The sequence below is a fragment of the Acomys russatus genome, chromosome X, assembly GCF_903995435.1.
Source record: "Acomys russatus chromosome X, mAcoRus1.1, whole genome shotgun sequence".
In the NCBI taxonomy this organism is placed as follows: domain Eukaryota; kingdom Metazoa; phylum Chordata; class Mammalia; order Rodentia; family Muridae; genus Acomys; species Acomys russatus.
Genome location: NC_067169.1, coordinates 468,966 through 607,102, shown reverse-complemented (window position 1 = coordinate 607,102; position 138,137 = coordinate 468,966). Strand labels below are relative to the sequence as shown.

Below are 138,137 nucleotides of genomic sequence, written 5' to 3'. Positions count from 1 at the left end.
GTAAACCAGGCTGGCCTCAAACTCACAGAGATCCACCTGCCTCTGCCTTGCAAGTCCTGGGATTACAGGTGTGTATCACCATGCCTGGCTGAACAGCCAGTTTTTGACCTTTGCAAGGAACTAGGATGTAGTCTCACAGGACACATGGGTGAATTCAGGACTTAACTCTTTTAACATATTCAGCTGAAAGGAGCAAGCTACCCTGTGGTCTGCTTAATGGTTTTACCATTAAGCTCAGCATCCTGGTACTAACACTTGTACTGAGTCTTGGCCAAGGGATGTACCTTAAGACAACACCAAGCCATCTGAAGTGAGGGAAGGCTGTGTCATGTCCAGTGGCTCAGGAAGGGAAAACCTGCCAGGTCAGTCTACCAGTCTTCTCAGGCATAGGAAAGGGTGGTTGTCAGGCCTCAGCTTCCCAGATAGAAAAAATGCAAGTGTTAACTGGTAGAACAGAAAGGAGAGCCCACCAGTCCAGAGGCAAGAACACTTTGCTAGTTGATTGATGCCATTTATTTCCAGACAAGATGACAGGAGACTTGGCCTCCCTTCCTGTATGCTACAGTGGAGTCATGTCTGTTCTGTTGACTTGTGCACAAGTTTGGTAAGTCTTTCTGCTTTTTTGTTGTCAAAAGAAAAAAGACATTCTCTTTCATGGTGACTTTGGCTTTAGAAATTCCTGCAGTCTGCCATGTGCACCTCTGTACTTTGCAGGCTGGAAGAACACCATGTTCCCAGAATGCTTTCTGTTCTCCCAAACATGATCATTGATACCATTGATAGTTCTGCTTATGAAGAAAATGGCAGTACGTGGCCCTCTCAGAGCCTGGTCCCCCTCATCTCTCTCCATCAGAAAGCCACTTTAGGAAAAGCCATAACCTTGAGTCACTGAGAGAATTCTCAGAGGAATGAAAAGACCAGATACTAAGACTGGTATGCAATTTTATGCCGCGTGCCTGATTGATGATAGGGAAAAGTCCATCAGAAAACTATCTTTTTATGAGAATGTATGTGCATTTTAAAGGACTATGATGCCTCCACAGAGGAGCTGGAATCAACAGAAGCAGTGAACTCTAGAGTTGCCTAACTTTCCTCTCGCCTTACTGCAGTACATAGCTATTCTGGAAAATGAACAAATAATCCGAAGGCATTTACAGCATTGCCTTCTATGGCCAGGCATCACTAACTAAGCACATAGGAACTTGGGCATACATGGTAGCAGATAACAAGCAGCCTGCTCATTTCTGAAGCCCTCAGAGGAAGGAACATTGACCAGACTGCTGATCCGAGAGTTCCTCATGCTGCTCTGTTGATATTCACATCTCAGTTCTAAATCTGGTAGCTGCCAAAGCCTTCCTCCTCCAGCTAGTGCAGCTGAGGTGCCAAGCTTTGCAAAGGACTGAGCTTCTGACGGACCAAGCTGCGTCTTCATTAGGCACAAGGGATAACTGCTTCCATAGCTCCCTTTGAAAGTGTATGCACGCATGCATGCGCGGAACAAAGGCATGCACACCTGTAGGCTAGGGGAAGACATTGGCCATCTTATCTGTCTCCACCTTATTTCCTTGAAGCAGAGTCTCACTAGAAGCCAGCAGGCCTCCTGTCTCTACTCTCCCATGTGCCCCACTTGTGTGCACATGCATTCACATGCACAGATGGCACTGGAGTTTTGGGTACATGTATGAGTTTTGGGGGTTTTAACTCAGGGCCTTGTTCTTGGAAAGCAATCACTCTGACTTACTGAACCCTACACCCACATCTTTTTTTGAAGGATCCTTCCAACTACCAACTCAGGATAGACTTGCCAAGAAGAAATACTAGTAATTGGCTCTAGGCTCTCTGTGGGGTCACTTTTGGACCAAATGTCTCAGTTCTTATTTGCAAATAAGACAGATGAGCCCTGCCTGGGTAAACAAAAGATATTCCATAAAGAAGACTGGATAAGTTACAAAATCTCCAGATTGCTCCCAGCCTCACAGAGGCCCCTGATGCAGGATACTGCCACCAAGGCCATCCCCTCTGCCCTTCTGAAAACTGAATGTAGGGACTGCCGCCTGTCGTTAGCATGGGTTATAAGCTGCCAGTGCAAGGTCTTAGGCAGGAATGTAGTATCAGTTGGAGGAAGAGGCCATTAGCTAGGAATCTGACTTCTACAATTGAGGTGGACCATCTTAAACATCATTCCAGCAAGGAGTCTAGTTTTTGTTCCTTTGTCCAAAAAAGGGACCCCCTCTCCCAGGTGGCTGTGCCTGACAGCTGGCCATAGAAGTTGTGTAGCAGGAGTGAAAGGAACATGTGGGAATGTCACCCCTTGCTGGAGGCAGGGCAGTGGTATATTTGTTCTCTTTGGAAGTGCAGCTGCTGAGTCACAGTTGTTGGGTCGTCACTGGCGTCCAGGGACAGCCCTACCACCACCCTACCACACAGTCTTCAGTTTCCAAGGAGCTGTCATATAAATCAGTCCAGCAAAGCCTGGGGGAGTTGCTGATAGGCCACACATTCTTCCGTGACCACAAACGCAGCCCCACTAGGTTCTCTGGACCCTGAGTGACAGCCCATCTGGAACAAGATGCAAATGATTGTCACATCGTTCCTTCTAAGCCTGTAGCCAGCTGGGGAATTTAAAAATAAAGAATTGGAACAGAATCACGGTATAAGCCTCTCTCCTGACAGTGTGAATAATTCCCCCAGCTGTCACCAGAACCCGCTCATGCATTCTTGTGAGCATTGGAGGCCCTCCCCTTGGCTAGAGGGAGGCACAGCTATCTAGAGGAGGCTCCCCCCTCCCCCAGCTCGCTCTCTCCTTGTCCTCTGGAGAGACAGGCAAGAGCTCCCCTGCATTTCTTTCCTCATTAAGCACAAGCTGCTGAGCTCCAGTGCAGGCGGCGGGCTGAGAGGCTTGGAGCCGACACGACATCAGGGGAGGAGCCCTCTGTTGCACACTGAGTGGGCCCTGTGACCCAGAAGGATTGATCTCTTGCGGCCTGTGTTTCTCTTTCTCCTGCCCAGGGCCTGGCACTCACGAAAGACCTGCTCTGCTGAATGAATGCACTTGGGAGGGGGTGGCATCAACTGGTCAATCAGCTTCGTACTAGCAGCACACATGGATGCTGGTGCCAGGATGGACAGACTGGGGTTCAGAGGCCTTATGGCTAGCAAAGACACAAACTAGTCACCAGTATGAGAGGGGTAATATTGGAGGTGACTAGAAAGAGTGGGTGTTTACCTGGGCACTCTCAGTGCAGACAGTGCTAGAACTACACAGTGTGAGCCTGTGAGGGGTCCGTGAATAGCAGAAGAAACAGGAGCAGGTGCCGCAAGGCTGTCTGGTAGCTACCAGCCTGCGGTCAAGGAGATGCACAAGTTTCTGGAGGTGGAGCACAGCCTACACTCAGTCACTCAATGTTAGCATCCCACTCCTGGCCATATACCAGGGCTGCCATGTCTGTTAAGCAACGAAAGAGAGCGGAAGAGCCATTGGCACTGCCAGAAAGTTTGCATGGCACCATGCTTGCCACTTTTTCCAAGCCCTCCCCTACATGATGGGTGCAGCCCCCTGCAAGAGAAAGGTGAGTAAAGCACCTGCGGCAAGATAGGGACTCTGGAGCCACAGCTTCTTAAAATCAACCATCAAAGCCAGATCCTCAGCATCTCTAGCTTCTGTAGTTTAACCAAGGGGGAGGTACCAAACCCAACTCCTCCCTCTCCCCACCCTAGGCAACAAAGGTGTCAGTAATTAGATGTGTTGGGATGACACAAGCCATTGACTAGAATAAAAACAGGTGCATGGAGCAGGCTTTGTGGTGTGAGAGGATTGTAGAGGATCTGCTGAGGAAAGGAGAGGAGTGTCATAGCAAACAACCAGTACAAAGGTCCTGAAGCAGAACAGCACCTAAAATGGTCAAGCTAAGGAACTAGCTTTGGGTTTTTTTTGTTTTTTGATTTTTGTTTTTTTGTTTTGTTTTTATCTCAAATCACTGGGAAGTTTTGAGGCAGAAATTCGACATGACTGTTCCAAGTGCTTCCCTGGGAGATTTGCTTCAAGGAGAATCAGGGTGAGGAGGCTAGCTAGGGACAGGAGGGAGAAGAGGTTGGCTTTACACTGTGCTGGGAGGGATTGTGTCTGACAAGACAAGGAAGGAGAAAGGGCCCAGAGTGGCTGAGAAACCCACGGTTTCTAGGAGCAGCTGCTCTGGCTTGGCTGCTGTGTTGGCACCTGGAAATGGCACAGAGTAGATGAAACTAGAGACAGGGTGGCGCCCTTCCTGTATGTTTCTACTGACCAGCTTTCTTGCTCAGGCTTAAAGACCCCTAAAGGTCCCTTAGAACCTTCCCAAGCAAACATCTGCATATATATGTACACACATGCATGCATGCATGCATACACATAGGTATATAGCCATGCCCCTAGTCTGCGCCCCTCAGGTGGGGCTGCAGTTGCTATGCAGGCAAAGCATCAAAGGGCATAATGGCTGAGAACTATCCTTGGGACACTGTAAATGTCTGCTTCCACCTGCCCTTTCAAGATGTTTTCCTGTTACACACACCTGATGGGCTTCAAACTTTTGATGTCCCCAAGTATCTGTGTGCCCTTCAAGTGAGGAGGCATGAGTTTCAGCCTTTGCAGCGGAGGTCTTCGAAGGTTGTAAAGGCTTTGCATCCTACAAGTTGTTCAAGGGCTGCTTTCTCTGCACTTTATTAGATAGATGTGCTGGGCTGAGTTTTTTAATTTGATGAATTTTTTCCCAAAAAAGAGGCATAATCAAAAAAGAGGAAAAAAATGAAAGAAATGTAGTGAGTCACTCACTGAAAGAAGAAAGGCCCTTCCTGAGGAAAGGTTGTCATGGGGGAACATTCCAGAAAGTTAGCCAGGAGCATGTCCCTTGAAGGGCAGAAGTAGTGAAAATGGGCTGAGACAAGAGGTGTTTTCCTGATACTCCTTAGGGTACTGGAAAAGAGAGGGATGCAGAGCTGAAGTTGCATAATTGAGTACATACACACCACACACCCTACACCCTAAAGCCAGCCTGGGATTTTGCAGTCATGTTTGCGAACAGGCAGTCAAGAGCACCCAGCGTCCTGCCATGGCTCATAATGCCAACATATCCAGCAAGGCTTTTTGCTGGCCTCCAAAACATAAGAGATCAGAGTCCTGGCTCCATGCCTAGAGCTCTGCTAAGACCATTCCCCCCATGATCCCCAGCTTTCAAGTCTTAGGACAACAGCCTACTAAAGCTTCTCTCAAAGGACCCAATGTGAAGGTCAGAGGAAAGGTAGATAGTGTTTTGGAAACAGCCAAAACTCTTAACCAGAGTCTCGGGTGTGATATAGACACAGTTACCTGAGCCACCCTGACCAGATGGTAAGCCTTTGGCACAGCTATAAGGGAGACAGCATTTAGTTTCTGATGTGGGCTCTAGCTGCAACTGCATCCTGAGCACCCCCATTCTGTCTTCACAGATCTACCAGCAGACAGATTCTGAATCTCAGCCCCCATGCTGCTCTGAGCACCTCTGATTAGCCATAGTCTCTCTTTGGCCCAGTTTCCTCCTCTGAAATATTATGGTGATAATACAATCCATCTTTGTGTGATGGGTCTAGAGGTCATCAAGACAATGAATGCATGCAACAACGACGAATGCATAACAATGTAATACTATACATGAATTGCTGGCCTATGGCAGAAGCTCAAGAGCCAGTTGTAGCTGTCACCCCCTACCTTCACAATGGCACTTTCCTGGATCTGCAAGCCACTCTGTATTCTGAAAGACAGGCCAGGATGCTTCTGAAAAAATGAAAATTGCATTCAGACAGGTGACCTCCACACTGTGACTCTGGGTGGTGTGACTTAGCTCTCCTAGTGTGTTTTCTCAGTATACAAAGTGGATGACAATTTGCATTATAGAAGGTTGTGGCAGGTCTTACAAAACAGCTAGTAGAGAGAAATAGAGTATGAGATGCTGAACTCTGAGGATCCCAAGCTGGCCGCCCTAGTGTGAGAGCAATTTAACCATCTGCTATGAACACCAAGATTGACCAAGGCCGTGTCATTTGCTCCACTCTAAGCAGGCATCTCCCGTGCAGCCAGGGCAGGGCATGGCACTAGAGGAGGGGGCAGATCCTAAACCCTGCTTGCATGTTTAACGGACATGCTTTCTTCCTCTAGGCACTTGGCATCCAAGGGCCTGTTATTGCAAAGTGCCTTCCCTGAGGGATGCTCTTAGAAGGGACCATGGGGATGAGAAGATGATCAGTGGGTAAAGGGCTTGCCAGTCAATCATGGAAACCTGGGTTTGGATTCCAAAGACCCATGTCAAGCTGCATGCCTCTGCAATCCAAGTCCTTGGACAATGAAATGGAAGATAGAGGTAGGAGAACTCCAGACACTGTTAATCACAAAGATGGTAGGAGAAAGACCACCAACCCAAATCATTGTGGCCAGATTAGTTAAAGCAAACAAAGCAAGCATTTTTATTCATGTGTAAGGGCTGCCTCCCCCTATGGTGGGGTTCAAGAAGCAAGTGTTGGATGTGAGGAATATAAAGTTTTTATAGCTCAGGGGTAAGGGGTTTCCAAATGGGGGCTTTGGCAGGCATACCGATGGGGTTACAGGAGCAGAACATAAGGGTAACAAGTTAGTCGTAACAACCTCCAGAAACAAAGAGATGGTTGCAAAGTAGTCATGACAACTTTTTGAAACAAAGACATGGTTGCCAGGTGGTCCTGGAATATGTAGTACAGAAAGAACCATTGTAGTTAAGGTTACAGTTGGGGTATAGCCCAATCCTTGAGAAACATAAATAGGAATGAATCTAGTTTGTTTTTTTACTATAAGGTGGCTTTGAAATCTTAATATGGAGGCAGGCTGGTTCATCAAGCTTGTGGGCCAGCTAGCCTAGCATAGGTAGCCATGAACAACAAAAAAAAGACTCTGATTCAAACAAGGTGAGAAGCAAACACCAATACAGGGTTGTCCTCTGTGTTCCACAATATACCTTATAGCACAGGTGCCTCCACTCTCACACACATACATGTGCACACACACACATACATACATATATACATGTATACATACACTCACACATCATATACACAGAGAAGGAAAAGAATGTAGGAATGAGCCTGGAATTTATCATGGAGGAAGAAGGCTGAGGAAGCTGACCTTGCCTTTTGTCTGAGCCACTGGGCATGCTCAGAACACATGAAGCATGGCGCTAGACTCACCTACAAGGGCCACCTGCAACCTGGAAGGATGAAGTTATGAGCACGGAACAAACAGTGCTGCTTTTCCTCAACCCCTGTCCCCACACCACAGCCTTGGGTCAGAACTGCCCAGTGCCAGCAGTGCTACACAGCACTGACCCCAGACCATGGCCTGCATGCTGCTGCTTTCCGCTCCACCGTGACTGGCTCAATGATCACACCTGTACTTTCTATGGTTGTTGCAAGAGACAAACATATTAATGTGTCTATTAGTGCATGGATACCGCTTGGCCCATAGTAAATGCTAAATAAATGTAAATTTTACAATATAGTTAGGAGTAGTAAAGCTCCTAGAAGCTAACAAGCATTCGAATTTCTCTTTAGAAAACAGCCCCAAATGCCTTCTCGCCCTCCACGCATGGCAGCCAGCTCCCACTGCCTCTGAAACACTCTAACAGCTGGATAAGAAGATGAAGAAACCAGAGGTCCACTCTACCTTTGTAAAACAATACCCTTCCCATGAAGAACCCTTGTGTCTTCCCACTGCGATGGCAAAGTGCCTGTGAAGTGGATAGGACAGGCTTTGTTATTTTCATTTTCTGTCCACTATTACCAGGCCTGTGTGTGGAACCACCCCCAAGCTCATCAGGCAGCCTCGGGGTTCCCTCTACCCTTGCTTGAGGGAGCTTTGACTCAACCCTGTTTTCTTTCTCTCAATTGATCACATCAAACACCCACACTGGGTGCTTATGAATCTCAACTCCACATGGACGGGAAGCCCAAGCAGTACAAGCACCCTGTGGGCACATACTTTTTTTTTTAACACCTTTAGGGGGCCACCCCTCACTGAGCCCCCCGCAGAAGCTATCCAATGTGTCATATGACCAATAGAACTGGCAGAAAACCATTTCCAGTGTCCTCTCTCTCCCCAGGAGGCATTTCAACTGGCAACACTGCGGCGTGGGGGGTGGGAGGGGGGGATAAGGGTTGGGTGCCTCCGGGGCTCACCGAGGCAGTGGCAGATCTAGGCTATAATTAAACCAGACTGTGAACATATTGTTCATGGAAACCTTAGCAGAACATGAGTCATGTTGGCAAAGTGAATCACCCGGACTCAGTGTTTCCATTTATATTTGCTGGATTGGGGGACTTTATACCTCAGTTCAGGACTACTGTCCCCTATTTGTTCTCTTTCAGGGACAAAGCCGCAAGGATGGGCAACTGAATAACCAGGAAGGAGAACACTGAGACTGGGGCTTAGCAGACATGGAGGGGATCATTTCCCCAACACCAGGGGTTCCCCTGGCATGGATGGTACCTTAGGCTTGCTAGTGATAGGAAATAAAATAGGAGGAAATCTGACCATTTTAACTATTATAATATGTGCAATTCTTTTTTAACATAAAATTGTGCAAAGAGAAGGAGAGTGAGATTCTGAGCTCAAAGGACGTCTTCTGAATAGCTTTTGGGCAATTCAGACAACATGACAAGTACCAGGCAGCGTAGACTAGTGACCACATGCAGCCCTCGGCATCTGCTTTAGCTTTCTGGGTCTGTATTTTCCCCTCTGTGAAACAGGAGTGATGACAACAGTCTTTTCCTCATAGGATGGCTATAAAACATTAATGAGTTGTGGGACGTGCTGAGAACAGTGCTCAGAGGACAAGCTGAGGGGCTGCTGTTTTTCATCACTGACATCAGTGGTACCACTGAGCACCAAGGGAGCTTTGCAGAAAACTATGGTCAGGAGACTGGGCAAAGGTGGCATTCCCAGGGAAAGGGAGCTGCCAGGGCCTTCCTTGCACCCTACCTGGTCAGTTTTGCTATGAGCAAGGAGACATTCATTCCATAACACACATCAGCATCAAGCCCAAGTGAGGCTCCTTCATGCATTGCCATGCTAGTCTACCACACTGGCATTCTGGGAGAGGCTAGCAGCTTCCTCCCTAGGGGAGATTTTCAGGGTTGGGTCTATAGCAAATAGTGATGAGGGGGAATTCTCTGCCACTCTGGGCCATGCCAGGCTATGGACTATGAGACCCTACAGCCATGACAAAGCCACCCTCATTACTCAACATACACATTTGCAACACTTGAAGTACTAACACTGTCATCACATTTGGATTGCTCCATAGGTGGTGGCTGCACAAAGTACAGATTCCCTGGGAGTTATTCAATCTGTTCACACCCAACATGAAAGTGACCTCAAAGAAATGTGACCACTACCCCAATGAGGAAATGCTTTATCATCCTAAATTTCCTGTGCTTTAGAAGGGTTTTATGGATGCCAAGCGTCAAGTGATAAATTAACTTGTTCTCTTGTAATTTATTAATTGAAGATGAACATAATACCCAAATGAAGTTTCCATTTGGTGTGGGATAAATGGTGTTCCCAAGCTGAGGAGCTGGGATGCTTGCCAAGAACAAAGAAATGTGACATTTTCATTGGCCCAAGATAATCTTATTGGGAACTCCAAGAGCATTCTCTGGAAGGCTTATGGCAATATCTGACAGACTTCTTTTAAGATAACTTCCAACCCAAGTAGTCCAGGGACCCCCCAAGAAGGAAGTCATGTGGCAGAGGAGCAATGGCCTCTGATCCTACCATAGGATATGCCTGCATAAAGACAGCTGATCCCTGCCTTCCTCTGGAGAGGAAGGATGCTAGGGACTAAGCCTAGAACAGACTTCTAAGGTAGTCTACCCATTCTGACAATCCAAACTGTACTTCTTGGTGACAACCATTAGAGGGTCCCCAGAATGTCACCTTTTTAACCCTTTAGATGCAGACTCTAAGGTTCTGAAGCCTTTGGCCTGAGAAGCCCCAGATTCCCAGGCTAGGAAGATACATTTCTAAGCCAGGAAGTCTAGGACCCTGAAAAGGAACCACCTGAAGATTACATCCAACTGACCTCTGATTCTTCCATTACTCCACATGTGGAACCATTGAACACTGGTGTCAGCTGTTCCTACAGTATATTCTCCCCACCTACTACTATGTTCACCTGCTGATATGCTGATCCCCAAATACGCTCTTTGCCCAATCTGCTTATCACCTTCTGCGCTCACCATCTGGTATGCTTACCACAGAGTATGCTTATTTACCCGGTATGCTCAGTCTGGCCCATCAGAGACCCTAGCTGCTCTGCCAGAGCTGCCCACCTATGCTGAGCTAAACATCAGCCAGGTTCATTCATTAGAAACACTTGCCCTGGCTCTGAATGCTCAATATTGTGGAAAGGATGCCTTGAATTAGAGACAAAGGATAGAGTTTGACTTCCCAACTGCACACATTCATCTGTTACATTTCACTTTAAATGTCATGCAATAGACTTTCTAGAGCCAGTCACATTCCGATACTCCCTAGCACAGAAGAGGCAGAGGCAAGGTGATTTTGAATTCAGGGCCAGACTTGGCTGCATAATGAGTTCAAACCTAGGCCAAGTAATATAATAGAACTCTGTCTCAAAGTAAAACAACAAATGAAGACTTTTAAAAAAATATATTTGATTAATTTATTCATATTACATTTCAATGGTTATCCCATCCCTTGTATCCTCCCATTCCTCCCTCCCTCCCATTTTCCCCTTACTCCCCTCCTCTATGACTGTGACTGAGGGGGACTTCCTCCCCCTGTATATGCTCATAGGGTATCAAGTCTCTTCTTGGTAGCCTGCTATCCTTCCTCTGAGTGCCACCAGGCCTCCCCATCCAGGGGACATGGTCAAATATGGGGCACCAAAATTCATGTGAAAGTTAGACCTCACTCTCCACTCAACTGTGGAGAATGTCCTGTCTATTAGGTAGATCTGGGTAAGGGTTCAAAGTTTACTGCATATATTGTCCTTGACTGGTGCCATAGTTTGAGCAGGACCCCTGGGCCCAGACCCACCCATCATAATGTTCTTCTTGTAGGTTTCTAGGACCCTCTGGATCCTTCTATTTCACCATTCTCCCATGCTTCTTGGAAAAAGGATAGCATCTTCAACATGGTGCTGGTCTAACTGGATGTCTACATGTAAAAAAAATGCAATTGGAGCCATATTTGTCACCATACACAAAATTCAAGTCCAAGTGGATCAAAGACCTCAACATAAAACCAGAGACACTAAATCAGTTAGAAGAAAAAGTAGGGAAAAGCCTGTAACACATTGGCACAGGAGACAACTTGCTGAACAGAACACCAACAGCACAGCCCTTAAGGTCAACAATTAATAAATGAGACCTCATAAGGCTGAGAAGCTTCTGTAAGGAGGAGACACTGTCAACAGAACAAAGCGACAGCCTACAAATGAAGACTTTTAAAATCTCATTGAATGATTATTTGTCAGCCATGTATGGTAGCACATGACTATAGTCCCAGCACTCAGGAGGCAGAGGCAGGAGGATTGTCAGTTCCTAAGCAGTCTGCTACACAGCAAGGTTCTGCCAAACAAAACACAACAGAATAGAACGGAGAAGTCTATGTGTCTATAGAGTTTATTAATAAGGAAAGATGAAATAAACTTAATAAGACTAGAAAAAATCAATCTCTAAGTAAAATAAAACATCTCAGTTAATTTACCGAAGGTGATTAAATTGAATTTGCCCAATAAAAGAGACTGTCAGAGTTAACACTTAAAATCCATATATATGCTACTTAGAGAAAATGCATGGAATGATAAATATTGAAAACAAAATGGCACTGAGCATAGTGGTACATGCCTTTAATCCCAGCACTCGGGAGACAGAGGCAGGAAAATTGCTGTGAGTTGAGGCCAGCCTGGTCTACAAAACCGAGTCCAGGACAGCCAAGGCTACACAGAGAAACCTTGTCTCAAAAAAAAAAAAAAAAAAAAAAAAAAAACAAGAAAAAAAGTTAAAAAGAAAAGAAAATGCCAAAAACTTTTAAAGGAGGCTGAAGATGTGGCTCAGTGGTGAACAGAGCTGACTGCTCTTCCAGAGGATTCTGGTTAAATTCCCACATGGTGGCTCACAACTATCTGCAACTCCAATTCCAGAGGAGTTGATGCCATTTTTCTGGCCTCTGTGGGCACTGCATGCATGTGGTACACAGACATACATGCATGCAAAAGAGACATACAAATATAATAAAAATGAGTAGATGTCATAAAAATGTTTTAATTCAGAAAAAAATATTTAGAAAAGTGCCAATAATAAGATGACAACAACAGCAGAGGTAAGGAGAAAATTAAGGCTCAAAATATGCCCCCAAAAGTGTGTGTGTGTGTGTGTGTATGTATACATATATATATGCATATATACATATATACACACATACACACACACATATGACAGGAATACAATTAAAAGCAAACAGTATGTATAAACTTATAGGTACTATATACACAGGTACCAAAAGCATGAAGTAGAACATCTGTAGAAATACAAACAAAATAAAATAAAATTTAGCTTTAGTAGGCTCAATCCATTTTTATCCTTTAGAACTACATACATCTGGGGCTGGGGCAATGGGGTAAAGCACTTGCCATACAAGTTGTAAGGGCCTGAGTATGGATCCGAGAATTCACATAAAAGCTAGAATGTCAGTGTATGTCTGTAACCAGCAGAGTCAGACAGACCCCCGGAATTTGTTAACTAGCCAGTGCAGATGAATGTATAAACTCCAAGTTCAATGAGAGACCCTGTGTCAAAAAGCTGGTGAGCATTAGAGAAAGACATGGAGAGCATTAGAGAAAGACACCCAGCACTGACCTTTGGCCTACATATAGATGCGCACATGTATAAATGTACACAGGTACATATGAATATAGCACACATATACAAAAGAAAGAAGAACTATATATACCTAATAAGTGAAAAGTTAGCGAGGGTATAAAATCATTGACACAACTAATAATTTACGGTAAAAGCAAATGCATAGAAAAAAACTTTTTTTTTGTTCAATCAAAGTCTGTTTCTCCTACCATACCCTCACAACACAAAACAGCTCTGTTACCAGATGTTTGGGGAGGTCCCATACCTACCAAGAAGCAATTCTGCAGCAGACACCATCTGGGCATCTTCTAATTCAATTCAATTCTGACACTATCTACTGAAAATAGGGTTAGACTCCACAGGCTAAGGGCTCAGTCCCACAAGTCTGTACCAGTGCCCCCTCCAGATGCCAATCAAAGCACTTCTGACCTAGTAGCTCTAGCTCACAGTTGCCACAACCCCCTCCTTGGGTTTGATTAATATGCTAGAATGTCTCACATAACTCAAGGAAACAGAGTTATTGCTTTAATATAAAAGATGTCACAAGGGATATGGAGAGATGAATAGAGACAGTCAGGCCAGGATGGACAGCCAAGAAACTCTATAGGCTGGGCTTTAGGAAACTCTCCAAGCTGTGTACTTTGGAGATTTCCATGAAGACTTCAATACATATGCACAACTAATTAAAGTCTTAGCTATTAGTGATGAACTTAACCTCTCCCTCTCTGGAGCTGGTATATAGAGTTGGGAGCCCCAGGATGCTAATCCTACCCTGTTCCTTTCAGGTTCCAGCTTCCAAACAGACACATTCTCACACTACCATGCAGTAAACTCATTGGCATGAAAAAGAGCACATCACTTGGAAGACTGAAAGGATTTTCAGAATTGTATGCCAGGAAATGGGGTGAAAACCAGTATACATTTTACAATATGATATATTCTTCACATGAAAAAACACACATTTTTGTCTTTATGAAACATTTATAATCATAGATTGGGTTCAGGCCACAAAAACAATTAAAATTTTAAGGGAAAAAAAATCAAACAATGAAAATGGACTCTTTTAAATGTGGGGGGTGGGATGGGGCGTGGGAAGAACTTGCTTCCAGAAAACTATTATAGAGAAAAATCAACAGGGAAATTACTTTGAAAATAGTGTAAAGGAGAAGACTTTACACTAAAATTGATGCATGCAGTGAAAGCAATGCCTAAAGGAAATTTTATAACCTTCAATGCCTTCATTATTTTAAATAACCTGTACAAATTAGATATCGATGTCAACCTTTAAAAAATAGAAAAGCGGCAAAATTATAACTCAACAGAAATCAGACTCCACTTTGTAGTGAAAAGACCTGAAATGCTGACAAGGTGGAGCATATCTGTCATCACTTGGGAGGTAGAGGCCAGAGGATCCAGAATTTGAGGATGTCCTTAGCTACACAGTGATTTGAAGCCAGCCTAGGCTATGTCATATACTGTCTGAAAAGAAAGAAAGGAAAATAACTGAGATAAGGAACAAGTGAAAGGAAATATCCCCCATTGCTCAAAGGGTAAATCAATACAAATGACTTAGGGCTGAAGACACAACTCACTTGTTCGAGTGCTTATATAGCAGGCACAAGGCCCTGGTTTCTATCCCGGGACCACAGACTCAGGGTGTAGTAGCACATACCTATAATCCAAGCATTCTGAAAATCTAAATTACCGCCGCCCCCCCCCCCTTACACAGTAAGTGTGAGGCCATCCTGGAATACAGGAGACCCTATTTATTTTATTTTTGTTTTTTTAAGTGCCTCGAAACAACTCATAGTAGAGGATCTTGGAACAGCCACTTAGAAAATGCTTTTTCTGAAAAGAACTGACTCCTCACTTTCTCCCATAAGGTAAGTAAATGCAAGGTGAAAGCCTGGTACCTCTGCTTTCCTTTTCTCCCCATCTCCTTAACTTTGAGTCAGATTCCTGCTTGATTCTGCATTGGCACCTTAATCCCTCCAGGCAGGTCTGTCTAAACACCCATTGGCACCTAGCCTATTTTATTCCCCTTCTATGCTACAGAGGCACACGCCTGTGATCCCAGCACTCAGGGAGGCAGAGGCAGGCAAATCTATGTGAGTTCAAGGCCAGCCTGGTCTAATGAGTGAGTTCCAGGACAGCCAAGATAACACAGTGAAACCCTATCTCAAAAACAACAACAACAACAACATAAGTCATTGACTTAAACCGAGATCACCTTGGACTCCAGGAACAGCAAAGCATGTAGGGCATTCCATACTGCCCAATTATCTGTAATAGTGAGGCTGTAATGTAGAGAGATTATATCCTGAGAACTAACATGGATGTTGGGAACTTTAACAACATACTGGCCCCAGCTTGTAGGATCAGTGCTGACACAATGAGGAGTAGGATCAAGTCCTCACCAGTATTGTTGTTGGTATGTTTTCTCCTTGTTCAAATTCTTTCTTTGTTAAACCTAAAGTTCATGTCTGTACCTTGAAAATGGACTTGGGTGTCACTGGGCCCCTTTTATCTGTTCCTCTCAATATAGTCAAATTTGTTAAATGCCTTCCTTTATTTATTTATTTTTTTAGCAGTACTTATCTCTTTGATTGGTATATTGGGATGAGTGGTAGTGCATAGCCTGCTGGGGCTTCCAATCCAGTTACAAAACCGTCAAAAGCCAGATCAAAGGCAAAAAATAAGCAGAGGTTGACCAGAGGACTGAAGAACATAATACAGCTAGTGATTTAGTGGAAATTAAAATCTTTACAATTTAGAAAGAAAGAATGATTGCTTTGCAGAATTGAAGCTACCAAAATCGACAAATGGACCAATTAGCACAGAGAAGTTTAGTGAGGGTTGCATCAATCTGCCGTTTTTTTTAAAAATGCTCAGAGAGCACACTGACCCTAAATAGAGTTTCATCTGAGTTTGGACAAATGAATTCAGGCCTACTTGCTTCTGCATCTCTCAGTTTGAATGACTACCATGGAATCCAGAACTCTTATTCCCAGTGTCTCACAACTGCCTGAAACTACAGCTTCAGGGGATCTAGTGCCTTTGGCTTCATGCACATGCACTTATATGCACACAGTCACTAACACACACACACACACACACACACACACACACAGCTGCACATGCAAAAACATACATATATACATAAAAGTCAAATATCTTTAAAATAGATGATAAAAGTAACTACTTAAAACTATGTAAACAAAATACAGTGATTTTTTTTTGAGAATTTTGTTAATATTTCCTTTCCCTCCCCATCTCCACCTAGATCCACCCCCTTTCATACCCACTCAACTTAGTTTCTTTTTTTAAAGCCATCAAATCCAGCTTTTGTTGTCCATATAGACTTTTTACAATTTTTTACATATACATTTATATTATTACACATATATAAAATAAACTACATACAGCAAGAAGAACCACAAAATAATCAGGATATATTTATATATTGTATATGTGTATATATATATAGTATATGTATATATATATATACATGTATGTTATATTCATAGTGTTTTGGCTATTTGTATTTGGCAGCCTTGAAGAAAACATCTTTACAATCTTGGTGCATCTAAAATTCTGAATGTAATCAATATCCATCATATCTCGTCATTATCAACTTAAAATATCTATCTAGACCTAAAAACATCTTAACCTCTAAACAAGTAAGCTTCATTGTAAACTATCTAGTCTTCAACCCCATCTGAGACTTGAGAAGGAATAAAATTAATTACCTGAGTTTACAGGGAGTACAGGTTAGCAGCTTGCAAAATGAGAAGATGACAGAGACAGTTTGCTGCCTGAACAGTCACCCAAATTAACATCCTAGAATTCAATGAAACTGAGAGTACAACATACCCAAACTTATGGGACACAATGAAAACAGTGCTAAGAGGAAAGTTCATAACACTAAGTGCCTTTATAAAGAATCTGGAGAGATCCCATACTGCCAGCTTAACAGCACACCTGCAAGTGCTAGAACAAAAATAAGCAGATACACCCAAGAGGAGTAGACAGCTGTAAATCATCAAACTCAGGGCTGAAATCAATAAATTAGAAACAAAGAAAAAAATCTCAAAGAATCAAGGAAACCAAGAGTTGATTCTTTGAGAAAATCAACAAGACAGACAAACCCTCAGTCAAACTAACTAAAAGGGAGAGGAAGGGTCTTCAAATTAACAAAATCAGAAATGAAAAGGGAGACATAATGGCAGACACTGAAGAAATCCAAAGAATCATTAGGTCTTACTTCAAAAACCTGTATGCTACAAAATTTGAAAATCTAAAGGAAATGGACAATTTTCTTGATGGATTCCATTTGCCAAAGTTGAATCAAGATCAGATAAACAAATTAAATAGTTCAATTTGTCCTACAAAAATAGAAGCAGTCATCAAAAGTCTTCCAACCTAAAAAAGCCCAGGCCAGATGGTTCCAATGCAGAATTCTACCAGGCCTTCAGAGAAGAGCTAATACCAGTTCTCTTCAAACTATTCCACAAAATAGAAACAGAAGAAACATTACCAAACTCATTCTATGAGGCCACAATCACCTTGATACCTAAACCACAGAAAGACTCAACAAAGAAAGAGAATTTCAGACCAATTTCTCTTATGAAGATTAATGCAAAAATACTCAATAAAATACTCACAAACCAAATTCAAGAACACATCAAAAACATCATCACCATGATATATGTGGGATGTGAGGCCTTTCACTGGAACATATTTGACAAAGTTTTTTTTGTTTTTGTTTTTAAGAACAAGATCTAAAAAAAGAAAAAAAAAAGATCTCTCTATGTAGCCCTGGGTGTTCTGGAACTTACTCTTTAAGACTAGACTGGCCTTGAACTCACATAGATCCACCTGTCTCTACCTCCTGAGTGCTAGGATCAAAGGCCTGGGCTATCACACCTGACTTTTGATGTCATTTTGTTTAATGTTAAGATAGTGGCTCTCAACACTTGGCTACATTAGACTATTTAGAAAACTTTTAAAAAAGCGTAGAGCTCCAGTTAACCATCTGAAACTAAAGGCTTGTCATTGGAATTCTTTAAAAAAAAAAGATTCCTGGTTCATACTAATTTCTTTAAAAAAAATAGATTCCTGGTTCATACTAATGTGCACCCTAGGTGAGCGATACTTTCTTTGTAGATTTGAACAAATGCAGCATAAAAAGAAAATAAAACAACAGGCATCATCACTGGTGCCCGATAAAATGCACATAATCCAAATAAATTGGAATTTCAAGCTAACAGTGAATATTTTCCAGCATATGTCCCAAATATAAAATAGGGCAGACCACACTGATAATCCCAACACTAGGGAGGCTGAGGCAGGAAGATTGGCAGACTTCAAGCTAAAGGCCAGCCTAGGCTCCATAGTGAGACCGTGTTCCCAAATATCAAACAAAGCAAAGCAAAAAGCAGATCTTTTCATTTTAAAAACTTCTCATTGTTTATGTGAAATTCAGTTTCATGATCAGTGTTTTTGCTCAATGTGACATCTTAAAAGAAGCAGAATGAATTAATTCTACTGATATTGTAACTGACCAGCTTGAAAATGCAAAAGATACTAGAATTTATAGCAATATCTGGTAAGGAAACTAGATATTAGATAAAACAATGAACAGCTTTTCCTCTCTTTTACTCTAACAGTAAATACCTATAAATGCAAATGAAACTGAAAAATCCCATTTCAATAGTAGGAAAATGTAAAATATTTAGGAATAAAAATAATAAAAGAAACAAGACATAAAAAGAAAACAATGTAATGTAGAAATTGTATTTCATCACAATAGAATCTTTTGGAAGCTTTTGTATTGTCTATTGGTTTTGGCTTTGGAGATACATGCTGGACTGGAATTCACTGTGTAGCCCAGGCAGGATTCAAACTTGCTGCAATCCTTTTGCCTTATAGGCATGGACAGTCATGCCCAGCTCAATAACATTTGCAGGGGTTTCATGGAATTTCATAAAGCTATATTAAGCTTCCTATGGAGAAGTAAATGTCTGGAAATAGCTGAGAAAACTGAAAAGGACAGCAGAATGAGTCTTGCATTATTAGAGATCGTGGCTGTATATCAAACCACTAAAATTGAATAAGCATAACATTAGTATGAAAGTGGGCAATATGCATCTAGAAAATCTGAATTAAATACTGATATGTTTGAGAAATTAGTACATGACCACTACAGCTATTCATCTCAGGAGGAAAAATGTGGACTAGACAATAAAGGAGGCTGGCATGACAGGACACCTGTATAGAATAACATAGAAATAAACCATAGGGTGGGGCCAGAGGGCTAGATCAGGGGTAGAGTATTTGCCTGGCTCAAGTTTTTGGGTCCACTCTCCAATACTGAAAAAAAAGTAAAAATCATAAAAACAGTGAAATAAAACACATATTATATCATATAAAATAAATTATTTTACTATGAATAACCTAAATAAAAAAACAAAAATTTTACAAGAACATTCCAGAAAGACAATATATGCTCTAGAGACATTGAAATGCCTACTATAAAAGCATAAGTAATTAAAAATATGGATATAATTACTATTTTAAAATATGAAACTTTTATATAGCCCAAAGTAACATGAACAAAGTCAATAGAGAAATAGTAGGCATGGAATTAATTTGCAATTAAAATAACTAAGGTATTAACTTTTTTTTTTTTTAACTTTTTTTTTTTTAGTTAGGGTCTCACTAACTCACTAGCTTGCAATCCTGCTTCAGCCTTCAAAGTGCTGGAATTATAGGCATGTGTCACCATACCCAGCTGGGATTAATTTACAAATTGGCAAGAAAGGTGTGTATAAACCAAAAGAAAATGTAACCAAAATATGATGAAACAATTTGTCAGAAAGAAAATCTAAGTACACGAATATGCTCAAATCCTTCAGCCATTCAAGAAATATAAGAACCTGGTAAGATGTCATTTTATAGCCATCAAATTCATAACACAGAGACAGAACTGGAAAAGCTACTGCTAGTAGAAATGAAGGGAAAGAGATTGTCATACATCATCAATGATAATGCTATCACCACTTCATATATATATATTCAAGCAACAACTCTTAATTTTTAAAGGGAATTGCTGCACTGAGATGAATGCACGACTCACCAGAACATTGCTTAGTTAATTTCCATGCACAGACAGCACACAGATCAAGAGACAGAACCACCAGGAACCACCCTCAGCCACTCATCTATGCTTCTTTCCATTTGCCTCCCACTTCCCCGAGGGTAGCCAATTGGATTTCAGTCTGATCTCTGAAAATCTAACTCATCATTAGGGATAGAGTAACATTTCTGTGTATGCTCAGTATACATAATACATATTGAATTTGTACCTTAGTGGTCAAGAACAGAAAATAGTTTATTGGATCAATGTTCTCATTGCTATGATAAAATACCTGACAAAATCAACTAAAGTCTATTTTGACTCACAGGTTGGGGGTAAAGGGCATCATGGCAAGGAAGTCCTGGAGACAGCAGCATGAAGTCACTGGCTGGTAACATCTCATCCACATTTAGGAAACAAAGATGACTGGTGCTTACACTCAGCCTTCACCTTTTTATGTAGTTGAGGACCCAATCCTGGAGAATGGTGCCACCCATGGCTAAGGTAGGCCTTTCTGGTACAGTTAACATACTTACAGATGTGTCCAGAGGTTTGTCTCTGATATGATTCTAGGTTCTGTCAAGTTGACAATCAATATGACCCATCACAAGCTCATCCCTTGCCAACTTGACTCAACCATGATTTTTCTACTTCACGTCTCAATAGTCTCATTGCCACTCATAATGCAAAGTGTATTCAATTTAACTTGAAGATTACCAAAGTCTCGAACAGTTCCAACATTTTTCAAAAGTGTAACTGCAGAATCTCTTCTGAGACACAGGCAGTCTTTTACATGTGAACTCCTCTTATATATTTCTAGCATATAATAGCACAGAGGAAACATTCCACAAGGGAGAAATTATGGTCATAGCATGAAAAGATCAGGCCCAAATCAAGATAAAAACCAGAAAGGGAAAATACCAAAGCCTAAGCCTCTGGGATGCTAATGGAATTAGGCTCCAAAAGATCTGAGCGGAAATTTCTGTTCATGTCCCTGACCCATTTTTTGAATGGGTGTCTTAGTTAGAGATTCCATTGCTGCAAAGATACACCATGACCATGGCAACTCTTATAAAGGAAAACCTTTCATTGGGTCTGGTTTACAGTTTCAGAGGTTTAGCTCATTATTGTCATGGTGGGAAACATGGCAGCATACGGGCAGACATGGTGCTGGACAAAGAGCTGAGAGTTCTACATCTTGATCCAAAGTCAGAAGAAGGGGACTGTGTGTCACACTGGGTGTAGCTTGAGCTCACCCCCACAATGACACATTTCCTCCAACCAGGCCACACCTCCTCCAACCAGGCCACACCTACTCCAACAAGGCCCACACCTCCTAATAGTGCCACACCCTGTAGCCAAGCATTCACACATGAGGCTATGGAGGCCATGCCTGTTCAAACCACAATGGGTCATCTGTTTCTTTGACTGTTTTTTTTTTAATTTCTTTTCATATTCTGGATATTAACGTTTTGTCAAATTTATAGCTAACAAGGTTTCTCTCTCATTCTGTGGGCTTCCTCTTTGCCAGGTTGATAATTTCTTTAGCTGTATGGAAGCTTCTTAGAAGTCCCACTTGTCAATTGTTGGCCTCAATTCCACCCCTCCATCTCTGATGCCTATGGCATATGTAACCTTTCTCATGGGTTGGCTTTACTCTACAGCTACAGCTGAAGTTTATTTTGACAGATATCCCATGCCTCTGGCATCTCCAACATTCTGGACTCTCCTTTCAACTGAGGCTTTATCTTTCCAGCTTTATGCAGTGGGCTCTCAGGGCCTTCTTACAGAGAATCTGACCCTGTTGGGCATTCCCTGGCCCCAGCAGTCTTCTTGAACTTTGGCACAAGCTTCTAGATCCCTAACATTCTTTCATCTTTCTTACCTATAAAACCAGTAGCACATGGATGATGATGCCAAGTTCTGCTGCCAGGTTGAGTATAGTTGCATTGTTTTCTATCTGCATTTGCAGTTTTTTTGGAGCAAGGAACCATTTCAGCATCGTTTTCAGTTCACACTCTCTCAGATGGATTGGCATTCTCACAAGGTATATAGCCTTTAGTGTCTGGGATCTTGCCCTCAGGGCACTTTCCTATTATTCACAACTTTAACTTGTTCATACCCCTTTCCTCATGGAACTTCCTCTCTTTCTATCTCTCTATGTCTATCTCTGTCTTTGTCTACCTTTGTATTTCTGTCTCTGTCTGTCTCTCTTTATCCTCTGTCCCCCCCACATGTGTGTGTGTCCTCGCCTTTCTCCATGTTTTGTTAAGAGAAATGAGTAATAGGACATAAGAAGAATGCATCCACATTCTTTGCCAGAATGCAACAGCAATGGCCTTTAGCTTAGTTCATGATAAAAATCTTTCTTTCCTCCTAAAACCACATGAGCTTGGCCCCCAGTGTCTCTTTCTTTCAGCATTCTCATCTTTTAGACTCCTACCAGAATGGACTATTGTTCTGTGCTTCCAGGCTCTAGAGATTTTTTAGCCCAACATTCCAAATTTTTCCACACTCACCCTGTAACCCAGTTCCAATAGCCCAAGCATCACATGGTCGGAATTATCATAGCAATGACCACACTCTCTGTATCAAGTTTCTGTATTGGGTACATTTGCTGTGATAAAATCTCTGATAAAAACCAACTTAAGAAAATAATGGTCTATTTTGACTCACATTTTGAGAATATAGTTCATCATGGCAAGGTAGCCCCAGTACCAGGAACATAAGGTAGCTAGCTGATCATATTGAATCTACAGTCAGGAAGCAAAGAGAGATGAATATTTATGCTCAGCCTTCTTCTTTTGATGCAGTCTAGGACCCCAGCCCAGGGAATGGTGCTGCCCATAGTTAAGGGGCTTCCTCCCCCAATTACTCTAATATGGAAAATTCTTCACAGACATGCCCAGAGATTTGTCTCCAAGGTAATTCTGGATCCTGTCCAGTTTACAATCAATATAAAGCATCCCATTACTCAAAGCAGAATAACCAAATTAAAGGCAGTCCAACACAGCACTTAATATATTACAGTAGTTAAAAAGAGTAAATTAAGAACAATTTGTTCATGGCAGTACTGTCCATAATAGCTCCAAAGTATACTAGTACATGAACAAATAAATTCTGATATAGTTACATAATGAGCTATTATAAGGCATCATAATTAATAACTAAATGTAAATGCATTATGAGTGTTATAAATAATGTTATAGAATACTATTAAATGGTTTCTTTTCTATAGAATTCCCCCTCAAAAAGCTAAAGAAATCTATGTTAACATCAGGATGATGAATACCTTAGGGGGTGAGAGACAAAAGGAGGCATATGTGGGAGTGATTCTGGGGCACTGGTAATTTTTATATATTAATTAATAAGGTAATGATAGATACAAGGTACCAGGCAGCAGATATTATATTGTAGAAGAGTTTATTAAATGAGCATGGGGGAGAAGGAAAGGGGAAGGCATACCCCAAAGAGAGAGAGAGAGAGAGAGAGAGAGACGAGACAGAGAGACAGAGAGAATAAGAAGAGAGAGTAGAGGGGTAAGAGTGCAAGGAAATAGAGAGGGCCACATGGACAGTTTGTCCTATTATATGGCCCTGGGCAGGGCCACGCCCCTGTGGCAGGTAAGCAATGACATCATAAGTAGGCAGACTGAAGCAGAATCCTAACAGTAATAATCTACTTTGTTTTAAAATTATATTTATATTTATTTATTGATATGTTTGTACATGTGTATTGTGAATGCACAGGTGCCACAGTGTGCATGTGGAGGTCAGAGAAGAGAACAACTTGGAGAGTAAGGTCTCTCCTTCTACCATGTAGTTTCCAGGGATCGAAATTGAGTTATCAGGCTTCATAGCAAGTGTCCTTATTCACTTAGCCACATTTTGTTTTGTTTTGTTTTGTTTTTCAAGACAGGGTTTCTCTATGTAGCCTTGGCTGTACTGGACTCATTTTGTAGACCAGGCTGGCCTTGAACTCACAGCGATCCACCTGCCTCTGCCTCCCAAGTGCTGGGATTAAAGGGTGTGCCACCACATCTGGCTTCACTTACCCATCTCAACAGCACCATATTCTATTTCTTCGTTGGGTGCTGGTTACATGTAGAAATTCATTAAGCACTATAGTGATGACTTCTGGATTTGTCTTGAATCATTTTCTGTTACCTAGAACAAAATTCCTGAAACTGGATCATTTAGAAACAATAAAGGTATATTTGGGTAATGGTTTTGAAGACCAATAAGTTCAAGAGTATAGCATTGGAGTTTTAGCTTCTGGCGCAGGCCTTCTTCCTACAGCATAGCAAGAAGATGATTATCACATGGCAGGGAAAACTTGTGCTGGCTCAGGTTTCCCTTCCTCTTAGAGCACTAATGCCATCATGGAGCCTTCACCCCAATGGCCCTTTCTAATCTACTTACTTAGTAGAAGTCCTTTCTCTAAAATCATTAACATATGAATATCGAGATTAAGTTTTGAATACATGAACTTTGAGGGTCACATTCAAATGTATGAGCATTCAAAAGATAAACAAGCAGGAACTGAAACAGCTCCCTGGGTCTTCAGCACCATATAATAGTAAAACAGAGTGTGGAAAATGATGATCTAATTCCATTTTCAATGCAGCACAAAATAAACACTCTGTTATTGTCTTAAAGTTGTAAATATACACATATATGAGACTATAAATGGTCTTATACAGATTTACTTGCAGAGAACAAAAATATGGAAAGTCCTATAGTGGGTTAATATGACTTCTGTATGTCAGGAAGAACGGATGAGGGCCATCCATTTTAATTGTAGCTTAAAAAAATACAACATGATACCTTTTATGTAAAAATTGTTACAGAAATTCAGAAGTCCTACCAAGGTTTTAAAATTGTGGCCCAATAAAAGACACATTATATAATCCAAATGCCCTGAATATTATGAACACTTAATCACTGAATAAAAATATGAAGTCTAAAGATTATTAAAAACTACGAAGAATGCAGTCTATTATCATGCTAAATAATACAAAAACTCTGTCACTGCTAGTAATATAGAAACTCAGACAACATGAAAATCCTTTTACTATAATCACTTAGATACACTGAGTAAAATCTAGCATGATTATTTTAAATGTACAACTAGGCTCACAAATAATAAAAGCCAACCCCTAGGTGCCAGAAACAAAGGGGAAAAAGAAAAAGCAGAAGAGTGAATGCTTGAGATAACAGGGGGTATTTGTCTCCAGAACCTAGGGGTTTGGGATTTAATACCCCTACATAGGCACAGGAAATGAGGCTCTGGGCTTTAGTGGGTAGAGAATTAAACTCAGAACTTTACATAAAGCCAAGACCCTCAAAGAACTATTTTATTTATGAAAGGATTTAAAAACAAGAGAGACTATGGGGCAACAGGGCTTTGGGTGGGAAAATAATAAAAGCTCTCTGAGGTTTTAAAATCACAGGACTACAATTTATACTGTTTTCACTCTACCCACATAATTCAGAGACTCCAGACTAAAAAGTTACACAAGACCAGTTCCTTAAGCAATGATACCCCTGGGAACAAGTCCAACAAAGACATGGAAAAATAGCTCCCACATCTTAAATATCATGGAATATTCCAGACATACAAACACAAAAGTGCTAGGAGTGATGAGTTCACAATGAAAAATTACAAAGCTCCCAACTGAACAATCCAGACTGATCAAGTGTCCACACATAGTACAAACACATAAATAGGCTTGCCCCCACAAATAAATACAGATCATACAAGAAACACAGAAAGCAACTGGAGACTAAAACAGAATCAAACTCTAAAATTAGAACTCTGTATGGGGGAGCAAGCAAGAAGATTTGAAAGCAAAAGAATAGGACGATAACAATATAAAAAACTCACAGTATAACTTGGCATTAATCATTTTTATTTTATTTATTTTGAGATTATAATCCCATCATTTCTCCCTTCTTTCCCCCAATTCCTCCAGCACCCCATTTTGGAATAAATCTCTTCTAAAGATTATAGAAATGACATTTTATATAGGTGAAAACATTCTAAAATAATTGGAAAATATGTCATGCTTATGAGCAGAAAGAGTCACTACAGTAAAGGATAATTTATAAACAATGCAATTCCTATTAAAATTAAATAGCTGATTTCACAAATTTGACAAGCTGATTCTAGTATGTGTACAGAGGGCTAAAGGACCAACGAAATTCAAAGAATCCAGGCCAATGCTGCTAGAAAGCAAGACAATTATAAACCCATAGTATCCAATACATGAAGCATTTGTGTATAAATAGTCCCAGAGATCAGTGGATGGTAACAAGGAGCCTAACATGAGAGCCATGTGTATGAGGTAGCTTACTATATGACAGAAGTGCCATTACAAATAAGTAAAATAGAATAAACTATTCAGTGAGTACCCCTCACTGAATAGTTTGTAGTGAATTAAACAGATAAATGCTCTTGAAAAGCAAAATTTAAAAAATAACAATAAAGAAGAAAATATTTGGAAAACCCTCTTGATTCTCATTATTCACAGTATTTTGAGTGTGTATATATATATATATATTCTAAGTGAACACTGAATTAATAAATACTGAAAGAATGCTCCTTGGGAAAATAAAGGGTTGGGTTCCTGCCCGACTTTGGCCACCATTTCTGTCAACTGTCCAATATATATCTTGTTTTACAAGTATTTCTTTTTAAATATAATTCATTTACTGTGTCTTGTTGATTCCTTAACACTAAACTCATGCCAATAATACTATCACGCATGCTTGAATTAATTTTATTTAACATATGTATTTTCTCCATAAGGTACCTAACAGCTTTCTGTCACTTAGAAACACTAGATGACACTTCAACACTAATCTTGGAAGCCATTTTCCATAGCAAACTCTCTAAGAAAACACACACACACACACACACACACACACACACACAGGGAGAGAGAGAGAGAGAGAGAGAGCGAGGGAGAGGAGAGGCAGACAGACAGAGAGACACAGAGAGAGAGAGAGAGACAGACAGACAGACAGACAGCAGACAGACAGACAGACAGACAGACACAGACCAGTTTTGATATGAGACAAGAGGGAAGGAGTATTGTACACATAGGTTGAATTCCTTTTTGCAACTGCTGCTCAGCTCATTATGGATGGTACCAGCCCTCTAGAGCAGTGGTTCTCAACCTGCGGGCCACGACCCCTTCAGCTAACCGCTATCTCCAAAAATCATTACAAATCATAACAGTAGCAAAAGTATAGTTATGAAGTAGCAATAAAAATAATTTTATGGTTGAGAGTCACAACAACTGTATTAAAGGGGCATAGCAGCTGGAAGGTTGAGAACACTGCTCTAGACAGAGGGTTCTGAGCTATATAAGACAGAAAGGAAAAAGCTAGTGAAAAAAGCAGCACAACACATAACCCAGACCCAGAACCAGAGGGTCCTAGAAATCTACAAGAAGAACATCATGATGGGTGGATCTGGGCCCAGGGGTTCTGCTCAAACTACTGCACCAAGCAAGGACAATGTATGCAGTAAACCTAGAATCCCTATTCAGATCTAGCCAATAGACAGGACATTCTCCACAGTTGTGTGGAGAGTGGGGACTGACTCTGCTTGACATGAACTCTGGTGCCCCATATTTGACCACCTCCCCTTGGTGGGGAGGCCTGGTGGCACTCAGAGAAAGAATAGGCAGGCTACCAAGGTGAGACTTGATAGGCTGTGACCACATGGTGGGGAGGAGGTCCTCTTCTGTCACAGACCTAGGGGAGGGGAATAGGATAAAAGAGGGAGGGAGGGTGGAACAGGAAGAGACAAATGAGGGGATGACAATTGAGAAGTACTCTGAATAAATTAATTTTTAAAAAGCAGTACAATAACTGACCACAGCACGCACTTTGGGCCAAAAGGCCCTAGCGGAGCTTGGTGCGTAGTCCCAGCCCAAAAATTCTGGCTGGACCCTGTGTGCATTTTGGGCCCAGAATCCCTAGCTGAGCTCGGCAGACAGTTCAGGCCCTGAGAATCTAGCTGAGTTCAGCTGGTGGTTCGGGCCCAGTGTTCCTGGCTGGACTTGGCAGGGAACACAGAAGGCTGTGGATACCTTGGCCTGACCCAACGCTCATTCAGAGACCCAGAACAATTGCAGGATCCACAGCACAGGGGGGCTGAAGATCACTGGCTGTGAGAGACCGGAACAACAGGGCTAACCTCCTAACATCCACACCAGTGAAGCTTTGAGCTCCCAGCCTAGGGAAATCGTGAGAAAATAAGTGAATCTATTGTCAGACACCCTCCATCCAACTCTGGAAGCTATCCAACAAAAACAAAGATGACAAGATGTCTAAAGGACAACGAAAAAGCATACGCAAAAAACCCCAAAACAACATGGCATCTCCAGTTTCCACCTATCCCAAAGAAAACAACCCAGAGAACTCAAATACAATGGAAATACAAGAAAATGACCTCAAATCCTTAGTAATGAGGATGATAATGGAGGAAACAAATAAAATTCGTAATCAAATGCAGGAAGACGCAGACAAACAGGTGAGAGACATAAAAGAAGCACATAGAGTGGAACTGGAAAAATTGCAGGAAAATGCAAACAACCAGATGAAAGAAATAAAGAAAATGGTTCAAGCTCTGAAGACCTATAAAGAGGCAATGGAAGAAACTCAGGAATATACAAAAAATCACATGAAAGAAATAAAAAAATCAGTTCAATATCTGAAAATGAAAATGGATTCAATGATAAACACACAGACAGAAGAAAAACGAGAACGGGAGACCTCAGAGAAGAAGGCGAGCAACACAGAGGTGAGCTTTTCTAACAGAATCCAAGAGATGGAAGAACGAATCTCAGGGCTAGAAGATACAATCACAGATATTGAATCAACCATTAAAGAAAATGGCAAATCTGGAAAACTCCTGACACAAAACATCCAAGAAATTAAGGACACCATGAAAAGAAGAAATCTGAGGATAATAGGCATTGAAGAAAGAGAAGACATCAGACTCCAGGGCCCATAAACTATTCTCAACAAAATCATAGAAGAAAATTTCCCCAATCTAAAGAAAGAAATGCCTATAAACATACAAGAGGCCTACAGAACACCAAATAGAATTGACCAGAAAAGAAAAACTGCCCGCCACATAATAATCAAAACACAAAACATGCAGAACAAAGAAAAAATATTAAAAGCTGCAAGGGAAAAGGGCCAAATAACATTTAATGGTAAACCTATCAGAATTACACCTGACTTCTCAGCAGAGACCATAAAAGCCAGAAGGGCCTGGACAGAGATCCTGCAAACCCTAAGAGACCACAGATGCCAGGCCAGATTACTTTACCCAGCAAAATTATCAATAACCATTGATGGAGAAAACAAAATATTCCATGACAAAAACAAATTCAAACAGTACCTATCCACAAATCCAGCTTTACAGAAGGTACTAGAAGGAAAACTCCATCCCAAAGGGTCAAGCTACAACCAAAACTACCCAGGAAATAGATAACTATCCCATGTCAAAAACACAACTACACAAATGCTCGACTGGAAACAACATCAAAATTAAGACTCTTAACAGTCACTGGTCATTAATATCTCTCAACATCAATGGCCTCAATTCTCCAATAAAAAGACACAGACTAACTGAATGGGTACATAAACAAGATCCAACATTCTTCTGCATTCAAGAAACACATCTCACCCATAATGAAAGGCATTACCTCAGGGTAAAAGGTTGGAAAAAAATATTCCAAGCAAATGGTCACAAGAAGCAAGCAGGCGTAGCCATTTTAGTATCCAACAAAATAGACTTTCAACCAAAATTAATCAAAAGGGATGAGGAAGGACACTTCATACTTATCAAAGGTAAAGTCAACCAAGATGACATCACAATTCTGAACATCTATGCTCCCAATACAAGGGCACCCACATTTGTAAAAGATCTCCTAAAAAAGCTTAAACCACACATCGATCCCCACACAATAATAGTGGGAGACTTCAACACCCCACTCTCACTGAAGGATAAGTCATTGAAAAAGAAATTGGAAACATCGCACATAAGCATCTTAACAACACAACTGGAAGCCCTAGAAAAAAAAGAAGCAGAAACACCCAAGAGGAGTAGACGCCTAGAAATAATCAAACTCAGGGCTGAAATTAACAAATTGGAAACTAAGAAAACAGTCCAAAGAATCAACAAAACCAAAAGCTGGTTCTTTGAGAAAATCAACAAGATAGACAGACCATTAGCCAAACTAACTAAAAGGCAGAGAGACAGTATTGAAATCAACAAAATCAGAAATGAAAAGGGAGACATAACAACAGACACTGAAGAAATTCAAAGAATCATAAGATCCTACTTTGAAGGCATATACGCCACAAAATTTGAAAATCTAAGAGAAATGGACGATTTTCTTGATCAATTTCACTTGCCAAAATTGAATGAAGAACAGATAAACAAGCTAAGTAGCCGCATTTCCCCTACAGAAATAGAAGCAATCATCGATGGTCTCCCAACCAAAAAAAGCCCAGGGCCAGATGGTTTCAGTGCAGAATTCTACCAGACCTTCAAGGGCGAGCTATTACCGATACTCTTCAAGCTACTCCAAAAGATAGAAATGGATGGAACATTACCAAATTCATTCTATGAGGCCATAGTCTCATTGATACCTAAACCTCACAAAGACTCAACAAAGAAAGAGAATTTCAGACCAATTTCTCTTATGAACATAGATGCAAAAATACTAAATAAAATATTTGCAAAATTAATACAGGAACACATCAAAGATATCATTCATCATGACCAAGTAGGCTTCATTCCAGGCATGCAGGGATGGTTTAATATACAGAAATCCATCAATGTAATCCACCATATAAACAAACTGAAAATAAAAAACCACATGATCATCTTCTTGGATGCAGAGAAAGCATTTGATAAAATTCAACACCCGTTCATGTTTAAAGTTTTAGAGAGATCGGGGATACAAGGCACTTTCCTCAACATAATAAAGGCTATATACAGCAAGCCAATAGCCAACATCAAAGTAAATGGGGAGATACTCAAGGAAATTCCTCTAAAATCGGGAACAAGGCAAGGCTGCCCACTCTCTCCATATCTCTTCAATATAGTACTCGAAGTTCTAGCCAGAGCAATAAGACAACAAAAGGAGATCAAGGGTATCCAAATGGGAAAGGAGGAAGTCAAATTATCCCTATTTGTAGATGATATGATAGTGTACATAAGTGACCCTCAAAATTCCACCAGAGAACTCCTACAGCTGATAAACACCTTCAGCAAATTGGCTGGATACAAAATTAACTCAAAAAAGTCTGTAGCCTTCCTATACACAAATGACAAGCTTGCAGAAGAAGAAATTAGGAAAACCATACCCTTCACATTAGCCACAAGCAATATAAAATATCTAGGAGTTACCCTAACTAAGCAAGTGAAGGACTTGTATGAAAAAAATTTCAAAACTCTGAAGAAAGAGATTGAAGATGACCTGAGAAGATGGCATGATCTTCCTTGCTCATGGATCGGGAGAATTAACATAGTAAAAATGGCCATCCTACCAAAAGCAGTCTACAGATTCAATGCAATCCCTATCAAAATACCTACACAATTTTTTAAAGACATTGAAAGTTCAATTCTGAACTTCATATGGAAAAACAAAAAACCCAGAATAGCTAAAACAATCTTGTACAATAAAAGGTTGCTCCGGAAGAATCTCCATACCTGATCTCAAACTGTACTATAAAGCAATAGTAATTAAAACAGCATGGTACTGGTACAGCAACAGGCTGGTTGATCAGTGGAATCGAATCAAAGACCCAGATATGAATCCACACACATATGGTCACTTGATTTTTGACAAAGAAGCCAAATTCATTCAATGGAAAAAGGATAGCATCTTCAACAAATGGTGCTGGTCTAACTGGAGGTCTATGTGTAAAAAAATGAAACTGGACCCATATTTGTCACCTGCACAAAACTCAAATCCAAGTGGATTAAAGACCTCAACATAAAACCAGAGACACTAAGCCACTTAGAGGAAAAAGTGGGAAAGAGCCTGGAACATATTGGCACAGGAGACAACTTCCTGAACAGAACACCAACGGCCCAGGCCTTAATGTCAACCATTAATAAATGGGACCTCATGAGGCTGAGAAGCTTCTGTAAGGCAGGAGACACTGTCAAGAGAACAAAGCGACAGCCTACAGACTGGGAAAAGATCTTCACCAACCCTACATCTGACAAAGGTCTAATATCCAAAATATATAAAGAACTCAAGAAATTAAACACCACCAAACCGAATAACACAATTGAGAAATGGGGCTTGGAACTAAACAGAGAATTCTCAACAGAGGAGTATCAAAGGGCTGAGAAACACTTAAAGAAATGCTCAACCTCCTTAGTCCATCAGGGACATGCAAATCAAAACAACTCTGAGATTCCATCTTACACCCATCAGAATGGCTAAGATCAAAAATTCAAGCGACACCACATGCTGGCGAGGATGTGGGGAGAGAGGAACACTCCTTCATTGCTGGTGGGAATGCAAACTAGTACAGCCACCTTGGAAATCTATCTGGTGCTATCTCAGAAAAATGGGAATAGGGCTTCCTCAAGACCCAGCTATTCCACTCCTTGGAATATACCCAGAAGATGCTCCAGCACACAACAAGAAAATTTGCTCAACCATGTTCATAGCAGCCTTATTCATAATAGCCAGAACATGGAAACAGCCTAAGTGTCCCTCAATAGAAGAGTGGATAAAGAAACTGTGGTATATATACACTATGGAATACTACTCAGCTATTAAAAACAAGGAATTCCCAAAATTTGTGGATAAATGGATTGAGCTAGAAATTATCATAATGAGTGAGTTAACCCAGAAGCAGAAAGACTCAAATGGTATATACTCACTTACATCTACATACTAGCCCAAGGGGCATGCCCCACAAAAGCCTTCACTTACCAGGAAACTGGGACAGAGGGGAGGGCATCGTATTGGGACTCTAAATGAGAGACGCATGGGAGAATAGCAAAATAAAAGGGGTCCTAGAAATCTACAAGTAGAACAATATGATAGGCAGATTTGGGCCCAGGGGTCCCGCTCAAACTAAGGCACCAGCCAAGGACAATACAGGAGGTAAACTTTAAACCCCTTCCCAGATCTAGCCAATGGTCAGAATATTCTCCACAGTTGAGTGGAGAGTGTGATATGACTTTCTCACGTACTCTGGTGCCTCACATTTGACTATGTCCCCTGGAGGGGGAGACCTGGTGGCACTCAGAGGAAGGACAGCAGGTAGCCAAGAAGAGACTTGATACCCTATGAGAATATACAGGAGGAGGTAATCCCCCTCAGGAACAGTCATAGGGGAGGAGAATAATGGGAAAATGGGGCGGGGAGAGGAATGGGAGGATACAAGGGATGGGATAAACATTGAGATCTAACAAGAATAAATTAATTAAAAAAAAGAAACTTAAAAAAAAAAGCAGTACAACACAAGCAAGGGTATGTATATTCTCTCTTGCACTTGATTGTGATGTGATGTGACTAGCTGTTTTTTATTATTGTTGTTATTTTAGTTTTTTACATATACATTTATATTATTACACACATATACAATAGATCACCTATAGCAAGAAGAACCGTGACACAATCAGGAATTATATAAATGTTACATTCTTAGTGTTTTGGCTACTTGTATTTGACAGCCTTGAAGAAAACATCTTTCCTATCTCAGTACATCTAAATTTCTGAGTGACTAGCTGTTTTATATTCCTGCCTTGACTTCCCTGGAAAGATGGATTGGGACCTGAAATTGTAAGCAAAGCAAAACAAAACAAACCAACCAACCAAGCAAAAAAACAAAGCAAAACAAAACAAAACAAAAAAACCCAACAACAACAACCTTTGGTCCTCTGTAATGCTTTTAGTCAGGGTTTTATTGTAAATCTATAGTTATATTACTTTTTTAGTCTCCATTAATATGGCTAGCTTTTTACTTTTTTTTCCCAGTACCGGGGCTCAAACCCAGAGCTTTGTTCATATTTGTTTTTATAATTTAATTGAATTAGAATTATTTTATTGATTTGTAATTGTGGACTGTGTTGTGGTCAGTTTTTATAAATGCTCTTATGTGCTTAAACTGTGTATTATTTAGAGTTGATTTTAAAAATATTTCAAAATTTGATTTCAGAGTTGCATAGATATGCTTGACCTTCCACATATATAGTATATATATATGTATACATTTGTATATATTCATTTACTTATATACATGACAAATCAGGTGAATTAGTTAGGCTGTCCAATCTTCCATAAGTTTATTTTATATTTGCATAATATGTTTATAAAGGTGTATCACTGACTCTTTTTAAACAATTGGCTTAAGATCAGTTACAGTTACTAGGTAATGTTATTTCTAGGCCAGTGATATGGCTCAGTGGGTATGAATTTTGGTTGCTAAGCTTGACAACCTCAGAAAACAAACTCTTACAAGTTGTCCCCTGAATGCCACATGTATGCTATAGTATATACAAGTAAGCACATGAAAAAAGTAAATAAACAAGTGTAAAATATTAAAAAAAAATAAAGGTATATCACAAAGCTTCTATCAACTTAGCCCAGCCCTTATGCAAATTTTTGCATTCATTTTAAAGCTTTGTTATTAGATGTGCATACACCTAAAATTATTTTCTTCTTTGCAAATTATTCCTTTCAGTATTTAGTAATGATCTTTTTTTTTAATCCTCAATAATATTCTTTGCACTGAGAACTGAAGTTCTTAGTGGGGAAGGAAAAAAGAGCTGCACCTGTGTTAAAGATTATACAAAGTCAAATGGTTTCATTTTGTGATTATAGAAAATTAAAATGTTTCAGACAACGTCAAATTAATTTGTGCTATTTTCAGTCCTTTTAAAAGCCCACTCCTAGGTTTAACATAATGCCATGAATTTGAGAGGGGAGGGGAGGAAGGAGGTGTATATGGGAGATGTTGCAGGGGGGAAAGGGAAAACAGGGTGTAATTACATTTTAATTACAAAAATAATGACTGAGCAAAGAGCCTTTCAGATGTATTCTTGACAAGCCACTAACTTCCACCAATCCACTTTCACAGTGCCATCAACTACCATGTGAGGCCTGTGATGGAGATTCCCACACTTTGCTTACCTGATGTTTCCTCCAATGTATTCATGTGTTTTGATTTATGAATGTCTTTTTTTCTGTTACTGTAAGAAATTATGAAACTGTTGCCGTGTTGTAATGTAGAATTGAGGGTAACAGTTTTCTGACCATGGTCATACATATTTAAATAAATCATCATGTATTCTTCAAGGTGAAAGTTGCATTTTCATATCAACAGCATTAAAACCTGTCTTGCCAGATGCAAATATTACCATGGTTTGAATTACATTGTTTTCCTGGCCCTGGAGGGTTTTTGTGCTTTTCTATAAGTTTAGTTAATTCATTTCAAAAGATGTCTGGTATAGTTTATTCATTATTTCTGATATATATAGCAGGCAGGCTAGCATTATCTGGATTGTTTCTTGATCTTGAAGTTCCAAAGCTTTAAAAATAATGAAATATAGCCTCTCTCTTGATGGAAGTCAGTTGTTTGATATGTAATCAGAATAATAGAATAAGCTTATAGTGTATACAACTAAGGCGCTGTCTTCTCAGTCAGGTTGTCAGAGCATATTAATTACAGGGCTCAATCTGAATATACTGACTTTCTATTTCCAGCAATAGGAAAAATAGGGATTTTGTTGTTGCTCTCAGTCTCTCCCAAGATTCTGATGTGGCCCTCATGCCTGAATGTGGTTCCCCTACCCACTGAAGGTCACTGAAAATGATCATGGTTTGATGATGGGAATATTTTATTTCAGCAATAGCTTAGTATTACTCTCAGCCCCTTACAAATGTTATAGCTCATAGTTTCCACTCCTGTTCTGTGGGTTTCTTTCGGTATGCTTCCAATTTTTTCTGGTCTCCTGGTTAGGTGTCATCTAAGGCCAGCACTAGGCTCAATCCAAGCTCATCACTGGCAATGGTTGGATCTTAACACTGGAAGTAAATCTTATCAACTGAAATTTAACATAACCTTATCAATAACAGTTTGCTAAGGATGGCAAACACTCAAACTATGCTTCTACTTGTGTGAATTAGGGTCTACTTTTCTCTACTACTACGAATTTCAAGGGCCTCGGTTAAGACTGGAAGTTGTTGGGGTCTGCTGCTTTCAAGGAGGCTGAGGGAACTTTTTGTTCATCTTAAGCAGAATAGCTGTCTGACACCTCATATTTATGTACTACATAGAAAGCCTTTAAAAACTCATTAAAGTCTATGTTTCCATCTTTGTTGAAGTCCACTTTGTAGGCAAGCTCATCAATTTGGGAATCATCAATTTGAACATTGTAATGAGTATTGAAAAGTTTCCACATGGTCCGAAATTCATCCATGGAGATGAGGCCTAAAAGAAAACAGGAGAAGGTGGTAAGTGCTAATGTTAAGACCCACCTATAAGAGTTTGGGAGAAGCCACACTGATCGAATAGTACCATTTACAAGCTCACTAATATGCCTGAGGATCAAAACACTGATGGAAAAAGGAAAAGATCCTAAACATAGGAAACATAGTGTCATTTGCAACTACCAAGGATCCTGAGAATATGTTAACACCAAAAAGAGTAAATGGTGACGAAATGAGTGGATGTGGATGAAAGTGACACAGAAATCCTAAGAACTAAAATCCAAGGGTACAGGACACAGAGGAGGATGGCGGAAGAGAGAGAAATATCAAAGCAGGAGAAGGTACCCTGAGAGTCAATAACATGATGTTGCCCCCCTCCGTGGTGTATGTGTGTGTATACACGGGTGCATGTGTGCACACAGCCCATGACATAGTGAAAATAGGAAGCTCAGCGGACAACTTGAGAGAGTCAGTTTCTCCTTCCACTCTTCTACCATGTGGGTTTCGGGGATGGAATTCAGGTCATCATGGTCAGCAATGAGCACCTTTGCCCAACAAACAAGTCATCTCATAAACCCACTATTGCCTGCTCTTATCTGCAAAAATCTACTCGCATGGCTCACTATTGATATTTCTCACGCTCAAATGTCTCTGCACAGAGGTAGGGGTAGTGGTAGGGTGCTGAGGATGGTACCTAGAGCTGCATACACAATAGGCAATCTATCACTGACTTGTATTCCCAGCCCTGCATTTTTAAGCTTGAAAATTAGTAATTAGCTGGGAGCTGTGGCGCACACCTGTAATCCCAGCACTCAGGAGGCAGAGACAGGCAGATCTCTGTGAGTTCAAGGCAAGTCTAGTCTACAAAGTGAGTCCAGGACAGCCAAAACTACACAGAGAAACCCTGTCATGAAAAAAGAAAAACATAAAAATCAGTAATTATATATCAAAGCTAAGTTAAAACCAAGTTTTCAGTCCCTCAAACAGAATTAAAACTCCCATTTCATATTAACTTAGTTACTAAACCAGAAAGTGAATTATCTTTTAATTGGTTCTCATCTCTGCTGGTGATTTATAAAAGAAGCTATTCCAGTGGCTAGGAAGGCTTCTGTAGAACTCTATGGTCTCCAGCACAGATTTTGTGGCCAAGTTAAATTACCAATATTAAATCTACCCTTTCCCTTCATGTTTCATCAAGTTTGGATGAAGAATAAAATAGATTAAAACTTAGTCCTGGGTTCAAAGAAACAAACTGGCTTTTGCTTTCTATTACTCCAGAACTAATCAACATTCATTTACCTGAGTGATCAGTGTCGATGATATTAAATATGATTTTCAAGTCAGACCGGTATCTATACAGAGTTTCAATTACATCAGATTTCATCTAGAATAAAGATTTTATAAGTGGAAAAACATTGAGAATTAACAATATAGATTAATTTTAGCAAACATAACAAATATAAAACAATCTCACAAATTCTTTTTCTTTATTTATCTTTTTATGGTGCTAAGAAATAAGCCCAAGGCCTTCTGTATACGAAAGGCAAATGCTCCCTTGGCCTAACCATTTTGAATCAGATTAAAGACTTACTCCTCTGTTCTGCAGGGACAAAGAGTTAATACAACTGCAGGAAATAACAATTGCCAATCTTCAGAAAAGTCTACAGATTGTTCTAGTTCATCATTTATGGTCTTAAAAAATAGGGACTGAAAACACAGATAAAGCAATTTTGCTAGAGATAAGACGGCTATTGAATAAGATTTGAATCATAGGCTCTCTGTGTAGAGGCCAATGACCTGAGTCACCATGGTCAACTGTCTCTACCACCCAAGGCCTTCTTCCTGTGGATATTTCTCCATCTAGCATGCATGCTTCTTTACATTCTTCTCAGTATCCCATCAGTTTGACATTACAACTAACTACTGATGAATTGCTAACTACTTAATGATGGGATCTGATCAGTGTCCCCATAGTATTGCCATTTTAAAGATATTTTATATCTTTAGTACCTCAAGGCATATTCTAAGGAACATCAACAAGTCTTGTTTATATGTTTTATATGTTGAGTATATAAATGGTATGTCTGCTCTTCTGATGGACATAAGAATATCAGATTTGATCACAAAGTGTTTGCTTCTTTATCTTGTCTATTCTAAAGAGAAGACACACATTTCCCAAGCACCTCACCACGTTCCTGGGAGATCCCCTTTTGGCCTTTCTTGAGACTGCCATTCCCATCCATTAGATAGTTCCACTCCCAACTATTGAAAGCACTAAGTGGCTTAGAGGTTGTCCAAAGGGTGTTTTTACCCAACCTGATTTTTAGCCGGAACTAATGTCACTCACGTCTTTCACAGGCTTTTCAATGTGGAGATCCTGGAAGCTGGACATGTAGTCGACATTTCCATTAGAGTCTATGCTTACCAGGTGTGAACTCAAAGATCTCCATGGTAAGTTCAGGCCCAAAACGCTCTCCATAGAAAAAGCCCACTGGGCCAATGAAATCCTTCCTAACAGCAACGACAAGAGCCCATGTGATTGGTGTATAATTTGACAAAATAAAGATGCAAGGTCTTTCGCAGAGCTAGTGGACAGCCTGTGGGTTTAAGGCCTGCTCTCCTCCACAATCTGCTCTACTAGGCCCCAGAGCCTTATGGGAGGAATAAGTAAAGAAAGTCTTTCATGTTCTAGAAATCTTACTGTCACATGTAAGAAATTCCTCTTAAACATTAAATTGTTTTCTCTTTACCTAATACACAAAGTAAAGTATTACAGAAGATTTGAAAACACATAAGACTTACTTTCATTTTTAATACGTTAGCTTATTATCCATCTATTTTCCCAACTAATGTTTTTGCCCTTCATATTATATTTTATCAAAACACAGAAATTCTTATTTTTCTGATTATTAAAGATATATATTCATTTAAAGCAACTTGATGTTGGGGATCAAACCTAGTATGTCCAATAGACAAGAACTCTACCACCAAGCTATATTGTGAAACCTTGGCTTTTGAGACATAGTCTCAATATATAATTAGGCTGGACTTGAACTGAAGGCTGTCTTCAAACTTGCAATTTTTATTTCATCTTTTCTAACTGGAATGAGCCACCATGCCCAGCACATAAATGATTTTAAATAAACAATTCTATTCTTTTTATGTCCTTTTTCTAAGTATATAAATATTTACACATAAATACATATAGAGCCTCTTTTTTATTCTTAGGATTATTTTATGTTTGTGAATATTTTACCTGCATATATGTCTATATACTATATGTATACAGTGCCCATACATTGAACAAAATACGTAGCTGAAGTGGCCCTGAATTCTTTATCCTTCCACCTCCACCTCCCCAGTGCTGGAATTATAGGCATGAGCTATCACCACCTCCATCATTTATTTGTAATTGTCTTAACTGATTTTACAAACCATGAAAACAGGTCTTAGAATGGAGCTGAGTTGGTAGAGGGCTTGTCTAATATGCCCAGAGCCCTGGCTTTGATTCCCAGTACTACATAAATAGGGCGTGGTGGCACAAACACAGGAGGTGGAGGCAGGAGGATCAAAGGTTCAGGTTCGTCCTCAGCTACATAGGGAGTTTGAGGCCAGATTGCTCTTGAGACCCTGTCTCAATTTTTTTTTTGAAATAAAATAAAACTAAACCATAAAAACAGGGTAAAAATATCAAATATAATTGTTTTTAACTGAATCACATAAGCTCTTTATTAAAATGGTGAATTGTATCTGAATGACAAAACAACTTGGATTTCCTAGTATTCATAGCAAATGCCAAACTTGGTTGTAATATACTAATATTTGACTATTTCATTTATGATTTTTTCATATAAATTTATCCATAATGAGCTCTTAATTGTCCTTTTCTTGTTAGGCTTAAGCACCAAGGTTATGATGACCTCCTAAAATATTCTGTTCTTATTCTCTGGAGATGGTGGTGTAAGATTTTCCTCATTAAGATTTTTGGTTTATTTCTGTCTCAGTTTAGAGTATGTGTATATAGATGTATGTATTTTAGGAATATGTCTATTTGATGTAAAGTTCTAATTCGTTGCTATAAGTTTTCATAATGTATCTTATGATATTAATGTTTATAAATTCTATAATGACATCTCTTTCTTTCTTAGTATTGGTTATTTGTAATTGAATGCGTATTCTCTAATTTGTGTGCTCACTTGGCTCTTTATCTCTCATTCACCAGTTTCTTCAGAGAACTATTTTCTTATTAGTTGACAACAGCTTTGTTTATATATATATATATATATATATATATATATATATATATATATATATATATATATATATATGAACTCAGAGCGACCAATGTTCCTCTACTTTGCATTCTGTAAACTTTACATGTTGAATTTCCATTATCATTCAGCTTGAGTATTTTAATTTCTACTGTGATTTACTCTTTGATCTAAGAAGTACAACAATTCAGAAGTATATTTCTTGTTTTCAAGAGAGAGAGAGGAAGAGGAGGGAGGGAAAGAGAAAGAAGGAGGGATTTTGTTATATATCAGGCTGGTGCTGAACTCATGATTGCCTTGTCTCTTCCTTGAGTGTTGGGATTATAGGCGTGTGCCACCACGCTTAGATTATTGTGGTGGTTTGAATAGTTGTGGCCCCCATAGACTCATAGGGAATGGCCTTGTTGGAATAGGTATAGAGTAGGTATGGAGTTGCGATGGTCATGGTGTCTCTTCACAGCAAAACAAAACTTAAATAAAACAATTATATTGAGCTATAGCTCTGCTCACTTATGTCAGGGTATTGGTGTATTCTATAGTGACAATCTTCGGTCTGTCTCTTTTCATTTCCTGAGGGAGGAGTATTAAAATCTCCCATTATGATGGCAGATTTTTTTTCTACTTCTGCTGGTTGCTCTGTCAGTTTTGTTTGACATATTTTGCGGCTAGTTCAGTAGGAATGTAAACATGTAGAACAAACTCGACTGGCAAATTAAATGTTTGCTATCATGAAGTCCTCCTTTCCATGTCTAGTAACATATATTTCCTCGGTTTCTACTTTGTTCGCTATTAACAGAGTAGTATCCAGCTGCGTTTCTGTTCATGTTTTCATCCTATTTTTCTAACTATAGCTTTCAATCTTCATCTATATGATCTACTGGCTTTTTTCTCAGTTGCTAATTAGTCTACCAGTCTAACTGTTATGTTTTTGCAGGAATGTGTGTTTCCTCTGCCTGCATTTGAAGGCCCTCTTCCCTCTTGGTGCTCTGTAGCACCAAGCACTTGAATGAAAGTATGGAGTTAATGTTACTTATCCTGCTTAAGAATCCGTGTTTCTCTTTATCTCTAGGAGTCTGTCATCAGCCCTGGAAGAGTTTCAGACATTCCTATGCTAAATATGTCCTGCCTCCCTTACAGTCTCTGTATCTTTCTTCCTGGTGCCCTGATATATGTTAGACTTTGATTCTGACTAGATGTTAGTTAAACTTCTCCTTTTGCTGTTCATAACAATTGTTTGAAGCAGCATCTGGCTACATAGTGCAGGCTAGCCTTGGGGTTACTGTGCAGTTTAGGTTAGCCTTGAAATGCCTATCTCTCAAACTAATTCTTGTGGAGGTGTCTTGTCTTTTCTTTAACAGATTCATTGTGCATCTTCTATCACTCTCTTGGCTTTTGATTCTGTTTTGAGACAAAGTCTTTCATGTAGTCCAGGCTGGCTTCAAATGTCTAATTTAATGCCACCATCTCCCACGTGCTGGCATTACAGCTGTGTAGCACCGGCTCTATAACTAGTTGATACTTCTTCAAATCATCATATTTCAGATCTTCCAAACACACATCCGTGGTTTTTCTTTGTTCCTGTTCATATCTGAGACATTTTATATTTTGCATTTGACAATTTCAACAGCTGATTTCCTTGGGGGAAGTAACTCTGTCATTTGCTGTTTTTGTTGACTCTTAGTCATCATAGCTCACCTCGTTCGCTTAGCAGTCCTTAATTGCAAGCTCAAACTAATTGATGCTCACCTCTGAGTGTAACTAATGGCTACAATTAAGGATGTTTTCCTCAAAGATGCAGTTGGGAACATTATAAAATTTAGCCACTTTGAAAGTACAGAAACCCCAAATTCATCTTTTCTATTTTCCTACCACGATAGAATTTAGTGTCAGGATAGTTGATAGAACAACATTAGCCTTCATGCCAGGACAATCTAACCTTTGATGCTTACTCATTGCTTTGTGCTTCCATATGTGAAACAAATCATCTCTTTGTTGTGATTGCTCTTCTTTTTATTTATTTTTATTTTTTTTTATGACAGGATCTTGTTGTTGCCCAAACTGGCCCTATACTCATAATTACCCTGCCTTAGCTTTTCAGAGGCTTGGAATTACAGGCATGTGTCACTATACCAGGCTCAAATAATCTTTCAAAAGAATGGCAGTCATGAGACTAAGTTACCATGAAGCTGACAAATGCATTACAATTCTGCATCCTCCAGAATCTGTCTTTGCACAGGCAACCAGAATAGAAGTATAATTCGGGGTTGTTAGTTTCTTGAATTTAAAGAAGCTTACTGAAGAGGAGATACATTCTGATTTTTTTCTTTTGCGAATAATGGATTTTTTTCTATCATTCCTTTTTAGCAAGAACTAAAATTCCATTGAAGAAAACTTACTCTGTATATAGCCAGATATGTTAAGAAATTGTAAATCACATTACCTGACCTACTCTGGTCACGGAGCTGGAAAGCACTGATGAGATCAGTTTTTCGTGAAAGCATTTTTTCTTTTAGTATCTTTAAGGCACTGGATTCCATAGCACTCACCCTGCATTAAGAGAACATTTTAGAGAACCTCACAAAATCATTCTGTTCTCCTTCATTTTCATGTGCTATGTTGTAACATACCAGTTTCTACTTCAAATACATTGTCTGTTTATACATATTGTGTTGTGAGACAGTAAATGTATGTGCATTTATGTACATATTTTGCAGATTTGTTAGATATTTTAAAAATCATTATTAATGTTGCTGCTTGCATATTGCTCCTTTTTATGTTTTAGATATTTTATATTTTGTATTTGATGATTTGATGTGGTGAGTGCTGCCACAGTACATGTGTGCATATCAGAGTACAACCTTGTGCAGTTGGTTCTGCCCTTGTACCTTTATACATGTTCTAAATAGAGTTTTCTTGGATTTGAAAGATTCACATGAATAATTATTTGAAAAAAAGGACCTTGTTATATAAGATATTGCAATTTATCATTATATTACTGAAATCAAATAGGCACTGTCTGTGATAAAAGAAGCTATGCACATGAGTAGACCCTAACATGGACTTCAAAACTAGATGCGGCTATTCTGAGAAGAGCACCCAACCTGACAGAGGTAGTAGAAGTCAGAAGAGAAGACAATCTTTAGATTGATGTTTGGACACTTTAGTCAACTACTTCAGCATAAACTTCTACCACAGATCACTTATAAAAATAATTTGAAGGAGGAACAAGAACAGAAAGGTCTTAAGATCTAGACATCCTTCAGTGTTCATGTGGCATAGACTCCAGGATATAAAATGAACCTTAAAAATCTAAGGCTTCTCAAGTGCCTTAAATAAATTGACATAGTATTTGCATAGAACTGATATATAATTTCATAATACTTCATAGTTTATTTATAATATTTAATATAAATGTCATCTAAATCATAGGTATATTATATTATTCGAGGCATATGATAAGAAAAATGTCTGTACATTTTCAGAAAAGACTTATTTTTTTTAACGTTTTCAGGATGGAACCCACAATACAAAGTGTTAACTATGTGTCAAAACTATAAAATGATAGATGCTAATCCAAGTATATAAATAATAACAGCATATGTAAGTAAATTAAATAATCAGCTAAAAAATACAGAAATTATGAGACTAGATAACTTCAAAATGAAACAAGATCATACTATATGTTACCTTACAGGAGACATATTTTAGGTTCAAAGGCACAAAGAGCTTGAAATGAAAGAGAAAAAAAATAACCAAGACAGAAAAAAAAAAAAAAACAAATAATCAAGAAAACAGCAACCATATATAAAGTGTCATTCTAATAGGAGACGAAATAGACAGATAAAACTGTAAGTAGAAGATATAATATGAATAAATTATTAAAATATTTTTAAAAACTGTAAGTAGAGTAGTGGGGAGTAATTCATAATGATAGAAGATAAAACAACTCTAAACACATGTGAACCTAACAACAGAACTAGAACTACAGGATATATAAACTAAAAGAATTTAAACAGACAACTCAATAATGATGACTAGAAATTTTACTGGCAGAGCTACTCTTAGTCACATGGGACTGATTCTATTTGGTCACAAAAAGTCTATAGTATTTTCAGAGCTATATACCTTTGGTGAAGAGGGTTCAGGCATGAGGTACTAGTTACTTGGTACTGGAAAAACTGTGGAGCTGTACCATAACTCACTCTGATGTATGCTCCTCGGTTGCTGCCTTCTTCATAATAATTAGAAGCAGAAAATACAGTAATGACCTGATTAAAGAAAAAGAGGATCAAGTTCACTAAGTTCTCAAAGTGTCATTCAATAAAAACCACACACAAAAAAAGCTTATAATCTCTGCAAATTATCCAGGTCTGATATGATTTCATATGATTCCCTTGAAGGAAAAGAAAAGTCTTCAGTCAGTGTCTCCAGTTCTACTAGTATTAGATACCTCCACAATATCCCCAGGTTATGGCCCCAAACTCCCCCATACTATTTCAGTGACAGATCTTAGAATTTTCTTTAATGTTTAGCTTGTAAATTCTAATTTTCCATGGGGATCAATTTCTTATTTTCTTACCTTGTGATGTCTGAGGGCTTAAAATAAAGCTTGGTTAGAGCTAGAAGCTCATTCTTTTTTTTTCTCACAAAGACAAGTAATTTAGAGGGTTCCAAGCTACATAAAAATGAATGTTTTAAGAGCAGAGACACAATGAAATGGGACTATGATCACTATCATAAGAAAAAATCAGCCTTGGAAGCATGGTAGGTAGAATATGGAAAGACAATACTTGCTGGTGACAGGACAGCTGGCTTGAATCCAGTTCTGGTGTAATAACAATGTCACTTCAGATGAACCACTGCTACTTTCTAATTACAAATAGTTTCCACACAATACTTACCTCATTAGTGTGAGCCAAAAATGAATTAGCAGAATTAAGAACATAATTCTATTATGTTCTTAGCATAGAAGGAAATGCCACAGGACTCTATGTTCATTTTATTTATTTTTATTCACTATGAAGAAAAAAAAAAAAAAAAGAAAGAAAAGAAAAGAACCATCCTATGACAACTGAGGACAAGTATCAGTTTTTTAGTCCTTACCTCTTCTACCTTATTGACATAACTAAAGGAGAACAAGATATTCCATTTTAATGGTGCTAGTTAAACTGACCACGGTAAGCAACTTGTTAGTGATCACCTCCTCAGTGAGTGGGGAGGAAGTGTGCTGTGCATATTTTGTCCTACACAGGGAATTGAAAAAGAAGAAAGATAACAAACTGGATTAGATGTGCTTTCTAAGGAAATGTGTAGGGTGAACGTTGCAACTGTGTAATGTGAGAGTTGGCTTACAATTAGTAAAAAATGAAGTGTATGGGCGGGTGTGCATGTGTGCCTGTGTGCGTGTGTGTGTGTGTGTGTGCGTGTGTGCATGCATGTGTGCATGCTTAGTACCACTGTTATGGTTTCAAGTGATGCACGGGGGTATTGAGTTGGAAAAAGGTACACTTGTGATGATTCATTTTAATTGTCAACTTGATCGGATTACTGAGCAGAGCATAGTTCTGGATGTGTCTGTGAGGACATTTCCAGAGAGGATCAATTGAAGGAGGGAAGACCTTCCCTGACTGTGAATGGCACCATCACTTAGATGGGTTCTGGATAGGAGAAAAAGGGAAAGGGGAGACTATCAAGTTGCTTCTTGTCCCTTGGTTATAGCAATGAGGAGAGTTATTAATGCAGTCACATATATGAATTTCTGCTTCTGGGAGTAGGGAACATTCAGGAATAAGCTGAATATCTCAAAGAATATGGGACAGTGAAGCACCTGTAGTCTCTGTTTTCTGTTTGATACTAAGGAAGACATCCTTTTAAGAAGGACAAAGCTGTGCAGAGAACCAGGCTTGAGGCAAAGGTGCCTGTGAGAATTTCATCCATGATATTAGCTTACCTTTCCATCATGACAGATTTCATAGCCATCAGGTTTGCACTCATGAGACCTAATGAGCATCTTCAACTGGTTTTTACTAAGAATCTTGGAAGTAACATCCGGTCCAAAATAGCAGCCCCCTCCTCGGTTTGTGTTTGGATAACAGCCTTTTCTGCCTCTAGGGTCACTCCAAAGAAGGTCAATAATCTTGGAACAATAAGATAAATTAGGCTTCTGCTTGTAACAGCCTATCACTTTTATATTCCAATTTATTTGACAGAAATATTAAAAGTATCTGGAGTTACAGACATAAGCCACTATGCCCAGCTAAATTCAGAAGAGAATGTAGCTCCTTCCAATGAACAAAAATTAGGTACTCTTAATATAGTCAAGATTAGATAGATCTTCCACCCATTAAACATATTAAGAACATCTAATATATGTTCATTGTAAGGAACTACTTTTTCTTCTGAATTTAGATGGGTATGGTGGTTCATGTTTCTTCAAGACCATCCCAGAAAACTTCTTGAATCTTCTGCCGCCATAAGGATATTCATCCAATTCAGCATTTACTCATTGATTGGATTTCACCAGGTATTCTAAACCCACAATGACTTTTTTCCAACTTAATTATTTCCATTGGTAGCTGGAAGAAGCAAATGCAGGTCACACAACACCAAGGAAGTTCACACAATACCCGGAACTGAAAACCCAAACTTCTAGAATATTTTCACAGAAAATTGGAGGCTGCACTCTCTAATCTACATTGAATGTTTGACCCATTCTTTTAAAAAAAATAGTACTACAAGAGCTTACCCTCAGTCACAGTCATAGGGGAGGGGAGTAAGGGGAAAATGGGAGGGAGGGAGGAATGAGAGGATACAAGGGATGGGATAACAATTGGGATGTAACATGAATAAATTGATAAAATATATTTTTTAAAAAAGAAGAAAAAAAAAAAAAAAAAAGAAAGAGTGGGAAAAAACCCTCTATGACAAAAGACAGTGACAACCTTGAGAAAACTGTCTGGGTCATACTTTGAAAATCCTTCAAGCAGGTATTTCGGTCAGTTGACCTGCAAAGTACTACAAGGTTCTAACAGATAGTGGTTCTCAATGTCTTCTATTTTCCATAGTTTTCTCTGTTGTTGCTATATGTCCAGAGAATTGAATCCAGGGCCTAGTGTAGGCTAGGCAAATCTGCTACTTCTAAGCTCTATGTCCAGCCCCTCCACACCTACGTGGTTCTTTGGAGAAAAAGCATGTAATTCAAAGTTTGTACATGTATAGAAGCCAGAGGTCTACATTGAGTGTCTTCCTCAACTATTCTCCTCTCCCATTGAACCTATAGCTCCATAATTTAGTTTGACTAGTCAACAAGCCCTAGAGATCCACCTGTTTATGCCTCTCCAGTGCTGAGATTACAGCTGTGCACTCCCACCCCTGTCTTTTATGCCAATGCTGGAGATCTGAACTCAGGACCTCATGGCTGCACACCAAGCACTTTACTCACTGAGCCATCTCTTCAGGCCCCTTCGATCAAAAGTCTTTAGTTCTTCTTGTAGGTTTCTAGGATCCTCTGGATCCTTCTATTTCCCCATTCTCCAATGCTTTTCTTACCTAGAGTTCCAATAGGATGTCCTCCCCTCTGTACCACTTTCCTGCTAAGTGAAGACTTTCATGGGACATATCCCTTGGGCCCAGGGGCCCTGTTCAAACTATGGCACCAGCCAAGGACAATATGTGCAGTAAACTTCAAACCCCTTCCCAGATCTAACCAATGGACAGGACATTCTCCACAGTTGAGGGGAGAGTGGGGTCTGACTTTCACATGAACTCTGGTGCCCCATATTTGGCCACGTCCCCTGGATGGGGAGGCCTAGTGGCACTCAGAGGAAGGATAGCAGGCTACCAAGAAGAGACTTGATACCCTATGATCATATATAGGGGGAGGAAGTCCCCCTCAGGAACAGTCACAGGGGAGGGGAGTAAGGGGAAAATGGGAGGGAGGGAGGAATGGGAGGATACAAGGGAGGGGCTAACAATTAAGATGTAATATCAATAAATTAATAAAATATAAAAAAAAGGAGGAGGAAGATGAAAAACTGAAGGAATAAAATGTTCTTTAAGACAGGAAAAAAAGTCTTGTTATTCTAGTAGGTCTTAATCATGTCTTAAGAAGAGGATCAGGCACGGTTGTTCCACTAAACTGGACTGTGAATCCATTTACAGGTTGTTGTTCTTTTATTATTGAAGACATTTGACTTTATTGCCACTTTAAAAACCTCTCTAAATCCTTCTGGAATGGAACTCAAGAGAAAACACATTCTACTGTATAGTAACATGACATTCTGTAGTTGTTGTCTGACCACCCTTCATTACATTTACAGGTCTGACATAAAGGCAGAACTGGAGATAAATAAGAGAAAAGACAGAGTGGCAAAAAGAAGAACAAAAGTAGAAGAACCACTCTGGAATGATCAGTACCTGGTCAGCACTAGAGATACTCTGTAGCAGGCTCAGAGCAGACAGGGAGTTTTTGATGACTAGCTGAAGTGAGAATTAAAATCTCCCAAAGAAGACTCACCCCAAGGGCCTCCTTCCTGCTCACTGAATTCAAATATTGGCACAACTGTACCCTACACATAAATATAATGTAACACCTTTAAGTTCGGGTGTTGATGACAAAAATGACACTTTCATTTCAAACTGAGTCATATCTGACTCCTATACAATGAATTCAAAATTTGGGTGTGTGACTCATAGTATAACAAAGGAGGAAACGTGGAATATAAGGGGTAATATTTTGTTAGGAAAGGATTAAGTTTTCAATTCCTACATGGGACATAGTAATTTATAGGCCAATTTTTCTCTGAGAAGTATCCTAACCCACCCTTGGAGTAGCATACATTATGTTATACACATAACCCTATATAGTAATATACATATAAGAAAATATTTTGTATATATGATAGTGGGTGGACATTCCATGATAAAGTATATGAAAGTAAACTCTCATAATATCTTTTTCTTTCTTTTTACGATATATAATAGTCAAATTTTACATAAATTAAATGTCTATATGATATGGGGTGAGCACAGAGGCACATGCTATAGGGAGGCAGAAGGAGCCTGATGAGATGGCTAAAATTCTAAGCCAACCTGGGCTATGCCACAAGTCCCTGTATCACAAAACTAAAGACTAACATATTTAGTGTAATATTAGAGTGCTTGCCTAGCCTACACAAAGCTTGTGCTCAATCTCTAGTACTATGAAAAAAAATACAAGTAACATTATATGGACTGAGCAGGATGTATACAATATTTACATTAAAGATGGTAGATAGACAGACAGACAGAGATAGAGATGTACCAACAATTAAAGCTGTGGCTCTCAGCCTGTGGGTCACAGCCCTTTGGGGAACAGGTCAACAGAAGCTGTCTAAGACCATTGGAAAACACAGATATTGACATTTTCAATTCATAACGGTAGCAAAATTACATTTATGAATTAGCAGTGAAAATAGTTTTATGGTTGGAGATCACTACAATATAAGGAACTGTACTAAAGGGTCTTAGCATTAGGAAGGTTGAGAACCACTGAATTAAAGGAAAAGAGAACATGAATTTAAATTAGAGCAAAGGGTCCGTGGGGGTAAGTTTGAGTGAGGAAAAGGAAGGGGAAGGTTATGTGATAATATTTAAAAATTTTTTAAAGTCACTTAAAGTACATATTACTTGAAAACTACTGAAGCAGAATAAGTGTCAGCCAACCTACCCTTTGAGTACCATACCTATCTAAAGTACCTTGGGTAAATCACTGTACTCATTTATGTCTTAATTATTATCAACAAAAGAAAAATTATTCATTTTTCTTTTTAAAATTTAATTTAAACATTTTATTCACTTTACATGCCAGTTGTAGCCCTCTCCCTTGTCTCTTCCCAGTCCCACCCTCCTTCCTTCGTACCCCTCCCCCTTCTCCTAGTCCTCAGAAAGGGGAGCCCTCCTCCCCTAACATCTGACTCTAGCTATCAAGACTCATCTGTACAGCCTGTATCCTCTTGCTCTGGCAAGGCCGTCCTGCCAGGGGAAGTGGTCTGCACATGGGCACCAGAGTCCATCTCAGAAGTAGTTCCTATTCTCCATATTATGAGACTCCCAAAGAGACTGTGCTGCTTATCACCTACATCTGAGCAGGGGCTCTAGGTCCACACCGTGCATAGTCCTTGGTTGTGCATCTGTCTCTGCAGGCCTCCCAGACCCATTTTTTATTGACTTAAAATTACAAGAGCTAACAGCTTTTTCTAAAAATTAGTTTCTCTTTCATAATCCATTCCTTGAATTCTAGATTTCTTTTTTCAGTCTAGAAATCATATACTTGATTATATGCAAAATATATAGAGAGATTTAGAGAAGATGATATACTCTGCTTACAAAGGCAAAGTAATTTTAGCCTGTATTTTGTAAGGGACAACATCATCACTGTTGATGAGCTGATGTTACCACTCGGGTGAATGTTTTGGTTACCTACTTGTTCCCATTCATGCTTTGTTAACTGTTCAGAAGAAGACCTGTAGGATTCTGCCTTCCCTGTTATAACAGTGGTTGAACCTGATTTATTTCTCTTTAAGTCAACAGTGTCTTCCTGATTTACTGACATGGGTGGCATCAACACAGATTTCATCTGCAAAAAATAAAATGCTTTAGTTAAATACTGTATGCAGGCCCTTCAGTTCCAGTTGGTAATCTGCCTAGATTGCACCTCAACCCTGAAAAAAACACATAGTCCCTTTTCTTATCTCACCTGTCCCATATGCATTGCTAATATACTAATATCTGGAAGGTGGGCCTATTAAAACATTTTGTGCATTTGGCAACTAAAGATGCTACCTTACACTATAAGGAATCAGGAATTCTAAGGGACCCCAGAGGCACATGTGTGGCTGCTAGACATATTGTAATGCATTGTCAAAGGAACTAGAAGATGCCGTTCTCTATACCCGGGACTCTGAGGAGTTAAGAAACATCTTTTCAGGGAGGTTATGCATTTGATTTTGTTGTATTTTCTAAGATAAATGAGAAAAGAAACCACATCCGTGTCTATGAAAGTTTTCATAGGGGACAGACACAAGTTGAAAGCTTGGAAGCCCTTCAAACTAAACTCAGTATAGTTCTTAGCCAGACCTGTCAGCAATCGATCACTTTGCCTAATCTTAGTAAACCTGTTTCTTTGAAAAAGAAAATATTTCCAAAAATGTAACATGATAAACCCACTGGATTATATAAATCTGAGATTGGGATCATGTTTCTTTGTACATTTATGCAAAGCAATTAAAACATTCTTTTACATTTAGTTAGTTAGCGTGTGTGTGTGTGTGTGTGTGAGTGTGTGTGTGTGTGTGTGTGTGTGTGTGTGTGTGTGTGTGTGTGTCTCGTGTACTCCACATTCCACAGCACATATGTGAAGGTCAGACAACTTGGAGGAGTTAGTTCTCTCCTACCATGTTGAGTCCAGGGATTGAGTTGAAGTTGTTAGGACTAGGAACAAGAATCTTTCTCCACAAAGCCATTTCTCTGCTCCACAAAAAGCAACTTAAAAATAATGCTTCTTGGGGTTGGAGAGATGGCTCTGAGTCAAAAGCCTGCTCTTCCAAAAGTCCTGAGTTCAATTCCCAGCAACCACATTATGGATCACAACCATCTATAATGAAATATGGTACCCTCTTCTGGTGTACATGCAGACAAAATACTGTGTATATATGATACATAAATAAATTTTAAAAATACTTCTGTTATATTGGTGACCATAGTTCAGTGATGGACAACTTTCTTTTATAGATGCTTAGTTTTTCCAATAAACTATTGTATAAAATTCTGTTTTTATTTTTCAAAACTAAAACTAAGTCTTATTCTAAATTGTCCTCATAAAGTTGACTAGAAACTTAATCTTACCTATTAATCACTAGTTCATAACCTACCTTAGTCTTCCCAATGCAAATGATTTTATATCTTAGGCAGAGGACCCTCCAGGCTTATATCCACATACCTCATTTCTGATAAGCTAACTAGGTAAGGCCTCATAGTCCCTTAAGAACACGTGGCTCTGCAGTTTTCAAAGCTATTTAGGATTGAGATACTTTTCCTAGACCCCCATAATGAACCACATCACCAGTATTTCTTGGAGGTCCTACTAACCAGCCTTCTCTATATACCTCATTGGAAACTGAAGCTGACCTAACCAGAGCCTCTGTCTTATAGACTATTTTCCAGTGTTGACCTCCATTCTGCATACTTTACAAATTGCCCTTAATGAATCTAGAATGGAGGTTGCCATCAGGTTAGTTTCACCTAGAACTTTTTACCTGTATTTTTGATACTCTGACATCATGGGGCCCTGCTTATGGTAGATACTATCCCTCTCAGAGTATCTCCATAGACTAGGGAAAAAGATTCTAAGAAAGTTCCTATCTACTTTTATCTGGCCCTGCTTTGATCTTAAATTTCTAAAGAAGTATTTGACAAATAAGAAATACTTATTACATCCCAGGTACTGGGGATTGGAGAAACCCAAGAATGTAGTAAGAAAATAGTATTACCATTCCTTACTTAAATTTGGTAACTTATGAAAGATATATATATATATATATATATATATATATATATATATATATATATATATATATATATAGAGAGAGAGAGAGAGAGAGAGAGAGAGAGAGAGAGAGAGAGAGAGCTTGAGAGTGCACAAAGGGGACATGAGCTAGCCTGGATGTTGTAGTAAGGTGAAAGTAAAAGGTAAATGAAAAAAGTATGGAGGGTCTCAAACCTCAAGGGACAACTGAGACCACATTTCTGTCTCTATTAGATCAAATATCAATTTCAGATGCCACCTTCCCAGCCTGACTGAATATTGACTGTCTTTCAAGACAGCGGCTCATGTTTCCCACTTGGACCATATACCATCATCTGTTCTACAGATGTTACTGGTGTTCGTATCCACCTGGCAGCCACTTACTTCTAGTCTTGGGGCTTCTGCTGAGCTCTGGTAAAGGAGGAAGATGGTTCTAGTTGTGTCCAAGGTACATCCCAGGAACTGTTTAGTAGGCATGGAATCTTTACAGGCACAAGAGAGCCAGTTCTCTGAGAGGGTCTATACAGATGAGTTCTTGTCCTGCCTATGTTATTATTTAATATGGTTGCTTAGAGTTAAAATAATCTGAAGATAGTTACTCTGCTCAGTTGAAACAAAAACACGTCAGAAATAAATTTCTGTATGATTCTACTAATGAGTTACCTAGAGTTCCTACACAAGATGTTGGTCAGGAGAACTAAAAGGGCAGGGAAGGAGGAGTTACTGTTTTGCGGGCATGGTTTCACTAAAGGAAGTTCTGTGAATGAGTGGTGGTCTCAGTAGTAACAGTAGCACAACAGGGATGCACTCAGTGCCAAGCAGCTTGACGCTTACAAATGACTACAGTGCTAAATTGTGTTTCTTTTGCCACAAGATTAAGGGAATTCATTTACATTTTACTTCTAAAAAACCCCTCACTTTTAGGAAGTACCTAATGTGCTAATGCATCTCCATTTTTCCATTTTCAACACGACTTCTTGAAAAAAAAAGGTACTGTATATAGAACTACCTAGTTGCCATGCAATCAATCATAGCTTTTCTTAAGACTTTAACTAATTTTCTCAGCTACAACAACCACCAAAGCACATATCTATTTAAAATGACAAATGAAAAGAAGCATATTCCATTATAAATCTTTGACACATGACTCATGTACATACTACTTCTTACTTTATTTCTTTGTAGTTGGTAGAGTGTATTCATGTCTGTGGATTCTGATATCCCACCATGGATGACCAGGATTTCATTGTCAATAATTGAACCAATTGGGAGCCAGGTATAGACTTCTTCCAAGATCTGCAAGATTTTTCTTCCATGTAGCTGTAAGTAAGCACTTTAGTAAGTTTTAGTTTCCTGATATGCCCAGTTAAGTGACTAGTCTCAACATAGATTAAAAATAAGTTTTCTCCTGTATTGTCCTTGGCTGGTGCCTTAGTTTGAGCGGGACCCCTGAGCCCAAATCTGCCTATCATATTGTTCTACTTGTATTCTCCACAGTTGACTGGAGAGTGTGATATGACTTTCTCACGTACTATGGTGCCTCACATTTGACCATGTCCCCTGGAGGGGGAGACCTGGTGGCACTCAGAGGAAGGACAGCAGGTTACCAAGAAGAGACTTGATACCCTATGAGCATATACAGGGGGAGGTAATCCCCCTCAGGAACAGTCATAGGGGAGGGGAATAATGGGAAAATGGGAGGGAGGGAAGAATGGGAGGATACAAGGGATGGGATAAACATTGAGATGTAACAAGAATAAATTAATAAAAAAAATTAAAAAAAAATAAGTTTTCATGTCAACCAAAGAAAGTCAGCAGGGAGCCCTCAACCAACTAGCAAGTATTTAGCATGGCAATTTTTTTCATTCTGTATTTTGATACTTTGACATCTTGGGGCCTTGTTCATGGAGGAGATGGCCCTTCTCAGGGCTAATTTCTAGAGATCTCAGGTGACTGTTTTCATCTGCAAACCAACCATTTTTGATTCCACACTTCTAAGGGATTCTTTTCTTGGATTCTAATTCAGGGCCACCACTCTGATATGTTAATCAACATAGATCAGGCCAATAGACAACTAGTGATGATTCTTTTGCCCCACAGCTGGCTGCCATTGTTCCAGCTACTCAAGTTTCAACTCGAATTCACTGAGGGGCTTTGTACTTTTTCTCCCATGAAAACCTAATAAGTGTCCTGGTCTGTATTTTCATCTGGCTCCATAGGCTCTCTCTGTTTGACCCTGGTAATTCCCTATGTGGTATTCCCAGTGTGACATACTATGTCTCCTGCATGTTGGTAGCTGAATACAATATCTTCTTTCATATTGGCCATTTTTCTGTCTGCCTGTTGTGCTATACCTGAGTAAAAAAAAATTCTGGGTGGGTGCCTTTAAAGCAATGCAATATGTCCATATGTATGCTGATCCAACAGTCAAAATGAAAAAGAAAACCTAAGATTCTATCATGGTGAGGGTTTCCCGTTGTGCTTATTATTTTATTGGCACAGATTCTAACTAATTAGCCCATCACCTTTCCTAAAGCAACAATCTGGTCTTCATTGGCTCCTTTTCTCCCCACAGCAAAACAAGCAAGAGTCTTACCTTGTATTTATGTAAAATTTCTTTTGTGAAGCCATACCTAAAAAATAAATTTTAGACTAATAATTATTGCAAATAGGAGAGTCATTGGTCTTGCTACTACAAAATAGTAGGCACTCAAGAAGCTTCAATTGACTTCAATTGAAATACTTAGCAGAGTCTTTCTGGAGCATTGTGAGAAAGAACAGAAGCAATCAATGGCACTACCTTTACTCTCAGGAATCCTAGAGTATATCTGGGGAAAGAAAATAGATACTTGTGAAACTGTAAGAGAACTTAACAAATGTGTACCAGGGCCTATGTAAAGACTACAAGTATTTTGAGAAGTGTGTCATGACAGTTAAAGGATGCTATATGCAGAAGATTTTTCATCTAGATAGCATTGCTCGGACATCTGACCACTAAAAACAAATGATCAGGAAAAGGGAAAAGAATAAAAAAGACAAAGAAAAGCACATAAGATAAGTTGGGTCTTCATGCCTTCTCTGACATGGATCATGTGATTCAGTGAATGGTATTAAAGGTTTTAATAGAAAGTATTGAGCATTTTAATGCCTGGATAACCAAAGCTAAGGGAAATTTTTCAATTATGTTTTTTTATTTTAGAATAATATTGTATACTTTTCAAATATAACTCTGCCTAGACTAGGCTCAACTTGAATCCACCTGCCTCTGCTTTCTGGGTACTGGGATTAAAGGTATATAACACCACCCTAAATAATAATGTATACTCTTAATCCCTAAGAGGTAAAGTAGGAAAGCAAACTCATGCCTTAATACAAACCATGTGATGTCAGGTTTCTCCAGTATGACATTATATTTTTCAAGATGGATTCCCTCCTTGTACTCACCAAAGGTGTCACATTGTAGTGCTTTGAATGAGAATGAGCCCCATAGGCTCATGGATTTGAAGGTTTGGTTCTCAGATGGCGGAGTGATTAGGAAGCATAGCCTTGTTGGAGAAGGTGTATCAATGGGGGTGGGCTTTGAGGCTTCAACAGCCCAATCTAGGACCATTCTCTCTCTCTCTCTCTCTCTCTCTCTCTCTCTCTCTCTCTCTCTCTCTCTCTCTCTCTCTCTCTCCCTCCCTCTTTTTCTCCCTCTCTCTCTGCCCCTCCCCCTCTCTCCTCTCTCTGTCTCTCTTCCCTCTACTCTGCCTGCCTCTTTATCTCTCTGTGTCTCTGTCCCCCTCTCCCCCTTTCTCTCTTGGCCTGCTGCTTGTGAATAATATAAGTTCTTAGGTACTGCTTCAGTACCAAGCCTGCCCACTTACCACCAGCTTCCCAACACGAGGTTCATGGACTCACCCCCGGAAACTATAAGCAAGCTCCTAATTAAACATCTCCCTTTATAAATTGTCTTGGTCATGCTCTCTCTTCACCGAAATAGAAAAAGACTTCTCTGAAACAATGAGATTCTCTGAAACTCTAAACTGGCTGTGTTATCCATTGCTTGGTAGGCTGTACCTACCAAGGAAGAAAACTGCCTCCCTCCCATTTTGTGGCAGTAAACTTTCAGGGAATTCTAAAATTACCTCACAAGTTTTCTTCCACATAACCTTTATTATTAGAATTCTTTCAGATTCTGTCCTAGGCCATCCCTTGCCTTCATTTTCTTTCTCAGTACTCTCACCCATGCCCATCCAGGGTTTCAATTACTATCTAGACAATACTATAGGGTAACACTCCAGGTTATACTTCATATTTATCTCTGGACCTATACTCAACGATATATCAAATAACCCTATCTCAGACAGAATTGATTCTCTTTCAGAATGATGTTGTTATTCCTTTAAACTCAAGCCTGCTCATCATTGATTAATTCCTCTCAATATCAAGTTATCGAGCCCTAAACTGTTAGTCTTCTTAAATCTATCTTGTGGCTTCTCCATAGCCATCATGCTAGTCTAAATAGGAAAGCTACTATTTCTTCAACTCCCTTCTAATTGACATCCCTGTATCCACTCTTGCCCCTCTACCAAATCACTCTTCTTTTAAAAACAGGTGTAATATTCTTCAATGATACTCTTTTATCCTTAGATAGATCCCCATATACCTTAACAACACTTAGCTGTCTTATTTGGGTCTCTGTTAATCTGATAAATCACTATGAACAATGGCAAATTGGAGGAGAAAGAGTTTATTTCAGTGTACATGTCCTAATCATAGTCCATTATATGAAGGGAACTCAGCGGAAATCTGGATGCAAGATATGGAAGATCATTGTCTACTGGCTTGCTCCCCATCATTTGTTTATCCTTCCTTCCTATAGCATCCAGGAATAAGTTTCTGATAATACTTCTAGATTCTTGTTCTTTATAGTTTTTTTTTTTTTTTGCATTCACTTTATACCTCGAGAATTAGAACTGAAACTCTATACTTGAGTCAGATGTTGGGACTGCTCAGAAGACAAAAGTGATCTACTGAGCTTTGATCACAGCACCCTAAATCCTAAGCCTCAAAGCATGACACATTCCACAACCTCTATTTTCCAGAACAAATTGATTTCTATTTTCCATAAAAAGAAAAAGAAAAGAAAGAAGGGAACATTTATTACCTACTGTGCCTTTCAGACAGAATTCTTACACTGTTTAAGCAGTCTTTATCCCTCAAATCTCCAGTGAGTCACATAGTTCAAATACTATGTTACAGCTGTTCTCAAAAATGTTTATGAACAACTAAGCCAGAAGCAATTACCAGGACACAAAAATACACACCTCCATGTAAAACACTGTGCTAGTTTCTGAGACAGAATTTGAAGCAAGCCAAGAGAAGTAACAGAAGCTTCTAAATCTGCTTCACACAACTTACCATACCTACAAACCTCACCTGGCATGCCTACCCAGCATGCAATTCAGATTATGAAGGGTAAGCATGACAGCAAAAGGAAAAAAAGGAATATAATAAAGAGGAATAGGATATATGCCCAGGAGTGATATAGCTGGATCTTGAGAAAATACAAGATCGAATTCCAAAGTGGCTGTACAAGTTTGCACTCCCACCAGCAATGAAGGAGTGTTCCCCTTTCTCCACGTCCTTGCCAACATGTGCTGTTTACTATACAACAAGGACACTTGCTCATCTATGTTCATAACAGCTTTACTCATAATAGCCAGAGTCTGGAAACAATCTAGATGCCCCTCAACTGAAGAATGGATAAAGAAACTGTGGTACATTTACACTATGGAATACTATTCAGCTATTAGAAACAAGGAAATCTTGAAATTAGCAGGCAAATGCATGGAAGTAGAAAAGATCATCTGGAGTGACGTAACCCAATCCAGAAAAACACACATTGTATATACTCACTTTTAAGTGGATTGTATCCATATTGTACAGGATAAACATACTACAATGCATAGACTCCAAAAAAGATACGTAACAAGGAGAACCCAAAGGAGGATGCTTAAATCTCACTCAAGTGGAAATAAAATAGACAGAGGTAGTAGCTAAAGAGAGGGAAGAAGGTAGGAAATGTACTACAGAGAGAAATAAGGGTGGAGATCAGACCTGGGAAGAGTAGGGGCGGGAGAACAGAAGGCCTGCAGAAAAAAGAGAATCTGTGAGAAGAGGCATCTTTGTGACAAGCTGAAGACTTAAGTCAGAATAGGCTTCTGGGAGGATATGATGGGGACTACAGTTGAGACTCCTAGTAGAGTCTTGGAGACTGATGAGGACACCATCTAACAAGATAAGACTCCTAGTGGGGTGAGAACACAAACCCACCCATAGAAACTTTGACTTAAAAATTACCCTGCCTTGCAGGGATGGTTTAATATACGGTTTTCCATCAATGTAATCCACCATATAAACAAATTGAAAATTAAAAACCACATGATCATTTCTTTGGATGCAGAAAAAGCATTTGATAAAATCCAACACCCATTCATGTTTAAAGTTTTAGAGAGATCGGGGATACAAGGCACTTTCCTCAACATAATAAAGGCTATATACAGCAAGCCAATAGCCAACATCAAAGTAAATGGTGAGATACTCAAGGAAATTCTTCTAAAATCGGGAACAAGGCAAGGCTGCCCACTCTCTCCATATCTCTTCAATATAGTACTCGAAGTTCTAGCCAGAGCAATAAGACAACAAAAGGAGATCAAGGGTATCCAAATAGGAAAGGAGGAAGCCAAATTATGCCTATTTGCAGATGATATGATAGTGTACATAAGTGACTCTCAAAATTCCACCAGAGAACTCCTACAGCTGATAAACACCTTCAGCAAATTGGCTGGATACAAAATTAACTCAAAAAAGTCTGTAGCCTTCCTATACACAAATGACAAGCTTGCAGAGGAAGAAATTAGGAAAACCGCACCCTTCATATTAGCCACAAGCAATATAAAATATCTAGGAGTTACTCTAACTAAGCAAGTGAAGGACTTGTTTGAAAAAAATTTCAAAACTCTGAAAAAGAGATTGAAGATGACCTGAGAAGATGGAATGATCTTCCTTGCTCATGGATCGGGAGAATTAACATAGTAAAAATGGCCATCCTACCAAGAGCAATCTACAGATTCAATGCAATCCTTATCAAAATACCTACACAATTTTTTAAAGACATTGAAAGTTCAATTCTGAACTTCATATGGAAAAACAAAAAACCCAGAATAGCTAAAACAATCTTGTACAATAAAAGGTGCTCTGGAGGAATCTCCATACCTGATCTCAAACTGTACTATAAAGCAATAGTAATTAAAACAGCATGGTACTGGCACAACAACAGGCTGGTTGATCAGTGGAATCGAATCGAAGACCCAGATATGAATCCACACACATATGGTGACTTGATTTTTGACAAAGAAGCCAAATCCATTCAATGGAAAAAGGATAGCATCTTCAACAAATGGTGCTGGTCTAACTGGAGGCCTATGTGTAAAAAAATGCAACTGGACCCATATTTGTCACCTTGCACAAAACTCAAATCCAAGTGGATTAAAGACCTCAACATAAAACCAGAAGCACTAAGTCACTTAGAGGAAAAAGTGGGAAAGAGCCTGGAACATATTGGCACAGGAGACAACTTCCTGAACAGAACACCAACGGCCCAGGCCTTAATTTCAACCATTAATAAATGGGACCTCATGAGGCTGAGAAGTTTCTGTAAGGCAGGAGACACTGTCAAGAGAACAAAGCGACAGCCTACAGACTGGGAAAAGATCTTCACCAACCCTACATCTGACAAAGGTCTAATATCCAAAATATATAAAGAACTCAAGAAATTAAACACCACCAAACCGAATAACCCAATTGAGAAATGGGGCTTGGAACTAAACAGAGAATTCTCAACAGAGGAATATCAAATGGCTGAGAAACACTTAAAGAAATGCTCAACCTCCTTAGTCATCAGGGAAATGCAAATCAAAACAACTCTGAGATCCCATCTAACACCCATCAGAATGGCTAAGATCAAAAATTCAAGCGACACCACATGCTGGCAAGATGTGGAGAGAGGAGAACACTCTGTCGTTGCTGGTGGGAATGCAAACTAGTACAGCCACTTTGGAAATCTTTCTGGTGCTATCTCAGAAAACTGAGAATAGGGCTTCCGCAAGACCCAGCTATTCCTCTCCTTGGAATATATCCAGAAGATGTTCCAGCACACAACAAGAAAATTTGCTCAACCATGTTCATAGCAGCCTTATTCATAATAGCCAGATCATGGAAACAGCCTAAGTGTCCATCAGTAGAAAAATGAATAAGGAAACTGTGGTACATATACACTATGGAATACTACTCAGCTATTAAAAACAAGGAATTCTCAAAATTTGTGGATAAATGGATTGAGCTAGAAATGATCATAATGAGTGAGTTAACCCAGAAGCAGAAAGAATCAAACGGTATATACTCACTTATATCTGCATACTAGCCCAAGGGGCATGTCCCACGAAAGCCTTCACTTACCAGGAAACTGGGACAGAGGGGAGGACATCCTATTGGGACTCTAGATGAGAGAAGCATGGGAGAATAGCAAAGTAGAAGGATCCAGAGGGTCCTAGAAACCTACAAGTAGAACATTATGATAGGCAGATTTGGGCCCAGGGGTCCCGCTCAAACTAAGGCACCAGCCAAGGACAATACAGGCAGTAACCTTTAAGCCCCTACCCAGATCTAGCCAATGGTCAGAACATTCTCCACAGTTGAGTGGAGAGTGGGATATGACTTTCTCACGTACTATGGTGCCTCACATTTGACCATGTCCCCTGGAGGGGGAGACCTGGTGGCACTCAGAGGAAGGACAGCAGGTTGCCAAGAAGAGACTTGATACCCTATGAGCATATACAGGGGGAGGTAATCCCCCTCAGGAACAGTCATAGGGGAGGGGAATAATGGGAAAAGGGGTGGGAGGGAAGAATGGGAGGATACAAGGGATGGGATAAACATTGAGATGTAACAAGAATAAATTAAAAAATATTAAAAAAATAAATAAAATGCTGATGGGTTTAAAAAAATAAAAATTAAAATTAAAAAAAAAATTACCCTGCCTACAAGACATGAACAGATTGAGCAGAGATTGAGGGAATGTCCAATCAATGCCTGGTCCAACCCAAGACCCACCCCATTGGAGAGAGCCAACCCCTGACTCTATTAAAGTTGCCTATCAGAGTTGTCTTCTGAGAGGCTCCACCCAGCAGTGGTTCAGAACAGATGCTGAGACTCACAGCTAAACATTGGGCAAAGGATAGGGAGTGTAGTGAAGACGTCAGTGGGGGAGGGGTGGGTACAAGGATCTAGAGGTGACAAGAGCTCTACAAGAAGACCAATGGAGCCAACTAGGCAGGGTCCAGAGGGATTATGGAGACTAAAACACCAACCAAGGAGCATGTATAGTCTAGACCTAGGCCTCCTACACAGATATAGCTGATGGGCAGCTCAGGCTTCATGTGGGTCCCCTAGTAAGGGGAGTGGGGCCTCTCTCTGACATGGACTCTGTTGCCCACTTTTTGATCACTACCCCCTGGAGGGGCTGCCTTGCCAGGCCACAGGGGAAGATGTGCTCAGTTCTGATGTGGCCTTATGAGCTGGGGTTGGGCGAAGAGTTGCCGTTTTCTGAGGAATAGGGAGGAGGGGAAGAGGGAGGGTGGGAGAGGGAGGAGACAAGGGAAGGGGCTATGATCGGGATGTAAAGTGAATTAATTAATTAATGTTTAAAAAAAGAGGAATAGGCTGAAAGAAGAAGTAAGGGAGAGCTTCAAAGCAGCTGACAGACTGGGGTTGGTGAACAAGGGTGAGGATGTGGAGATGATCCTTGGGATTCATCTCTCTCCTATAAAGCTACACCTATACCTATTGGCCAGAAACTAAATGCAGCAGCAAGTTCCGAGTGAGTAAAAGCAATCTTACCTCAGATTCATCATAAAGTCTTCATGGTTCCCTCTATTCAGGTGGAGGTCAGTGGGGTAGACAAGGAAACAAACAAGCAGAATCATTAGGATCTCCGTGGAATTGTTTCCTCGGTCTACAAAGTCACCGTTAAAAACATATGGATTGTTCTCTGAAGGCAAGCCATTCTGTGGAAGGAGAGGGAAGAAAACAAGAAGTTCAAAGAATGCCCTTTTTAAAAGTAAGGTTCATGTATCTGTTCCTGCCAAAACAGAAAAGAGGCCAACTCATTTTTCGCCCTCACTGGGATGAATCTGCTCACTAGCTTGAGTTTCTTCCAAGACACATAACTGCAAGGGACCTAGAACCAGAGAATGAGCCTGGGACAGGGAGATTTCAGGAAGGATGAAGACTACTTTTTCTACTCATCACATACCATGAGTTTTCTCTGAAAAAAGCTAGGATTTGTCCTGCCAAAGCAGATGCCCTTTTGCGGGAGGGGAAGCTGTGGTCAGAATATATTATATGAAAAAAAATCTAATAAAAAGGAAAACAGATAACTACTTCAAAAGTGCCTAGTCTAATCCTGCCCTTCTCTCTGAAAAGAGTGACACTTCTACCCAATGAAAAACATTTAGAAAACAGCCAGAACATTTTTTTTTCAGCCAGAACATTTTCATTCAAGGGACCCTGTGTTCAACTTCATTGGGTTGTAATGCTCTTAATTTGCAAAATTTCCAAGTCACCCGTGATAATGGACATGTAAGAATTCAGGCAAGGGGACAGTGCTATATGTATGACTGGGATCAAACTGATATACCAGCGGACATATACCTGGTGCCTCTAGCCAGTATATACTCTGACTGATTGATCACTAGGCCATATCATGCATTAGCTATTTTGAGTATCACTCCTGAGTATGAGATATGATTTTTACTTGTTTGTTTAGTGTTAAAATGATACTTATAAAACCAGCATTTGTATGAAAAGAAATTGAGACCAGAGGAAAGTATTTGTTTCTTAAAATAGCTATTAACTTGTTCAGTCCTTCACTACAAAACTCTAAGACAAAACAAGCATGTATTACCTAGTTACATTTTCTCAGTGTCATACTTGCATTTCTACTTGACAGCAAGATACAGTCAAATGTTTTAAAATGTATTACAAAGAGAAGAGTCGTGTCAAAATATATACTTTCAATCTCAAATGATATCTTCGGGAAAGAATATACATATTCTAATTATTTTAATGTTTCAAACTATTTCCAAATTCTTTTGTTAGCTTTCAAAGTGTGTAAGAAAATCTTTACTATTTTACATTAGACATTCTATCATTTATAGACATTTTAAATCAGACACTTCAGTATAGAAAGTTTTAAAACAATACAAGTTATAACACATGACTTAGGGATTCCAAAAATCATTTACACAGTGTAGCATAGTCTGATGGTTAGAGGGGAAAGGAAGCAGTGGAATAATATAATAATATGAATAATATCACAGCTCAGCTCCATGTATACAATTGTTATCTCTAAAAAAGTTTTAACCTTTACTTCATCTGCAAAATGGGAATGACACCCCTCTTTAATTATGCTGCAATAAGCCGGGTGCAGTGGTGCACGCCTTTAATTCCAGCCCTGGGAAAGCAGAGGCAGGTGGATCTCTGTGAGTTCGAGGCCAGCCTGGTCTACAGAGTGAGTCTAGGACAGCCAAGGCTACACAGAGAGATCCTGTCTCAGGAAAAAAAAAGAAAAAGAAAAATGACCATGCAATAATATTTGGGAACTGAACATTATGTACATACAAATCTATGCGAAGTTTAAACACAAGTAAAGAGATTACATTATGACCTCCATGTCATTTCTAACTTTAAGATTGTATTACTATACATTTTCTCAACAGGGCTTATATGGTGTAAACTGTCATAAAAATATAAGCTACAATCACCAGAACTTACAGAAAAAGAGAAGGATTCTGTACCCGTTAATACTCTTTCTCGGGCTGGAGAGATGGCTTAGCGGTTAAGAGCACTGACTGTTCTTCCAGAGGTCCTGAGTTCAGTTCCCAGCAACCACATGGTGGCTCATAACCACCTGTAATGTGATCTGATGCCCTCTTCTGGCCTGAGGTGTACATGTAGACCACTGTATAAATAATCAATAAATCTTTAAAAATATTTTTAAAAAAATATTCTTTCTCTTCCCAGCCTTCAGCTGGTTGGAATAAATAGCTGAGAGGACTGCCAGACTCTAATGAGACATACAGGCTCTGAAAGAGGCTAAGGAATCAGCAGCAGAGAGCCCCAAGGCAAGGGCATGGAAGGATTAAACCTGAAGGGAAAAAAGGAACCATGGCTAATGAATGACAGCCTTATGTGAAGAGGCCAGCACTAGCTGAGCTTTATGGACTGTTGGCTCTCACTAGGAAAAGTGTGGGGACTGCTTCCATGTAACAAACATCAAAGAACAAAGGGAAGTTATCCCAGATGAAAATTAGAAGGTACATGCAAAGAATATAAAGTTTCAAAAATCATGGGAAGGGCTGGAGAGATAGCTCAGCAGTTAAGAACAAGTACTGCCTAATATAGAGACCAGCAACTGGACAATGTGCAGAGAGTGAGACCTGGAAATGGGATGTGTAATGTGCTAAATGGGATGTCTTCATCAAACCCCTCCCCTCAGGCCTCAGAGAACCATGCAGAACAGGAGGCAGAAGGACTGTAAGAATCAGAGGAGGGGGAGGGCACCAAGGAAACAAGGTCTTCTAACATAACAGAGCTGATGGACATATAAACTCACAGCGTCTATGGCAGCATGCACAGGGCCTGCACAGGTCCAAGCCAGATGGCATTCTAGCAAATGAAATGGGGAAGTGGACAGGAGCTCCCATCCCTAACCAAGAAAGCTATCCCTAGCTGGCAATTGGTTGCAAAGGAAAAATTAGTTCTGTCCAATGGAGTCTCACTAGGCATAAACAACACTTAAGTGTAGGCCCCAGACCCAGCAGTAGATGGTCAACAGAAAATGAACTCAATGCTGGTTCTGTGCTTGTTGATGGTTTGGTTTGGTTTGGTTTGGTTTCATACTGCTTTGTTTGGGCAATTTTTACCTTACTGTTTTTTTTTCTTTTATGTGTTTTTGTTTGTTTTTATGATTTTGGTTTTTTGGTGTGTGTGTGTGTGTGTGTGTGTGTGTGTGTGTGTATAATACTTTTTTCTTATTCTAGTTTCCTTTTTGTCTGTTTATTTTCTAAAGAGAACTAGAAAGAAGATGTAGACTTGGATGCGTGAGGAGGTGAGGAGGATCTAAAAGATGAGGAGGGAAACCATGATCAGAAATATTGTATTAAAAAGTTATCTTTAATAAAAATCTATTACAGGAACAAGTACTGCTCTTTCAGCGCATACAAATTCTAGTCCCAGTGCCATCTGGGTGGCTCACAACACTTGCAACTCTAGCTGCAGGGAGATCTGATGTCTCTGGCCTCCAAGGGCACCCGCATTCAACTGCATAGACACACAGATACACACACACACACACACACACACACACACACACACACAATTAAAACATAAATAAATGTTTTTAAAATTTATGGGATTAAAATATACTGTTCAAGTTTAAAAAATAATGGGTTAGAGATAAATAAGAGTTGAAATATATTACTGGCTTCAAAGAGAAAACAAACTTTTAAAAAGCAAAAATGATAGAATTCATAAACAACAACACACACACACACTATGTGTGTGCAGTGCCCTCAGAGGCTAAAAGAGGGCTGGAACTGGAGGTAAAAATGGTTGTGAGATGCCGTGTGGGTACTGGGAGCCACACACAGGTCTGCAAGAGCAGCAAATGCCCTTAACCACTGTGCTCTCTCTTCAGCCCTGGGTTAATCATCTTGAAAATGGGTTCTTTTGATCCAGTCAATCTCTCAGATGATCACACCCCTGTACAATAGCTTACTTACAACCTCATGAGAAACCCTGAGCCAGAACCATACAGATAAGCTGAGCCCAAATTGCAGACCCACATACACTCTTAGATACTAAATTTTACAGTTTAAAGGCACTAAGTATTGAGGTGACTATAATAATATAAAATATATACACTTAGACAACTAAAATAGAAGAGATATACAAAATTTAAAAAACAATAAACTTTAATAGATATAAGGAAATTTTTACCAATACAATGAAATTTTCAGATGTCTGTGAAAATTAGCTTTACACATGGCCTGAAAGAAATCTTTAATAAATTCAAACTGAAAATATCTCACAGAATATTTTCTTATATCATAACCCAATAAGATTTAGAATAATAAAATATGACTAGAAAAAATTCTTGCTCCATGAATTAAGATTCTTAGAAATTGACAGCTGTAGTTTTGATAAGCGGTGGATCAAAAAAAGTTTAAAGATTCAGATTTCACATGAGGGCTGAGAAGAAGGCGCAATGAGTAGGTAGCTTTTAGGCAAGCATGAAGACCTGAATTCAGATTCTCGAAGCTTACATTAAAGATTGGTGTGGTGATAAAGGTGTGTAATCACAACCCTAGGAGACAGAGACAAGTAAGATAATAGTAGATATAGACAGCCACAATAGTAAGCATCAGATAGTTTGAGAGACTCTGCCTCAAAATGTCATGTGGAAAGTAAGAAAGGAAGACAGTAATGTCAACTTCTAGACTCCATATATGTCATCAGAAGCTGCATGTGCATACACACAGATAGCATGCATACAAACACTTCCTCACTCCACCTTCACAAGTAAAAAATAAGAAACCTTAAATATATACTGACTTATTCTAAGTGTTAAGCCTCTCAAGGCAATGGCTTCAAAAACAGTCAAGATTTATTTGGATACATGTCTATCTTGCTGGCTTCAGATTAGTCAAATTATTTTGCATAATCTAAGTTAGAACACAGTTTAGTCTTATAGTAAGGCAATTAAGTCTCCAGTGACATGAGTCTCTCGGCTCTTTAGGCTCCTGCTAATGAGGTCTCTTTCAGTTCCTTTGAAATGAGCAAAAATTCTTCACTCAGCTACAGTCAACTAAGACTCATGCTGCAGCTAATAAATAATGCATGACTTATAACATGGATATTAAGCCAAAATTATAGAAAACACAGGATAACTACATTTATGAAAAGCACTCATATGATCTGCAAGGGATTTTTTTTAAAGGAGCAGAATATAAATAACATGAATAGACATATAAAAAATGAGACATTTTCCTATATTCTCACCTATTTCCTATTGAGCATTTTATAATAGACATCTGAAGTTTATTTCAACATACCTGGACATTTTCCTAAGGAATATCAACCAATGACTTCTCAACTTAAACTCCATAATGTAGCCACTTTCATTTTTACAAGCTCTATTTTGAAGATTTAGTCTCCTCAAATAAAGAAACAACTTCATCCCAGTGGCAACGTGAAGTATCTATCCCAGTGATGGGAAATAAAGGGTTTGCTTGCTTTGCCAGTGGGGAAATTATGAGCATAGGCTGAGGCAGTGGACTGAGGGGACTAAAAGGAAAACAAGGCAACACAGATCCCACCACACAGCGTCAGTGGAATCCCCACAGGGCTAAGAGTTAGGTAGTTGCACTGTGCCCATGTCCAGCTCCTTGTCAGCTCCAGGAGCACCACCCTCGGTACCAACTTAACAAACGAATTCGCTAATACTTGATCTACAATTTCAAGTTTCCCACTCAACAAGGGGGAAACAAATCTTGTAATGATAGCAAGGCTGAGGCTCTAAATGAAGTATTTCAAATCGGTCACTCCAATTAAGCAAAAGTGGCTGATTAGAATTAACCTTTTCAGAAAATAAAATCGAAAACCAAGACCTAACTAATGATATGTAAATTGCTTCACTTGATGATAAAATTACATTTGAAGACATATAAAGTGGAGGTGCCCTTTTAGCAAAGGTCTGTTGTGGTTTAAGAGTGTGGTGTCTAGAGGGGAAAAATTCTTTCCCAAGCCAGATGGGATTATGTGAGCTGAAAATATCTCAGTATTAACATGCTAAGTAGAAAAAAAATAAGGATAGTCAAATACCAAACAAACTAAAAACTAAGAACAATTCTTCAAAGCAATCATTAGTCTGAAACCCACAGTTTACTATAATATGAATATGTATGTAACAGGATCTTCCTTGTTCTTCAAGACTATCCTTCATGATTTGGGCCCTTACTAGATAATTGAACTGCCTTTAAATGCTTGCCCAAACTACTATCCCTTAGCCCAAGAATGGTAGGACATGCTTGTAATCTCAGGAGTACTTAGAATGCTAAAGAATGAAGATTTTGAGCTCAAGGCTAGCCTTGGCTGTATAGTGAGGCTGTCCCAAGATAAAAATAGAATAATAAATAAGGCACAAAGCCACACACCTGGAACCTCAGCATTTGGGAAGTTGAGGGAGGGGAGTTGCTGCAAGTTTGAGGTCAAACTTGGTTACATAGCAGGATCCTATATCAACCCCCTAAAATAGCCACTTCACACAGGAAATCTTCAATAAAGTTAGTGTCCCACCAATAAGTTCCTTTAGAGTTCCAAATATCAACCATAATACATCTTCTCTTTGCTATCTTTTATTTGGTTTGTTCCCCACCTCCATCTCTGTGCTAGGAACTGGTCTCAGGGTATCTTGTCTTTTCTATCAGTCAAACTTCCTACCAAATTGTATCTGTCAGGGCAATAATTTCCTCCTATTCATACTATGTTGCCACATTTTAGCATATCATCTCATTCATAGCTGACATTTAATACATATGAAATGAATGATCCCTAAGGTTCAATTCCCAGCACCGTAAAACAAGTCTCAAGCTAAACCTACCACTTGGAACAGCAATGTAAATTGGCGAGGCATACCAGTGATGCTACTGCCTCTCAGACTTAGTTGACTTGAGCAGACAGCCCTGCTTAAATTATAATGTACAGAGGAACTGATGAGGAAAAAAGTATATAACAAAATGTCAACTGAGAGATGAATAAGAATGTTTTTGTTTAAGCAAAGCTTCTGGTTTCTTTAGGGTTGATGGAAAAAAAATTAGCCATAGTAATACATAAATATGGGTTATTTCTGGAACATTCCAAGAGGATACAGTTGACTAAACTATTCCCCCAAATTCAAAATTTGTGTCCTTTAAAACATACTAACAAATTAAACATAAGTTAAAGCATGACCACTAGGTAGCTCTAAACAAGTTTTGGAGATCAGGGTTCACACCAACATGAGTCAACCCATAGCTCTTATCAATGAGCTAAAGTTAAGCATTGCACTGGACAGGGATTTGGTGGGCTGGTGTTGTACTGATTGAGATCAAAATATTGCAGTGACATCAGAGCCCATCACAGAAATTCTACCAGTCCCTGAAGTGATTGCTTAGCTCATAGCTGTGCAGCCACTACAATTCTGAGCAGAAAAGTTTTTTATCTGATGCCACAAAAAGTAATCCAGCACTTACTATCTCTCTAGTCCTTTGATATGTTCTTTATCCTTTCCTTTTCATCTACATTTTTAAACCATTGCTCTTTCAATTAATCTAGTTTTTATTCAGTTTTTCCCATTCTCCCATACCTAAGATCCAATAATAATATTTATTCATACTGTAAGCATTGTTTATATGAATTATCCAGTAATGGAAATTTACACCTTTAAGAGTTAAGATAGCTTTTGAGCTACCTTAACCTTTTTGGTTGGGAATTTTGAAAATGCATTGTTTGTCACTTTGCTTAACAGATTATACATGATATAACCTAAAACTTTCTTGGTCATACAGGTTCACACATCTAAAATCCCTGCGGGTCCTTTTGAGAAGTATTAAGACTCTTTCCAATATTCCCCAGTTCTAGTTCATTTCCTCCCATGCTTTTATAATTACTCATCTCCTCTTACACAAGGAAGCATGGTTACTTTTCATTGCTGCCATTATATCTGACTTTTGCCTCTTCCCTTCCTACTGACTAGTCTGTGGGGCAAGCAGCCAGACAGGCAAACCTATATGGCCTTGTGCGAGAAGATGTTTACCTGCTATATGGTTAACGATCTTTGAGTAAGGAGCAATGGTCTGTCCTGTGAGCTGAATGGATTCCTGACTTCTTCAAGGAGCCCAGAGATCAGATTTGAAACCAATGAGTAACAGAGAAGAAAGGAGAGCAGCCTAAAAGTTTGACACCTGATAGATAGGTATCCTTTTCCTCATACGCAAACACTGTTTCTGAAACAGTCTGTATTCTTAGTTTTATGTAGCACCACCCTCATACAAATTATTATCATTCTGCATTTAAATTATGGACCAAAAATGAGAGAGAAGAGGTGAAAATGTTGACTTTTAAAATTAGAGAGTGCTTCTTTGGATGTGTCTTTTTGCCCTGCCTTTTTATTTCACTGTCTTTGTCATAGGTGCTCAGTTTTCATAGCCTAAGAGGCCCTGTACCATTATCATTAGATTACCACGTCATTTTCTTTTCTCAGATACTATTAAACTACATCTTTCCAAGCTTTTTCCATATTCCTTCTTTAGTAAGTACAAATGCTGCATGCCTTTAATCCCAGCACTCAGGAGGCAGAGGCAGGTGGATCTCTGTGACTTCGAAGCCAGCCTGATCTACAAAAGTGAGTCCAGGACAGCCAAGGCCACACAGAGAAACCTTGTCTTGAAAAAAAAAAAACAAAAAATCCTTTAAAATAATAATATGAGGCCTAGCATGGTGGTCCATGTCTTTAATCTCAGCACTCAGAAGGCAGGGGCAGGTGGATCTCTGTAAGTTCAAGGCCAGCCTAGCCTACATAGTGAATTCCAAACCAACCAATGCAATGTAGTGAGACCCTATCTTGTAGTAGCAGTAGTAGTAGTAGTAGTAGAAGCTGGGCATGGTGATTCACACCTGTAACCTCAGCACTAGGGAGGATAAGAAAGGAAGATCATCCTAAGTTTTAGAGCAGCCTGGCCTCGAGAGCAGAGCCTAGGTTACATAGCAAGATTGTGTGTGTGTGTGTGTGTGTGTGTGTGTGTGTGTGTGTGTGTGTGTGTGTGTGTTTTCAGCACTTTTTCTTGTGCCACAGTTGAAAATACTAATGATATAAGTGACCGACCCATCTGCCCTCACTACCTTATCCTAGTCATTCTTGGTTTTCTTTTAAAGGTAAAGGTTACTGTCTATGTTTCCGATATATAACACGATGCTACAGGACACATACCAAGACTGTAAAAGCAACCACAGTAAAGCACACCAACATCCCTATCACCTCACCCAGCTACTCATATCCTTTTTGGCACTCACTACTAAAATCAACTAATTTGCATGAATCCCAGACACAGTAAGTAACTGAGCACAGTAGGTTCCCATCTTGGTTAAGCCCAAATCCAAAACAGGTATGATAAAGAAATGAAAGTATCGAAGGTTTTATTCACTGCAGTAGGTAAGGAAATACCAGAGTTGTTCTGTTTCTCAAGCAGCATCTTCCTTGAATGAAAACAGCATAGGGATTTCACAGAGGGAAGCTCTTTAAGGGTGAGCATGTTCCTGGGAACATTTACTTGGGAAGTACATCCTCTGAGCATGTTCAGGGGAAGAAGGAAAGATGGTGGACACATTTTTGAGCATGCGCAGCTCAGAGTCATGAAGCACACACTTAAAAGGTTAAAATAGTGGGTAAGAACATTTTCTGGGCATGTTCAGCTTGTACCATACAGATGACAAGAAGGAAGGCATCTGGGCATGCTTACTTTCCACAAAGGTGAGCTTCAGAAGGGAAAGGCACTTTGAAAACGCATCAATACGAGAGTAGGTACCCTAAAGGTACCTTCCTCACTCAGCAGCCAATAAATACAGTTCTATTAAAATAGCCTTCATTTTGTACATAGCTCTCTTTTCAGTTTCTCAAAGGGAAATCTTATCCATCACCAGTGTTCCTTCCCTTGATTCCTCTTGTTACGTCAGGCAAGTGATGCATATGGTTTGTACCAAGCCCAATTTGCATTTACCTTCTCACCTTGAGTTTGGTAAAATCCTAACCCGTGGCTCTTATATACCACTGTCAAATATCCCCCCCCTTACCTCCTTCTACCCCAATCCAGGCCAGAGTAGCTCCCTTCTCTTTTACTGCAGGGCCTATAATCTCCAGTCCCTAAATAACGTCACTGGAGAACTCTGGAGATGTTTCTTGCTTTCCTTTGAATGCTATATTTTCACCTTTAGTTCCTTTTATGATGCTTCCTACCACCCACCTCCTCCTGTTCAGTCTTTGCATTAGAACCTTCCAGTTTTATATGTTCTATGTCACTTTGCCAGTGCAATTAAAGAATCGTGTCAGAGTACTCTGTTCTGATCTCTGTACTCCAGGACTCAATCTGATTATACTTTAATACCTTCAGCTCCCAGCTCCCTCATGAAAATATTTCTTTCCAAAATGCCTTGGAATTTAGTGACCACTGCCACTGTCCTCATTTAACTTTTTCAGCCATTTTCTTTCTTTTTTTTTTTTTTTTTTTTTTTTTTTTTTTTACATATGTACCAAAGTCTCTAGCTAAAGACTTGCCAGATTGTTTTGGTTATTGCTCTCTATATATCCATCCTCAGAGTATACCTGTTAGCTATAAGACTGGACTTTTGAACATTTAGTGTGAAGTAGCATAGTAAGTCAGACAAATATTCCTCACACTGGACAGTTTGAGACTTCATTTCGCCATTTCACCCTTCCTCTTCTAGACCTTTCCAATTTGGCCAATGGTATCCCCATGTCATGGTAAATAACCCCCCTTTAATTCACCTCATCCAGAAAGATTTCACTCTACAAATGTGGACCTCCCTTAAGGGTTCTGCCGACTCCTGATTCCAGCATCACTGTGGAAGAAAAGAGCCTATTTTCTGCAAGGATGAACATTTCAAGGGCAGGAGAGTGGAAGGTCTAACACTTTGCAGCCTCCTTTCAGATCAAGGACCTCTGACTAAATGTCTTTCTCAACTCCTCAGCTCTAGGTCCAAGAAGTCAACTCACTCAACACATATATTTTCCTGATACTTGCCCTCTGTGTTGCTGATATTCCTTTATTCATCCTTGGAGCTTGCCTTCTGGATTCTACCTCAGATCCTCATATCACCTGGGACTATTTCTCCTGCAACTTTTCATCCCTCCTGCTCCCTACGGTCCTTCTAGCTACTCCCTGACCATTCTAATCCTTCAATCCTCCCACACTGGCCTCTTTCTTCCTTCCTTCCCTAGCTTGACTCCTATAGCTATGTCCAGAAGTTCTCTTTACTAACTCCCTCAGCTCCCTAGCAGTAAGCCTTTGTCTGGAGTTCCTATACCAACCAACTGCCTCTGAACATCCTTCCTAGCTCTGTTTAGGCTGCCCAAAGTGTCATCCAAATGCCCTCCAAAGTGCCTGATCCATTGACCTACTTCTACCTTGGCCTATCCCATTTTCTTCCAAGTTGCTATTATGGACAAATGAAACAAAATATTGCATTTCTGTTGTAATGTAGCTCCTTTAAAATGCTACTGCATGTGAGAGAGAGAGAGAGAGAGAGAGAGAGAGAGAGAGAGAGAGAGAGAGAGAGAGATGGGTTGGTAAGGACATGGAGAGGATCTTGGAGGAGTTGGGGAATAGAAAGAATATGATCAAAATTTATCATATGAAAAAATTTAAAATACAAATATGACAAATAAACCAGGCATGGTGGTGCACACTTTTAATCTCAGAACTCAGAGAGGCAGAGGCAGGCCAGAGTTTGAGGCCAGCCTGCTCTATAAAGTGAGTCCTGGACAGCCCAAGACTACATAAGGAAACCCTGTCTCAAAAATATGATAAATAAAAGTGCTCTTAAATAATTACATTATTTTATCCATAAGACAACATATGGAGTGAAAGCCCAAGATAATATGGAAGCTGAAAAACAAATTGTGGTTAATCATACTTGTCATGAGGATGGCAGATAGATGGACAATAAATGCATTAATCAAAAAGAGACATGTATAAGACCAGTGTTAAAAAGATAGCACTGGAAATGATCATAATGAGTGAGTTAACCCAGAAGCAGAAAGACTCAAATGGTATATACTCACTTACATCTGCATACTAGCCCAAGGGGCATGTCACACGAAAGCCTTCACTTACCAGGAAACTGGGACAGAGGGGAGGACATCCTATTGGGACTCTAGATGAGAGAAGCATGGGAGAATAGCAAAGTAGAAGGATCCAGAGGGTCCTAGAAACCTACAAGTAGAACATTATGATAGGAGATTTGGGCCCAGGGGTCCCGCTCAAACTGAGGCACCAGCCAAGGACAATACAGGCAGTAAACTTTAAACCCCTACCCGGATCTAGCCAATGGTCAGAACATTCTCCACAGTTGAGTGGAGAGTGGGATATGACTTTCTCACGTACTCTGGTGCCTCACATTTGACCATGTCCCCTGGAGGGGGAGACCTGGTGGCACTCAGAGGAAGGACAGCAGGTTACCAAGAAGAGACTTGATACCCTATGAGCATATACAGGGGGAGGTAATCCCCCTCAGGAACAGTCATAGGGGAGGGGAATAAGGGGAAAGTGGGAGGGAGGGAAGAATGGGAGGATACAAGGGATGGGATAACCATTGAGATGTAACAAGAGTAAATTAATAAAAAAACAAATAAGTAGGGAAAAAAAGATAGCACTGGGGCCTCAGGACCAATCTTTTAGACATCATCATCCTAGAAGCATAAGTTTAGGTAGCAACTGTTGGCCCAGAGAGAAAAATGAATCCAGTCAAACGGCTACAGATCAACTCCATGTCAGCCACACAGTCTTATACCCTCTGTGCAAAAGATAAAGCAGCAGCAGAGCAACTGAATACAGAACTGCTGGAGCAAGGTAGAAAAGACAGCAATTCAAAACTGACTAAAGGAATCTCCTTTCACACATAATTAGTGTGCAATAGAGAAGACCCACTATGCGACATGCTAATTTCTAAGCAAAACAAAAGACTGCATTCCTCTTCATCCTGCACCATTCCATCCTATATGACATAATAAAGACAGCCAGGTACACATTCTAACTGATATACAGATACCCAAAATGGTGGACAAAGAATCTAATTACATTGTTAAAAAACAAATCTATGAGATATGAAAAAAATCAAAAGATGTATCTCTACAAATCTTTGAGCTTTTAAAAACTGTTATATTACATTTATATTTGGGTATACAGACATGCATACAACAAAACTAATATTGTCATCTGCTCTAGGACTGCCTTGCCCTAAATCAACAAAAGCACAAGTAGCTAGAAAACCAAGCATTTACCTTATAGAAGATCAACAAAAGATCATCCAGTTTTCCGTGCAAATCACCTGAAATACAAATGAAAAATCAATATTCAGTAGGGGCCAAGATGTAATGCTTGTTTTGTTATAGGATTTTAAATCTCAGATACCCCAAGTATTCTCATGGGACTGGGTTTTCACCTTATGTTGACGGTACTAATTCAATATGCAATTTGCTTCCACGGACTCTTTCTTCTCCTCCTATGGTGCCCATGGAAGAAGGGCGAACAGCATCTTGAACTGTTTGCTCTAGCCATTTATGGAGAGCTTTCTGTGTTGAGTTAAGCTCTCTATACTAAGACTTTTATGTTTATTTCTCGTTCAATCCTCATAACCACTCTATGAGATGAATAGTATTGTCATCTTATATTCTAAACAAGACTCAGAGTAGTTAAGAAACATATGCACTCACCCTGCCAACAACATCTCAACTAGAATTCAAACCCAGCACTCTGTGACCCCAAAATGAAAACTTAGAGTGATTTCCTCTGTATTGCCTACATTGGCATGCCAGGAAGAGTAAGAAAAATACCTGTGACAAGAAGCATTGACTCTCCAAGGACCTACCATACCACCTAGGAAATTGCAGGCACTCAATACATGCATTTAAGCAACAGCTAAATCCATGGCCATTCATTGTTGGGTTTTGCTTTATTTTACTTCTTACTTTAAAAGTTTAAAAATTATGATTAGAGAGTTGAGATTCTTTTTGATGAGATAGTTATAAGGAAAAAACAAAAGCCAACTAAGGGAAACTATTGAATATATGACTCATTAATTAAAAAATAAGAGTGACTATGTGAATATTCAAAATTTCTATCTGGATAAATATTTTTAGGTAAAATATATATCTTTCATAATCTTTGCTCAAAATTCGTACTCAACTTAATTACCATATAATTAATTTAAGTACACTTTTCCTTATTTAAAAATCCCACAAACAAGATAAATCAAATATATGCATCAGAAGGCTCCAATTAAATTAGAAATAATAAAGTTGAAATGCTACATCACCAGCACTTTTTATAAAATTGCTATTATATTAACATCAGGATAAAGAGCATATTGATATTAATGGATACTTAAATGTCAATGCCTTTATATAGTCTCACTCCAGAAGTTAAATAAATAAATATTTAATATATTTAGCTAATTATTTCATTTTTCTAATTTTCTTTAGAGTGATTTGCTTTTTAAAATTATGAGTATATTGGCAGTGGTGATGATTTTATAACTAAAGTGCTTGCTATTTAAGATGACCTGAGTTCAGATTCCTATCAACCAAGTCAAAAACAAGGTGCAGTGGTATCCAACTGTGACCTCAAGGCTGGAGGCAGCAGAAACAGCCAGATCCCTGGAGCTCACTGGCCAGCCAACTTGCTGATCAGTGAGTTCCAGGTTCAGGGAGAATCTCTGTCTCCAAAAATGTCAAGTGGACAGGAATGGAGACTGTCAGCAATCTCTATTCTCTACAGGAATGCAAACACACCACTACCTCCACAATGGCCACCACTACCACTCCCATCACCACACACAGAGAAATCTGAATATGAAGGACTATAATAGCTAGCATGCTAAAATATGAAGTTGTTTCAACATATTATGAGTTGAGGATTTTTGGTTCTAGTCACAGCAAAAAGGAAGCTATAAAAATGTTTTTAGTTTCTAGTCGGACATAAAATCAACATATCATGGAAAGGCAGACATGAAGATATTTTCACTGCAAACAACAACATGAGTGCAGAATTGATTATCATTATAATATGAATTATAAACTAAACAACAATAACAACACTTCAAGGAGCTAAAGCAGAAGGGTCAAGAGTTCAATAGCATCCTATGTTATATGGTGTTTTGGCTTTTCTCTTTACCAAAGGGGCAATGTAGGGGGAAATATATGGAAATAAATGTCCCAAATGTAGGGTCTCTTAAATGAATGGATTTGTCCAGTCTACCTAGTCTCCAATATTTTTTTAATGATAAGTGAAATATTAGCCAGACAAGTGCAAAGATGACACTCTCCCCAGTTTGGAGTATAGAAGACCTTATTTTTAATCCCAACCCTATCGCTGACTGGTTGAATAAGCTACAGTGCAGGGTATTATACTGAAATGCATTGATGACAATATGTGTTTCTCTCTGGGGTTCTATTTCACCCATAAAAACAAGACATGGGGGCTTGGAATAGAGTTCAATGACAGAGTGCTAGCTTAGCATATACAAGGCCCTGGGTTTGATTCCTACCATGGGAAAAAATTAAAATCGTAGCTTTCAGTAAAGGGACCAGAACATCTCCATAAGGGCTTTTCAGTTTTCATACTGTGGAATTCTACGACTCCCATTCTCTCTAACTTATTTCTTCTTCTAGGGTGTAGTGGCGCACATCTGTGACCTCACTGCAGATAGAGCTGAAACAGCAACTGGGAGCTAATGGAAATGTATAGGAGCAGATTCTTACATCTGTGTTTGACTGTTTATATACACTCAGCTTCATAGGTCGGCATGGTTTCCTGAGCCTTATGACCCAGAGTTCTTTATTTCCATCAAAAGCAAAGCCTGCTATGGCTCTGAATAAAAGGTCTCTGTGCTGAGGTATATTATTGTCTAGAGAGATCTGGTGGCCTGACTAGGTTGAAATTAAACCATTAGAGACTCTCTTCCAAAAACCTGAGCCAGGCCATGTCATGAGATACATAGTGCTACATCAAGTCTCTGTCACCACTATGAGATGTTGGGGATGGAAAGGGTTTAATTAGATTGTCAAATCCACTTCTACCTGCCAGAGTAAGAGGACATGGGCTAAAAACTGATTTGGAAAATAACGATCACTGTTTTGTAACCTAAAGGCTTAATTAGAAGGTAGGGAATTGCTGTTCCTTGCATGCGCCCCACTCCCAGACAGTGTAAGCATGCTGAGCACCAACTGTGATGAATTTCAATGTGTACTGTTTCTTGAAGCAATATCCTGCCAGGCTGGCCTATAAGATAACAAATCTCAAATCTTATTATTTAGAAGTACAAGAAACAGATTTTGGGGACATTCCCACTCCTTTAAAAGCTGCAAACACCAGTAGAAAGATCTGAAACAACAGCCAAGGGCAGAAAAGAATTTAATCTCCACCCTGCCTTGGGTGTTTCTCTTTGCAGTAGAAGTAGCATGCATACAGAGGCCCACCTGGAAAAAACAACATGGGACAGAGATAATGAGAGCTAGTCAGAGGGCAAAGAACACTTATTCTCTCCATCAGTGCCTTTCCATATTAAAATGCTATCTGCCTTTAGAAAAAGCTACACGAGTTCTTTAATTTCTCACATAATTAATTCCTGCCAGCTGGTATGCAAAACAAAGACAAGATGGAGAACAGTATTATCATGATAGATAATTCTATATTAACATTTTTCCCCTTAACACAATCCAATTTACATAGTTTTCAAGTTAGGCAAATGATGCAGGACCAAGAGGCTCCTAAATATTAATGTGACAACTCTTTTCTGAAACTTACCACAGATTGTTACCTCTTTGGTGGGAAAGGTTTTTACATGATTGAAGTTCGGCATTTGCTTCAGGACTTTCCTAGCTTCAAATAGCACCTCTAAGACATAATGAGCATGAAGTATCTGTGAGGGGGAAGCAGACAAAATAGAGATAATGAACTAGGGAGAAAAGCATGAGTGTATCTAAAACTATAAAAGTGAGGAATACGAGCACATTTTAGGTCACTGTATTTCAGGATAATCTTTAAATTATTCTCAAATAGAGTATTCAAACATAGTGTCTAGCATATAAAAGCCCTCAGGAGATATTTGTGACTGAAAGAATTAATGGTTCCTAAAATTATTTAAAGTCTCATGTTCTTCTTTGATATTATCCATTTGCTTAGAATATTTCGATTATTCTTGGTCCTTAGATCCCGAGAGGGGTGATGGGAAGGTGGGGGCAGGGAGATCAATTGCCCAAAGAAAATGTTCAGACAAAAAAATAACAATAAGAATCCCTTAAAAGGGAGAGGAAAGGGGGAAACAAAACAAGGAAGGAAAAGAAAAAAATTGTAGCTCTTCGTTTGTTGAGACACCCTGCTACTTGCAGTTGAAAATAGGTGTTGCTGAGTGCAGAGACCTCACAAGGAAGCCACACGAGTTCCCAAGTCTCCTAAGGTTGGCTCTAGAATTTGGTGTATAGGATCGTCAGGACAGCAGACACATTGTGATAAAAGTCTATCTAATGGAAATGTTCCAACCTCAAAACACTTGGATCACCTCCTATTTGTGACTACCTTACTACTCTCCTTCAGTTACAGCTCTGATGATGTCATTGTTTCCTCCAAATTTACCGTTTTCTCCCTTCAGCTTTTAAAACTCCAATGTGTCTTTTTTCTCATTTCTAAATTAAGAAAGTTTCTAAACACATACTCCAGAAAGAAAAGATAACAAATATGTGATTACCACATAAACTTAGCTGGTATCAACACAGCTTTAAGGGTCAGGCTGACATAGAATTGGGGTGTCCAATATGGTGGCCATTTGCAATATGAGATAACAGAGTACTTGAATGGGGGCTAGTTAAAATTGAGATGTGCCATAGGGACAAGATTAAGTCTATATTTCAAAGGCGTGGTATGAAGAAAAGCAAAAATGTCTCAGTAATTTTAATATATTATATATTGAAATATTTCATATGCTGAGATGTACTGAGTTAAATATAATGTTAAAATTGATTTTATCTGTTTTCCCTTTTTAATATACATACTATAAAATTCTAAATACATGATTTATTAGACTCTCATTTCCTGTCCACCAAAGACTTAATCAACTAATAAAAAGCATTCTAAATCAATTCAATCCACAGCTTTACTTAAAACTTGAATGAGAATTTTCTTTTAGCCATGTTGTATCACTTTTAATTTTCTATTTATTTATTTGAGTTTTTTTTTTTTTTTTTTTTTTGAGTTTTTGACACGGGGTCTGGATCTCTTTAGGTAGCATAGATTGGCTCAAACATCACTGCAATCCTTCTGCCTTGGCCTCCCAAATCCTTGGATTAACATTTTATTTGTACTTTTATGTGTTATTATATATATTATTGTGGGGTGCATACATGTCACAGCATGTGTTTAAAGGTCAGAAGACAACTTATGAGAGTTGGTTCTCTCCTTTCACCGCAGGCATCAAACTCAGATCCTCAGCTTGGTGGCCTGTGCCTTTATACATTGATCCATCTCAATAGCCCCTGGATAAATAAAATTTCAGAATCATGAATACATTAATATGCATTTTGACTGTAGGGAGGTATAGTGAGATAATAAGACAGTATTATAATACAGCTGAACCTGGTACCAATGTTTTAAAAATAGTATGTTGGTCTTAGTTCCTTATAGGTAATACCTTGGATTTGATGCTTTTTTCCATTTATTTATTTAATTAATCACTTTACAGCCTGATTGCAGCCTTCTCCCTCCTCTCTTCCCAGTCCCACCTCCATGCCCCTTTCACATCCCCCCTCTCCTTCTTCTCAGAGAAAAGGAGCCCCCGCAAGAGGTACCCACCCACTCTGGCATATCCTGAGTGAGGAAACCCAGACCCAGAAAGACACACATGGAATGTACTCACTTATAATCAGATATTAGCCATACGGTACAAGATAACCATCCTACAATCCATAGACCCAAAGAAGCCGAGGAGGGCCCAAGGGAGGATGTTTGAATTTCACTCAGAAGAGGAAATAAAATAGATATCAGACATAGATAGAAGGAGAGAACTAAGTGAGAGAGGGGGTGGGAAGGATAACAGGATGGAGATCAGGTGTACGGAATGGGGGTGGATGGGTGGAGGGAAGACTGGAAGAGAGAATGAAATTGGTAGATGGCATTTCTGGGACAGGAGAGGAGGCTCCAGGAAGTCTATGGGAGTGACACTAGCTGAGACTTCTAGCAGCAGGGGTTAAGGAGCCTGAAGTCACCACTCCTTGTAGCCAGATGGGACTTCCAGTGGAGGGATGGGGACACCAACCCACCCATCTTCAACTCAAAATTTGTCTTGCCTACAGAAGTGTCGGGATTAAGGTGAAGAATGTCCAACCAAATGACTGGCCCATTTGAGACCCCCACTCCTTGGGAGAGAACCAACCCCTGATACTATTAATGGCACTCTGCTATGCTTGCAGACAGGAGCCTAGCATAACTGTCTTCTGAGAGGCTTCATCCAGCAGCTGATGGAAGCAGAGGCAGAAACACATAGCCAAACAATAGGCCAAGTTAGGGAAGTTTTGTGGAAGCCTGGGAGGAAGGATTGAGGGGACTGGAGAGGTCAAGGACTCCACAAGAAGACCAATAGAGTTGACTCACCTGGGCCCACGGGGGTGCACAGAGATTGAACCACCAACCAAAGAGCACGCATGAGATAGATCTAGATCTCCCACACATATGTAGCAGATGTGCAGCTTGGTCATCATGTGGCTCCCCTAACAGTAGGAGTAGGGGCTGTCTCTGACTCTGTTGCCTGCCTTTGAATCTCTTTCCTCTAGCTGGGCTGCCTTGTCTAGCCTCAGTGGAAGAGGATGTGCTTAGTTCTGCTGGATAAATATTTTTAAAGAATGGGCAAAAACGCTGCTGTTTAATGGCTTGTTTCAGTTTGTACATTTAATCTACAGATTTCTAATGCTGGCTTAATGTGCCATTGTAGCTTTCCTGGCCCATTGTACTGCTATTCAGAGTAACTGCATCTAAAGAAGTAGTTTCATTTTGTTTTTTAATGTTAACAAATATTCACTAAAACTATCTTGTAAACACAGAAAAATTTTATTTATATACTTTCTTGAGCATCTTTAAGATTGTCTAATATAACTTGTTAATATTAGTGCTTGCTTATAAAGTTATATGTCCACAGGATTATAACTGTTATGTTTACAACCAAGATATTAAATATTTAAAGTAGGTAATTCAAATGTTGGTTTTTACACTTATAAACATATCAGATTAAAGAACAACTTAAATAAAACATTCACATTATTATAAAGATGATCAAAGAAGAAACTTCTAATTTACAAGGATATTTTATTCTTTGTATATATATGTTTGTGTATGTGTGCGTGTGTGTGTGTGTGTGTGTGTGTGAGAGAGAGAGAGAGAGAGAGAGAGAGAGAGAGAGAGAGAGAGAGAGAGAGAGAGAGAGAGAGAGGAGACAGAGACAGAGAGGAGACAAAGAGAGAGCCTGGCTGTTCTAGAACTAGATATGTAGACTAAGATAGCCTTAAATTTGACAAAATCCTACTGTCTCTGCCTCCGTTTCAAAGCCAATGTACTACTTCTAGTTCATTTCTGGGGTATGTCTTCTAGTGCCCTAATCTGACAGTGAGGACTTGGGGTGATATCAGAGAAAAGAGTAGTGTAAGGAATGCCAAGGCCCAATCTTTCCAAAGACATATTGAAAATTCAAGCAAAATTTATTTTACTTTTTTTTATTTTCCGTTCCCTTTTCTTTCCTTCCTTTTTGCTCTTTTCTTCTGGTACTTGAGGAACAGTTAAACCATTAACTGAAAACAAGCTATGGGAACAGAGGTTTCAAGACTGTTCAGAACCTGAGTTACTAGACATTTATAAAATCCTTCATCCAGCAAACGAATAGTATACATTTTCCTTAAGTACACATGAAACATTCTTTAGGATAGACTAGATGCTAGGTCACAAAATAAACCTCAGAATATTTAACAAGATTAAAATGAAGCAGAATAGCTTCTCTGATCATAATGTAAAGAAACTAGAAATCAGTAGAAAACTTGGAAAATTTATAAATATGTGAAAATTATACAACAAATCTGTTACCAATGGGGAAAAAGGACAAATTAGAAAAAGTTGGGGCACGAACAAATGTGAAAGCACAATATACCCAAACTTATGGGATATAGCAAAAGGATGCCGAAAAAGGAATATATAGCTGTAGTTTTAAAGAGGCTCTTAAATCATTAACATAAGAATGCTTTAGTGTGGGCTGAGAGATGGCTCATCAGTCAAGAGCATGAGTTGGTCTTGCAGAGGACCCAGGTTTGGTTCCTAGTACTTAGATAATGGCTCAGAATCATTTATAACTCTAGCTCCTATTAATCCAATGCCAAGATGACCTTTTCAGATCTCTGTGGGTGTGATGCACATATAAATGATACAAATTTTTAAAAAAAGAGGAAGAGTGCTTTAATGTACTAGAAAAAGAACAAACTGAACTCAAAGTTAGAAGTTGGGAGAAAATAAGGACTATGATAGAGTAAATGAGATCTAAAAAACCAAAAACAGATAATCAATCAAAACTGTTTCTTTAAAAATATTAAAAATTAAAATTTAATTTTAAATAAAATTAATTTTAATTCAATTAATTAAAAATTAATTAAATTTTAATTTTAAAACCTTTAGCTATATTAACCATGGCAAGGGAGGGAGAGGTACAGGAAGAGGGAGGAAATAAAGGAGTGAGGGAGGGGGAAGGAGGAGACAGAGAGAGGGGGAAACAAAACTCAGAACAAAAGTTAGAAATTACTATCAACATTCATTCAAGACATTTCAAAGTGTTATAACAATACTATGAACAACTATATGCCAATAAATTAGATAAGTTGGATGAAATGAACACATATCTAAAGCCACAGTGTCTTAGTTAGGGTTTCTATTGCTGTGACAAGATACCATGACTACTGCAACTCTTATAAAGAAAACAATTTAATTGGGGCTGCCTTAGAGTTCAGAGGTTTAGTTCATTATTGTCATGGTAGGAAGCATAGTGGCATGCAGGCAGACATGGTGCTCAGGAAGGACATGAGAGTTCTACATCTGAGTCCACAGGTAGCAGGAAGAGATTGAGCCATTGGCCTAGCTTGAGCATAGGAGACCCCAAAGTCCACTGTCTACTGACACACTTCCTCCAACAAAGCCATGCCTACTCCAAAAGGGTCACACCTCCTAATAGTGCGACTCCTTATGGGCCTATGGAAACATTTTTTATTCAAACCACTACACATAAAAATTACCAAGATTATTTCCTAGAACAAATACAGAAACTGGATCAGTAATCAAAAACTTCCTAACAAAGAAAAGTCAAGACCTTAGGTTAAAGAGATGGCTTAGCAGTTGAAAGCACTTGCTGGTTTTTGTTTGTTCTTTGGGTTTCTTGTTTTGTTTTGTTGTTTTGTTTTTTGTTTTTGTTTGTTTGTTTGTTTTTTGCTGTTCTTTTTCATTTGTTTGCTTGTTTTTGTTTTTCCAGACCGGGTTTCTCTGTGTAGCCCTGGCTGTCTTGGACCCTCTTTATAGACCAGGCTGGCCTCAAACTCAGAGCAATCTGTCTGCCTTTGCCTCCAAAGTGCTGTGATTAAAGGCATGTGCCACCATGCCCGGCTTATCACTTGCTGTTTTTGCAAAGGAGTTAAGTTGGTTACCAGCACCCATGTGTGAGATGGTCTCATAACTGCCTATAATTCTAATCCTATGGGATCCTACACCCTCTTATGACTTCCATATGTACCAGGTATGTACGTGGAACACACACACAAATGAAGGCAAACATTTCTCCACATAAAATAAAAATAAACAAATCTTGGAAGAGGAGTGGGGAACAAGCCAAATGATTTCACTGATGAAGTATGCTAAGCATTTAAAGAAGCACTAACAATCTTTCTCAAATTCTTCATAAACATATTGGAAATACTTTCTAACTCACTCCATGAAAACAGCATTAGCCTGAGAGCAAAGCCAAAAGAAAAAAAAAAGATATAAAAAGAAATTACAAACCAATATCTCTTATAAATATGAATTTAAAAATCTTCAACAAAATGTCAGCACCTTGACCAAGTGGAAATTATTTCAATGATACAGGATGAATGAAGATAGAAAATTAATTCATGTGTTATAAGACATTAAGAGAGTGAAAGAACACACACTCACACAATTACTACAGTTGACATAGGAAAAGCATTTCACTAAATCCAACATCTTTTATTGGGAAACTACTAAAATAAACTAAGAATAAAAATAAACATCATCACAAGAAAGGGAAAAATCTGCAAGTAACAATAAACTCAAAGGCAAAATACTCAGCACTTTTCTTTCTAAGACCTGGAACAAAATAACTGTGTCCACTTTTGCCACATGTTAGCTCTAAATAGTTCATAGTAAAAGCTAAAATGATCAAATTAGTACAAGAAAACCCAGGGAAATCTTCATGACTATGAATTTGGCAATGGATTACAAATGTTTATGTAACAAAAAATTTAGAGAGATTAAATTGACCTTCAACAAATTTAAAACTTTTTATATCAAAGTACATTATCAAGAAAGTGACCATTTTGTATATACTATCAAGTAGCGCTATACAGACTGACCAGATTATATTTAGGAATATGTATGTATGTAGGCATGTAACAGAACAGCAATTAGTAAAACAGAGTCCAAGAACTTGAAGGAGGGGTATATGGGAGCAGGGTTGGAAGGAGGAAAGGGAAAGAATAAATGTTGTAACTATATTATAATCTAAAAAAAAAAAAAAACAAAGTGAAAAGGCAAAGTAAAGAAAGGGGAAATATCCTCAAATCATATATGTGGTAAGGTGCTTGTTTATATCTAGAAAGAACTCCTACAACTTAATAATAAAAAGACAACTGATTTTAAAGTGAACAAAAGTTCTGCATAGTTATTTCTCCAAAGAAGTTATTCAAATGGCTATAGATGAAAAGATACAGAACATTATTCATCAGAGAAATATCAGTCGGAATTAGAAATAGACATCACTTCATACTTATTAGGAGAACAATAATCAAAATAAAATACTAAATATAAAAAAGCGGAATAAGTAAAACCTTATATATAGCTGGTAGAAATGCAAAACTATTGAAGCTTGTAGAAGAACTTAAGCAGTAACTAAAAAAATTGGACATAAAGGTTACTATATGATCCCAGAATTCCTTTCCTAGCCACATACATACCCAAGTGAATACAGATATGTCCATAAATAATCTGTATGTAAATTTTCATAGCAGCATTATTTATAGCAGCCAAAAAGTATAAAAATTTAAAATATCCATGTACTGATAAATCAGTAAACAGATGTGTGGTATACAATGAAAGTTTATGAACCATAAAAAGAAATGATGTGTTGATACATGCTCCAACACAGACAAATATTAGAAATACTATGTTTAGTAAAAGAAGCCAAATACAAAAACCCAACATATTACATCTTTGTTTATATAGAATATCTAGAACAGGCAAACTAACAAAGACTGAAAATGGAACAGTAGCTGTTTAGGGTAAAGGAAGAAATAATATTTAATGGTAATGATGAAAATGTGCTACAATTAGATAGTGCTAATAATTGTAGAACCTTGTGACTATATGAAAACCACTGACCCCATATTTTTAAATGATGGATTTTATATTTTGTAAACTATTCTTAGAAAATAAAAAGGGAAGTGCTGTAGGCCTACAAATCAGGAGGAAGTTACTGTGCCCCCAAGGAAACATTTACTAGTAAACAAAGCAGACAGGAACTGTCACACAATGGGACACAGTTCCCATAGAAATACATGCTACAACGTTTTCATTCATGACTTTGATAGCTATGAATGAGAATCAGAGCAGCTTCTGCTCAAGGTTACCTGCTGCTGCTTGAAGGCTTTAAGAAGTACATCAATGTCCGTAAACGTGAGAGGGAACTGCAGCCGAGGACCATTGTAGGAGTCAGGCACATCTACCAATGCCACATATTCCTGTCTGTCTTTATTGTCTTGCATGGTGTTTTCAAAAAGTCGACTTACTAATACTGAAAAGGAAAGACAAAGAGGTGTAAAATGGAAAATTGACAGTGTAATGCTTACAAACACCCCTTGAATGTCTATCTCACGCAAGAACTGCTGTTCTGAGTGCCAATGTAGAGGACAGAAAACTATGAGGAATAACTGATTCTGAGGCTGGTAACGACCATCATCCCTTCCTGGAATGGAGCTTTGGTAAATCAGTGAGCCCATAATCAATGGAGAGGAGACCAAGAAGCACATGAAAAACTGGCCAGTCAAGGTATGTTGATGTTCCGAAGTTGAAGCTCTAATTCTTTTGTCCACTCTTACTTATTGGACTCTTATAAGCAAAGCTAAAAGCATGAACAATGCACTGCATTTGACTCAAACAGCTGCTGCTGTTCATGATCTGTACAAACTTCAACTGCAACATTCAATTAAATCCCTCAGAGGGTTTTACTTAGCTTTAATAGATTTTTTTCTCTTTATGTGCAATGTTTCTTTTGTGATTTTCTTAGAAGCAAAACAGATAACACTTAAATAACAAACCATAGGCAGAAATAACCAAAACCCCCTGCCTCAGATATTTCTAAATACTAACAGACTGCCTGCATTGCCCATTTAGTAAGGCAAATTAGTAGGGCTGAGACTCCACTATTTCTTGTCACGTTTTCTATGAAACAAACTCCTAAACAGAAACCTAGACAATTCAGGCAGAGAAAAAAAGAAGATGTGGTATACTAGTTGCAAATAGCCTCAATATCCTATCCTAATTTCTATCCATGCTTCTTAGAATGTGATTTTCAGCTATTTTCCCTTGTTTTCAAGATGAGCTAGGCTCATAACTTATACTATCCTGAACAATGTGATCCAAGGGCTACCTACCAGCTTCAAGTCCAGGTCTCAAGAGGCCTTATACGATTCCATACTCTCTGTTTTGGAACATAGCCATTTCCACTCAGCCCAGTCTATTCTACTGGAAAGCCACCAATATGTGTAAGAGAGAATTGACCTAGCCAAGGATGTCCTTGATTAGCTAATGGCCAGAAGACCTCTAGACACTTGAGTACACTCCAGCCAAAATTTTAAAATCTGTCAAATCAACTATGGCAATATCAGAAATGTCTAGCTAATTTGTAGACTTGATAGGGGGAAAACACTTGATTATTATGTAACTGAGATACTGTGGCTACTTTGGAGTATTATTACAGTAAGAAAATAACTGTTCCACAAGACAATAAAATACCTTTTAACTCATTAACACTTACTTGTTATTAAAGCTATAATTAGAAGTTCTCTCCAAAAAATTCTATTTTTCTGAATATTTAAAGTTGGTCACCCGTAGAAGATAGGATGCTAATAGGTGTAGACAGAATACATATTTCCATGACCAATTATGATGAGCAATACAATCAAGAAGTAAATTTGAAAAATTGTTCTAAACTAAGAAATAATATTTAATAATTACATCAAAACATATCCTAAACTGTGGTATATAGGATATATTTTGGTGATAATTGATAATGCTTTATAAAAAATAGAATTGAAGTATAATAAAATTTATAGTCAATGTGGTCAGCAGACATCATTTTTCCTTTGGCTTCTGATATTTAAGAATGATTTAATTATATACTTTGTGTTAGAAATCAGAAATGCAGAACTCTCTGCTAAACTTTATTTCAGATTCATTGTGTAGGCAGTGGAGCATAAGTAGTCCACTTAACTGTCCTAATGATCATGCCATCCAATTTCAATAAGAAATTGTCCTCCTACAAAGGGAACTTAAATATCAGGAACTCTAATAACACCTCCTCAACAAGAACTCCACAGGAATCCCCAGACGATTCACTCTATCAGCTGACAGAGTCAAAGTTTTTGTTAGAGACTGTAAGAAAGAATGTGAACATAGAGCAAATGTGATCAGAGCTAACGGATTTTGTTTTTTAGGTAAAGTAAATATTTATGGCATAACTACAGTGTCCATGGAGAAGGCTGCATAGCTGTTGAAATGCACCTGACTTTAAAGCACAGATATAGCATAAAAGAGAAAAGAAGTTGAATATATAGGTTTGCATACGCCAATACATATGGAGACACCCCTCCCCCCTACACACACATGTTCTCAGAAGCTTGGGAAGTCACTTTCTGTTGCCTATACTTTCAGGATAATCCTCTCTTCAGGCTCTGTTACACAATATAACATGCCTGAAGACATCTCTAATTTAAAACACTATCACTAGATCACATTTCTGCTTATAGTGAAAATATTTATTAATTAATTAATTTACTTTGCATCCTGATTAGGGCTTCTCATCCTTCCTTTCCTCCAGTCCCACCCTTTAACCTTCCCTCCATTTTTATATTTATTATTTCCACTGTATTTTCTACCCTTGGACAACCCTTTCTTCTTTATCTTTCTCCTTTGGATGATCTTCCAAAGGATTATCTTCATCCTTTAAAACTCAGCAGGTTTCCCAGGTTGAGTCTCAAGTTCTACCTTTTCAATAAGAAAATGATGATGATGATTATACTATCGCTGGCTTACTAAATACTTACTATGTACCAGGTAGTGTTATTGGCAGGTAAGATTTGTCCTTTTCTCATTTTATACATTAAAATGGGGTACAGTATGTAAGTAGAGAAATGGAATCCTGTTCATAAACTCTGTGTGTGCATGTGTGTGGTGCACAGGTGCATGTGAAGACCAGAGGTCAACATTAGGTGTCTTCTTCAATTGTTCTCTATCTTAGTTTTTGAGAAAGGGTCTCTCACTGAACCTAGAGGTCACTGATTTGCCTAGGCTGGCTAGCTCACAAGCCCCATAGAGTCTCCTGTCTTTGCCTCTCTAGCACTGGACCTACAAGTATACACCACTACACCCAGATTTTTATGGAAATGCTGGCTGTCCAAACTCAGGTCTTCATGGTTATGTGTCAAGTACTTTACTGGGTGAGTCATTGACCTACACCCCAAACTTTTTTTTAATCTATTTATTTATTTTACATTGCAGCCAGTTTTCCCTCCCTCCTCCCAGTCCTTCCCTTCAACTCCTCCACCTCATCCACTTCTCCTCCATTTCTCATTAGAAAAGGGCAGGCCTCCCATGGATATCAACCAGCCATGGCATGTCAAGTTGCAGCAAGACTTGGTACCTCCTCTCCTATTAAGGATAGACGAAGCAGCCCAGTAGGAGGAAAGTACCCACCAAACTCTTAGCCGTTAAGATTTTTAACTATATATGAAAATACATTTGTGTTATTTATATACTCTTAACTGATATATCGAGGAAATCCAGCTCTGTGAGGCATGAATAAGACACTACATCAATAATGAAAAATGTGTGTTTGTTCACTAACCAAAAAATTAATTTTAAAAGATCATGAATAATGTTAAGTTTTTTAAGTTAAGAAAATATTGCATGTTCCTGGTCATTGCCTTCATCCATGTTGCCATTTTTCCCCTTTCCATTGGCTAATAAGTAAATTCTATCAATGCCAGCAATTAAAACTCGAGTCTAATTGTTTTGAGAACAAAACAAAATCTTATTATCATTTATATTTAATGGGATTTTACACATACACCACTGCACCTAGCTGCAAGTGCTCTTGACTGCTGAGCCATCTTCTCTTTAGCCTCTGATAGGAAAATATTAATCTATATTGTATCATCATCCTTCTGCTGAGTTTTTATCAACATAAAAATTAGTAACAGAGATTATCTTCTAGTAACTAGTGTGTATCATGCATGAAAACTAGCCTTTAACAATTCTAATGCCTTTGTAACCTATAACTGATAAGCAATAATTCAATGAATGCAAGTAATAATTAAAGATATGTGCAACATTAATTGGAGTTAATCCTTAGTTATCTTCTGGATAACTTTGTGAACATGGATTTAAACTAATTAAACATAATAAAATATTTTTTTGAATTATTTTTTTTATTAATTTATTCTTGTTACATCTCAATGGTTATCCCATCCCTTGTATCCTCCCATTCCGCCCCCCCCCCCATTTTCCCATTATTCCCCTCCCCTATGACTGTTCCTGAGGGGGATTACGTCCCCCTGTATATTCTCATAGGGTATCAAGTCTCTTCTTGGCTACTTGCTGTCCTTCCTCTGAGTGCCACCAGGTCTCCCCCTCCAGGGGACATGGTCAAATGTGAGGCACCAGAGTACGTGAGAAAGTCGTATCACACTCTCCACTCAACTGTGGAGAATATTCTGACCATTGGCTAGATCTGGGAAGGGGTTTAAAGTTTACCTCCTGTGTTGTCCTTGGCTGGTGCCTTAGTTTGAGCGGGACCCCTGGGCCCAAATCTGCCTATCATATTGTTCTACTTGTAGATTTCTAGGACCCTCTGGATCCTTTTATTTTGCTGTTCTCCCATGCGTCTCTCATTTAGAGTCCCAATAGGATGCCTTCCCCTCTGTCCCAGTTTCCTGGTAAGTGAAGGCTTTTGTGGGACATGCCCCTTGGGCTAGTATGCAGATATAAGTGAGCATATACCATTTGAGTCTTTCTGCTTCTGGGTTAACTCACTCATTATGATCATTTCTAGCTCAATCCATTTATCCACAAATTTCGGGAATTCCTTGTTTTTAATAGCTGAGTAGTATTTTATAGTGTATATGTACCACAGTTTCTTTATCCATTCTTCTACTGATGGACACTTAGGCTGTTTCCATGATCTGGCTATTATGAATAAGGCTGCTATGAACATGGTTGAGCAAATTTTCTTGTTGTGTGCTGGAGCATCTTCTGGGTATATTCCAAGGAGTGGAATAACTGGGTCTTGAGGAAGCCCTATTCCCAGTTTTCTGAGATAGCACCAGATAGATTTCCAAAGTGGCTGTACTAGTTTGCATTCCCACCAGCAATGAAGGAGTGTTCCTCTCTCTCCACATCCTCGCCAGCATGTGGTGTCACTTGAATTGTTGATCTTAGCCATTCTGATGGGTGTAAGATGGAATCTCAGAGCATAATAAAATATTAATACATCCAAATATACCAATACAAATTGTTATAAGAAAATATATTTTTCAGGCGTCTACTCCTCTTGGATGTTTCTGCTTCTTTTTTTTCTAGGGCTTCCAGTTGTGTTGTTAAGATGCTTATGTGCAATGTTTCCAATTTCTTTTTAAAGGCACTTAGTGCTATGAATTTTCCTCTTAGCACTGCTTTCAATGTATCCCACAAATTTGGGTATGTTGTTTCTTCATTTTCATTGAATTTCAGAAACTCCTTGATTTCTTTCTTTATTTCTTCCCTGACCCAGGTGTCATTTAGCAGAGAGTTGTTTAGTTTCCACGTATGTGTAGGCTTTTTGTTATTTCTGTTGTTGTTGAATTGCAGCCTAAGAGCATGGTGATCTGATAGGATACAAGGTATTATTTCAATCCTCTTGTATCTATTGAGGCTTGTTTTGTGACCTACGATGTGATCAATTTGGAGAAGGTTCCATGGGGTGCAGAGAAGAAGGTGTATTCTTTCCTGTTTGGGTGAAAGGTTCTATAGATATCTATTAGATCCATTTGACCCATGGCATTGGTTAATGATGTTATTTCTCCATGTCCCCTGGAGGGGGAGACCTGTTGGCACTCAGAGGAAGGACAGCAAGTAGCCAAGAAGAGACTTGATACCCTATGAGAATATATAGGGGGACGTAATCCCCCTCAGGAACATTCATAGGGGAGGGGAATAATGGGAAAATGGGGGGTGGGAGGAATGGGAGGATACAAGGGATGGGATAAACATTGAGATGTAACAAGAATAAATTAATAAAAATAAATAAATAAATAAATAAATTTTTTTAAAAAAGAAAATATATTTTAAAAGATATATTTATTTTATATTTATATAGTATTATGCCTGCATGCCAGAAGAGGGAAACAGATCGCAATATAGATGGTTATGAGTCACCATGTGGTTGCTGGGAATTGAACTAAGGACCTTCAGAAGAAGAGCCAGAGACAGGAGGATGGAAAAAGAGAAAGGGAAGGAAGAGTGCATATGTTCATCAAAAGATATATGTACAAAAATATGCACAGCAGCAAAATTATACTTCCAAATTGAAAAAACCTAAGCACACATAAACAATAGAATGCATAAATTATAGTATATTGTTAAAATAGAACGCTATTCAACAATAAGAATGAATTACAATAACATGAATGGTCTTAAAAATACAATGTTGAGTAAAAGAAGCTAGATTCCAGGTCTATTTTGTATCTTTCTACTTCTACAAATAAATAAAAAACGAGTATAATTAATTAACTTATGATACAGAAGTTCAAAAAAAGCTCCATAGTGCAGTGGGCGTTGGGTTGTCAATAGACAAGGCAGACAGGAGACTGCTGTGGCTCTAATAATGATTGGAGAATACTTTTTTTATTTTTTGAGACAAGGTTTCATGTGGCAAGGATGACCTTGAATTTCTAACCCTCCTACCTCCTCAAAAGCTGAGATTGCAAGCATGTGTCACCATGTTTGATTTATGCAGTGCTCAGGACTGAGTCCAGGGCCCCTTTCATGCTAGGCACTCTACCATTTGAGCCACATCCCTAGCCATCATGTTTTATTTGTTGTTCTGAGTACTTGTTTCTGGGGCATGTTTTCTTTGAGAAAATTTCAGTCATATATAATTTGTGTACTTTCCTATAATGTATATTATATTTCAAAGAAAACACTGTTCCATTATTTGAGAAGAAACATTCTGTGATATTCTTAAATCATATGCAAAGTTTTTTCAAAATGTAGATTTTGAAAATTGAAGAGTCTGAGCAAATAGCTCTGAGCTGTGGCCCAGCCATCTGTGGCTCTAAAACCCCATGTAAGGGACTCTGATGAAGTAAGTCTAGATTGAAATCTTAGATCATTAGCAGAGTCATGTTTCATTTCGTCACTATTATATTTCCTCCTCAAAACATTTTTGACCAAGAACACAAAGCAGAAATGACTGTCTTCAAAATGCAGCTACCTAAAATCAAGAAAATAGCAAAATACCTACTTCCAGCCAGCTCCTACTCATCAAGTTTGGCCATTCCACCACTCAGAAAGCTTCTATGGATTGTTCCTTTCATATGTATATACTTGGCTCAAACCATGCCACTAAAATGTTCTGACCACTTTAAAGAGTATTTCCAGGCTGGCAAGATGGCTGAGTGGGTAAAGTGCCTGCTGTCAAGCATGATAACCTGAGTTCAAATTTTTTTAAATAATTATTTATCTATTTATTATGTATACAGTGTTGCATCTGCATGTACACCTGCAGGCCAGAAGAGGGCATCAGATCACATTATAGATGGTTGTGACACTGGGAATTGAACTCAGGACCTCTGGAAGAGCAGTCAGTGTTCTTACCCTCTGAGCCATCTCTTTAGCCCTAAGTTTAATTCTTAAGATCCACATGGTAAAGAAAACCAAACACTGCAAGTTGTCTTCTGATCTCCACACACATGCCATGGCACATGTATGCACATATATTCTCTCTCTCTCTCTCTCTCTCTCTCTCTCTCTATATATATATATATATATATATATATATATATATATATATATATATGTGTGTGTGTGTGTGTGTGTGTGTGTGTGTGTGTGTGTGTATGTGTGTGTGTGTGTGCCTGAGTGCGTATGTCTGTGTGTATGTGTGTGTGTGTGTGTGTGTGTGTGTGAGAGAGAGAGAGAGAGAGAGAGAGAGAGAGAGAGAGAGAGAGAGAGAGAGAGAGAGAGAGAGAAAGAGAGAGAGATTTTAGAAAAACAAAAATGTATTTACCAGATTATTTAAAGATGCTCTTAGAGGTTAGGCAGATTGCTAAGTGGGTAAGAGCACTTGGTGTGTTAGCTTAAGGACCTACGTGTGGCTAATTTTTCATCCCAGCTAAAAAATTCTAAGCTCTCACATAAAAAAGCAGGTATGGTTGCACATTTTTCATGACTCCATCACTGGCGAAAGCCAGCCTAGCTGAAAAATAGTGAGCTTCATGTTCAGTGAGAGACTCTGTGCTAAAGGGGTAAGATAGAGTGACAGCACAGGTAATCTGACATCCTCCTCTAGCCTCTACACGCACTCACATAACACACACACACACACACACACACACACACACACACACACACACACACACAGCACAGAGAGAGAGAAGGGTGGCAAGGGAGAAAGGTTCCTAAATACCTTGCATGTTGGTAAATAAAAAATAGTTAGCCGAAGGAATTTTTTTTTAGCAGCTTTTAGGTTTGGCATCTACTTTGAAAGTAACAGGCAGATCTTATTTAGCAAGAGAAATATATGTCTTACAGATAATTATAATTTTAAGCTGCTATACCGCCTGCCTTTGATTCAAAATGAAAATATAAATGATAGACAAATTGATGATAGAAACACATTATAGAAAATATCTTCATCCAGTTTATGCTATTATAGCAGAATATCACAAACTGGTTGATTTAAAGCAAAATACAAGTTTATGAATAAGCCTGGACGTTTTCCAATTCTTTTAAATTCTGGTTCAGAAAAAAAGAAATCAAACTACCAAGAAGAGACTCGATACTCTAAGAGCATATATAGGAGGAGGAGGTCTCCCTCAATCACAGACATAGGGGAGGGAGAAGGGGAGAAGTGGGAGGGAGGGAGGAATAGGAGGATACAAAGGAATGGCTAACAATTGAGATGTAATATGAATAAATTAATAAAAAAGTAAAAATGAAAAAAAATCAAACTAAAATTTGTTCTTGTACACCTAAAGTATGAAACTGCTGTCAACTTTAAAGACAATTATAAGAAAAATTAGTGTATACTACAGATTTTAAATATTCAGGTACTAATGAGAAATAAAATATAAGTCACCCAAACTAAAGACTATAAAATTCGGGAATTTGAAGATCATGGAGAAATATTTGGTGAGGACTCTAGGACATAAGTCATTATGTGACTGACAACATCACATAGCAGAAAACAGATGCGAGGAGAGGAATGGGTGTTAGATCCATACTTCATAAGGTCACCACTGCCCAAAGCATGAATCCATTACAGGGCACCCTCTAACATAAACAGTGCTTACATGTCCCACTTTTCAATATGTTCCATAAACTCTAGGGGAAGTATTTAAGATACAGCAGACATACAGACTGGAGAAAGAGAAAGAGAGATTACATGCAATCTAACATGTTCACCTTGACTCCATTGCACAAAATACTCAAAATACTTTGATTTCTTAGCATAGAAGTTTTGTGGGTAAAAACTAAGCTACTGTTGCATTTCAGCAGATTGTGTGTGGTTCAAGACAAAGTATTTAACAAATGAATGCTGATTATTAGTTTTTAATTAAATGCTGATTTAGCAAATCTTATCCAGAAAGGGAAAAAACAAAAACCAAAACCAAGTTGAACTGATCTTGTTAGTTGTTGGGTGTATTGCAGACAAAAAAGTAAGCATCTTTTAAATTGTGTAGCATCTCCCATTTTCAATTACATTTTTTAATGAGGCAATTCAATATCTGACAACTGCTTTTCAAAGGACTATACTTTAGGAGTGGAATGACTGTTTGGCAATTAAAAGTACATACTATTCTTGCAGAGGACCTGAGTTCAGTTCCCAGCACCCATATTGCATTGCTCACAACCTGCTGCACCTCCAGCTCCAGGGAATCAAATGTTCCCTTTTGGCCTCTGTGGACTCTCCGACTCTCCACTCACTTGCATACACAAATACACATAATTTAAAAATAAGCATGAATAAAATCATAAAGGTCTAAACTGGTTTTTTTTGTTTTTTTGTTTTTTTGCTTACCTGAATCTTCATTAGGTGTCTTTGCATAGTTTTCCAACATGAAAGAAAAGAAATTGGATAGCTGCACAACAGAACATGATATAAATGATTAACTAAGGAGCTACTAAAGCAAATAGTAGGGTTCTATGCAAGTTCCTTACTCTCTTACTGTGCTCATCTTCCTGCTACAGAGCATGCCAAGAGTCACAGATGGGCAGTACCACACAGAGATGCATAGAGAATTACATATGCATCCAGAGGACCAGGGAAGCTACCCATATACAACTGACCGAAGCAAGAGTGTAACAACCAAGTCCTCTACCTCCTTGCCATGCATGGGACAAACTATGATGTATTTCACATTTAAGCACTTCTCCTGGGATCAGGCTGAAGTCAGACCTGTCCAGAAAGAATATTTCTTCCTGGCTTCTTTGCTGGTCCTGTCTTGCTTCTTTTACTTCCTTAAAGGTTATTCCTGAAAATATTCCCTCAATCTCAGTAAGTCACTGTCCCAAGCCAGACTCTGCTTCAAGGAATCCACTGTAGGGCAACTACAAAGTTTTGTTCATTATACTCTCCTTTTTATCTATTTGGTGGTAAAATACATACTGGTTAAAGTGATAGCCTGCATGGGTTTGGAGAGATTGTTCAGTGGCTAAGAGCACTGGCTGTTTTCCCAAAGAAACATGGTTTGATTCCCAGCACCCACAAAGCAGCTTACAACTAACTATGTATAACTCCAGTCTCAGAGGATTCAGTTCCCTCTTCTGGCTTCCATGGGCCCTGAACAGACACAGTGAACAGACATACATGAAGGCAAAACATCTATACACGCAAAAATAAATAATTTGTAAAAGTTCCTAATCAGAGCACAGGAACATTTAATGACCTCTATTATTTGCTGTTGTTTTCTTTTGCTTGTTTGTTGTTTTTATTTTGTTTCATTGAAATTGATGTGGAACTCACTATATAGACTAGATTGGCCTCAAACTCACAGAGATCCTCCTGTCTCTGCCTCCTGAGTACTTAGGTTTAAGACATGTCCCAGCACTTTTGACCTAACCTGTATTATTTTAATAGCTACCAAGAAGAGATTTATCAACTTAACTCTTTTTGAAATTAGCTTAACTATTTTTAGAGACCATAATTTGACAAATACAGTTGTTAAAACTTTGAACAATAACAAAGGAAGATGAGAAGCCTCTCTCAATATTTCTACACACTCATCAGTGCCACCCTTGTCCCTGCCAGTTGCCACTATGCAGAGTTTGCTGTGTATCTTTTTCCAGAGTTTGGTTGCATGCTTAATTTTCATATATATATATATATATATATATATATATATATATATATATATATATATATGGGATAAACTCTAGGTAAGTTGTTTCTTTCATTAATAACTATATTGGAGATCTTTCCAAGATCATTTTATGGTTAAAAGGTACTCAATTTTATTAGTGAGTATTAAAGCTAGAATTATGAATTTGTGCTGCAAGCTTTATAAAGGCCTTCTATATTCACATATTTTCTTTTAGAACTTTCATAGACTTGTTCCCAAGAAAATCTTCCTTTTTTTAAGGCCTAAAAGTATCCTGTTTTGCCGATTTGGGGAGTTTTAGATCTCAATGGAAGATCCTACCTATCTCGAAAAATCAAGGTTGACAGCTGTTGAGAAATGATACCCATTCCACACACATACACATGAATGTGTGTGCACTCTTGCACCTATACACACAAGAACATTTGCAAACACAACCATTCTTTCTGGGCTGGGGATATGGCTCAGTGGTATAGTGTTTGTGTAACATGTACAAGGCTCTGGGTTCAATCCTTCCACTTTAAAAAAATCCATTCATAAAGTAATGACTTCATTTACCATTAGGAAATATTCTCAAAAAATAGAAAAGACTATTTTTATTAGCTAGCTAGACATCTGGCATTGCTCTAAAAATGTGAACTTCAAAACTGAAAAACATCTTCCCAAATCACACTCTCAATAGCTAGTTTCAAAACAATGTCATTACAGACTCTATGAAAGCATTTCAAAAAGGTTCCTCAGCTTCAAACAGACCCATAGTTTCATTCTTTCAAAACAAAAAGAGGAGATAGGGGGTGGGGAGAGGGGAAATTCTTGCCAAACAGACCTGCATTTGGCCTTGCTCATCAGCATATTCAATAGACTGGAAGATGGCGAGGGCATAATGTTGTCTGGCTCTCAGTCGAGCTCTGTACCGTCGGTACCAGTTTTGGATGACTAATGCGGCTTTCAGTACTGCAGACCCACAGGATATGAAAGGCAGAGAAAAACAATTACATACAGCTTTAGGGGAAGCAGGTGCTTTAACAAAAAAACAAAACAATCAAACAATTTCTTAGTCCCACAAAATACGAAAATTATAAACAATGAGATTGACCTTTATGCTTTTTATAAAATGTTCTTAAGTCTCAAACACTCAAAGAGCTCAGAGAACAATGATGTCATAGCCATTAACAACAAATGTTTTAAAGTAAGATTGCCTGAACTTAATGTCGCCTGGATGTCAGTCACTAAGAAAAGGTGTATAGACTTGCAGTGCATACATACCATGGAGTATCTTGTCACCATTAGAAGCAATGAGTTAAATAAACCTTTGGGAATATAAGGGTGTGCTTTGTCAACATGATACAAACCTAGATATACATGAGAATAAGGAAACTTAATTGAAAAAAATTACTCCATACGATTGGTCTGTAGGGTATTATCTTGATTATGATTGATGTGGGAGGGTAAAGTCCATTGTGGGTGGTGTCACCTTGGGACACATGGTTCTAGACGGTGTAAGAAAGAAAACTGAATAAGCCATGAGGAGCAAGTCATTAAGCAGTATTACCCCATGGCCTTTCCATCAGATCCTGCCTCTAGGTCCAATCTCGGTTTCCCCAGGGGTTCTTGCATTCATCAAACACAGAGGTACTGTTCATCAAGGTTAACCAAGAACTTATAGAGTCCCTGTAGTCCTCCAACACCAAGAAGCTAAGAGAGATGGAAGTACCTACTTATGCTCACAAGGCCAGTAAGTGGAAATGGACAGTGAAAATTGGAACACAGATCTGACTCCAGGGCCCAAGCTTTTTACGTCCAAAGAGATGTCGACCTATTGCTATGCCCTGGTTTCCTCATTTATACAATGATATAGTGAAAGAAATGATCACTGGAGTTTCATTTACTTAGGATTAACAATGTCAACAATAGATAATGAAGCTGATTTCTAATTAATAATAAAATGGTTTACTTCAAAAATTTCAGTGCCCAAAGATATCATCATCTCCATGCTATATGTAAGGAACCTGAGTTCAGAGCAGCAAGTATGTTGTTCATAGTCATCTAGTATAGACATCTCTGAGTCTAAACCAGAGTTCTGAGTTCTGTCCACTAGGGCCAGTTACTTAATTCCCTAATCCATTTATACCTTTCCTCCCCTTGAATAATAACCACTATCTACTAAGTACCTAGTATGGTCTGGCAGTAATTAGACACCAACTGTATATATCGCCCTTTCTGTCCCTTCCCAACACAGGGAGGAATGGGTGCTAACACCCTTCTTTGGTCTCTGCTTAGTCTCTGTGCAGGGCATGGTTGGAATCCTATGCCACATGGAGGATTCACTGCTTTCACTGGCAAACAAATGCATCCATTGGATTCTATTCTGAGGCATGACAAAAAAGAAAGAAAGAAAGAAAGAATGAAAGAAAGAAAGGAGAGAATTAAGGGGATGTGGAAGGGAAAAAAGAGTCAGCTTCTCACCTTGGAGTCTGGTGAAAGTCTTCATACAGCTGTGACTCAAATATTCCACAGGTATAGGCTATCTCTCTATGAGTTTTTGGTCAGAGAGATCCCAGAGGGTCCCCCAATAGCATAGCCTATTGCTATTCCTCTTGTGTACCCACTACAACTAGATGATAAGACACTAGTTTTGAAGACACCATATGCTTTTGTTACACCATTCATGAAGCTCAACTGGTAAATCAAGTTGGAAGTTTCCTCCCTGCTGGCTAGCTATCTTAGTGCCAGAGGGTGCTATGTAGAATTTGGGGGGTGGGGAGAAAGGTCACCAACAGTCTTACTTAACTGTGAACTCTGTAGGCTACAATGCACTATGCCAGGCACAATATGCTCATTGGTGCAAGAGTGGCCGACTCTTATGGGGGGTAACTAAGCAGTTTCTGGCTGGATTTGAGGCCTACTCCAAAGGAGGAAGATCATGCCTGGTACAATAATCCTGACTGATAGCTCATAGCTGAGAACGTTAGAGGCTCAAGGATGAAATATATTATTATTTTTTTGGTAAAATGGACATGATGTCAAACTACTTTCTAAATATTTCTACTTATACCCATAGATCTATGCTGCCTTCAATCTGGGTCAGAGAAGTTTCTGTGTGCAGTAGAAAATGATCAATGCAAAGACTCATAACTGGACAAAGTGTTGATAATAAGTGGCTTTAAAAGATATTTTAAGGTTGATCCAAGATGGCGGCGAGCAGTATGGACCGTGTTTGGAGGCTCCAGTGAACAATTCAGGGAATTGCACAGATTTCTGAGCCAGGAACACCAAGGTCCCCACATCACGGCAGCAGGAGTGCTCCACGGTTCGGAAGGACCAGGGTGCAGAGGACCTGTGTGCCCCTGCACACGGGAGGAGCATGGATTTTCTCGGACCAGAGCAGCAGCGGCAGAGGCAGCAGCAACAGCGGCGGCACCAGCGGCACCAGCGGCAGCAGTGGCAGTGGCTGAGGTTTGCAGCTCTGAGCCTTCCGGGGGAGGCGATTAGTATGGTGGCCGGTGGGAGTTGCTGCGGGAGAGGGGACTCTGGACGGGATTTGGGTCGCGTGGTGCCTTGTGACCCAAACTGGACTCGGCGGACAGTTCAGCCCCAGAGTCCCGGGTTCAGCTCAGTGCGTAGTGCGGTGGAGACACTGTCTCAGCGCAGCAAGCAATTCTACCCTAGGCACTAGCTCAACTCAGCCACAGCTCCTCTGCTGTGACACAGGCTGGGCAGAGAGTTCAATTCCACCCTAGGCACCAGCTCAGCGCAGCCCCAGTTCTACAGCTGTGACGCAGGCTGGGTGGAGCACTCAGCTCCACCAGAGGCACTAGCTCACATCAACGAGCAGTTCTGCCCAAGACACTAGCACAGCTCAGCGGGCAGTTCTGGGACACTAACACAGGCTGAGGTCAGCACGCAGATTCAGCCCAGAGGCCCTAGCTGGACTTGCCGGGCAGATTGAGCCCAGAGACTCTAGTTGAGCTGTGCGCACAGGCTTGGCGGCTCCAAGACTCTGGCTGGACTATCCACACAGTATAGGCCCGGAGTCCCAGGCTGAATTCAGCGTGCAGTGTGAGTCCAGAGTCCCTGGCTTAGCTCGGTGCACAATTCCGCCCTGGAGACTCGGGTGGAGCTCGGCGTGCAGTTTGGGGCCTCAGTCCCTAGCTGTGCTTGGCAGACAGTTTAGGCCCAGAGACTCTAGCGGAGCTTTTGGCACAGTCCCGGCTCTAAGACTCTGGTTGCACAGTGTGCAGTTTGAATCCAGAATTCCTGGCTGAGCTTGGCGGACAGTTCAGGCCCTGAGTCAATAACTGACCACAGCACACACTTTGGGCCAAAAGCCCCTAGCGGATCATGGGGCTCAGTCCCAGCCCTCCAAAATTCTGGCTGGAGCCTGTGTGCATTTTGTGCCCAGAATCCCTAGCTGTGCTCAGCAGACAGTTCAGGCCCTGAGAATCTAGCTGAGCTCGGTGCGTGTTTCGGGCCTAGTGTCCCTGGCTGGACTTGGCAGGGAACCCAGAAGGCTGTGGATACCTGGGCCTGACCCAACGCTCATTCAGAGACCCAGAACGATTGCAGGACTCACAGCACAGGAGAGCTGAGGATCACGGGCTGTGAGGGACCAAATCGACAGTGCTAACCTCCTGCCATCAACACCAGTGAGGTATCAGATATTCCAGCCTATGGAAATCATGAGAAAATAAGTGAATCAATCATCATACTCCCTCCATCCAAATCTGGAAGCTACCAAACAAAAACAAAGATACCAAGATGTCTAAAGGACAGCGTAAAAGCATACGCAAAAACCCCCAAAACAACATGGCGTCTCCAGTTTCCAGCTATCCCAAAGAAAACAACCCAGAAAACTCAAACCAACGGAAATACAAGAAAATGACCTCAAATCCTTAGTAATGAGGATATTAATGGAGGAAAAAAATAAAATTCATAATCAAAGGCAGGAGGACACAGCCATACAGGTGAGAGACATAAAAGAAGCACATAGAGTGGAACTGGAAAAATTTCAGGAAAATGCAAACAACCAGATGAAAGAAATCAAAAAATCAGTTCAAGATCTTAAGACAAAAATGGATTCAATGATAGACATACAGACAGAAGAAAAACGAGAACGTGAGACCTCAGAGAAGAAGGCGAGCAACACAGAGGTGAGCAACGCAGAGGTGAGCTTTTCTAACAGAATCCAAGAGATGGAAGAACGAATCTCAGGTCTAGAAGATACAATCACAGATCTTGAAGCAACCATTAAGGAAAATGTGAAATCTGTAAAACTCCAGACACAAAACATCCAAGAAATGAAGGACACCATGAAAAGAGGAAATCTGAGGATAATAGGCATTGAAGAAAGAGAAGATATCAGTCTCCAAGGCCCAGAAACTATTCTCAATAAAATCATAGAAGAAAATTTCCCCAATCTAAAGAAAGAGATGCCTATAAACATACAAGAGGCCTACAGAACATCAAATAGAATTGACCAGAAAAGAAAAACTGCCCGTCACATAACAATCAAAACACAAAACATACAGAACAAAGAAAAATATTAAAAGCTGCAAGGGAAAAGGGCCAAATAACATTTAATGGCAAGTCTATCACAATTACACCCGACTTCTCAGCAGAGACCATAAAAGCCAGAAGGGACTGGACAGAGATCCTGCAAACCCTAAGAGACCACAGATGCCAGGCCAGATTACTTTACCCAGCAAAATTATCAATAACCATTGATGGAGAAAACAAAATATTCCATGACAAAAACAAATTCAAACAGTACCTATCCACAAATCCAGCTTTACAGAAGGTACTAGAAGGAAAACTCCATCCCAAAGGGTCAAGCTACAACCAAAACTACTCAGGAAATAGATAACTATTCCATGGCAAAAACACAACTACACAAACGCTCGACTGGAAACAACATCAAATTTAAGACTTTTAACAGTCACTGGTCATTAATATCTCTCAACATCAATGGTCTCAATTCTCCAATAAAAAGACACAGACTAACTGAATGGGTACATAAACAAGATCCAACATTCTTCTGCATTCAAGAAACACATCTCACCCATAATGATAGGGTAAAAGGTTGGAAAAAATTATCCCAAGCAAATGGTCACAAGAAGCAAGCAGGCGTAGCCATTTTAGTATGGAACAAAATAGACTTTCAACCAAAATTAATCAAAAGGGATGAGGAAGGGCACCTCATACTCATCAAAGGTAAAGTCAACCAAGATGACATCACAATTCTGAACATCTATGCTCCCAATACAAGGGCACCCACATTTGTAAAAGATCTCCTAAAAAAGCTTAAACCACACATCGATCCCCACACAATAATAGTGGGAGACTTCAACGCCCCACTCTCACTGAAGGATAAGTCATTGAAACAGAAACTAAACCGAGAAATAACATCATTAACCAATGCCATGGGTCAAATGGATCTAACAGATATCTATAGAACCTTTCACCCAAACAGGAAAGAATACACCTTCTTCTCTGCACCCCATGGAACCTTCTCCAAAATTGATCACATCGTAGGTCACAAAGCAAGCCTCAACAGATACAAGAGGATTGAAATAATACCTTGTATCCTATCAGATCACCATGCTCTTAGGCTGCAATTCAACAACAACAGAAATAACAAAAAGCCTACACGTACATGGAAACTAAACAACTCTCTGCTAAATGACACCTGGGTCAGGGAAGAAATAAAGAAAGAAATCAAGGAGTTTCTGAAATTCAATGAAAATGAGGAAACAACATACCCAAATTTGTGGGATACATTGAAAGCAGTGCTAAGAGGAAAATTCATAGCACTAAGTGCCTTTAAAAAGAAATTAGAAACATCGCACATAAGCATCGTAATGACACAACTGGAAGCCCTAGAAAAAAAGAAGCAGAAACACCCAAAAGAGGTAGACGCCTGGAAATAATCAAACTCAGGGCTGAAATTAACAAATTAGAAACTAAGAAAACAGTCCAAAGAATCAACAAAACCAAGAGCTGATTCGTTGAGAAAATCAACAAGATAGACAGACCATTAGCCAAACTAACTAAAAGGCAGAGAGTCAGTATTGAAATCAAGAAAATCAGAAAGGAAAAGGGAGACAACAACAGACTCTGAAGAAACACAAAGAATCATAAGAGCCTACTTTGAAGGCATATATGCCACAATATTTGAAAATCTAAGGGAAATGGACAATTTTCTTGATCAATTTCATTTGCCAAAGTTGAGTAAAGACCAGATAAACAAGCTAAATAGTCCCATTTCCCCTACAGAAATAGAAGCAATCATCAATGTTCTCCCAACCAAGAAAGGCCCAGGGCCAGATGGTTTCAGTGCAGAACTCTACCAGACCTTCAAGAGAGAGCTAATACCGATACTCTTCAAGCTACTCCAAAAGATAGAAATGGATGGAAAATTACCAAATTCATTCTATGAGGCCATAGTCACATTGATACCTAAACCTCACAAAGACTCAACAAAGAAAGAGAATTTCAGTCAATTTCTCTTATGAACATCGATGCAAAAATACTAAATAAAATACTTGCAAAACGAATACAAGAACACATCAAAGATATCATTCATCATGACCAAGTAGGCTTCATTCCCGGCATGCAGGGATGGTTTAATATACGGAAATCCAACAATGTAATCCACCATATAAACAAACTGAAAATAAAAAACCACATGATCATCTCTTTAGATGCAGAGAAAGCATTTGATAAAATTCAACACCCATTCATGTTTAAAGGTTTCGAGAGATCAAAGATACAGGGCACTTTCCTCAACATAATAAAGGCTATATACAGCAAGCCAATAGCCAAAATCAAAGTAAATGGTGAGATACTCAAGGAAATTCCTCTAAAATCGGGAACAAGGCAAGGCTGCCCACTCTCTCCATATCTCTTCAATATAGTACTCGAAGTTCTAGCCAGAGCAATAAGACAACAAAAGGAGATCAAGGGTATCCAAATGGGAAAGGAGGAAGTCAAATTATCCCTGTTTGCAGATGATATGATAGTGTACGTAAGTGACCCTCAAAATTCCACCAGAGAACTCCTAAAGCTGATAAACACCTTCAGCAATTTGGCTGGATACAAAATTAACTCAAAAAAGTCTGTAGCCTTCCTATACACAAACGACAAGCTTCCAGAGGAAGAAATTAGGAAAACCGCACCCTTCACATTAGCCACAAGCAATATAAAATATCTAGGAGTCACTCTAACTAAGGAAGTGAAGGACTTGTATGAAAAAAATTTCAAAACTCTGAAGAGATTGAAGATGACCTGAGAAGATGGAATGATCTTCCTTGCTCATGGATCAGGAGAATTAACATAGTAAAAATGGCCATCCTACAAAAAGCAATCTACAGATTCAATGCAATCCCTATCAAAATACCTACACAATTTTTTAAAGACATTGGAAGTTCAATTCTGAACTTCATATGGAAAAACAAAAAACCCAGAATAGCTAAAACAATCTTGTACAATAAAAGGTGCTCCGGAAGAATCTCCATACCTGATCTCAAACTGTACTATAAAGCAATAGTAATTAAAACAGCATGGTACTGGTACAGCAACAGGCTGGTTGATCAGTGGAATCAAATCGAAGACCCAGATATGAATCTACACACATATGGTCACTTGATTTTTGACAAAGAAGCCAAATCCATTCAATGGAAAAAGGATAGCATCTTCAACAAATGGTGCTGGTCTAACTGGAGGTCTATGTGTAAAAAATGCAACTGGACCCATATTTGTTACCTTGCACAAAACTCAAATCCAAGTGGATTAAAGACCTCAACATAAAACCAGAAGCACTAAGTCACTTAGAGAAAAAAGTGGGGAAGAGCCTGGAACATATTGGCACAGGAGACAACTTCCTGAACAGAACACCAACGGCCCAGGCCTTAATGTCAACCATCAATAAATGGGACCTCATGAGGCTGAGAAGCTTCTGTAAGGCAGGAGACACTGTCAAGAGAACAAAGCGACAGCCTACAGACTGGGAAAAGATCTTCACCAACCCTACATCTGACAAAGGTCTAATATCCAAAATATAGAAACAACTCAAGAAATTAAACACCACCAAACCGAATAACACAATTGAGAAATGGGGCTTGGAACTAAACAGAGAATTCTCAACAGAGGAGTATCAAATGGCTGAGAAACACTTAAAGAAATGCTCACCCTCCTTAGTCATCAGGGAAATGCAAATCAAAACAACTCTGAGATTCCATCTAACACCCATCAGAATGGCTAAGATCAAAAACTCAAGCGACACCACATGCTGGCGAGGATGTGGGGAGAGAGGAACACTCCTTCATTGCTGGTGTGAATGCAACTAGTACAGCCACTTTGGAAATCTATCTGGCGCTACCTCAGAAAACTGGGAATAGGGCTTCCTCAAGACCCAGCTATTCCACTCCTTGGAATATACCCAGAAGATGCTCCAGCACACAACAAGAAAATTTGCTCAACCATGTTCATAGCAGCCTTATTCATAATAGCCAGAACATGGAAACAGCCTAAGTATCCCTCAGTAGAAGAGTGGATAAAGAAACTGTGGTACATATACACTATGGAATACTACTCAGCTATTAAAAACAAGGAATTCCCGAAATTTGTGGATAAATGGATTGAGCTAGAAATGATCATAATGAGTGAGTTAACCCAGAAGCAGAAAGACTCAAATGGTATATGCTCACTTATATCTGCATACTAGCCCAAGGGGCATGTCCCACGAAAGCCTTCACTTACCAGGAAACTGGGACAGAGGGGAGGACATCCTACTGGGACTCTAGATGAGAGAAGCATGGGAGAATAGCAAAGTAGAAGGATCCAGAGGGCCCTAGAAATCTACAAGTAGAACATTATGATAGACATATTTGGGCCCAGGTGTCCCACTCAAACTATGGCACCAGCCAAGGACAATACAGGTGGTAAACTTTAAACCCTTTCCCAGCTCTAGCCAATGGTCAGAACATTCTCCACAGTTGAGTGGAGAGTGGGATATGACTTTCTCACGTACTCTGGTGCCTCACATTTGACCATGTCCCCTGGAGGGGGAGAACTGGTGGCACTCAGAGGAAGGACAGCAGGTTGCTAAGAAGAGACTTGATACCTTTGAGCATATACAGGGGAAGGTAATCCCCCTCAGGAACAGTCATAGGGGAGGGGAATAAGGGAAAAGGGGTGGGAGGGAAGAATGGGAGGACACAAGGGATGGGATAACCATTGAGATGTAACAAGAATAAATTAATAATAAAAAACAATAAAAAACGATATTCTAAATCTGGTTCCATAGTGTAGTGGTATCACTTCTGTTTTACATGCAGAAGGTCCTGGGTTCGAGCCCCAGTGGAACCACGAGGTGTGGTGCTTGCTTTGGGCTGGAAAGATGGCTCAGTGGTTAAGAGCACTGGTTGGTTTTCCAAAGGTCCTGAGTTCAGCTCCTAGCAACCACATGTGGATCACAACCATCTATAATGACATCTGGTAGCCTCTTCTGGCACACAAGTGTACATGCAGACAAAACACTGTATACATAATAAATAAAGAAAATTATTTTTTAAAAAAGATATTTTAAGTTTATATGTATATTTTGCCTACATATGTATATATATATGTGTGTGTGTGTGTGTGTGTGTGTGTGTGTGTGTGTGTGTGTGTGTGTGTGTGCCAGATGTATACCTGGTGCCCACAGAAGTCAGAAGAGGATGTTAGATACCTGAAACTGGAGTTATGGGTGGTTGTGGGCCACCATATTTGTACTTGGAATCAAACCTGGGTCCTATGTAAGAACAATAAGTGCTCATAACTGCCAAGTCATCTCTTCAGTCCTATAAGTGACTTTTGACTGCTCATCCCCAAATGAGATATCTATATCACCTCCTCCAAGACTAAGGAAGCATCAAGGAATAAGGCGTAGAAATAATGAAAGAGCTAGAAGACCAGAAAGATAACATTGTGAACTACTATCTTTTGGACATGACAGGCTGTTACACCCATGAACTCACATCAGTGGGGATTACCTGCACATGACTAGGCTCATCAACATACCACCCTGGATAGCATAGGGGTCCATGAGACCCCGACCCTGCATGAGGAGTTATAAGCAATTAAGGGTTGCCATGAGAGGTAGGAGTCATATTCCTTAGTGATTTAGCCACTGGGAAATCGGCCTCAATCAAGTAAATAACCTGCAACCCATGCTCACATAAACAACCCTAATAAAACTTGTGACATGCAGCAAAGGCACAGTAGCACACACCTCTAATCCCAGCACCTGGGAGGCAGAGGCAGGCGGATCTCAGTGAGTTTGAGGTCAGCCTGGTCTACAAAGTGAGTTCCAGGATAGCCAGGGCTACACAGAGAAACCCTGTCATGAAAAAAAGTGCAACAATCAAGATGACAGAAATTTAGGAAGAAGATTTGTTGGAAAAGAAGTTCAACGTGGGAAGGTAAAAGAGAAAATAAAGCGGAAAATATGATCAAAACACATTTTCTATGAAAGGAATTATTAAAGAATTTAAAATAGCTAAAACAACAACAACAAAAAGGACAGATTGAAAAGAAAAAAAAAGAAATTCCAGCATATTTGAAGTTGGAGGAATGCACCTCAGTTACCTTTCATGCCTATCATGCACAAAGCCCTGAGTTAAATGTCCAGTGCTGCATAAACCCAGGTGCGGTGGCATGTACCTGCAATGCCAGCACTTAGAAAGCAGAGGTAGAGCCTGGCACAGTGGCTCACATCTGTGATCTCGGCACTCAGAAGGCAGAGGCAGGTGGATCTCTGTGAGTTTGAGGTCAGTCTGGTCTATAAAGCATGTCCAGGACAGCCAAGGCTACACAGAAAACCCCTGTCTCAAACAAAACAAGAGGAAGGAAGGAAGGAAGGAAGGAAGGAAGGAAGGAAGGAAGGAAGGAAGGAAGGAAGGGGAGGCAGAGCAGCAAAAGTTGGTGGTCCTTGGCTACAAAGCAAGTTAAAGGGTAGCCTGAACTGTATGATACCCTATCTTAACAAAGAAAGATTTCCAGCACAGTTAACATTTTCTGTAAAGGTTGCCTACAGAGAGACAGTATTCTTTTTATATAATGTTTCTACAGAGAACAGTACAGTGTTTGATGAGGACAGGGAATATGAGGTGAGAGTACAGTGTCATCCTACATACCGCCTCCTGATTTGTGGCTGATGCCAAATGACATAGTGGGTTCTACAGCACAATGTCCATGCACGTAGGTTCTAGAATTAGAGATCTAAGTCTGGCTCCTGTATTTTCTCAATGACAAGCAGGGGGAGCCTAAACAATTTATCTCTAGATCTCAGTTGCCTTATTTTGCAAACTATGGCTAATGACAATTCATAGGAAGGATCAAATCAAATCAAATCAGGTTTCCACATCACGATGTCTGGCACAAAGCAAATGTTCCTGATTTGTCTTACATCTTGCTCACTAATCTCTTACCTAGATTTTAAATTTTTTTCTTGTAAAATATCATAATAATAATCACTACCAGAGACAAGATTCTATTTTAAAAAACCCAAACAGACAAATGGAAATAACTTGGCAATAGAAAAGCATCTGGACTAAGGGGGAAAAAGGACAGGTGACTTATTAAACTTATGCTATTGCTTCCCAAGGGATACATATGGCATAACTTTTTTTCTTTTTCTGTGTGAAATTAATGAGATTAGGAAAAGAGACCTTCTTACACATTGAAATAGCAAGGCCTAAAGCAGCTCGAAGCAGTCCAAAAAGAGAGCTAGCACCAGATAGGGCTTTAGATTCCCATTATTGGTATGCCTAACCCTGCCCTATCAATCTCCTTCCCTCTCCTGGAGAGGTTTCTGGAAAAGTTGCATGCTCAAAAAGACAACAGTAGGGTATGGATCAAAACCCACCTTATTGGTCAAATGTGGCCCAAATATTTAAAATACCAGTGTGTAGAATTCTGGCAGTAGCCTAAGTTGAAGGACCCAGGAAGTTGGAAGCTTGAGATCTAAGTAGGTCCTATTTTTCTTACTCCACCAAGACCAGCACCTCCCCTCTCTGCTGCATGTCTTCTAATTCCAGACACATTTCCCCATACTCTCTCCCTCCATCTCCCTGTTCCCATCATCATCTGTGTCCAGTATATCCTCTAAATCTATTCTATATCCCCTTCCCAGGAAGATCCATGTACCCACCACCACCATCTTCAAAGCACTCTTTATTACTTAGCATTGTTGGGTCTGTGGATTGTTGCATGATTATCTTTTACTTAGTAGCAGTTAATCTCTACTTATAAATGAGTACACAAAATGTTTGTCTTTCTGGGTTATATCATTCATTCTTTCATTCATTTTTTAGTATAATACAATAAGATAAAATAAGAACTATCACATTGAAGTTGGAAAAGACAAACCAATAGAAATAAAAGAGCCCAAGAGAAGGCACAAGAATCAGAGACCCACTCTTCCTCTGCTAACTCTTGCTAACTGGTAGGGATCTGTTATCTTGCTTGGTCTTTGTTTTTTAAACAGGAGCTTCCTTGGCAGGGAGTTCTTTAAACCAGAAGTTTCATATTTGAAATGATAAGATATTCAGACTGTGCTTTTGAGACTCTGCTGGCAGAGGCCTTCTGAGGAAGCACTAGGATGAGCGAAATGTTCATGTACCTTTAAGGAGCCTGGCAGCCAGTCAGGAAGGCACAGAGCACAAGTGCAATAGAGCTGATTAAAAGGAATTCAAATGATCTGGCAAGACAATGGATCCCCTAATGGCACAGGCTTTAATTGAGAAGGAAAGCTATCTATTTCCTCAACTGGTCAAAGCATGATAAGAATAGAGTATGGCTCACTTCTTGCTGGGGACCACAGGTGTTATTATTGTTAGTTTTGTTTACCTATATTCTATAACTGCCACTTGCAAGAGAACGAGGCTGTTCTAACCCTACTTCCAACTTCACTCGAGAAATAATATTAGGCACATGCTTTGCAAGAGAAGGTCACAAAGCCTACCTCTTGAACAGTGCCACTGTTTCTATGTCAAATGTCGTATTCATACAAGGCATGATGATTCACACTTGTAGTCCCAGCATTTCAGGGGCTAAGGCAGGAAGTTGACTGCAAGTTTAAGGCTAACCTCAACTACATAGTTAGCTCTAGGCCATCCTAGGATACAGACTGAGACACACACACACACACACACACACACACACACACACACACTTTAAAAAAAAGTAATGCCATTGCTAGCATGACAATATTAAGAGGTAAGACCTTTAGGGTGTCCTTATGTCCCTCATGAATGGATTAGTGCTGCTATCTTAGGAGTGGATTCCTGAGGAAAAGATGATTTAGCCCCATTCTTCTCTCTGCCTCTATAGGCTCCCTCACCACACAATGTCCTTAGTCATGTTATGAGGCAGCAAGAAGCCCCTCAAATCTGATATTAACACCTTAATATTATGTAACCAATGGTCAGTTTGATCTTCATATGAGTCCCCTAGCAAGCTGAGTGGGGGCTGTCTACAGCATGGACTCTGTTACCTGCTTTCAATCACTTGGCCCTACCAGGGCTGCCTTGACTGGCCTCAGTGGATGAGGATAAGCTCAGTCCTGCTGTCACTTAGTGTGCTCAGGTGGGTTGGTGGGGGGGGTCTCCCATTTTTTGAGGAGAAGGGGAAGGGGGGTAGTGGGAACAGGATGAGAGGGAGGGGGTTAAGATCGGCATGTAAAGTGTATATAAATTTAAAATATAATTTTAAAATATAATTAATTTTAAAAGGATTAAAGCAATCCTTTAGGCCCTCTGAGATAGGGTGAATGAATATTTTGGATGAAAAAATTTTAAAATACCTTAATATTAGACTTCTCAATCCCCAGCACTGTGAGAAATGTCTTTTCTTTATAAATCACATAGTCTGTAGTATTCTGTTACAGTAACAGAAAATGGATTAAAACAGGAGGCAAGCAAAGCAAAAAGCTCATTTAGATTTGCTCACTCACAAACTCTGGCTTCCCTGCACAGCAGGGGATAGTCCTGAAAGGCATATTTTTACATTTTAAGCTATACCTATTTGTTTACTGGTGGTGATTGTGTGTACATGTGTACATGGGCATGCTATAGTACACATGTGGGAGTCAGAGGACAACTTGCAACAGTCAGTTCTCTCCTGTCACCATATGACTACCAGGGATCAAATTCAGGTCTTCAACCATGGCATCAAGTCCTTTACCTCCTAAGCCATCTTGCTAGTCCCTGAAAGGCATTTTTAAAAAGATTTTTTGAAGTGTGTGTGTGTGTGTGTGTGTGTGTGTGATTATAGGTGCCTGTGGAGAGTACAGACATTAGAGTCCTGGAGGTGGAGTGACAGGTGATTGTAGGAACTTAACTCGAGTCATCCGCAAAAATACTAACTATATGCTCTTGCCCACTAAGCCATCACCCCAGCTCCAAACTTTTTCTTAAACAAGAAACTAAAGCATGAAGTCCAATCCCCAAAGGATGATGAGTGCTTTAATATCTTCTTCAAGTGACAAAGGAGATGATAATTTTATCCTTGTCAGAAACCTCCAGCTTTTCCATTGGAGAAGAGTAAGAATTACATTTTATTTACTTGTTCATCCACCCACAAACTCTATCTATAAGAGTTTAAAGAGTAAAATCTGAATTTGTAATGAGAAGACTTCCATTTTAGTTTTTACTGAACCAAGTCCCAGCTGTGTAACTTCAAGCAGATCATGTAACCTCTCTGGCCATCATTTCTCCTGTAAACACCAACAACTTTGAGTTCATGTGATCACTAAGATCCTTCCCAATTAGAAAATATTCAAACCATCTGGGTTTTTTTAGTGACACAGCTGCAGCCAACTTTTTGTTGCACATAGCAAAGTTGAAAATAACTGCTGAAGGACAAAATATGACACGTAAAACTCAATGCTCAACCAAAAACATCTGAAAAGTAAAAGCAGGACAAATTCAAAAGGTTATTCAAAATGAAGTAGGACTTGATACAGATGTGACTCAGTGCAAGGACACTTGCCTAGCATGTGCAATACACTAGTTTTCATCCCTAGCACTGCTAAATAAAGTTAAATAAACAATCCCTGTTTAAAAAAAAAAACTATGTCATAGCAAAAATAGCTGGTTTTCCTATCAAGAAACTGTGGCCAAAGTTGATAAGAATTGTTTCAGGAATATTTGTTTTCATAGAATGACTTTTTAAAAAACTCTTATTTTACTTTGTTGGTTGTTTGGTTTATGGCAGGTTCTCTTGAGGCAGTCAAGGAACTTGCAATCCTAACTTCTGCCTCCAAGTGCTGGGATTCCAGGCATGCACCATTACTGCCAATTTACCTCTTTAAATACTCTAAAATTGAACTGTTACTGCTAATCCGTTAACTGGCATGATCAAGGGTGTGGAAAAATGGAGACCAGAGGGAACTGAAACCAACAGACACACAGGCATCTAGGGCATAGACGCCTCAATGGAGACAAAGCGGTCAGAGAATGGGATGATAACTACAAAGATTTCAGAGGTAAGCCATGGTGGCAGGAAATGAAAGTAAGCAACTGAATCTGAGTAGTGCTCGAGGTTAGTGAACTCAGGAAATCAAAGACTGAGATGTCACAAAGCATTATGGGAACGGGGGTCGGGGGAGGACCAGATCCAATGAAAATACACATGGGTGACAAGACTTGGAGAAAGTCCTTGATGAATTAGAAGTTAAGGGAAATTTCCCCCACTGAACCATCTCTCCAGCCAAACATTGAAAACTTTGAAGAATATAGGATAGTTGTTTATAAAATATCTCTCAATTAAAAATTTTTTTCTCCTATTTCTTTGCAACTTGATTTGGGTTATATATTTTGCTGAGATGTGCAATGTGTCCTTCTCAGGGCAATTACATCAAAAAGAACATGATGGAACTGAAAAGTTGGCTCAGCAGTTAAGAATACTTACTCCTGTTGTAGAGGATCAGGGTCCAGTTCCCAGCACCTACATGGTGGCTCACAAGCAACAGTATCTCCAGTTCCAGGGAATCTGATGCTATCTTCTGACCTCCACAGGCACCAGGCATGCATACAGATAAAACATTTGCATACAGACAAAACACTCATACATATAAAGTAAATATAAATAATAAATCTAAAAAATGTAAAGGAAACAATTAAAAAAAATAAGCACATGATGTTTAATCTCATCAATGGTTATGCTAACTTGGATAGCTTGGTTAAGATGATATCTACAAGACCAGAAATCCTTTACCCAAGAAGTATGGTTTTGTATCCTTTTAATAAACAAATTTCAGACTATGTGTACAGTCTGCCCTACAAAATGTCTATTGAGTTTTGCTTAAAGCAATTGCTTCCATGGTGATGACAGAGCAATCACACATTCCAACTCTTCATTCTATATTTATTAGGATTTGGATTTTTAAATGTTTTAAAATATATTTATTTATTTTATTTATTGTATATGAGTGCTTTATCTGCAGAAGAGGGCATCAGATAACATCATAGATAGTTGTAAGCCACCATGTAGTTGCTGGGACTTGAACTCAGGACCTCTGGAAGAGCAGGTGACACTCTTAACCACTAAACCATCTTTCCAGGCCCAGGATTTGAAGTTTTAAACACCCCATTTAAAGCCCTATTTTATCCAACAGGGAAATGGCACAACATAAAGATTACAAGTAGTCATCTTATGAAAATTTACATTATAAGTGCAATCCTTGGCTAAACCACTAGTTTAGGAAAATGTGATGCTATATCTAGGTAATACCAAAACAAAACAAGACAGCTCAGTAAAACACCCAGAACAGGACAAAAGCAGCATCCAATTTCTAAAAGAATCATTATCATGAAGATGTTTAATTTGTAATGCTATTATATTCTTTTTTTTTTTTTTTTTTTTTTTTTTTTTTTTTTTTTTTCATTTACTTAAATATTTTATTATCTCTTTTTTTTTTTTTTATATTAATTTATTCTTGTTACATTTCAATGTTTATCCATCCCTTGTATCCTCCATTCCTCCCCCCCCCCCCATTTTCCCATTATTCCCTCCCCTATGACTGTTCCTGAGGGGGATTACGTCCCCCTATATATTCTCATAGGGTATCAAGTCTCTTCTTGGCTACTTGCTGTCCTTCCTCTGAGTGCCACCAGGTCTCCCCCTCCAGGGGACATGGTCAAATGTGAGGCACCAGCGTATGTGAGAAGTCGTATCACACTCTCCACTCACTGTGGAGAATATTCTGACCATTGGCTAGATCTGGAAGGGGTTTTAAAGTTTACCTCCTGTATTGTCCTTGGCTGGTGCCTTAGTTGAGCGGGACCCCTGGGCCCAAATCTGCCTATCATATTGTTCTACTTGTAGATTTCTAGGACCCTCTGGATCCTTTTATTTTGCTGTTCTCCCATGCGTCTCTCATTTAGAGTCCCAATAGGATGCCTTCCCCTCTGTCCCAGTTTCCTGGTAAGTGAAGGCTTTGGTGGGACATGCCCCTTGGGCTAGTATGCAGATATAAGTGAGTATATACCATTTGATTCTTTCTGCTTCTGGGTTAACTCACTCATTATGATCATTTCTAGCTCAATCCATTTATCCACAAATTTCGGGAATTCCTTGTTTTTAATAGCTGAGTAGTATTCCATAGTGTATATGTACCACAGTTCTTTATCCACTCTTCTACTGAGGGACACTTAGACTGTTTCCATGTTCTGGCTATTATGAATAAGGCTGCTATGAACATGGTTGAGCAAATTTTCTTGTTGTGTGCTGGAGCATCTTCTGGGTATATTCCAAGGAGTGGAATAGCTGGGTCTTGAGGAAGCCCTATTCCCATTTTTCTGAGATAGCACCAGATAGATTTCCAAAGTGGCTGTACTAGTTTGCATTCCCACCAGCAATGAAGGAGTGTTCCTCTCTCCCCACATCCTCGCCAGCATGTGGTGTCGCTTGAATTTTTGATCTTAGCCATTCTGATGGGTGTAAGATGGAATCTCAGAGTTGTTTTGATTTGCATTTCCCTGATGACTAAGGAGGTTGAGCATTTCTTTAAGTGTTTCTCAGCCATTTGATACTCCTCTGTTGAGAATTCTCTGTTTAGTTCCAAGCCCCATTTCTCAATTGGGTTATTCGGTTTGGTGGTGTTTAATTTCTTGAGTTCTTTATATATTTTGGATATTAGACCTTTGTCAGATGTAGGGTTGGTGAAGATTTTTTCCCAGTCTGTAGGCTGTCGCTTTGTTCTCTTGACAGTGTCTCCTGCCTTACAGAAGCTTCTCAGCCTCATGAGGTCCCATTTATTAATGGTTGACATTAAGGCCTGGGCCGTTGGTGTTCTGTTCAGGAAGTTGTCTCCTGTGCCATATGTTCCAGGCTCTTTCCACTTTTTCTTCTAAGTGAGTTAGTGTCTCTGGTTTTATGTTGAGGTCTTTAATCCACTTGGATTTGAGTTTTGTGCAAGGTGACAAATATGGGTCCAGTTTCATTTTTTTACACATAGACCTCCAGTTAGACCAGCACCATTTGTTGAAGATGCTATCCTTTTTCCATTGAATGGATTTCTTAGTTTCTTTGTCAAAAATCAAGTGACCATATGTGTGTGGATTCATATCTGGGTCTTCGATTCGATTCCACTGATCAACCAGCCTGTTGCTGTGCCAGTACCATGCTGTTTTAAGTACTATTGCTTTATAGTACAGTTTAGATCAGGTATGGAGATTCCTCCGGAGCATCTTTTATTGTACAAGATTGTTTTAGCTATCTGGGTTTTTTGTTTTTCCATATGAAGTTCAGAATTGAACTTTCAATGTCTTTAAAAAATTGTGTAGTTATTTTGATAGGGATTGCATTGAATCTGTAGATTGCTTTTGGTAGGATGGCCATTTTTACTATGTTAATTCTCCCGATCCATGAGCAAGGAAGATCACGCCATCTTCTCAGGTCATCTTCAATCTCTTTCTTCAGAGTTTTGAAATTTTTTTCATACAAGTCCTTCACTTGCTTAGTTAGGGTAACTCCTAGATATTTTATATTGCTTGTGGCTAATGTGAAGGGTGTGGTTTTCCTAATTTCTTCCTCTGTAAGCTTGTCATTTGTGTATAGGAAGGCTACAGACTTTTTTGAGTTAATTTTGTATCCAGCCCAATTTGCTGAAGGTGTTTATCAGCTTTAGGAGTTCTCTGGTGAGTTTTGAGGGTCACTTATGTACACTATCATATCATCTGCAAAGAGGGATAATTTGACTTCCTCCTTTCCCATTTGGATACCCTTGATCTCCTTTTGTTGTCTTATTGCTCTGGCTAGAACTTCGATTACTATATTGAAGAGATATGGAGAGAGTGGGCAGCCTTGCCTTGTTCCCGACTTGAGAGGAATTTCTTGAGTATCTCACTATTTACTTGATTTTGGCTATTGGCTTGCTGTATATAGCCTTTATTATGTTGAGGAAAGTGCCTTGTATCCCCGATCTCTCTAAAACTTTAAACATGAATGGGTGTTGAATTTTATCAATGCTTTCTCTGCATCCAAGGAGATGATCATGTGGTTTTTTATTTTCAGTTTGTTTATATGAGGATTACATTGATGGATTTCCGTATATTAAACCATCCCTGCATGCCTGGAATGAAGCCTACTTGGTCATGATGAATGATATCTTTGATGTGCTCCTGTATTCGTTTTGCAAGTATTTTATTTAGTATTTTTGCATCTATGTTCATAAGAGAAATTGGTCTGAAATTCTCTTTCTTTGTTGAGTCTTTGTGAGGTTTAGGTATCAATGAGACTATGGCCTCATAGAATGAAGTGGTAATTTTCCATCCATTTCTATCTTTTGGAGTAGCTTGAAGAGTATCGGTATTAGCTCGCCCTTAAAGGTCTGGTAGAATTCTGCACTGAAACCATCTGGCCTGGGCTTTTTTTGGTTGGGAGACCATCGATGATTGCTTCTATTTCTGTAGGGGAAATGGGACTATTTAGCTTGTTTATCTGTTCTCATTCAACTTTGGCAAGTGAACTTGATCAAGAAAATCGTCCATTTCCCTTAGATTTTCAAATTTTGTGGCGTATATGCCTTCAAAGTAGGATCTTATGATTCTTTGAATTTCTTCAGTGTCTGTTGTTATGTCTCCCTTTTCGTTTCTGATTTTGTTGATTTCAATACTGTCTCTCTGCCTTTTAGTTAGTTTGGCTAATGGTCTGTCTATCTTGTTGATTTTCTCAAAGAACCAGCTTTTGGTTTTGTTGATTCTTTGGACTGTTTTCTTAGTTTCTAATTTGTTAATTTCAGCCCTGAGTTTGATAATTTCCAGGCGTCTACTCCTCTTGGGTGTTTCTGCTTCTTTTTTTCTAGGGCTTCCAGTTGTGTTGTTAAGATGCTTATGTGCGATGTTTCCAATTTCTTTTTAAAGGCACTTATGCTATGAATTTTCCTCTTAGCACTGCTTTCAATGTATCCCACAAATTTGGGTATGTTGTTTCTTCATTTTCATTGATTTCAGAAACTCCTTGATTTCTTTCTTTATTTCTTCCCTGACCCAGGTGTTCATTTAGCAGAGAGTTGTTTAGTTTCCACAAACGTGTAGGCTTTTTGTTATTTTGTTGTTGTTGAATTGCAGCCTAAGAGCATGGTGATCTGATAGGATACAAGGTATTATTTCAATCCTCTTGTATCTGTTGAGGCTTGCTTTGTGACCTACGATGTGATCAATTTTGGAGAAGGTTCCATGGGGTGCAGAGAAGAAGGTGTATTCTTTCTTGTTTGGGTGAAAGGTTCTATAGATATCTGTTAGATCCATTTGACCCATGGCATTGGTTAATGATGTTATTTCTCGGCTTAGTTTCTGTTTCAATGACTTATCCTTCAGTGAGAGTGGGGTGTTGAAGTCTCCCACTATTATTGTGTGGGGATCGATGTGTGGTTTATAAGCTTGTTTAGGAGATCTTTTACATATGTGGGTGCCCTTGTATTGGGAGCATAGATGTTCAGAATTGTGATGTCATCTTGGTTGACTTTACCTTTGATGAGTATGAAGTGTCCTTCCTCATCCCTTTTGATTAATTTTGGTTGAAAAGTCTATTTTGTTCGATACTAAATGGCTACACCTGCTTGCTTCTTGTGACCATTTGCTTGGAATATTTTTTCCAACCTTTTACCCTGAGGTAATGCCTTTCATTATGGGTGAGATGTGTTTCTTGGATGCAGAAGAATGTTGGGTCTTGTTTATGTACCCATTCGGTTAGTCTGTGTCTTTTATTGGAGAATTGAGGCCATTGATGTTGAGAGATATTAATGACCAGTGACTGTTAAGAGTCTTAATTTTGATGTTGTTTTCCAGTCGAGCGTTTGTGTAGTGTGTTTTTGCCATGGGATAGTTATCTATTTCCTGGGTAGTTTTGGTTGTAGCTTGACCCTTTGGGATGGAGTTTTCCTTCTAGTACCTTCTGTAAAGCGGGTTTGTGGATAGGTACTGTTTGAATTTGTTTTTGTCATGGAATATTTTGTTTTCTCCATCAATGGTTATTGATAATTTTGCTGGGTAAAGTAGTCTGGCCTGGCATCTGTGTTCTCTTAGGTTTGCAGGATCTCTGTCCAGGCCCTTCTGGCTTTTATGGTCTCTGCTGAGAAGTCAGGTGTAATTCTGATAGGTTTACCATTAAATGTTATTGGCCCTTTTCCCTTGCAGCTTTTAATATTTTTTCTTTGTTCTGCATGTTTTGTGTTTTGATTATTATGTGGCGGCAGTTTTTCTTTTCTGGTCAATTCTATTTGGTGTTCTGTAGGCCTCTTGTATGTTATAGGCATCTCTTTCTTTAGATTGGGGAAATTTTCTTCTATGATTTTGTTGAGAATAGTTTCCGGGCCCTGGAGTCTGATGTCTTCTCTTTCTTCAATGCCTATTATCCTCAAATTTCTTCTTTTCATGGTGTCCTTTATTTCTTGGATGTTTTGTGTCAGGAGTTTTCCAGATTGGCATTTTCTTTAATGGTTGATTCAATATCTGTGATTGTATCTTCTAGCCCTGAGATTCGTTCTTCCATCTCTTGGATTCTGTTAGAAAAGCTCACCTCTGTGTTGCTCGCCTTCTTCTCTGAGGCCTCACGTTCTCGTTTTTCTTCTGTCTGTGTGTTTATCATTGAATCCATTTTCATTTTCAGATCTTGAACTGATTTTTTGATTTCTTTCATCTGATTTTTTGTATATTCCTGAGTTTCTTCCATTGCCTCTTTATAGGTCTTCAGAGCTTGAACCGTTTTAGTTATTTCTTTCATCTTGTTGTTTGCATTTTCCTGCAATTTTTCCAGTTCCACTCTATGTGCTTCTTTATGTCTCTCACCTGTTTGTCTGCGTCTTCCTGCATTTGATTACGAAATTTTATTTGTTTCCTCCATTATCATCCTCATTACTAAGGATTTGAGGTCATTTCTTGTATTCCGTTGTATTGAGTTCTCTGGGTGGTTTTCTTTGGGATAGCTGGAAACTGGAGACGCCATGTTGTTTTGGGGTTTTTTTGCGTATGCTTTTTCGTTGTCCTTTAGACATCTTGCCGTCTTTGTTTTTGTTGGGTAGCTTCCAGAGTTGAATGGAGGGTGTCTGACGATAGATTCACTTGTTTTCTTACGATTTCCCTAGGCTGCGAGCTCAAAGCTTCACTGGTGTGGATGTTAGGAGGTTAGCCCTGTGTTCTGGTCTCTCACAGCCAGTGATCCTCAGTCCCCCTCTGCTGTGGATCCTGCAATTATTCTGGTCTCTGAATGAGCGTTGGGTCAGGCCAAGGTATCCACAGCCTTCTGTGTTCCCTGCCAAGTCCAGCCAGGAGCACTGGGACCGAACCACGGGCAGAACTCAGCTAGATTCTCAGGGCCAGAACCGTCTGCCAAGCTCAGCTAGGGATTTTGGGCCCAAAATGCACACAGGGCCCAGCCAGAATTTTTGGGCTGGGACTACGCACCAAGCTCCACTAGGGCCTTTTGGCCCAAAGTGCGTGCTGTGGTCAGTTATTGACTCAGGGCCCGAACTGACCACCAATCTCAGCCAGGAATTCTGGATTCAAACTGTACACTGTGTCCAACCAGAGTCTTAGAGCTGGTGGAACCGAGAGCTCTGTCCAGCCTGCGCCACAGCAGGAGAACTGCGGCTGCTCTGAGTTAGCGCCAGTGGTGGAACAAGTGCTCCGCCTGCACTGTGTCCCCGCAGGGGAGCTGCCGCTGAGCTGAGGTGGTGCCTAGGATGGAACCGAGCACGTCACCAAGACTGCGCCACAGCAGGAGAACTGCGGCTGCTCTGAGATAGCGCCAGTGGTGGAACAAGTGCTCCGCCCGGACTGTGTCCCCGCAGGGGAGCTGCCGCTGAGCTGAGGTGGTGCCTAGGATGGAACCGAGCACGTCACCAAGCCTGCGCCACAGCGGGAGAACTGCGGCTGCTCTGAGTTAGCGCCAGTGGTGGGACAAGTGCTCCGCCCGCACTGTGTCCCCGCAGGGGAGCTGCCGCTGAGCTGAGGTGGTGCCTAGGATGGAACCGAGCACGTCACCAAGCCTGCGCCACAGCAGGAGAACTGTGGCTGCTCTGAGTTAGCGCCTGTGGTGAAACCAAGTGCAGTGCTCCGCCCAGACTGTGTCACCGCAGGGGAGCTGCCGCTGAGCTGAGGTAGTGCCTAGCGTAGAGCAGCGTGCTCAACTAAGCCTGCGCCACAGCAGGGGAGCTATGCCACGCTGAGTTAGTGCCTCAGGCAGAATTGTTTGCTGGGCCGGGCCAATACCCGGGACTCTGGGGCCGAACTGTCCGCCGAGTCCAGTCTGGGTCCAAAGGCTCCACGCGACCCAAATCCTGCCCCGAGTCCCCTCTCCCGCAGCAATTCCCACCAGCCACCACACCACTCGCCTCCACCGGAAGGCTATGAGCTGCAAACCTCAGCCGCCGCTGCTGGTGCCGCTGGTGCTGCCGCCTCTGCCGCTGCCGCTCCGATCAGAGAAAAACCACGCTCCTCCCGTGTGCAGGGGCACGCAGGTCCTCCGCACCCTGGTCCCTCCGAACCGTGGAGCACTCCTGCTGCCGTGATGTTCGGACCTCGGTGTTCCTGGCTCAGAAAATCTGTGCAATTCCCTGAATTGTTCACTGGAGCCTCCAAACGCGGTCCACACTGCTCGCCGCCATCTTGGATCTCTATTATATTCTTAACTAAAAGAAAAATAGCTAGGTAAAAGCATCAACATCATCTTTAACTATTTAAAATTTTTCCTCATAGAAAATATGCCCTATACAACAGTCCAGCAATTATCTTTAATGTTACTTAGAAAAAAATTAAATGTCTCAATGACAATTCTGTTTTGTCTCTCTTGCTATTAATTACATTTGTTATTCAAAGGGCAAATACAATCAGCATTTTGTCATTTACACCTGCTAAAAGCCTAATAGAATATGAACCATAATTATATAAATGCTCTGATTATAGAAAATAACTGGCAACAGGCACTGCTCTTGTATTAACTTGAAATATGTCTCTCTGTAACAGGATTTTTCAATGATTAACAGGATGGAACCATAAAGATGACACATTGGCCTAGTAAAAGCTAGAAGCTAGTAAAAGTCACTTAAATAGATAATGCGACATAATTTTATTTTTTGCCTTCTCAAGACTTCTGATTCAAATTTGATATTTAAATAGCCTCTGTCAAGGTCTGAAAATACTTAGGATTTTAAAAGCAAAGATGGCTGATCACACAGAAAATAAAGAAAAAAGTAAGAATTCATTTAATTGGTATACATAATAAAAAGGTTGTTGGAATTGAGTTGTTACTTTAGTTTGGCTTAGAATTTTTGTCCATTTTACCCAGAGAATAGATATGTTTGTAATATCAACCTTACACAAGTCTCAAGGCAAACATATTATATAAAAAAAAGTGATTTGTCTTGCTATTATGGACAAGGACTACAATTTCAAATGAAAAACAAGTGATCTCCTTTTACAAAGAAAATTCTTTATGAAAATTCTCAATGAACTAGGAATTATATAATGTAATGAGAAATGAAGACCTATAATTAAAGTCATTAAGCCACCAAGGGGGAGCATAAAGGTGACAAAGTAAGAGGCCTAAGAGGAATCCAGAGGAGTTCCGACATTTAAAAGTTGGAAGAAAGTAGAGCCAGTATCTGAATTGGAGTCAGCCAATACAAAGACATAAAAGGAAACCTGGGAGAATATGTTGTCACTGAAGCCAAGGGCAATGTCTGTTGTAGGACAGTAGTGTGCAAGAATGTCATGTTCCACCAAGAAGTTGAGCAAAATCAAAACAGACATGATCAAATGGATTTTGAAGATATTTAAAAATCTATCAAATCATTTTCTTGATATAGGACTGAGAAGGAAGTAGAAGACAGCAATTTTGGACACCTGGGAAATTCTGGATATAATGTTATCTATTTGTAGATATTATCACCAATGTAATTTTTTTCAACATGCTTCAGTATTGTAATTATGTAAGAGAACATCTCTCTTCTTAGTACATTCATGGTGTGGTACCTATAGGTCAGCATCATTTATAGCTTTGGGTTTTTCTTTTCAAATGGAGAAAAAGAGAGAAGATAAAAAGTAAGGAGAGCAGAATGTGAACAGGTGAAGGGAGCCAACAGGTATGTAGATATTCACTGTCCTGTACAACTGCATAGGTTTAGGTTTTCAAGAACAGTAAAATGGAAACAAAGCAAAGCAAAAGAAAATTTCATGAGAAAAGTAAGGATGCTGGAGCTATAACTCAGTGGGTAAAATCTCACTGTATGAATCTGAGGGCTTCAGTTAGGCCCTAAGCACTCAAGTTAAAAAAAACATTCATGCAGAGGTGTGCACATGCGCATGTGTGCATGCGCGCGCACACACACACACACACACACACACACACACACACACACACACACCACTGGCATACATACATACACATACACAAACTTACACATATACACAAAAAAGAAAAAAGTTAAAGGGCAGGAACTTAACATACTAAGGGACTAACGGGTAATAGGGGATTAAGCAGAAGAGTCAGAAAGGGAAAGGAGTGTCCCTGCAGTTCTACACAATCCAGCAGACTCAGGCAGACTTTATGTGTCTTATCTGGTGCCTACTTCACTAAGGAGGAAAACAGGGATGGGGCGGTTTCCAGTTGAGAGTGACTTCTGTTACATTTTCCAGTGTCGTACAGACTATAACAACAACAACAAAACAATAACAGAAATGGCAAAAGGTTCTCTAATTGGAGAACATCCCTTAGGAAATACCAAAGATAAAAGAAATAATATCATAATTAATATTTCATAAGGTCGTCAATTTAAATACACATGGACAAGTGCTCATAAGGGGCTGGGGTACATAGGGCTAGAAGTAACTATTAGAGAAACTCTCAAGCAGTTGTTAACAGCTTTGAGATTTTTAAATAACTAAACTATCTTTAAGTTAATGAACCATTTTTTCCTAAATTTATTTTAAAATGTTTATCAAGAATTACAGAAATGTTTGGTTTGCTACTTAGTATTTTTCAGATTTTCAATTTCATGCAGGCATGTACACACACACACACACACACACACACACACACACACACACACACACTGGAAACTGAACTCGGGTCCCCATGCTTGCATCTTCCTAGACTTCTCCCTAGTTTTTCAGTTTTAAGTAAAAACAAAGAACAAATAATTTGATAAAAAAATTTCCATTAGAAAAAATTTCTGTTATATGTTAAACATCAAACTTCAAAGCTAAAGAGGTGTGGTAGTCTTTCTGTTCATTAGGACTTAAAGAGATATATTTCTAAGTGGTCTCAAGGTCAGAAATAAAGGAAAATATATTAGTGCCTTCAAAGTGCTCTGTGTGGAACAAAAGCAATAAATTATTAACTGAAAGCCTATTGACATAAAAGTTTAAGTGTAAAGTTAATTTCAGCAGAAAAATTATAATGTTTAATATCTGTTCATTGTACAAATTCCAATTCTCCAAGTAAGGATAGCACATGACATGGGATTTAAACTTTGGGACTGAGGTAACAAACTAAGTCACTGTGAATTCATGAGGATCCAAGTTTGATACCCTAAAAAATTGGCCATGGTGCATGAATAACATGGTAATCTTAGAGCAGAAGAGGCAGAGACAGGTAGATCCCTAGGATTCGCGGCCTAACCTACTTTGTGAGCTCCAGTTCAGCAAACGACCTTATCTCAAAAATAATGCAGCATTGAACTCCACACATTAATAGTGGGGGGCTTCAACACCCCACTCTCACCAGGGACAGATTATCAAGACAAAAACTAAATGGAGAAATAATCAAACTAACTGATGTTATGAATCAAATGGACCTAACAGATATCTACAGAACATTTCACCAAACACAAAAGAATACACTGTCTTTTCAGCACCTCATGTAACCTTCTCCAAAATTGATCATATAGTTGGTCACAAAGCAAGCCTCAACAAATACAAGAAAATTGAAATAACTCCTTGCATCTTATCAGATCAACATTGGCTAAGGCTGGAGGCCAACAACAACAGGAAAAACAGAAAGCCTACAAACTCATGGAAACTGAACAACTCTCTACTCAAGGATCACTATGCCAAGGAAGAAATAAAGAAATTAATTAAAGACTTTCTAGAATTCAATGAAAATCAGGGTACAACATACCCAAACTTCTGGGACACAATAAAGGCAGTGCTAAGAGGAAAGTTCATAGTACTAAGCACCTGCATAAAGAGATTGTAAAGATTTCATACTAGCAGTTTAAAAGCACATCTGAAAGCTCTAGAAAAAAGAAGCAAACATACCCAAGAGGAGTAGATAGCAGGAAATAATTAAACTCAGGGCTGAAATCAATAAATTAGAAACAAAGAGAACAATTCAAAGAATCAACAAAACCAAGAGCTGGTTCTTTGAGAAAATCAACAAGATAGACAGACCCTGAGCCACAATAACTAAAAGTCAGAGAGAGAGAGAGAGAGAGAGAGAGAGAGAGAGAGAAGAGAGAAGGAGAGAGAGAGAGAGAGAGAGAGAGAGAGAGAGAGAGAGAGAGAGAGAGAGAGAGAGAGAGAGAGAGAGAAGGAGAGAGAGAGGGAGAGAGAGAGAGAGAGAGAGAGAGAGAGAGAGAGAGAGAGAGAGAGAGAGAGAACAGAAACAAAATCAGAAATGAAAAGGAGGACATAACAACAATAGACACCAAAGAAATCCAAAGAATCATTAGGTCCTATTTCAAAAATGGCTACACCACAAAATCAGAAAATCAAAATGAAATAGATGAATTTCTAGATACCAAGATCAGGTAAACTATTTAAATAGCCCTATAACCCTAAGAAAACAGAAGTATTCATTAAAAGTCTCCCAACTCCCGCTACCAAATAGCCCAGGACCAGATGGTTTTACCACAGAATTCTACTGGACCTTCAAAGAAGACCTAATACCAATACTCCTCAAACTATTCCACAAAATAGAAACAGAAGGAATATCAAATGGCTAAGAAACACTTAAAGAAATGCTCAACATCTCTGGTTATAAGGAAAATGAGAAAAAAAAAACCTGACTCTGAGATTCTATCTTACACCTACCAGGATGGCTAAGATTAAAAAATCAAGTGACAGCACATGCTGGTGAGGATGTGGAGAAAGAGAAATACTCCTCCCTGGTGCTTTCTCAGAAAATTGGGAGTAGTGCTACCTCAAGACCCAGATATACCACTTCTGGGTGTGTGTGTGTGTGTGTGTGTGTGTGTGTGTGTGTGTGTGTGTGTGTGTGTATTCAAAAGATGTTTTACAATATCACAAGGACACATCTTAACTATGTTCACAGCAGCTTTACTCAGAAACTGGGAACAACCTAGATTTCCCTCAACCAAAGAATGGATAAAGAAACTGGAACATTTACACAATGGAATACTCCTCAGCTATTAAAAACAATGATATCATGAAATTTGCAGGCAAATGGATGGAACCAAAAAATACCATCCTGTGTGAGTTAACCCAGACCCAGAAAGGCACATATGGTATGTACTTACTTATAAGTGGATATTAGCCATAAAGTACAGGACAACTGTGCTACAATCCACAGACCCAAAGAAGCTACATAACAAGGAGACCCAAGGGAGCGTGCTTGAATCTCACTCAGAGGGGGAAATAGAATAGATACCTGAAGTAGACAGAGGGAGGGAAATGGTTGGGAGAAGGAGTGGGGAGAGAAACGGGGTAAATATCAGAAGTAGGGATGACTGGGAGAGTGAATGTACATCAGTGAGGGTAGCATCTGTGTGATGGGGGAGGCTTCCAGTAGTCTATGGGGGCTGACCCTAGCAGAGACTTCTAGCAGCTGAAGATATGGAGCCTGAAGAGGCTGCCTCCTGTAAACAGGGGAGACTTACAGTGGAGGGAGGAGAACATCAACCCACTCACAAAACCCTCACCCCAAAAGTTGTCCTGCCTACAAGTAGTGCAGGGATAAAGATGGAGGGATCAAGGGATCAAGGGAAAGGACAACCAATGACTGGCTCAACTTGAGACTCACTCCATGGGATAGACCCAACCCTTGACATTATTAATGATACTTGGCTATGTTTGCAGACAGGAGCCTAGCATAACTGTCTTCTGAGAGGCTCCACCCAGCAACTGATGGAAACAGATGCAGAGACCCATAGCCAAACAATAGGCAGGGTTCCAGAGTTCGGGGAAGTCTTGTGAAAGATTGAGGGGAAATACTGAAGTAGCCAGAGTGTCTAAGACAAACAAGAAGATTTACAGAATTAACTTGGACCCATGTTGGCTCACAGAGACTGAATCAACAACCAAAGAACATGCATGGGCTGGACTCAGGCCCCTATACATATGTAGCAGATGTTGTTCTTCATGTGGTTCCCCTAACAATTAGATTGGGGCTGTCTCTGACTCTGTTGACTGCCTTTGGATCTCTTTCACCTAGCTGGGCTGCTTTTTCTGGCCTCAGTAGGAGAGGATGCACTTAGTCCTACTATGACTTGATGTACCAGGGTGGGTTGTTACCCATGGGTGGGCTCTCCTTCTATGAGGAGAAAGAAAGAGAGAATGAGGGAATGGGATGTGAGGGAAGGACTGGGAGGAGAGGATGGGGGTGGGGCTAAGATCATGCAGTAAAGTGATTAAATAAGTAAAGGGAAAAAAGTAATGCAGAGATCTGCATTCATAATGTTAATGTAATATTATTCGTAATTGTTTCATGGTTCTTCTTGCTATATGTAGCTTACTTTATATATGTGTGATAATATAAATGTATATGTAAAAAATATTATTTTAAAAAAACTATCATAATACACCAGAGCCCACAGTACTGTGATGGAGCTGAATGATCATGCAAGAAAAAAAAAAGCACTTAAGTAGTCAGACCCTGAGAAGTAAGTATTAAGTTTTCGCTATGGCCCTGCTAATTAGCTGTGTATTCTTGAACAAATCAGTTTCTATACCAAAACCTCACTTTCTGTTCTGATGAGGATAAACGTTCACACAAAGTTATGAAGATCAAAAATGCATGCAAGGGCCTGGTCTATAAGTAAGCATTACAGAAGCAGAAGTTATTTTTATAAAAACAAACTTAATTAAGGCTAGTTTTGGGGCTGGAGATGTGGCCTGCTTGGTACAGTACATGTCTAACATATACAAAGTTCTGAGTTTGATCCCCAGCACCAAGTAAACCAGACTTAATGGCATATGTCTCTCTGTAATCCCAACACTCCAGAGGAAGAGAGAGAAGGATCAGAAGTAGCTCAAAGTCATCTTCCGCTATATAGTGAGTTGGAAACTAGCCTAGGATACATGAGACCCTGCCTCAAGAAAACAAAATGAAACAAAAATGTAATCTCTGTAGGAGGTATGGAAGGGTGGAATGGCTGGCAGCAAAACTACTTTGTTGAAGAAATGCACAAGATCAAATCTCAACTCTCACAGTTGAAAGCTGGGCAATTTTGACAAGGATATGCCCTCAGCCACTTCAGCTATCCAAAGGGCAATAATAAAACTCCACTTCAGGACATGTCATCATGGCTCTTACATAACTTACAAAACTCTGGTAGGCTGAGGCAACAGGATTGACAGAGATTTGAGGCCAGCCTGAGCTACACAGTGAGACTTGACTGCCCCTTCAAAAGAAAATTAAAATATCTTCAGGTTTATTATAAGGAATAAATAACATGTACATGCAATATGTTAGCACTTTCTAGAATACTCAGGTACTAAAAGCTACTATTTTCTATCAAGAGCTTTTAAATTATTCCCAGGCCTTGACACAATAATTTCATATCTAACCACCTGATTGTGAAAGTAATCTAAAATAAAGAGCGTTTCATGAAGAAATGCCTCAAGGTGCTATTTGTATTTTAGAACAAAAAAGCAATATTAGAAATACTTCAATATATTATAATCCATTTATGAAATGACACATTTAGCAATGGAGAAAATGTCTACAAAACACTTATAAAAACCTGAGGAATATTTATGTATATCAATATTTTGTGCTGCTCTGAGCTGTTTGATGTTTTCAGGACGCATGTACATAATGCATGCATGCCACTTTTGTTCTTGGTTTGTAAATTTCCTTTTTATACAAAACCAGAACCAAGTTTCTAAGGCTGCCTTTGTATTCTCTCCTGTACCTTTTGAGCCTTGAACTTTGACCTCTGCAACAATAAAGCAGCATTTCTACACATACAAGATCATTTTTAAAGAAAAAGAATGCACAGAGTTGTTACATTTGTAAGTGCTGTATTTAAAAGATAGTTACTCTAATTTGATTAAATTCTTGCAAAGTATCCCTTCTGTAAAATTTGTGATACAAGACTGCCCTGAAGTGTATTTTTTAAAACTAATAGATAGTTTAATATGGCACAGCAGCACAATATCTGTGTAGATAGTACATCACTACATTTTATTAATCATTAGGTGTGAAAGGGTTTCTTTTGTTGTTGTTGTTAAAAATCTCAAATTTAAAAAAAAAATTAAAAAAATAAATAAAAATAAAAAAATCTCAAATTTCTAAATCTGCAAGATTTAAAATATATATAAAAAAAAATTGTGTTGCAAGTGAAGTTTCCAGAAACTAATCTTGAGGATGATTAAAAAAATATCTTAAGAAAATATCAGGTGTTTTTAATGTATGGTGAGTAGAATAATGAATAGTGGCTAGTTCCATTTGCTTCTATGCCTTCCAGAGTTTCTAAAAATTAATAAATGTATGGGAGCAGGGAGCTGGTCCAGTAAGTAGAGTGTTGGCTCCACAGTAGCAGCATTTGAATTTGGGTCCCCAGCACCCATACAAAAAGCTGAGCATGGAGACATACACCTGTACTACTTCATGCTCAGCACGTGGAGACAGGAGGATCTCTGGAGCTCACCAGCCATTCTTGATGAATTGATGAGCTATAGGTTCATCAAGACCCTCTCTCAAAATGGAAGATAAAACAGGATCAAAGAAGATACAAAAATTTCAATCTCGGGCACATGCAGGCACACATACATGTATACATATACCTCACAGAAGTAAACACCATTGTACCATCAGCATTTCAGATGGTTTACTAGATGAAATCATAAACTTTGATTGACATATTGAACAATAGAAAGTGAAAGAATACGAAGAATTTTAAGTAAATAGCTCTGTGATGGTTAGTGTGGTCATGGTTACAGATTCTGAATCACTTGGGAAATGAGGCTCTTGATAGGCCTATGGGGGACCATCAAGTTTATTCCTTTCAAGTCTCTGATGAAGTTGAAGATGAGGTAGCTTAGTTTTACAATGAAGCTTAGTTGTTTAGGGGTTAAGATGTTTTTAGATCTAGATAGAGGTTTTAAGTTGATCATGACAAGATGTGATGGAGATTGATTTACATTCAGAATTTTAGATGCACCCCGATAGGAAAGATGTTTTCTTCAAGGCTGTCAAATACATATAGCCAAAACACTAAGAATGTAACATTTATATAATTCCTGATTGTGTCATGGTTGTTCTTGCTATAGGTAGTTTATTTTATATATGTGGAATAATATAAATATATATGTAAAAAAAAAGATAAATATATATATGTAAAAAATAAAAAATAAATGTTAAAGAAAAGATTGACTTTATCTTTTTAAAAAAGTGGGAAATTCCATCTTAAAGTTGGGCAAGAAATCTTTTTATTTGGGCTCCTACAAAGATATTATCCATTCTAAATCAGCCAAAAGAAACTTTAAGAGAATGATACCCCATTTCCCTTAAGGGAGATTGGGTAAGTTTTTGGTTGCTTTCTTGAGTGATAGATGTTTATTTTCACTGGGAGTTGGTTATAAGTTACTATTGGTCTTATTCAGAGAAAAAAAAAGGGTTGGACTCAGGGATGTCTCTTTTTTCCTTTATCTTTCTTTTAGAGATGATAGGCCAAAAGGAGATTATTGAATCTACTCCTCAATTTAAGTCCTTAATTGTTACTCACAAGGTTATTTTTAATAAATTGATATAGAATTTTGTATATTGATGCAAAATAAGTTTAATTTTGATACATTGGTATAGAAGTCAAATTTAAGATTATTCTTCACACACATTATATGTATTTCTACTCTAATATGAGGTATTTGTACCCATACAACTCAAGTAGAATACAAGGTTTATCTCCAATATACTGAAAGTGCTACTGCAGGTTGTTTAGGATAAGTAAGTTATACAAGTTAATTGTTAGTTGATCAAATCATCATCATATCAATTAGTATTCTATTTTTATCACAAGAACATACATCCTAGGTGTAACAGATAGATATGATTCTATAGAAAGATCAGATAAAATATTTAGATAAGGTCTTCAATAGCCTCAGAGACCTACAGAATATGGCATTTAAAGATGCTTTTATCATTTTAAAGATTCTTTGATAACAAGACAGGTTAACTCCTGGCAACACCCAGCCTACCTCAAAAGAATAATGAGCATCAAAGAACCTCCTTATAGAGATGGCTTCAAATGTGGCAAAACAGCCACTGGGCAAAATGTCCTCATTTTGGCCACTGACAGAATTCTTGCTAAAAATGAGCAAGCTTGGATGCAGGCAGAGTCAACAGCCAAAGTCTGCCAAGATAGGGTAAGCAAGTCCTCAATAGTTCCTTCTTCACAAATATGTCTGTCATATATATTGGGCCAGAAGGCTGAAGATGATGCTCCAACATTATAGAGAATTTTGGGTGAGTGTTCAGGCAGCAAACTGTCACTGACATCTTCTCATTTGCTAACCTGCACTTCCTGTATACTCAGGTAATTAATTTTATTCCTTCTCAATCTCTGATGGGGTTGAAGACCAGATAGTTTAGTTTTACAATTAAGCTTAGTTGGTTAGGGGTTAAGATGTTTTTAGGTCTAGATGGACGTTTTAAGTTGATAATGATGAGATATTATAGATATTGATTTACAGTTAGAATTTTAGATGCACCAAGATAGGAAAGATATTTTCTTCAATGTTGCTAATACAAATAACCAAAACACTATGAATGTCACACACACACACACACACACACACACATATATATATATATATAATTCCTGATTGTGTCATGGTTCTTCTTGCTGTAGGTAGTGTACTATATATATGTATAATAATATAAATGTATATGTAAAAATATTTAATAAAAAATTTTTAAGTTAAAAAATCTTATTTACAGTAGCATCCAAAGGAATAAACTACTATGACAAATTAAATCAATGGAAAGACATACTATGTTCACCGATCTCATGGTTCAGGTGTTATGCTGGTAGTACTTCCCAAGCACACCCACTATAATCTCCTTGAACATTTCCCATGTTTAAAAAAATAAGTTCACAAATTAACCATGAAATCCTCACGAAACTGCAAAAGTCCCAAAATACCCAAAACAATCTTGTAAAAGAGAAACAAAGTCTAAGGGACAGGTTTCATATAGAACAGGCTGGCCTCAAAATTGCTATGTAGCCAAGGATGATACTGAATTTCTGATCCTTAGTGTTTTATAAAACCAAGACATTTGACAAAATGTAAAGGGCTGAGCAGGAAAAGGTGATGTGAAGGTGAATGTGAGCAAAATATGTATGAGTATGGCCAGATATGTGATGTGCATAGAAAGGTATCATAATACAATCCTCCACTTGTTCACTCACTTTGTAAAACCCAATAGGGCAAGTAGTTTTCTCTGTCTGTGTTAATAAATGACTAGTATGGAATTAGTTTGTGACATACTTAAATATTCCAAAAGGTTAGTGCACCTGTTATGTTCCTTCCTACTTTTAGAAATTAATCTGCAAATTTACCACAATTCAACTGAGGAGAACAATTGAATCTCAAAGAAAAATACCCTCAACTAGCTAGTATAAAATACTCTTAATCCTGAACTCCCTACCACAAAGCTGAGTAAACTTCAAACCAAGTTAGAATAAAAACCAATGAAAGAACACACAATGTAGATAACAAAAGAAAAAAAAAAGAATAGAACTCAAAGCAATATGTTCATATCATTGTCCCAGATTGTTATTTTAGTTTGCTTGGAGAAGCTAGGCACCTAAAACATGCAAGTGAGGTTGAGCTAGATTCCAGTAACCATGGAAAAGTACCTCTGCACAAAACAAAGGAAATATTTAATTATCTAATTTTATACAGGTAGAAGTGGTATGCCATTTGTGCAGAGGCAATACACTTCTTTTGAAAACAGATTATCTGGCATTCTCACTAAAAAAATTTTAAATCATAAGGCAAATCTCCTGACATTCTGTGTTGAATATGTATTTTTAAAATGTGACCATTGAGTTATAAAATCTATGGACTGTGTCATATGGGTATTGATTTTATTTTTATTGCCTTTGCCTGATAGAACAACAGCCCCCCCAAAAAAGCCCTGGCTTTAGACCTAAGAAAAAGGAAAGGGTTTGCTCCCCAGTTGATGGGGTATATTAAAGATACAACACTCAATTTAAATGTCTTTACCTTATACGTCACTTGGTCCCACTGTTAATAACAGATTTATTATTACAATATAAGGTATCTGTTCAGCCTAGGATGCCAATAACTGACACAATGAGACTGAAAAAGAATTCAAAGCTATAAGCACTATGTTAGACAGAATCTAAACTGATACAAATGTACTTGTAAACTAAAATAAACTACTCTAATTCTCATAAACAACATATATCCCAAGCAGTTGCCAATCCTCCTCTGGCCACTTTTCTCCTCCTACTCTCCATCAACTGTCCCCCTCCTATCCTCTGTTAACCATCAACTGTCAACTTCCAGCTCCTCCCTCTCTCCAGGAAGCCCCGCCTTCTACTTCCTGTCCTTCTGCCCTGCTGATTGACTAAGCAGCGCTTTAATGGACAGTTGTTACATCTACTCAATACATTCATCCACAATTTATTATAATATATATTTGCTATTGACGATGGGAAAGTGATCCTCAAAAAAATAAAACTAAAAAGGCCAAAAAAAATTCAATGTCACCACTAAATGCCACATATGTATGGTATACCTATTACATGAATATAGAAGAAGTAAATAGAAAATTTACTGTCTTTTTTGTTTCCTGTCACTGAGTTTTAATTTGATATTTTACACTGGAACATATTAAATAAAATTAAATCAAATATATCTCTTAGATAATATTTTATGGTACACCATGATGTCAAAGCTGTATCTTTCTACAAGGGGTTTCCCATGTTCCCCTAATATTTCATCTTCAGTCTACATAATGATATTTTTAGTACAGAATCACACAGGGTAGTTTGAGAACCATGGGAATAAACAAGAAACAGGAAGGACTGGGAGTCTGGCTTAATCCTTCCTTTTCATTCATAAAAACAGGCTTGTCCCCCAGTACTCACCTTTCTCAGATTTGCTTTCTTTTATTGAAGAACTACCACAGCCCATGACTTCTAAATCATATTATGCTTACAAATTCAACTTCTGGTTCCAAGTGAAAGTGTGAATTCTTTCTCTTTATGCTTCAAGAAGCCACTCAACTGATTCCTCTCAGTCCGTGGATACTAATGAGGAAGGGAGAGGAGGGAGGGAGGGAGGGAAAGGACCAATTAACAACATGGTAGTTAAGGGTCTACCAAACAGGATTTATTTTATGTTTCTGAATTGTTTTTCATCACGGGTTCTGAAAGTGATCAAATATAATCTGATCCTTGTTTAGTTTTCAAACCACAGAAATGGCCACAAAACAGCTATAGATAGTTTTTGCAGCCATACCAAAATGATAGTTTCCCATGTCTAGGTCAGCTCAAACTTTATATAAAACCAGGCACTAAGAATGAAAAAAAACATTGAAATGTAAGAGTGTGCGGATTTTCTAATTAAAATACAAGGAATGGAATATGGAAGAGCTAACATAATTCAGTTGTTTTGGCTTTAAAACTGAAAGTAATTAAATCTATCTAGGCTTTTAAGCACAAATAGGAGCTGGACTATGAGACAAAAACAACACATTGAACTATGCCAAAAAATCAAATCAAAGTGAGTCTTTGGCAATATTCCTTAGGCTCAGTGAGGAAGGGGCTTCCTTACAAAACAGGAGGCTTAAGGCCTCCCTTAAAATGTATAAATCATAATTTGAAGGTGTTTTAAATAAGCTCCCAGATGTGGCAGAGGCTGCTTCGAAGCCTTGACATGTCCTCCCATACTTACTTTGTCCTTTAG

The 138,137-nt window shown here is 39.1% G+C and overlaps 1 protein-coding gene and 1 non-coding gene across 2 annotated transcripts; one reads left to right on the top strand and one right to left on the bottom strand.

Annotated features, from left to right (window-relative positions):
• Positions 1-35,990: 35,990 nt before the first annotated feature.
• On the bottom strand, positions 35,991-111,681 carry Ppef1 (protein phosphatase with EF-hand domain 1). Its single transcript, XM_051140966.1, has 16 exons — positions 111,648-111,681; positions 100,301-100,494; positions 98,175-98,235; positions 88,249-88,412; positions 80,123-80,237; positions 76,600-76,646; positions 63,324-63,490; positions 55,978-56,014; positions 54,552-54,701; positions 51,282-51,434; positions 46,770-46,955; positions 44,945-45,087; positions 43,260-43,366; positions 38,896-39,059; positions 37,848-37,932; positions 35,991-36,549 (listed from the first exon to the last, which is right to left on the bottom strand). Exons 1-16 carry the CDS (start codon positions 111,679-111,681, stop codon positions 36,350-36,352), a joined length of 2,007 nt encoding a protein of 668 aa, XP_050996923.1. The 3' UTR covers positions 35,991-36,349.
• Trnav-uac (transfer RNA valine (anticodon UAC)) lies at positions 109,768-109,839 on the top strand. The gene has a single exon. It is a non-coding gene; the product is annotated as a tRNA-Val (tRNA).
• Positions 111,682-138,137: the final 26,456 nt, after the last annotated feature.

Coding starts and splice junctions, on each gene's coding strand:
- Ppef1 (XM_051140966.1), bottom strand. CDS start 111,681: ATGTCATTTGGCATCAGCCACAAATCAGGAGGCG. Junction 88,413..98,174: donor GACACCTAATGAAGATTCAG/GTAAGCAAAAAA, acceptor TTTCCTTTTCAG/TATTAGTAAGTCGACTTTTT. Junction 36,550..37,847: donor CATCGACACTGATCACTCAG/GTAAATGAATGT, acceptor GTTTTCTTTTAG/GCCTCATCTCCATGGATGAA.